General features: G+C 39.2%; 5 protein-coding genes and 1 pseudogene across 7 annotated transcripts; 2 read left to right on the top strand and 4 right to left on the bottom strand.

Moving 5' to 3' along the window:
* The first annotated feature begins 7652 nt into the window (after nt 1-7652).
* LOC127451475 (ectonucleotide pyrophosphatase/phosphodiesterase family member 7-like) lies at nt 7653-21547 on the top strand. Its single transcript, XM_051716207.1, has 6 exons — nt 7653-7899; nt 8081-8226; nt 8341-8973; nt 14994-15216; nt 15396-15525; nt 18912-21547. The coding sequence occupies exons 1-6, from the start codon at nt 7653-7655 to the stop codon at nt 18970-18972; spliced, it is 1440 nt and encodes a 479-aa protein (XP_051572167.1). The 3' UTR covers nt 18973-21547.
* On the bottom strand, nt 21238-37996 carry LOC127452020 (jupiter microtubule associated homolog 1-like). Of its 2 annotated transcripts, none has more exons than XM_051717147.1 (5): nt 37819-37996; nt 34214-34353; nt 30753-30865; nt 25033-25060; nt 21238-21694 (listed from the first exon to the last, which is right to left on the bottom strand). In XM_051717147.1, the coding sequence occupies exons 1-5, from the start codon at nt 37872-37874 to the stop codon at nt 21585-21587; spliced, it is 447 nt and encodes a 148-aa protein (XP_051573107.1). In that variant the 5' UTR covers nt 37875-37996; the 3' UTR covers nt 21238-21584. The 2 variants fall into 2 exon arrangements, with proteins under 2 accessions (XP_051573107.1, XP_051573108.1); XM_051717148.1 differs by lacking the exon at nt 37819-37996 and adding an exon at nt 37060-37179.
* A 1617-nt stretch (nt 37997-39613) lies between these two features.
* On the bottom strand, nt 39614-48656 carry LOC127452022 (small ubiquitin-related modifier 2). The gene is made up of 4 exons (XM_051717150.1): nt 48492-48656; nt 47530-47661; nt 42354-42425; nt 39614-40302 (listed from the first exon to the last, which is right to left on the bottom strand). The coding sequence occupies exons 1-4, from the start codon at nt 48510-48512 to the stop codon at nt 40240-40242; spliced, it is 288 nt and encodes a 95-aa protein (XP_051573110.1). The 5' UTR covers nt 48513-48656; the 3' UTR covers nt 39614-40239.
* A 1890-nt stretch (nt 48657-50546) lies between these two features.
* On the top strand, nt 50547-67733 carry LOC127451478 (nuclear pore complex protein Nup85-like). Its single transcript, XM_051716211.1, has 19 exons — nt 50547-50693; nt 51251-51344; nt 51465-51621; nt 51930-52000; nt 52085-52128; nt 55260-55329; nt 55504-55625; nt 55711-55845; nt 56842-56964; nt 57048-57179; nt 57268-57374; nt 57453-57536; nt 59097-59162; nt 59239-59390; nt 59467-59584; nt 59674-59774; nt 62111-62262; nt 63235-63324; nt 63441-67733. The coding sequence occupies exons 1-19, from the start codon at nt 50661-50663 to the stop codon at nt 63537-63539; spliced, it is 1950 nt and encodes a 649-aa protein (XP_051572171.1). The 5' UTR covers nt 50547-50660; the 3' UTR covers nt 63540-67733.
* LOC127451477 (ADP-ribosylation factor-binding protein GGA3-like) lies at nt 63787-82366 on the bottom strand. 2 transcript variants are annotated; one of them, XM_051716210.1, is made up of 18 exons: nt 82346-82366; nt 82113-82231; nt 81266-81350; nt 81087-81162; nt 80911-81009; nt 78903-79026; nt 78699-78802; nt 78042-78122; nt 77504-77641; nt 76938-77019; nt 76746-76856; nt 75467-75718; nt 73643-73716; nt 73348-73490; nt 72672-72946; nt 70757-70926; nt 70391-70501; nt 63787-70127 (listed from the first exon to the last, which is right to left on the bottom strand). In XM_051716210.1, the coding sequence occupies exons 2-18, from the start codon at nt 82159-82161 to the stop codon at nt 70017-70019; spliced, it is 2085 nt and encodes a 694-aa protein (XP_051572170.1). In that variant the 5' UTR covers nt 82162-82231; nt 82346-82366; the 3' UTR covers nt 63787-70016. The 2 variants fall into 2 exon arrangements, with proteins under 2 accessions (XP_051572170.1, XP_051572169.1); XM_051716209.1 differs by having other exon boundaries at nt 82113-82355.
* An 8238-nt stretch (nt 82367-90604) lies between these two features.
* LOC127451474 (sterile alpha motif domain-containing protein 9-like) lies at nt 90605-96450 on the bottom strand (annotated as a pseudogene).
* Nucleotides 96451-108085: the final 11635 nt, after the last annotated feature.

Here is a 108085-nt window from a genome sequence, read left to right as displayed (position 1 = left end):
AAATAAAACAGGCAAAAAACAGCATCTGTGCCAGTTAAGAGGTTCTAAATAAGCTATTTCAAAGTAGTAAATAAACATCAATGGCTGACATGAACAGTCGTTATCTTTATATTGCTCTTTTTTCTGCTCCTCTTCTTTGTGCCACTTCCTGCCTTGTGCACCTGATAATTTGGCTCTTCTTTCACTCATTTTGTCCACATATGATAAGGATCCGATTATAATATATTTGCATAGTGCTAGTGCTCAATATATGGGTAGAGAGGCGCACAGTCATCACGAGAGGGCGCACTTCCGAAAAATCATGCAGCGCCTCTCGGTCATTTTGCGCCCTAGGCAACCGCCTATGTCGCCTTTGCCACGGGCCGGCCCTGATTATCAAAGTACATCACATTCACTGACAAGCTGTTTTCCTCTCTAATCGGACTCTGTCCTTGATTGAACTTCAGAGGAAAAATCTAATCTCTGTGAAGATAAAGAGTTACATCAAACATTTTTACTAACAACACCCTGCTGAAAAACAGCTGAAACCAGCCATGTCTTAGCTGGTTTAAGATGGTCTTTAGCTGGTCTAAAACCCTCTAAAACCAGCAAGCCAGACCAGCTAAAACTAGCAAATCATCTTAGGCTGGTCTAAGATGTTTGAACATTTTTGTATCTGTTTGCTTGTAAATGAGTATATCGATGGTGTGTGTATATGGGACAAAAATGTTCCTCAGAAGTGAGCTAAATATGACAAAAACTCCCTTTTGGGGACTTCCTCAAAAGCTAAATTTATATTTAAACAGTGCTGGGTAATAACGCATTGCATGTAATCTGGATTACGTAATCAGATTTTAAAAATCAAGTACTTGTAATCAGATTACGGTTACTTTTTTATGGATTACATGATTACGTATTAATTTATTGATCCCTCTAATTCTTCATTCTAAATCAGCCTACAGGTTATACGTTCGGTATACATTCGGGGGGTGCTCACACAGACCTGATACTAGCCACCAGCTATGATTACACTGAAGATGGGGTGGTAATTCACACATAAATGCCATTATTAATGCATCAGTGCGGATGCTTAAAAAATTAGGAGAGTGCATTAAAGAGTTTTTCTTGTGACATTGATTCACAGATATAACTAGTCTGATCTGTTAACCCACATGGATGCTGTTTGTAATGCCAAAATCGCTGGAGTATGAACATTTTAAGTGCCTTTTTTATTTCACTCAGAAACAGACAAATTGTGAGTAAAACACACACACACACACACACACACAAATCTTTTGATCCATTAAGCAAGTTTTCTTTAATGCATTTAAGCAGCATTATGTCAAAATGGTACAAGCTTACACCCTCAAAAGCATGTGACATCAGAAGTAATCCAAAAGTAATATACCTTTAAATGTAATCCATGAGATTACATTTCTGACTACAGTTCAAGTCATGTAATTTGTCATTAGTACCATATTACAATTCAAATGTAATCTACACAGCACTGTTTTTAAAGTACATCATGTTTTTGATGGTTTTTTTAGGGATAGCATTACGGTTTGGGATAGGATTAGTGTGTACTCATCATCTCAACTGAAGTCTATGGCCCTCTCTGTGAAGTCTGTGAGCACTCTCTAATGCTCTGACTGTGAACTACACTAAATCATGTTTTAAAACACTTCCCAACTATCCAAGCAAATAAACATGGTCATTTAAACATATCAATGCTTCTATGGCTTATTTGGGAAGAAGAGACCCATTATTACCCTGTTTAACCCTAAAAGAGCCATATGTGTTACTATTGAGTATTATAGCCACTGATTATACAAATCCAGATTTTTAAGCATATTAAGCAGTTCAGAGTGTCGTGACATTCCTAATAAAAATGGGTATCATTTAATTGCTTTAAACAGACATTGCAATTCAGCTATTAGGGATAGGAATCGTAAATAATCGAAAGATTTAGTCCTTTCAACGATTCCAGTTCCTTAATGGTTAATATTTGGACATAAGGAATGCAATTCTTGATGCATTTACTGGCCTCAGCAGCCTGTTGCAAAATTAGGAGAACATTTCAGATTTCGACAGAGCAGATATAAAATATCTGAAATACGTTTAATACAGTTCTTGTGATAGGCATGTTTACACACTTTCTAAACTAAACAAATATGCATTTATTCTTTTATAAACTCCATTGATTATATAATGATCTTTGAGTACACCTTGTGATATGAGCAGCCTGTCCGGCCATTCATGTGGACGTCAATTTGACACGTGCCGCCTACCTAAACATCATTGCAGACCAGGTACACCCCTTCATGGCAATGGTATTCCCTGATGGCAGTGGCCTCTTTCAGCAGAATAATGCGCCCTGCCACACTGCACACATTGTTCGGGAATGGTTTGAGGAACATGATGAAGAGTACGAGGTGATGCCCTGGCCTCCAAATTCCCCAGATCTCAATCCGATTGAGCATCTGTGGGATGCGCTGGACCAACAAGTCTGATCCACGGCAGCTTCACCTCGCAGATTACAGGACTTGAAGGATCTGCTGCTAATGTCTTGGTGTCAGATACCACAGGACACCTTCAGGGGTCTTGTAGAGGTCAAGCCTCGGTGGGTCGGCACTGTTTTGGCGGAGTGGAAGACCAACAGCATATTAGGCAGGTGGTCATAATGTTTTGGCTCATCGGTGTACATGTTTTTGATTCAATAAAAAGAGTCAGCTCATAAGAGTAATTGGTTCGGGAGTCAGACTACACTGGTCACGATGTGTGATTCTCGCTACAGATTCAAAAGAACCAGCTTTTAAAAAAGAGTCTTTGTTTGGGAGTCGGACTACACTGGCCACGCTATATGTTTTGCAGTGAAGAATCGAATAAACCGGCTCATAAGAATCATTTGTTTGGGAGTTCGACTACACTGGTCGCACTGTATGTTTTGCCATGCAGAATCGAAAGAACCAGTTCATAAGAGTCATTTATTCGGGATTCGGACTGCACTGGTCACCTTTTATGTTTCATGCTGTAGATTCAAAAGAACCAGCTCAAAAGAGTCATTCGTTCAGCAGTCGGGCTACATTGGTCGTACTGTATAGTTTGCTGTGTAGTATTGAATAAACCAGTTCAAAGAACTTGAAAAGAGTCATTTGTTTTGGGAAACAAACTACATGGGTCGCACCATATGTTTTGTTGTGTGGAATCGGAAGAACTGGCTCAAAAGAGTCATTCTTACAGGAGTTGTTCTACACTGGTTACGATGTGTGTTTCACACTGTAGATTCAAAAGAATTGGCTCATAAGAGTCATTCGTTCTGGAGTTGGACTGCACTGGTCACACTGTGTGTTTAACGTTGAAGATGCAAAAGAATCAGCTCATAAGAGTCATTCGTTCTGGAGTTGGACTGCACTGGTCACACTGTGTGTTTAACGTTGAAGATGCAAAAGAATCAGCTCATAAGAGTCATTCGTTCTGGAGTTGGACTGCACTGGTCACACTGTGTGTTTAACGTTGAAGATGCAAAAGAATCAGCTCATAAGAGTCATTTGTTCTGGAGTTGGGCTACACTGGCCATGCTGTATGTTTTGAGGTGTAGAATCAAAAGATCCAGCTCAAAAGAGTCGTTCGTTTGGGAGTCATGCTACACTGGTCACGATGTGTGTTTCACACTGTAGATTCAAAAGAACCGGCACATAAGAGTCATTTGTTCAGGAGTCGGACTACACTGGTCACACTGTATGTTTTGAGGTGTAGAATTGAAAGAACCAGTTCATAAGAGTCATTCATTTGGGAGTCGGACTGCAGTGGTCACAATGTCCGTTTCACGCTGAAGATTTAAAAGAACCGGCTGAAAAGAGTCATTTGTTTAGGAATCAGACTACACTGGCCACGCTGTATGTTTTGTGTTGTGGAATCGAAAGAACCAGCTCAAAAGAGTCGTTTGTTTGGGAGTCATGCTACACTGGTCACGCTGTCCGTTTCACACTGTAGATTCAAAAGAACTGGCACATAAGAGTCATTCATTCAGGAGTCAGACTACACTGGCCACGCTGTATGTTTTGCGGTGAAGAATCGAATAAATCGGCTCATAAGAATCATTCAATAGGGAGTCGGACTATACTGGTCACACTGTGTGTTTCACGCTACAGATTCAAAAGAACCGGCTTAAAAGAGTCATTTGTTCGGGCATCGGACTGCACTACTCGTGCTGTGTTTTCATTCTGTAGACTGAGTATCAGGTCAGCGCTGCCGTTGAAATACACTGCAGGAAACATTGTCAGAGTACTTAAGTACGTCAGCAGAAATTGCACGTTCTAAAGTCATGAAAATCATATGGTTGCAGTATTTTTTTTATTTTATTTTTTTTATGAAACTTGTTCTGAACAAGAAACGATTCTCCGTTCCCAACCCTATATACACCGTGTTTCTGATGGTTAAAGGATTTACAGAGGCAATATTAGACTTTGTAGAGCCGAGGAGGGCGGGGCCGGGCTGGAATGACGCACGCCCGGTCTCCAATCAGCCTGATGGGGCGCGCGAGAGATAAATGCGGCCAGGGACGACAGTTAGAGAGAGAGAGAGAATTACAGGCAGCTGCCCTGTGTGTGGTTATGTTTGTGTGTTCTTGGTTAAGTTGTTCATTAAATTGTTATTTAAGTTGTCAAGCCGGTTCTCGCCTCCTCCTTTCCACTGAACCCCCTTACACTGGTGCCGAAACCCGGGAGGAGTGCCCTGCAGTCCCCTAGAAATGTAGAGGGGTCGAGAGAAGGCCGCCATCCGCGAGGGGAGGAGGGAAGTGACTCCCCGACCACCTGGAGCGGTAGGGCCGCTGCCAGGGGCAGAGGAGTGTCCCCACGGAATGCCGGGAACGCAGAGGGGCGTTCTGTCCACTAAGGGTTGGAGGTCTAACTCTGGTCCGCCCGGGGAGGAGCGGCTGCCGTCCGCCTGAGAGGGTGGAGGAGTGATCGAGGACCACGCGACGGCGCATCAGAGTACTGGTGAGTGAGTTTCTTTTTCTCTCTCTCCTCTCTCTCTCTCTCTCTGTCGCGCCGTGTTGGCCTTTCCCTCGCCTATTTTGTTGTTTTTTGTTGTTTTTCCCCTCCTGTCTCCTCCCAGGTCGAGGAAGGCGGGGATGACAGATGGGGCACGTGAGGGATAAATGCGGCCAGGGATGACAGTTAGAGAGAGAGAGAGAATTACAGGCAGCTGCCCTGTGTGTGGTTATATTTGTGTGTTCTTGGTTGTTCATTAAATTGTTATTTAAGTTGTCAAGCCAGTTCTCGCCTCCACATTTCCACTGAACCCCCTTACAGACTTTTTGTACATGAAGTCATTAGTAAGTTGTCATGGTGACAGGGTTAAGAGGAGAGTAGACCTGCCGTGAAGGGTCAAAGGCTGCTCACATCTTAAGTTTTGATATTTAAAAAGAAGGAATCCAGAGGATGCAGTGAGGAATCAGAATAAAGTAAATTAGAAAAGACAGAAGAATGTGATCAAGTTAACAAGCTCTTATCAATGATCAAATTAACAGATTTAAACATTTAAAACCACTCTGACATTACATGCTCTCATTTATGTGTTAAGACACACACACACTTTACTGTCAGACTGGTCATGACCTGTTGTTCATTAAAGAGTTTAATGAGTTTCCCCTTAGTAGACAAGAGCTGATGTATGTAATTCTGTATCTGCACAGAGATTAGATATGAACACCTGAACTTCTGTCAAGGACAAAGACAGACATCAAGGTCTCTCTGTGAATCTGATGTACTTTGATAAGTTTGATAAGAGTGTAAAGAGGTCATTAAAAGAAGACAATCAGCACAGAATTACAGTCAAACGTTCTTATCTCTCTGTCCTCTCTGATTAACTCTAATCAAGCACTAATAAATAAATAACAAATTATTCCACTACATGTTATCATACTTGCATTTTAAACAGTGGTGCTGGCTATCAAATCAAGTGGCATTCATTTCAAAGATAGTATAAGCACACTTACCTGCTGAAAAAAACAATTTAAACCAGCCTAAGGTGGTTCTTCAGGGGCGGAGATTCCAGGGGCGATGTGGGGGAGGTACCGTTCACAAGACTCTGCCGCACCGAGTCACGTGACACAACAGCACACCGTTGATTTCTGTGAAGTGCTTCTACAGGCACAGGGCCAACAAAAGTGCCTCTGGCAAGAAACTTCTAAGTTTGGGTGTAAAGAGTAGCATCTCTAGTTTTGTATGATATGCCGCTGTAAAAAAATTCATTAATTTTTCATGCATCAGCACACTGATAAACATGATGTCCACATTTTGATTTTGGGACATTATTCCCTTAACAGTAGTTGGAGTTGGACTGTACTGGTCATGCTGTCCATTTCACGCTGAAGATTCAAAAGAGCCGGCTCAAAAGAGTCAGATTTGTTCGGGAGTCGGACTACACTGGCCACGCTGTATGTTTTGCGGTGTAGAATTGAAAGAACCGGTTCATAAGTGTCATTCATTCGGGAGACGGACTACACTGGTCACACTGTGTGTTTCACGCTACAGATTCAAAAGAACCAGCTCAAAAGGGTCATTTGTTCAGGAGTCGGACTACACTGGCCACGCTGTATGTTTTGCGGTGTTGAATTGGAAGAACCGGTTCATAAGAGTCATTCATTCGGGAGACGGACTACACTGGTCACACTGTGTGTTTCATGCTACAGATTCAAAAGAACCAGCTCAAAAGGGTCATTTGTTCAGGAGTCGGACTACACTGGCCACGCTGTATGTTTTGCGGTGTTGAATTGGAAGAACCGGTTCATAAGAGTCATTCATTCGGGAGTCAGACTGCAATTGTCACAATGTCTATTTCACACTGAAGATTCAAAAGAACCGGCTCAAAAGAGTCATTTGTTCGGGAGTCGGACTATACTGGTCGCACTGTATGTTTTGCGGTGTAGAATTGAAAGAACCGGTTCATAAGAGACATTCATTTGGGAGACAGACTACACTGGTCACACTGTGTGTTTCATGTTACAGATTCAAAAGAACCAGCTCAAAAGAGTCTTTTGTTGGGGAGTCGGACTACATTGGCCACGCTGTATGTTTTGCGGTGTAGAATTGAAAGAACCAGTTCATAAGAGTCATTCATTCAGGAGTCGGACAGCAGTTGTCACAATGTCCATTTCAAAAGACCCGGCTCAAAAGAGTAATTTGTTTAGGAGTTGGACTACACTGGCCACATTGTATGTTTTGCGGTGTAGAATTGAAAGAACCAGCTCATAAGAGTCATTTGTTCAATAAACAAACCGACAGGTGTCAGTATAGTGTCCAAAACCACAAGTACTTCTGGGACCGGCAGGACAAGCAAGAGCCAGCACTGAGTAACGCCCTAGCAACCACCTAAAAAACACTAGCATCATGGCAGCAACTTTTGCACGTGCAAACACCTCTCACAAACACATTTTCTTTAGAATACAGTTGTCTTATACAAATGTAAATCATGTTTCAACACAAAACTGCTAACTGCCTATTCCTGGCATTATGAGCGGATAAGATAACCACATGAAACTTTGGCCTGTAGAGAATTGTGGGCATGGTGGGGGAGTTACAAATGCAAACACGTGTGAAGTGCTCGGAATATCAGCTGGGAATCTCAGCATTTTTCCTGGAATCTTGTGATCGGGCTGTGGCATGAGCATGACGTGGGTCGCAGCTCTCTGTCTGTGTTTGTGTTTGCGGTCCCTGGCGGGCCCCGTTCCAGCACACCGGGCGTCTGCTCGCAGTAAATTGTTGCTCGTCTCTTTCGACGGTTTCAGGTGGGACTACGACAGGGATGTGGACACGCCGCACCTGGATGCAATGGCGATAGACGGGGTCAAAGCCACATACGTGACCCCTGCGTTCATTACCATCACTAGCCCAACACACTTCACCATCCTGACAGGTAAAGATGCTCATTACTTTATTAAATCACACATCTATATCTAATCAGAAACTAATTGAATTGAGAGCTTATTAGGAAATTAGAAAACTGTATCGATATCCAGGCATAACAGACATGCTTATGTAATCTCCCAAATATACACACCTACACCATCTATGCACTTATTCTGTACCTTTTGCAGGTAAATACATTGAGAATCATGGAGTGATTCATAACATGTGGTTTAATACCAGCACGTGGGAGAAGAAGTCATACTACAAATCACAGTTTGTGAACGAATGGTGGGACAATGGCAGTTTGCCCATATGGGTCACGGCTCAGAGACAGGTACAACTTGAACAGCCGGATGCTCCATGAAGATATTTCTGCAGCAAAAACATTCTGGACGTCACATTAGATAAGAAAGTGTTTGCTAAATAATGTTTTGTTTTCCCAATAAAGGGTCTAAAGGCAGGTTCCCTCCATTTTCCTGGGACAGCGTCTACTTATCAGGGTGAAAGTGCCTCCGTAAGAGAGGTGGAGCCCGAAAACTACAATTACAGCAACGAGACCGCCTGGCGAGAGAACGTAGAAAAGGTGATGGAGTCCTGGTTCCGGGATCAGGATCTGGACTTTGTGTCTATGTACTTTGGTGAGCCTGACAGCACCGGACACAAGTACGGACCAGACTCACCTGAACGCAGGGAGATGGTCAAACAGGTGGACCGGACCATCGGCTACCTGCGCAGCATGGCCGAAAAAAACGGGCTGACCGACCGCCTAAACATCATCATCACCGCTGATCACGGCATGAGCACCGTTTATCGCAATGGACTGGTGAAAGAAATCATCCTCTCTAAGATTCCCGGCTTCTCGTTCAGCGATCTGGCCTTCCATATTGTGGACTTTGGACCGGCCGGATTGCTGCTTCCTAAAGAGGGGAAAATCGATAAAGTGTACAGCGCTCTGAAAGACGCTCACCCGCATCTGCACGTCTACAAGAAAGAGGAAATGCCCGCTCGCTTTCATTTCAGCCACAACGACCGCATATTACCCATCGTCCTGTGGGCCGATCCGGGATATGTCATCAATGGGGTGAGCATTTCAGTTTCTAGCATTTTTAGTTGACGTATGTGTAAAGATGGAATTATCCAGTAATTATACTTATACTCAATTATGATATTTGTGCAATACAGCACGAATTTTACCAACAAATTCTTTTTTGTTTTGTTTACCAAGCATCAAATGACCTTTTGCTTAGCTAAGCTCTGCCCCCCTTGGTTACTGTCGCTCGCTCAGACAAGCTTTACAGAATGCCCCATAAGAATACATTCGCAAACGACGCGATTTTCGAAGAAATGTGCTTGTAAAAGGGTAAACAATTAGTTGATATTGTACTTACATGGGATGGAATGAAGTGAGACATTGCAAACCATTTTTGTCAGTTGTTGAATTACACAGATACTGATTAAAAACTGAGGAGCCTGTGAATCAGAATTTCATTTTTAAGCATTTTTATTAAAGCTGATGTTCAAATATCCCAGGTTAATATGTGGATACAATTAGTTAGCCATTCGTAAGTTGATTTCCCTGAAAAGTGTTAACACTGCAGGTCTGTGGGACTTTCAACATTCCTCTGTTCATTTTGAGCGACCCGTCCTGCCTGACACAATAGCGTTGACTCAGTCAATGGCGTAAGTTTGGGGCAGGACTATTTGATATTTTGACCAATGGCAGATGAAGGGTGCATTCAGAAAGCTGTTTGAAAACAATGTTTATTTTTGCAATTCTGTTTGGTGGTGCTAGTGTTGCAGAAATTACACTTTAAAACATTTAAGGGTACTTATATGAAAATATGGAATTATCCAACAAATACTCACACTCACTGAGCACTTTATTATGAACACTATGGTCCAAATAAAGTGCCCGATGTAGTCTTCTGCTGTTGTAGCCCATCCGCCTCAAGGTTCGACGTGTTGTGCATTCTGAGATGCTATTCTGCTCACTACAATTGTACAGAGCGGTTATCTGAGTTACCGTAGACTTTCTGTCAGCTCGAACCAGTATGGCCATTCTCCATTGACCTCTCTCTTCAACAAGGCGTTTCCATTACAGAAGTTACAGAAATACTCAAACCCGCCCATCTGGCACCAACAATCATGCTACGGTCCAAATCACTCAGATCACATTTTTTCTCCATTCTGATGGTTGATGTGAACATTAATTGAAGCTCCTGACCCGTATCTGCATGATTTTATGCATTGCTCTGCTGCCACACGACTGGCTGATTAGATTATCGCATGAATAAGTAGGTATGCAGTGTTCCTAATAAAGTGCTCAGTTAGCATATATGAAATTGTGATATTTTTGTAATACAGCACAATATTCGCCAACAAAACCAACAAGTTTGCATTGTTTACGAAGCATCACATGACCTTTTGCAAAGCTAAGCTCCACCCCCTTTGGTTACTGTCACTCTCAGACAAGCTTTACAGAACGTCCCATGAGAATGAATTTAAGATTTACGCAAACAACGTGATTTTTAGAGAATTGTGCGCATAAAAAAACAAGAAATTTTACGTTTTTTTTTAAGCGGGCTGGAATTAAGAGTGACATTGCGAAGCATTTTGCCATTAAAAAAAAATAAATAAATAAAATAGTAAAATGATGCAGTGACGAGATTAAAAACTGCAGAGACCACGAATGAGAGCAAGAATGAAAAGAGTAAAACCTCATTTGGTAGCGATTAAAACTGAATTTCAGTGGTGTGTTTATTCTTCATTCTGATCTGTAACTGCAGTTCTGTTAGGGGTTAAATCGACCTGCTGCCGTCTGGAGGGAAAAATTCAGAGTTCATTATTGAGGACTTCATAATGTTTTCCTCTCAACATGCCGTGAGCTATATATAACTAGATTCAGGAAACAGAGCATGAAATGTGATCTGTGAAACGTAAACCGATTGATTCACATGAATGTAAGAATGCCGCTGGTATGGTGTCAGCTTTAGGTTAAGTCACAGAATCAAAGCGTGCCGTTCATAGATTATCTATGGTTTATGGACCGTTCGTTTACGCAGATCTCTCTGGCCAGGTCACATAAAAGCGGAGAGCTGTAAACATTGCATAACAGAAATAAACATACTGTCTATTTTAGGCTGCATTGCTCTCTATACAGGTGAATCTCACGGAAACTGTCAAGCACATGTGCAGGTCATATTTCAGCCCAAGATCAAATGAATGAAATAATATTTTGCCTTCAAGAAAATTAGGCCTTTTTTTATTCTCTTTTCAACCAACCAAACACACAATGAGCAGTTTCTGCATAAATGTTTTGCCCCTCTGATTTGTCTCAATTTTAATTGCTAGCAATCAATACTCTGTTCTCATGGCAACACGGAAGATCAGGTCACGCTAGCGGGTAGCCTTGAGCGCCTGTTGACCTCTGACCTGCAGATGTCAGAGGTCAATCATTCAAGTGCAGCAACTGAACATGGCAGCAACCGTAAATCAAACAAAGCTAGAGATTACGTTTTTTTTGGTTTGTTTGTTTGTTTTTTACATTCTAAACTTTTCATTAACCCAAACATGATCCTACAATCAAACAAAACTCCTCTCTTAGAGGTTTCACCAGCTGTGTCTACTGAATTTAAGCATATGAGGGTCCCATGGTTTAGGCTGCACCCCTTAAGCCACTTGTTGGCATGACAACCCCAGACCATAACATCAGTGAAAAAAATCCTGGAGTCTGTGGCGCCCCCTGCTGTTTAATGGATGTCACAGGCAGCCTCAATACTCAGAAGAACAGAGTATATTCAGTGCTAATCATTATTTCTCATTTCTGACTCATTATTTGATCCCACTGCCAAGACATTTTACACAAAATTAGATTAAAAAGGCTAAATAATCTTTTTATTTTCAAGATAACTGTATACCACTAGCTGAATTAAACATGCAACGTGACAAGGTCATGTGACAACAATGTTTTTGAGTTCAGTGATTTTGATTCTTCAAGTCAAAAATGTCATGTGGTGTAACTTTCCGGAGACAGTAAAACTGATACATTTAAATTGAAGATTAAGATGGAAAACTTTTCTGTCTTTGGTGTTATGTGCACTAACGAAAAATACAAAATAAGACCCGGAAAATGGATTGAGAATGTAAATGGGGTCAATTTTGATCTGATGTTAACTTTAAAAATCTCTGATTTGATTTCTACGTCGTAATATCTCACCCGTATAAACCAGGACTATAAAGTCACGTGTGTCAGTGTATTTAGCGTTGTGTTGTATTCAGCGTAAATCAGCGTATTTAAAAAATATAATCAGACAATGCGAGAAACCAGCGTTTACATGAGATTTGAAATCATCAGGTTATTCTCTGATTTTGACATCAAAATGTAAACAGTCATGCGCACATTGGATAAGCCGGTAAGAACGCAGGTAAAGTGTTTACATACAACGTGAAATCGGATTAATGGGCAAAAATCTACATAAGTCGATCGGTTTATGCTAAAACCATTTATGACCTTACTCTGATAAAGCAATGCCATTTAGGGTGTTTACATGACCACTAGGGCTGGGCGAGATGACAATATATATACGTATATATATATATCATAGCGACGATATAAAGTGCCAATCGATAGAGATTTTGCTATATCGTGCATGCATGTGCGTGCATGTGCATATCTTTCATCGGGCAGGGCTTCACGTGAGACTGAGAGAATTAAAGAGACATGGACGGGGTTTTTCCGACAATTTCTAGGAAATTCAATGGCATTCATCTTGCGTTCAGCGCTTCATAAGTGCTAAATATGCTTCTCGTCTGACACGCGCATCTGTGTTTCACTTCAGTGTCGAGCGCGCTGAGCGGGATCACTCGCGTTACTCAATCCAGCTTCTCTCGATAACGCGCCGCAGACCACAAAAATTACATGACGCATTTGAATTCTACTGAGAAGTTGTTTTCTTCTTTACCAATTGCTAATGAGTAAATCAAACATCTCAAACGGCTAGACAGCCCGACATTCTAACCACCAATGACGTGTCATGTGCAAAAATAAAGGATTTTTAAATTAAACATCATCATCTTTACTAAAAGTCTGTTAGAATGATGTTAGATATTAGGAAACAAACTGGCCATGTTTGCCTTCAGATACAGTGACAAGAAAAAGTATGTGAACCCTTTAGAATTACTTGCATTTACTGTATGTATACATTTGTCTTAAAATCTGGTTTGATCTTCATCTAAGTTACAATAATGAACAAACACAATCTGTTTTAACTAATAACACACACATTATTGTATTGTTCTTGTACATACTGAGTGCAATATTCAAACATTCACACTGTAGGCTGGGAAAAGTATGTGAACCCCTAGGCTAATGATATCAACAAAAGCTAATTAGAGTCAGGAGTTGGCAAACCTGGCATCTAATTAATGAAACGAGATTGGAGGTGTGGGTTAGAGATACTTTGACTTATAAAAAGCACTCAAACATTTTGAGTTTGCGATTCACAAGAAGCATCTGCTGATGTGGACCATGCCTCACAAAAAAGAGATCTCATAATTGTCAATCAATAGATCAATAATTGTTGCTTTGCATAAAGCTGGAGAGGGTTAAAAGTTATCTGGAAGAGCTTTGATATTCATCTGTCCACAGTTAGACAAATCTTCTATAAATGGAGATGATTTAGTACTATAGGTACTCTCACTAGAAGTGGCCGTCCAGCCAAGATGACTCAAAGGGAACACCGCAGAATGCTCAATGAGGTAAAAAATAACACTAGAGTGACAGATTAAGACTTGAAGGAAACACTGGAATTGGTTAACATCTCTATTCATGAGTCTACTATACAGAAAATATTAAACAGGTATGGTGTTCATGGCAGGACACCACGAAGGAAGCCGCTGCTTTCCAACATAAACATTGCTGCCCGTCTGAAGTTTGCCAAAGACCAACTTGACACTCTACAATGCTACTGGGAAAATGTTTTGTGGACTGATGAAACTAAGGTTCATTTGTTTGGGAAGAACACGCAGCACTATGTATGGCGTAAAAAGGGCACTGCATACCAACATGAAAACATCATCCCAACAGTGAAGTACGGTGGAGGGAGCATCATGATTTGGGGCTGCTTTGCTGCTTTGGGGGCTGAACCGCTTGCCATCATCAAGGGAAAAATGTATTCCTAAGTTTATCAAGATATCCTACAGGATAATGTCAGGGTCTCTGTGTGCCAGCTGAAGCTCAGAATAAGTTGGGTGATGTTGCAGGACATCTAAACATTGAAGTAAATCCACTAAATCCATCTTTTGGAGTGTCCCAGTCAGAGTCCAGACCTTAACCCAATAGAGATGCTGTGGAATGACCTCAAGAGAGCCGTTCACATCCTAAGAATATGGCTGAGCTGAAGCAGATCTGAAAGGAAGAATTGTCCAAATCCGCAGCTACCGGAAACGCTTGGTTGAGATTATTGCTACCAAAAGAGGATCGACTAGTTATTAAATCCAAGGGTTCACTTACTTTTTCCACAGTACTGTGAATGTTTAATGGGATGTGTTCAATAAAAACATGAAAGATTATAACTGTGTGTGTGTTGTTAGCTTAAGCACATTGTGTTTGTCTATACTTGTGACTTTGATGAAGATTAGATCACATTTTACGACCAATTAATGCAGAAAACCAGCTAATTCCAAAGGGTTCACATACTTTTTCTTGCCACTGTATTTATATATTCCCTATAGAGATAACTTAAATAATTGTGCCTATAAGTGTTTATTTTTATTGGATATTTTTTAACTTATGTATTCAATTCTTTGGTAAAATGCTTTAAGAAGATGATGAGTTTCTTGATTCAAGTTTACAACAATAATAATTAACCTTTTTTTTTTTTTTTACTTTCCATATCGTGATACATATCGTAATCGTGATATAAAAATTATTCATATCGTGATATACTGTAAGATTCTGGTCGTATCGCTTCCCCTAATGGCCACACACGTCAGCAATATCTGGAATATTTATGCTGGTATTTGTGTCTCTACAAATATCAGTTTCTTTATGTCTGCTGTTCTAACTCGGTTTACCTTCTTTATCTGGCTCTTGTCCTGCAGTATCTGCCGGTGCAGTTCCATAAAGGAGAACACGGCTTTGATAACGAGGCTCTAGACATGAAGCCGTTTTTCAGGGCGGTGGGACCAGACTTCCAGAATAATCTGGAGGTGGATCCGTTTGAGACAGTGAACATCTACCCACTGATGTGCCATCTGCTGGGAATCACACCTGAGCCCAATGACGGGCACTTGGATGTCACCAGACACATGCTGAGGGCAGAAGGTGAGACCACCTGAAGTTTTTGGAAACATTTTGGAGTACATTAGCATATAGAACTAAAAGTAACAAAACTCTGATTTTGATTTCATGAGGTCAATTGCTAATCAACTGAACCCGAATACTGTGTGTGTGTTTGTGTGTGTGTGTGTGTGTGTGTGTGTGTGTGTGTGTGTGTGTTTCAGATGAAGGCTCTGACAGAGATATTCTCACTAGTGTGTTTATTGGTCTGGGGGCTGCCGCTGGTTTTCTGGTCATTGTATTTGTTGTTTTATTAAGTCGTGGCATTTACAAGCGCAGGAAGAACAAAAACAGGTAAATCACTAACTCACATCATAAAGACACAGGACGTTTGGTTAGCTCACATTAAATCTTATGCTACAACATTTGTAGCTTAATGTTGATCAACACAGAAATTAATTTAAACCAGTCCCTCGTTTATTTAAAAAAAAAAAAAACTTAAAAAAATACATAAATAAATCGCGGATACAGAGAGACACTTACAACATTAAATATTTAAATCAGTGTTGGGTAAGTTACTCTAAAAAAGTAATTAATTACTAACTACTAATTACATCTACAGTCATTACTCTTTCTGAAAAGTAATTGCATTACTTATTACTAATTACTTTCTAAAACCCTTATCAACCTCGTCCAGATGAAAAATACAAGGATAGACATGAAACTGTTCCTTTAATTCTCTCAGATAAATCAAATAAATTATTCATGAACTGGCCAAAGAATTTAAGGGGGCGGCGTTCAATTAGGAAACATACATTTTAACATTAGACGTAAAATTTCGATTTTAAATTCACTATTGTTTTATATAGAATTGTTCTAGAGTCTATACAGTATCTAACGCAATTACATTAGAAGTAACTGTAATTAAATTACTGAAAAATTAAGAGTAATCCCTTACTTTACTTCTTTCAAAGAACTACAGTAATTAATTACTTAGTAATGCATTACACCCAACACTGATTCAAATACACACTGTTTCAAAAATATAGCCATAAGACGTAAACAGTATTCGTGTTTACATGATTTTAGAGTGATAAAATCACTTATATGGTTTACCAGTATTGCGTCGTCATGGCAATGAAGTTGTAAAATTGCATTTTAACTTTACAAAGGTAAGGTTAGTAAGCGATTTTATCACACTATAATATCACATATATATCACATATAATGTTTACGTCTTGTTATACTTTTGAAATAGTGAGTATTTTAACATTTATGCTTGTATTGGACCTGGAATATTCCTTTAAGGAAGATTGTAAGGGACTGACTGTCCTAAATTAATGATGAAATCTGATCTGTTTGGTCAATATTCTGAGTATCTACATTTATTGCGAGGGAATGCAAGCTTTTGCGAGGGAATGCAAAACTTATTGCGAGGAACGCAAAATTCATTGTGAGGGAACACAAAACTTATTGCGAGGGAATGCAAACTATTGCGAGGGAATGCAAAAAGTATTGAGAGGGAACGCAAAACTTATTGCGAGGGAATTCTAAATTTATTGCGAGGTCACTCAAAATTTATTGCGAGGGAACACAAAACTTATTGAGAGGGAACGCAAACTATTGTGAGGGAAAGCAAAACTTATTGCGAGGGAACGCAAACTATTGCGAGGGAATGCAAAAAGTATTGAGAGGGAACGCAAATCTTATTGCGATGGAATGCTAAATTTATTGCGAGGGAACGCAAAACGTATTGCGAGGGAACGCAAACTATTGCGAGGGAAAGCAAAACTTATTGCGAGGGAACGCAAACTATTGCGAGGGAATTTAAAACATATTGAGAGGGAACGCAAAACTTATTGCGAGGGAATTTAAAACATATTGAGAGGGAACGCAAAACTTATTGTGAGGGAACGCAAAACTTATTGTGAGGGAACGCAAACTTATTGTGAGGGAACGCAAAACTTATTGTGAGGGAACGCAAAACTTATTGTGAGGGAACGCAAAACTTATTGCGAGGGAAAGCAAAACTTATTGTGAGGGAACGCAAAACTTATTGCGAGGGAAAGCAAAACTTATTGCGAGGGAACGCAAAACTTATTGCGAGGGAACGCAAACTATTGCGAGGGAAAGCAAAACTTATTGCGAGGGAACGCAAACTATTGCGAGGGAATTTAAAACATATTGAGAGGGAACGCAAAACTTATTGTGAGGGAACGCAAAACTTATTGCGAGGGAAAGCAAAACTTATTGCGAGGGAACGCAAAACTTATTGCGAGGAACGCAAACTATTGCGAGGAAAGCAAAACTTATTGCGAGGGAACGCAAACTATTGCGAGGGAATTTAAAACATATTGAGAGGGAACGCAAAACTTATTGCGAGGGAATTTAAAACATATTGAGAGGGAACGCAAAACTTATTGTGAGGGAACGCAAAACTTATTGCGAGGGAAAGCAAAACTTATTGCGAGGGAACGCAAAACTTATTGCGAGGGAACGCAAACTATTGCGAGGGAAAGCAAAACTTATTGCGAGGGAACGCAAACTATTGCGAGGGAATTTAAAACATATTGAGAGGGAACGCAAAACTTATTGCGAGGGAATTTAAAACATATTGAGAGGGAACGCAAAACTTATTGTGAGGGAACGCAAAACTTATTGTGAGGGAACGCAGACTTATTGTGAGGGAATGCAAAACATATTGCGAGGGAACGCAAAACTTATTGCGAGGGAACGCAAAACATATTGAGAGGGAACGCAAAACTTATTGCGAGGGAACGCAAAACTTATTGTGAGGGAACGCAAAACATATTGAGAGGGAACGCAGACTTATTGTGAGGGAACGCAAAACTTATTGTGAGGGAATGCAAAACATATTGAGAGGGAACGCAAAACTTATTGCGAGGGAACGCAAAACTTATTGTGAGGGAATGCAAAACATATTGAGAGGGAACGCAAAACTTATTGCGAGGGAACGCAAAACTTATTGTGAGGGAACGCAAAACTTATTGCGAGGGAACGCAAACTTATTGTGAGGGAACGCAAAACTTATTGTGAGGGAACGCAAAACTTATTGCGAGGGAACGCAAACTATTGCGAGGGAACGCTAAATTTATTGTGAGGGAACGCAAAACATATTGAGAGGGAACACAAAACATATTGCGAGGGAACGCTAAATTTATTGTGAGGGAATGCAAATTACTGCAAGAGAATGCAAAACTTATTGCAAGGGAACGCAAAACTTATTGCGAGGGAACGCAAACTATTGCGAGGGAACGCAAAACATATTGAGAGGGAACACAAAACATATTGCGAGGGAACGCTAAATTTATTGTGAGGGAATGCAAATTACTGCAAGAGAATGCAAAACTTATTGCAAGGGAATGCAAACTATTGGGAGGGAACGCAAAACTTATTTGAGCAAAAAAAATCCCACCCTGTCCTCTCAGGGGCTCCATATAAACGAGGTATAAATCTTAAGATTGTTTTTACATTTTTTTATTATATCATGTTTAAAAAAAGAAGTTATGACAGAAGAATGAAACAACAGCCTTGCTATAGATGTTAAATTTACCAATATGATCATCACTACGCTGTCTTCATGCTTACAGACTAAACATGACCAACACTGAACTTCTGTCTTATGTGATTTTGAATTCATGTGTTTGGAATGTATCAATCTCTGAATAACCTGGATATGAATTGTTTCAATGACACAAAGTGTTCTGTTTATTTTACAGTTCTGCAGATGAGGGAAAAATGTATGAGAGTGAAACCGAAACAAAACAAACAACCTTTTAGACCCACAAGGATAAAGGAAAACACACACACACACACAAATGATCTGTCCAAACGCATGTGATTTTCTGCAGGATACAGAACAACTGTCGAGAAGAATGATGTTCACTGGTCAAAATTAATGATAATGTTTTGTAACTTCTAATATTCTAAAATGTTAAAATATATTTAAACTCATTATGTGTTTACAACTTCATCAAAATATCAAAACAGTCCAATATTTAAAAAGCCTCATGTTTTTCCCATACATTTTGTAATATTTTGTAGTTTTAAAAATATTCTGTTTAAATATTAAAAACCACTTTGTGTTACATTTGTTAATTTCATTAATTCAATTCTTTGTATGTAATAAAACATTTTATTTATTAATTTTCTTTTTCCACTTAATTATAATTCAATACGAAATACAACACTGATCTGATGTTTGCACGGTTGTTTTCCCTCCAAAGAAAATGATGTTACTTCCTGATATCCGGTTCTTGAATAAATGGTTCTTTTGAACCGGTTCTTGGTTCACTCAATCGGGCGTCCGGGTCTCGAATCAGTATGTCACTAAATTGAGAGAATCGGTTCTCAACATTTCACACACAGTTAAGTGCGAACTTAACGTTTCTTGGTTCAGTCTACTGTTGAATCGAGAACTATTGTTACGGAGTCATTGAATCAGTGTTCTGTGACTGAATCACTGAATCAGTGTTCTGTAAACGAATCATTGAATCAGTGTACTGTGACCGAATCATTGAATCAGTGTTCTGTAAAAGAATCATTGAATCAGTGTTCTGTGACCAAATCATTGAACCAGTGTTCTGTGACCGAATCATTGACTCAGTGTACTGTGACCGAATCATTGAATCAGTGTACTGTGACCGAATCATTGAATCAGTGTTCTGTGACTGAATCATTGAACCAGTGTTCTGTGACCGAATCATTGAACCAGTGTTCTGTGACCGAATCATTGAACCAGTGTTCTGTAAAAGAATCATTGAACCAGTGTTCTGTGACCGAATCATTGAACCAGTGTTCTGTGACCGAATCATTGAACCAGTGTTCTGTGACCGAATCATTGAATCAGTGTTCTGTAAAAGAATCATTGAATCAGTGTACTGTGACCGAATCATTGAATCAGTGTACTGTGACTGAATCACTGAATCAGTGTACTGTGACCGAATCACTGAATCAGTGTACTGTGACCGAATCATTGAATCAGTGTACTGTGACCGAATCAAAGAATCAGTGTACTGTGACCGAATCATTGAATCAGTGTACTGTGACCAAATCATTGAATCAGTGTTCTGTGACCGAATCATTGAATCAGTGTTCTGTGACCGTATCATTGAATCAGTGTTATATGACCAAATCTTTGAATCAGTGTTCTGTGACCGAATCATTGAATTAGTGTACTGCTGACCTGAAAATGCAAGCGGAGTCCAGTTTGCGAACTGGTCAAAGTGGTTCATTTCAAACAAGCGTTGGCAAAAGTAGACCCCTCTAATTCTAGGATTATATTATTTCCGGTTCTTTGCTTGATTAATGTCTATAAAATTTTCTCAGTGTCATTATTCAAGTGAAGCACAGAGACAGCGATATCAGCCACATGGTACCTGTTACTTTTCTCACCGCTGCTCAGGATGGACCAATCACAGACGTTCCTGATCACTGGACGAGGATATTAACAAATGTAATTAGGGAGCTTGCTGAGCCAGATTTCTAGATCTCAGATACCAATTGAAATTAAGAAATTTAATTTCTGGGAAGGCTAACTTTAGCTGTTTTCTAAATTAAATATTAGCATATTACTTACTGAATACTGTGCAGTATATAGTGTGTAATGCCTGCTATTGTTAATGCATTATGCAACGTTCATTTCAAGCAGTAGTATGCTAAACTGTTGTCACATCACCTCACTACATTGCACATTTAATTAAGCAAGCACAGTCCACACATACACAGCATTATATATATATATAATGGCTGGTCATGTGATCATAACACCGCAGCCCCCATGAGAGGACCCTTTCCATGTAGAATAAAACTGCTTTTATAAGGTTACTGATATGACTGGAGTCATCTTATGCGAGTGTTCATGTTTTTAGACATGCGTTTCAAAATTACAATTCATTTCTTTGAGTAAATGTTTTTTTTTTTTTTTTTTACTGAGTGTCCTTTTAAATTCACATATTTACCAAACACATTTAAAAAAAAAAAAAAAAAAAAAAAAAAATTTACATTCCAAGCAAATCACACTCAATTCAACCAAACACGGCAAAATTCATATCAATCTTTATTTGTACTTAGAAATTTTGCGCAACAAATCGTATTTTTGTTGTTGTCCTTTTTCCTTGTATGATGTTTATCAGGGCAGACTGACAGTCGATGTGAATCATGTCTTGAATCCTGCAGGAGCGGCTGAAACGGACCTCTTACATAAAGTGCTTCTGTCAACAAATGTTTTTTTTTTTGTTCTTTTTGCAATAGAAAAAATGAAACGACAGTGGAGGACAAAAATTTCCATTGCTCACAAGAATAGTGAAGGAAGAGGGAATACTTAAAAAAAAAAAAAAAAAAAAAAAAAAGAAAAGACAGATAGAGCAGAGAAAGTTCAATAAAAGGCCGTTTCAGCCCAGGATCAGACTGGATTTGCCACCGGGAGGGTTCCTCCGGCCAGAGGGGGCGCCAGTGGGCACCGAGGACTGTGCGGTGTCCTCTTTCTGCTCCGGGGCCTCATCTAAAGACACACAGAATAGCAACAGTTAGGAAAGCACGAGATGTCACGACACCTACATTTCAGTAGTTAACCCTAAAACAGGCAATGTGCACAAGATACACTATTTTGTTTCTTATAAGGGTATGAGAGTTTCTCACCCAATCTTCTCATCATGTAACACAGTTGGGTCTGTTTTGAGTATGTGGGTCACTTCATGACTTGGCTTAAATTTTCTGTGATCGTTAAATCTGACCTAAATCCAACAAGGCCGCCCATGGTGCAGGACATGCTGACTTTGTGATATGTAATTATATATTAATCTTACTTACTAGTGTAAACGTACCCTAAGACTTTGACTTTTTTGTACCTTAATAGGGCAACGTATCCTGGGAGAAACAACTCATAAAATCCAAAATATATCAAATATATGAAAAAGTCCAAATGATATAAAAAGTGACAATCATTTTCCACTCTTGCCTGTTTTAGGGTTAACGCCAATACCGGTGACATTTCATAATTCTCAAAACCAGTTTCAATGCCACTACGGCATTTGACAGCAATCGCTTATTCAAACAGCACAATCAGTACTGAGTCTCATATGGATTTAAATGTCTGTATGATTGCATTTTTATGGTGATGGCAGCACAGACATGCATCTAAAGATCCCATCGGTGTAACGTCTCAACGTTCAGCCTGACACGGAAGAAATAACATGTTTATTTCCTGCAGGAAGTGTTCGGTTTGGTCTGCTCATAGGTGCGGCTCACCTAACCCTAAGGTTTCAAAGCATGGTCTACGAATTGTCTTTATTTTAAAGTGTGCAAGCATTTGAACACAAACGCTTCTGGCTACACAAGCTAAATTTTGTACAGCATTGCGTAGGGCTGAGCGATAAAACGATCTCCGTGTTTAGTGGGGAAAAAAAATCCTCGATATCGATGATAAACTGAGTAATTTCCGATATTTAGCCTATGTTCTACAACTGGAGTGGTGGTGGTGTAGTGGGCTAAAGCACATAACTGGTCAGAAGTTTGCTGGTTCGATCTCCACAGCCACCACCATTGTGTCCTTGAGCAAGGCACTTAACTCCAGGTTGCTCCAGGGGGATTGTCCCCGTAATAAGTGCACTGTAAGTCGCTTTGGATAAAAGCGTCTGCCAAATACATAAATGTAACCTAGACGATCAGGTGCGTGTCGTTAAAAACACAAGCAGTTCGGCAAAGTTATACACACAACTAGCTAACTGAATCACAATCATGAAATCAGCCAGTTCGGAAGTATTTGCAGGCTAGTGGCTAGCTAGCCATCCGGGTAAAATGATAATGTTGCATACCGAACAATAAATCACTGACAATGCAATCAATATAGCGATCAACTGAACACAGCAGCAACTCCGACATCAACATCATAGCTGTTTATGTACTATTTATTTAAACATGTTTTCATGAACCACTAACTCTACTGGGCCAGTGTGAGCCAAGGCTATCAACTGGCCAACTGGGGCCAATAGCCTCAGACCTCGAGCCGTGAGACAAATCGATCTGCGTTCCCACCATCAGGCAAATAGCCCCGCAGCGTTGTCCTAAAACCCGCCTTTTACACGCTGCCCTGGTGCCAACGTCACACACCCTGCCCATTTCACAAGCAAGAGGGAAGCTCAAGCTGAGGTATCATGTTATCTAGAATTGGCCTTGTTTGGCCCAAGGGTAATCGGCGGGTCAAAGGCCATTGGCCCTGAGAAAGCCCTGAAGTGGCACGATGAAGCCCCGGAAGTGACTGTGGGAACGCAACTGGCCCTGGCACGTACTAGCACGCCCTCATTTGGCAAGACAGTGAAAACGTGGCTAATGAGTCTGCATCACCGAGTCTGTCATTTGCTTGGCGCCATCTCCTGGTGGTCATGTGTAACAGTCACCAACCACATGTCTCTCTGCCCAAATATGGATGATTTTTGCACCGATCTGAACCCAAGCCGATTTGTTTAGCAATCCATGACGCTACACAATTTCTGATGACGTCATCTGATCCAGGAAAGCTTACGTGTTTTCAGCCAGATTGCAAGATGCCATATGCGGTGTGCACATTGTGCTTCGTGTCAATTATCTAATGATCTTTGCATCCTATTACCCTGTGTGTGGACTCGTTTCAAAGATAATCACCTCTACTAAGTAATGTGGTATGTGATATTTTATGTTCCGTGAAGTTATAAGCGAAAACGCAGCTGTTTATATGTAACATGCATGTCAAAGACATATACTTAACTATTACTCGCTATATTTTTGTCTGCGAGTAAAACAAATAGACTGGTTGTATTCTACTCTTAAAGAGCTTTCCAACAACATATGACACATGGTTATTTGATAAGTTTGATGTTTTTACTGATTGCAATAATATGTACAGTGCAACATTTTTAATAAATGATCAAAACGGAACACTTCTGCAAATTTTAAAGCACTTGTTCAGTTTTGGTCATAATAGCTACTTTCATTGGAAAGTAGAGCTTCTAAACTTTCAAACGATACCTATTTTGTGTTGGTCAAGACTGTTGTTAATAATTTGACTTTTCTTTCCTCTCACAGGCCCATCCGAGCTTAAAGGGTTAAAGTGGTCGTATAAAATTTTTCCATCATACATTGCACCAAATATCAATCATAATTCAGTTTAGTTTGTGCCTTTAAAGGAGTAGTTCACCCAAAAATGAAAACTGACAGCTTTCATTTTTGGGTGAACTCCAATGCAAATGGCCTCTTTGCATGTGAAATGAGAAACATTGCTTTGCTGCACTAATTCGAGAGCAGCCTGTTTACTGGTAAAAGCCAAACCAACCAGACCTGGGACACTAGAAACTGATAATAATTTCACTCCTTAATCAACACCATCTAAAGGCAAAAGAACAAGAATAAACAAAACAGTGCTTTATTTGAACCCAGCTCAGGCAGTAACACATGACCAATGCACAACATGACGAAGGCAAATCAACATGTGACGCTGGATTCACCTCATTTATGACAAGGTGATAATTTGAGTCTAATGTAAAATCTGGTCCTGTAGCAAAACCAGTTGAGAAGCACTGATCTGAACTAAGAAATCAGTGTTATTCCAGCTGTCCTTAATGAGAAGTCCAGATGGATACAGTGGCCAGCAGATGTGGAATCATGGAATATATGTGTCTGTCTGTCCCTCTCGTTAAAAGGACACGAAGGGAAAATTCCAGAACTAATGCACAACTTCACCGACCATTTATTAGAGTTATGCATTACAGTTTACATGCATGAGATGAGGAAAATCCAAGCATTCAGAACTGGATTTTTGAGGAAGATAACGATAAAATACTATTTCAGAAGTAAAATGATGCTCACCATTGTTGTCTCGTTGTTCATGTTCGTCCTGCAAAACAAGAGCAGATTTAAGATCAGACGTCTTTATGAACAGAAACATTGACAGTATCTGTAGACCTTCTCTTAAAGCTCTTCAGTTCTGCGTTTAACTACATGGCAACATTCACAATGCATTTAACTTCTACACTGTAAAAAAGACTTCTTAATGAATTTATTGGTCTTTTATTGTTTTCCCAGTACAAATATCTAAAAAGCAACACTGCATAAGGTATTTGGACTTTCAGGTCATATATCTTAAAAATAAATGTATTTTTGCCACTTTAAGTGTCGTAAAAAATAAGCCAGTAAAATCTCAGAAATAAGCCTATAACCATGTAAATATGACAATTTTGCTTCAAATACTGTCAATTTATCTTGTTTTAAGGGTAAATATATTTTTACCAAAATACTTGTTAAAAAATGTGTATATTATCTGAATGTAATAATATTAAAGAAAAAAATACTACTTCATTTTTAATAATTAGTCTTTTTATTTTCCATTACAAATACCTAAAAATCCTTATTTAAGGGTAAACGAGTGGAAAAGTAAAAAATAAAAAAAAACTCCACAAATAAGCCTAAATATCTATGGTATGGCCATTTAAATATGACAATTTTACTTCAAGTAAATTAATAATATTGTCAATTGAGTTCAGATATTTATAATGGAAGACTAGCCAAAAAAAGAAGAAAAAAAAACAAACTTAATTTTTTTATTCTTTTTTTTTTTTTTTTTTTTTACAGTGTTTAATTTGACATTTCTAAATTAAATAATATTAAAAAGACTAACAATAATTTTAATAAATAATTAGTCTTATTTTCCAGAACAAATATTAAAAGAAATTCTTAAAAACACACTTAAAAAGCAACACTGCATAACATATTAATATCTTGGAAATAGGTGTAAATAAATTAAATAAGCCTAAATATCTATGGTATGACAACTTAAATATTACAATTTTGCGTCAAGTAAATATATCTTGTTTTAAGGGGTTTTAGATATATTTACTGGAAAACAGATAAACATACTTGTTAAAAAGTGTGATTTTATTTTATTTATTTGCTGTATAATGTGACATTTCTGAATTAAATTATAATGAAGGGAAATAACAATGACTTGATTTTATTCATCAGGAGTTTATTGGATCATGAAAAATGGGCAGTGATATTATTGTTAGATATTTTGCCCCTCCCACACAGCCTTCATTACATTAGCAGAAAAGTTGTTCCTGCATATTAAGCTGGGATAGAAAAAGCATTTTAACATCATAAATAAAATTGCGCAATTCCTCTTTATGCACTTAGAATAATATTTACAGAAGTCTTATCTTATACAGAAGATAAAAGCATAAGAACTTCCTCTGAAGGACAAATAAATGCCATCTGTGTATAGCGAGCTGTTTCGCTTTGACTGACCCAGAGAACAGCTGTGCGGTCCAGCTCTCTGTCTGTGCAGCTGTTAGTTTACCACACCCATCAGTGTTATTTTACACACAAATACAATAACAAAACCTCTGAGTTTACTGTACACGCACAGCTACATTGTGCTCTATTGCACAAAACTAAAAACATGCTCTTCACAAGTACATGAATGCAAACATTTATGGCTACGCAAGCTTAATTTTGCATGTTGTGTTCTGAAATGTGTCAAGAGCGCAATTCATAAACGCAACAAGCGGTGTTAATCTCATCAGCGAAATCACTAACGAAAATGTCTGTTAATAAAGGGTTTTTTTATTGTCAATAATAAAGACGACATTAAAAATAAGCACCATTATGATAATCAAAGATTTTAATTAAAACACACGGTCGAAGAAAATATTACAAAATACTGCTAGATATTAATGCACTAACGTTTTTTTTTATTCAATAAAATTGAGAAATTTATTATATGATATAATACACACACTATATATTATATATATATATATATATAAAAAAATTCTTTCTAGATTTTAATTAAAATCGTAGTGCATTGTTAAAGGTGCTGTAAGCGATTTAAGCCGAGAATTAAGCTGCCTTTTCACAGTCTCCGGCACTCGCATACGACATATTTCCCCCTCTAGTGGCAATCGTGATGAATTGTCATTTCGTTCGCTCGTATTTTATTAATTGGAGAAGCTACCAGAGGTTTACCTCAGAATGACATTACTGTGTTTTGAGCAGATGAATAAATGCAATAAAACTCAGGATTAATATTAATCCAGTATTTATTATAAATATTATTTATCATTATTACTGTTTTTATAGTTAATATTATAATAATTAACACCCTAATTCAGCAAATATGAGTTAGAAATTCATAGATATGATTTTAAATATGTAGGTTTTGCGTGTGAAGAAATAAATGACACATGTACACATTTAATCACATGTTTACTGCAATTCCAAAAGCTTTTTGTGATATTTGCAACGTAAACAATCATTTTGGACTTCTACATTATTAATTGTCCAAAATACAGAAGTAACAGGCATTTAGAAAAAAGCTTAGGACAAAATCTAATGATATTTCTCACTACACGTTGATAGTTTTGCATGAATGCATCACTTCCGGTCGCATACGTTCTAGTCGCACGAGTTGAAATAGTTTAACGCAGTCGAGGTCTAAATGGGATCTGAAAAGGTTGCATCCGGAGACAGTCGGAAACCTCACGCAGTCCCCGTGCGACTCTCCATTGGAAAGAATGACTTCCAGTATAGCGTCTGTAGCAGAAACTGTTGTCAAACACAACCGCCGCTAAATAGCGCCCTCAACTGACAACTGTTATGAGGGTCAATGACGTGACGGAAGTTTTTTTGTGTCCATATGGTTTAGTTAAATTTAAAAGGGTTAAAACTTGCAAATCAAATGTACAAATTACTTGCATACATTCTTTTATTGAGGACCTAGTCTTAAAGTACGTTTACACGACAACGATGTACTAAAAAACGGAAAAAAACGTTTTTGAAAAGATTCGCGTACAGACGACAACGTCGTCACATGGATCCGCGGAAATGACTAAAAGCGCTGTATTATGCATGCCAGGCCAGTAGTTGGTGATGTCACTTTGTAAAGAAACACTACGTGCCTGTGCACATAAGCATTCTTCCACAGAGCGGTGAATACAAACAATGAAGATTGTGAAAGCATCGAGCAATTTTGTCTGGACGGACGATGAGGTTGCTTTATTACTACAATTACTTTGCTGGAGAAGCGTCAATAAACTCAAAATCTTGAGTAGCACAAACACAGTCCTGTAGTCCGCCATTGTAGTTTTGAATGTCTCGCACGTTGTTTTGAAGTACTTGCGCGCATGTCTATAGACTAAACACGTAATACGCGTGCGCATTATGTCATCGTTTTCACAAATTCGCGTTATTGTACGTTTACATGGACACGATAGATAACGGCATCGTTTTCAAAAACTTCCACTTTGAAAAGTTTGTGTTTTCAGGCCCCAAAACGCCGTTGTCGTGTAAACGAACAGCCAAAACACATAAAAAGTTTAGTTTTTAGTTGAAAACGTTATTGCGTAAACGGCCCCTAAAAGTTCTGGTTTTAAACAATTTTGAGAGAATATTTGGGGGATGATGGCAAAAATGTCAATGTGGTGTAACCGTAAAAAGATTTTACCAAATAATTAAACTTGCTTAAAGTTGAAATTCTCAAAACACCCAATCAACTAGTTTGGCATAATCTTACATCAGAACTATTTAATAGTAAATAAAATAATGGAACACCATTGTTCTGAAAATTACAATTAATTTGGGGGATCCTGTCAGTCAAGTCAATTTCCTGAAGCGTCAAGTTGGTGTAACCACCAATCAAGGAGCCATTTTGTTATGTGCAAAAGAAGACCATGTGACAGGAAATGATATCACAGAGAAAGACCCCTGATGACCCTAACTGCTGCATAAAAAGATTAGTAACTCTTTAAAATATTAGAGATAATTTGATATGTTTATGGTATGGTCAGGTATGCTTGTCAAATGTCAAATGGTATGACCCCAGTAAAACAATGATCATTCATCATAATTGTAAAAATGTGTAGGCTATTTACTTTAAAAACTATGTTTGAAATATTCACACCAAGGCCATGTGCTTGTGTCCATGATTAGATTTTAAATTGAAATGTCAAATGGTGTGACCGGTCACACCATTTGACTCCTATTACAAGCCTGTCTGTTAGAGGCCAATTTTGATAAATATCAGTACTTTATGATGCTGATTAAAGTAAATATTACACAACATTTACATAAATATTACATTAAGTAAATACTACTTTGACACCTCCTGTTGAACCTGACCTCCTACACTATTATGAGTCTGATGTGCTGCACATTATCTCTGAGCCAGAACCTTTGAACTCACGTCGTTCAAAAGTAACAATGGAGGACTGGAAACATTTCAAAGCACACGCACGGCCCTAATCACACATGATTCTCCCACACACACGCACACTTTTTGAAATTATAATTCAGAGATAATCCTAATAAAATCTATTTTGATGAGTACAATTACATACACTCCAGGTGGATAAAATGTGTAATATTTCTCATTCTTTTGTGGTTACACCACTTGACATTTTCAGGCACATTCAGTGTTACCTTTTGTAAAAAAAAAATGGTCATTTCAAATGACATAAAACCAACACAAATACAAAATGTACATTTGAACAAACCTCATGCATGCTTTTAAAACAAGTTTTTAAAAGATTTTTGAATTGCTCATTTTGCCAACCCTTATTTGTCATTGACCCATGAACAACATGACATAAAAATGGCATTAAGCCTCAATAATTTGCTAAAACTACAATACTATGAGAACATGCAAAATGATTGACCGGCAGATAGAGTCACTGACCGCGGACACATTTTTGTTTGCTGTTTATAGAGTCTAGAGCGGTCACAGAGACCGGTGAGATCTCTCGCGACACTTATTTCAGTAATATCATTCTTGCATTTTTGCATACCTTTCCAGGGAAAAAAACAAAATGTATATCTTGCAGTATATGTTCATATGTTTTGAATATAATGTAGGTATAGTAATTACACATGCTATAGCCCTACAGTATATCTCCACAACATAAACGTAACATTTATGCAAATCAACAGGTTTACCTAAACCAAGTTATGAGGTAGCCAGAATTTATATCTTGCATTGTGAATACGCAGTTTCCTTAAAAACGCTACACAACGCAATATCCTATAAACTGTCTAATACACGGAAAAGTCTCTAAAGTATCTCAAATGTAGCTAATACTGCAGTTTATTCATGTTTAGGACAGTTTTCTCATGTTATGTTGAAAAATCTTTAATATGTTTGATGCACGATATTAAATGAAATGGTTACACCTTTAAAACGTTGGCATATTTGGTTAAAGTCTGGTCTGTTTTGCACATTGTCAACCAAAATGTTATTTTCATCAACAAAAAATTATATGCAGTGTTTCCACCCTTTTTGACCAAGGAATTTCATGGACTTTTCCAGTTAAGTATGGACAACGCAATGACCAAGTGGTATTTTTTATATATTGTGCCGGTTAATTATCCCAAGTTGTCTCCCGAGTACTTAAAGCAATACATCCCTTTCACATCCTTTCATGAGTGTACTTCAAGTTGCTTTTTGTCTCCAAAATTACTAATAATAAACTTAAAGCAATCAAATTTACTCCAAGTTGAGATATATTCAAAACAGGCTTGTGAACCTTATTGGAACTCACCACATTGTTGGCCAGTTGCTCACCGGGAGTGCCATCATCATAAAAGATGGCCGGCTGGCACCGCCTCAGAGGAGCCGACGGCTCTCCACACAGAACGCCAGAAGCTTCTCCACCTGCAATGACATCACAACACTCAGGTGAGAGAGAGATCAAGTTACAGGAGCCCACAGAGGACATCAAATAAATTCAAGAACATTATAACAACGCATGGCCTCTGTGGGCTTCCATATGTTTGGAAATTCTGCTAAACATCTACTTTAAGTTCCTTTGAAGAAGAATGTCAAACAACATGGAGACTATATATGTCATGGAGAACAGTTAAATGAATCACAAGAATAAACACACTGAACTTCCTATCGCCCATGTCACCCCAGTCCCCTCCTGTCGAGTCAAAGTTACAGACAACACACCCACGGTGGATTTTTCTCTTCATGATCATGGGTAGTGTAGTTCTTCAACAGGAATTGCTCTACTGAACAAGATTTAACGTGGACTGATGGCTTCATCAGAAGCATATATAGTTGAAGTCAGAATGGGTCATTGTCCATTTGGAAGACCCATTTGCGACCGACCTTTGACTTCTTGGCTGATGTCTTGAGATGTTGCTTCAATAAATCCACATAAATTTCTTTCCTCATGATGCCATCTATTTTGTGAAGTGCACCAGTCCCTCCTGCAGCAAAGCACCCCCACAACATGATATTACCACCCCCATGCTTCACAGTTGGGATGATGTTCTTCGGCTTGCCAGCCTCACCCTTTGTCCTCCAAACATAACGATGGTCATTATGGCCAAACAGTTCCATTTTTGTTTCATCAGACCAGAGGACATTTCTCCAAAAAGTAAGATCTTTGTCCCCATGTGCACTTGCAAACTGTAGTCTGGCTTTTTTATGGCAGTTTTGGAGCAGTGGCTTCTTCCTTGCTGAGCAGCCTTTCAGGTTATGTCGATATAAGACTCGTTTTACTGTGGATATAGATACTTGTCTACCTGTTTCCTCCAGCATCTTCAAAAGGTCTTTTGCTGTTGTTCTGGGATTGATTTGCACTTTTCGCACCAAACTACGTTCATCTCTAGGAGATAGAATGTGTCTCCTTCCTGAGTGGTATGATGGCTGTGTGGACCCATGGTGTTTATACTTGAGTACCATTGATTATACAGATGAACGTGGTACCTTCAGGTGTTTGGAAATTGCTCCCTAGGATGAATCAGACTTGTGGAGGTCCACAGCTTTTTTTCTGAGGTCTTGGCTGATTTCTATGATGTCAAGCAAAGAGGCACTGAGTTTGAAGGTAGGCCTTAAAATACATCCACAGGTACACCTCCAATTCAGTACACCTCCTATCAGAAGCTAATTGGCTAAAGGCTTGACATCATTTTCTGGAATTTTCCAAGCTGCTTAAAGGCACAGTTAACTTAGTGTATGTAAACTTCTGACCCACTGGAATTGTGATATAGTCAATTAAAAGTGAAACAATATGTCTGTAAACAATTGTTGGAAAAATTACTCGTGTCATGCACAAAGTAGGTTTCCTAAACGACTTGCCAAAACTATAGTTTGCTAATATGAAATCTGTGGAGTAGTTTTAATGACTTCAACCTAAGTGTATGTAAACTTCTGACTTTAACTGTATCGTCGATTAACAACCTCTGAGCTCATGGTAGGTCTGTCTATATATCTATATGCTATTGTTGAACTCAATTATGGGATTTTTACTTCCAGAACCCGACTGATGCTCTCTATTATTGTGGAATAATCAATTTCAGATCGACTCGGCCCCAAACGGAAAAAAATATAAAAGTGAACATTGATAGGTCATTTTTACATGATGTCAAGTGGGCGGTTCTTTGCCAGAATAAGCTGCTAAGTGGACCAGACTTTATTTTGATAGTCAAAAGACTGGCTATTTGCACAAACAAAAACACTTCATGCTAGCAGCAGGATTCAATAACACCAACATTGTTTTACCATTAAAATTACGTGCAATGTAAAAATGCTACTGTAAAAAAAAGCGTTAACTGGTTAACAGGTAGTTACCATAAAGTAAAAAATTATAATATATTTAACAAGACAATACATGTAATTCTATGGTAAAATATTGCATGCTAGCAGCAGGATTCAACACCCACACTGCATTTAATTTTGTCATTTTAATAGTAAAACAATGTAAAAATGCTACATTAAAAAAACGTTGATTTGTTAACAGGTAGTTACCATAAACTGTAAAAAAATTATAATATTTTTAACATGACAATAAATGTAATATTATGTTAAAATATTTACACAATTGTTTTTTTTAGATTTAAAAAAATATGATTTTGCCGTATAATTAACAGTACAAATGTAGGTCCTCTATAACAAGAGAATACATGTACAGTAACGTATCGTTAAAAAAAAACAATAATCAGGCGTTCCCACAAGTCCCTGTTTGACCCATCACGTTTCATTATATTTAATGGGAAGTTTCTTTTAATTTTTATTATTAAATATCCGTAATGTACATTGGGGAGTTCTTTGTTATATTTTATGTAGTTTAGTTAATGTTTATTGCATCTATTGTCTAGTGTCACATGTGTTACCCTAATGGTGTTTTGTGTCAGTTCGAGTAACACTGTGCATACTGTCTCTACATGAGTATTAATTATTACTCCTGGAAGGGTGACTCTTGATGAACTTTAAGTCATCATGTGGCATGTTGTTTGACATCCGAGTGATTATCTGTATATGAGCTTGTGCAGAGCTCATCGCATGACTACTGCAACCCAAACCAGCTGTATTCTGCACTCAAAACACTCAGTTATCTACGCTCTGCAATTACAGACAAACAGCATTGTTCTATTACAAGAGATTCTCTGTACTAACCCAACTCAGATGCTCGGTCCTACTACCTTCAAACTACCTTGCTGTCTATATAGTGAGTTACTTTCAAAGGCAGAAGGCAGAAAGAAGTTTGCCCAAAATAAGGCATCTTAGAAGGTATCGTAATGTTGCTGGCCTTCTGGAACAGCAGTCGTTTCAGAAATGCTGTCTAGGTAGGCAGCTCACTAGTGCTTTGCAACAGCGGACTGATCTTGGTGCATGCATGCACGACTGGTCTGGTTCTTCATTATGATGTCATATGGTGTCATGCTTTATTTCATGACTTTCACACCACAGAGGATGAGTCACTTCCTGAAACACTGGACAGTCAGAATATTGGTCCAGGAAATTACATTATGCAAATAATATGCTGACACACTTGAGTTGTGGTCATCTGTGAAAGCAGTGGGCTAACACTGGAAAAATTGGATACATTTTACTTGCTAAATTCACAGCATGCTACATCCACAACTTCTAAAGTCCAAGTTTTCTGAATGCATATATTACGTTTGCAAGAGGAAGACAGGGATTTAAGGTGAACTATCCCATTAATTCCAGGTACCTGACCAAAAACAGAACTGAAACCAGCTGTATGTGTACCTGGTGGGTTGTTCCTCCGGTGCGCGTGGGGGTCATCAGGTTCGGCAAAGATACTTGAGGCCATCTTGTTTTTGCGCACTGGTTTCTCCTCGTCTGTACCGAAGGAAATGTTAGAGGCTCCGCCAGGGGGACGTAACACCCTATGAGACATCCATCAACAGAATAGCACTCAGTATCACTGTCAACAATAAATCAAAAACATACACTTGAAGGCAGAGCACAACAGTGACTGCCCACTTTATCAGAAGCAAAACTTGCCTTTTAAAGTATACTCTTCTGACCATGAGCGAATATAAACACGTTCCACGCATGCACACAACAACTGTTTTGTGATAATCTTTTAGACGACGATGCACACAGACGAGGACTGTCCGTGTGTCAAAAAGATCTGGGCCGTGCGCGGAGCGATTAGCAAAAGTATACTTTGGCCTTTAGTACTACAGATTTGCGGGGGCCTGTGTAGCTCAGCAAGTAAAGATGCTGACTACCACCCCTAGAGTCGCGAGTTCGAATCCAGGGCGTGCTGAGTGACTCCAGCCAGGCTTCCTAAGTAACCAATTGGCCCGGTTGCTAGGGAGGGTACAGTCACGTTGGATTAACCTCCTCGTGGTTGCTATAATGTGGTTCTCGCTCTCGGTGGGTCATGTGGCGAGTTGTGCGTGGATGCCGCGGGAATAGCGTGAAGCCTCCACACGTGCTACGTCTACGCGGTATGCCACGCTCAACATGCCACGTGATAAGATGCGTGGGTTGACGGTCTCAGACGTGGAGGCAACTGAGATTCGCCCTCCACCACCCGGATTGAGGCAAGTCACTATGCCACCACAAGGACTTATAGCGCATTGGGAATTGGGTATTCCAAATTGGAGAGAAAAAATAATAATAAAAAAAAAAAAAAAAATACTGCAGATTTGTCCTTGCCAATATTGCCGATAATACCTGAAAAACATGAAACTAGTCTCACTACAATAAAAAAAAAATATTATTAATAATAATAATAATAATAATAATAATAATAATATTAATATTATAATAATAATAATAAAAATTGACTTAGTAGGTCCTTGTGGTGGCGTGGTTACTCACCTCAATCCGGGTGGCGGAGGACAAGTCTCAGTTGCCTCCGCTTCTGAAACCATCAATCCGTGCATCTTATCACGTGACTCATTGTGCATGACACCGCGGCATGTGGAGGCTCATGCTACTCGCCACAATCCACGCACAACTTACCACGCGCCCCATTGAGAGCGAGAACCACTAATCGCGACCACGAGGTGGTTACCCCATGTGACTCTACCCTCCCTAGCAACCGGGCCAATTTGGTTGCTTAGGAGACCTGGCTGGAGTCACTCAGCACGGCCTGGATTCAAACTCGCGACTCCAGGGGTTATAGTCAGCGTCAATACTCGATGAGCTACCCAGGCCCCCTAGTTGACATGGGTTTTAAAATATTTCATTTTTATCACCTCAAGACAACCTTGTTTGTCAATGACCCACTTTTTGCGCAAAAATAAAAATAAAAATAAAAAAAATTGCCACACAATTTATGTTTTTAAATTAGCTATAACAGCTGGAAATTTTACAACTAGTTATTACTGAACAACAACAAAAAAAAAAAATTTAATAAAATTAAATATAACATCTACCGTCACACCAGACACCAAGGGCGCTTTAAGGTACCTCTGGGTCCATGGGCTTGCTGAGGCCCCCTTCAAGTTGTTGAGCAGGGGTGGAACTGCCGTGCATTGAACAAGCACTACACGGACGCCTTTAACGGTTGCGCACTGTCACCATGTCAACAACCATGTCTCCCGCTGAAACGTTAACACGCTCCTCCCGCTGGGTCCCCATGGGAGTTGTAGGCCCCTGGGCTGCAGCCCCTATAAGCCTGTGCCTTAATACGCCCCTGCCAGACACACCTACAGCTGACTACAGTAGACCTCATCTGCTCTGACCAAGACCGGATTTCCGTTGTTAGCTGGTTTTCATTCAGCACATATGTGAATTCATTAAAGAAGACACAAGGGTGGGTAAGAGCTCCGGCATCTACAAAGCCCGCATTAAAAGCGGTGGGCCCGTGATTGATGTGGCTGAGGGAAGTCCAAACCGATGCTTTTGAAAAGCAATACGCTGCACTGAACTGAACGCCCCCCACGGGATGCGACCAGCTGACACCCGGCGGCAGCTGTCAGGGTCGAGCTCGGGCCCCATCCAAACGGGCCCCATCCAAACATGACTTTCCGCTCCTTTTGTGAATGAAATCGACGGTGCGGAGCACACATGAGATTATAAAACCAGTGCACGGTCAACCTGCTGTCTGGATAGACTGGTAAAACAGATAACACATAAACCAGACTAAACCTCGGGATCAAATCAGGGGATTTCATTAGAGAAGGCCATTCGCTCCAGACCCCACCCAAACATGATCCACAGCCCCACAGGAGACACATGGCATTAAAAACCCTTCATCCAAGACATCCAAGACCAAGATCAGTCCTCGAAAATACCCTTTTAATCAGACCGAGTGACCAATAAACAGCCCAGATTTGAATTTGACCTACATTTCATCCCCTCCGATTGTGGGAAACCCCAGACACATGCAATATAAAAGGGTAAATCTGAGAAATTACTTACATTTTAGCTCAATGTAATGCTTTAATTATTTAGATCTGCTAGAGTGACAACATGTTGCATCAATATGCATATCAGGAGATCTCATTTTAGGATTAACAATCAACACAGTACTATAATCCTGACTTAAATATAACAAGATTAAACACAATAAACCAATCCTTTTCTATTAAGCCACTAATACTTATAAACAAAAGCCAAGGACACATTTTTACCATTCAAATGACTTCATCTCCATGCATTCCTCCCCAAAAGTTGGAGATATCTTCAATAATGCATCACAAAATACGAGTTTGAATCACAAAGCTTTGTCCAGACATCCAAACTGTCAAATGCATTTGGTTGGTTGGAAAAAAATGCAATGCAACTGCTCCAAACCTTGAATCAGACACCTTTTAAGGACAATGGAGCATGTATTTTTTGGGCAGGAGCTTGTGGTTAGACACATGACTTCTATTAAACGGCAAAATCCAAAAGCAAGCATGCATTCATCAGATCATAAAAGAAGACAATGCATTAAATGCAAGCACAAACTTAACAGCAAATCTTTGTGAAAGGCCAGTTGGGATGGTACAGTAAATTCTTATATGCTTGGCACCATAAACATGAAAAAAAAAGCACCAGACATCTGCTCATATGCATGCCAAATCTGTATATAATGTGTCTGGACTGGATCTCAGACCAGAATAGGGGTGGATGGGTCTTCATACCTATGAGGAAGAGGATGGTGATGATGGTGGTGGACAGTCTGGATGAATTCACACTAAATCGTAACATTTTATCAATCCAAAGTCCATTAAATCCATATGTTGGGGCATGCATGCATCCTTTGGATCCATGCATTGGATGTAGAATCCACCAGGCCATCTTCTTCACTACTACCATCATCATCATCATCATCATCAACATCTCCTCCAGCTTGCTTTTCTTTTGTTCGCGTGATGAACCCGACAAACCCGGTTAAATTGCTTTACCTGGAGCTGTTTTTGGCACTGGGCTCCATGCCTTGGAAAGTGGTCGTCGTGGTCATGTTGGCGGGGGTGTTGTGCTCGCTAAAGCGCGTAATAAACCTTCAGCTGCGCTAAATTCGTGCAAATCCTTTATCCCGCATGGACTCCGCCCGGACCAGCTGAAACCCGAGCGCAGAGCCGCGGCCCTTTAGACAAGCCCGTGAAACCCCGCCCACTGGAGCGAGGCGCGACGTGATTGGACAGATGAGGGTGGTCCGTGGCGTTTGATTGGAGCATTGATTGTCAATCAGTCAATAGCCTTGATGGCCCTATTCTTGAGTGTTTTTGTGATATGGTTTACAACATAATCATCAGTGTTGGGTGTAATGCATTACTAATTAATTAATTACTGTAATTAAATTACTTTTTCTTTGAAAAAAGTAAAGTAAGGGATTACTCTTAAATTTTCAGTAATTTAATTACAGTAATGTAATTGTGTTAAATACTGTATAGACTATAGAAAAATTCTATTAAAATCGAAATTTATCGTTTAATGTTAAAATGTATGTTTTCTAATTTAACGCCGCCCCTTTAAATTCTTTGGCCAGTTCATGAATAATGTATTTGATTTATTTGAAAGAATTAAAGGAACAGTTTCAAGTCTAGCCTTTATTTATCATCTGGTCCAGGTTGATCAGGGAAGTAATTCATAATAAGTAATGCAATTACTTTTCAGACAGAGTAATTAGTACAGTAATCTAATTACACTGTAGATGTAATTAGTAGTTAGTACTTAATTACTTTTTTAGAGTAACTTACCCAAAACTGTCAAGTAAAATGCTTACTTTTGTGATTCAGAAATTAAAAGTGACTTTTATAGTTTCTAATCAAATGTACTTTTAACACCCATTCTTTTAAACCGGAGACATCATTTTGAAATGAGACATTTTAGTTTGAGAAATTTCGACAAAATTCGAATCCTATTTTATTACTATGCAAAACTGTTGCTAGAATTTAAATATAGATATTTTAAGCGTAATATTTTGGGATCAGTACATCTCAATCGACAGCATTTGTGGCATAATGTTGATTAAATAATTTTTATTAATTCTTCCTTAATATAAAAAAGCAAAAATCGAGGTTACAGTGCAGCACTTACAATGGAAGTCAATGGGGCCAATTGTTGCAGGGTTTTAAGGCGGGAATGTGAAGCTTATAATTGTATGAAAGCATTTACATAAAATTAAATAGTTTTATTTGAGCTGTAAAGTTGTTTAAGGGTTTACGTCATGGCAACAAAGTTTTATATATATATATATATACACTGTATATTACTATAAAGAGATAAGGCAAGCGCTTTTATCACGCTAAAATCATGTTTACACATATTGTTTACGTCTTGACGCTATACTTTTGAAACAGTATTTTAACATTTACAAATTAGCTCCATTGACTTCCATTGTAAGTGCCGCACTGTAACACAGAAAAAAAGGGACAAGTCAGATTTTATTTTTGTGGTTCTCAACATCATGCCAAAAATGCTGTCGATCGAGCTTAACTTGAATATTCTGTTAAATAAATATAATTTAATAACATTTTTACAATTGCAAGTGCATCATTTTGCATCGTCATTTTAGTTTCACAAATAAAACATTTAAATTTTTAATGAATTAAAATCAATTATAATTATATAAAACACCTATATGGCTATTATTAAGGTCATTATATTAATGTAATTGTTTCAATTATGTAAAGCAATTAAAATAGTATTTAACTGTGCAAGTCATTCAGTGCAATAGTCAAGAAGACACATTCACAGTTTGATAAAAAGAGAGTATTTTATTTTAACAAGAGATTAGACAGAGGCTCGACTTGTCTGAAACATGAATTCACTCGTACATATAGTCGAGATAATGCGTGTTTAAGACCAGTGTCACACTATACATGACCACGCCAATAAAAACAGAAAAGTTTTAAAACCAATTTGAATGGACAACAAAAAATCAATTTAAACTGCAGGTTTGTCTGCGTAATGAATATTTCTTGATACGCAGTTAAAGCCTCTGTGTGCCTATATTTGATACAGATGTTGGGTTCAGGTACAGAGAAATACTTCTAAACCCAAATGCATGGCTGATCACCTCTGGACTACGATTCTTAATAGAGAAATATGTATTTGTTGGTCTGTACACAGATGCCTAAATCCATGAGATCGATCACTACAGTTTAGTGATCACTTGTTCTAAGACTCGGGGCTTGACATGTCCGATTTTACTGCAATAAACAATCCCAAAGTAATTATAACTGTAGCGGGAATCCTTTATGTACAAAACAAACAGAAAGTGGTGAACTGAAACACTATACAACAGCAGTTACAGATAACCATGAGAGGAGGGGAGTGTGGGAAAACCAGGCAGAGTGAGGATGAGGTGGAAAGTGTCCGGATTAGTTGTGTCCTCCTGTCTGTTGCTGGAAAACATCAATTGTGTCTTCATCCTCCATTTCCAACTGCGGAATACAAACATGAGGGCATTTCTTTACTGTGATTCTTAAACACAAGTCATGTGAGGTCAACAGAACTCTCCTCCTGAGATTCACTTGCTCATATCCATGAACAGTTCATTCAGAATTCCCGAGACTTCCTAATAACAGCTCACTGCCGTTTCATGATGCATGTGGACAATAATAGCATCTTGTTTGTCCACACTGATCATGCAAGTGCAACATGACACAATTTCAGCCAATCATAAGATCTTTGATGTTTACATATCTGATGATATTTGATATACAGTTATGTGGAGCAGGATTTTGGGCTGGCCAGTGAAATGCTGCAAAAATAGAAACCAAGCAATGGACAAAATGTCTAGTCGCTTGTCACAGCTGGTCAGGACAAATATACAGTATATTTGTAATTACATATGTATATAATTGATTTATTTATATTAAAATGTATATATTTTTTGGTACTTGTCTTTATTTGCAACAAGTGAAAGAGCTTAATCTTTAAGGACAACATATTTGCAATGCATGTAACTTTTAAAACTCTTAAAAGCAGAATATTGGTAATTATTGCAAAATTAATCAGGATAGGTTTATTTCGCAATAATGACCGGCTAACTGTATATTACCCGACATATAATATTTGCTGTGATCTCCCATTCACCGCTGTCGAAGTTTACCCTGCAAATGTTTACTTCCACATTCCAAAAAGCCAATAATATTCATTAAAGGGATAGTTCACCCAAAAATGTAAATTCAGTCATTGTTTCCTCACCCCCGTGTTGTTATAACCCTATATGACTTACTTTCTTTTTCTGAACACAAAGGGAGAAATGTTGTGCTCAGTGATGTCATACAATGGCAGTTTATGGTGACCACCTCTTCAAGCTTCAAAAGAACACAAAAGTATAATTCAGAAGTCTAATAAATTATTCATGAGACTCATGATTGTTATGAAAGCATACGATAAGATTTGGTGAGAAACAAACTGAAATCTAATGTATTATTTAGTGAAAATGTTCACTGACCGTTGATCTCCTGTGTGCGTTCATGTGAGTGTACGAGAGCAACACTTCATGCAGCTCCCTCGCGACATTGGGGCGTTCAAGCGAAAACAGAGAACAGAACTTACTAAACATGTCTGAAAAGTTTGTAGTTGAAGAATTGATGCATTTCTATGCCCAGCCTTATTTTTTTTTAACGGAGTATTCGGAAATCAAACAGAAACATAGAGGAGGCTACAGGCAGACACAGTCACACCATGTCCTTACCTGACGGAAAACAACACATGATAAAAGGTATATTTTCTATGTTAATCAGAGTTTTTGTCCTAACTAGCAGTGACGAGCAACAGTAAATTCTATCGATCGCTTGTTTCCTATTTTCGGCATTGCACGGGTAACTCTGTCCACTGTGAACTGGCACCAGTCCAAAACGTAAAAAAAAAATAAGGCTGGGCATAGAAATGCATCACTTCTTCAACTATAAACTCTTCAGACATGTTTAGTTAGTTCTGTTCTCTGTTTTGTGTAGCTGTGTTGTGTTCTGTTGTCACTATCGCTGTGGAGGACCTGTTTTTAGATTAAAAAAACAAGTTTTCGCTTGAACGCCCCAATATCGTGAGGGAGCTGCATGAAGTGTTGCTCTCGTGCACTCTCATGAACGCGCACAGGAGATCAATGGTCAGTGAACATTTTCACTAAATAAACATTAGATTTCAGTTTGTTTCTCACCAAATCTTATCGTATGCTTTCATAACAATTCAGTCTCATGAATAATTTATTAGACTTCTGAATTATACTTTTGTGTTCTTTTGAAGCTTGAAGAGGTGGTCACCATAAACTGCCATTGTATGACATCACTGAGCACAACATTTCTCCCTTTGTGTTTAGAAAAAGAAAGAAAGTCATATAGTGTTATAACAACACGGGGGGTGAGTAAATAATGACTGAATTTTCATTTTTGGGTGAACTATTCCTTTAATATAATTTCCTCATTTACATCAGCAGAAAATAAGTCATTTCATTTCGATGACGGATTCTGAAGTCATGATGTCATACCTGTGCGGGCGTGTCTGTTTCGTTAATGGGCTGTCCGTCAAACCGGAATCGAATCTGCCTCATCGTCAATCCCTGGGGAAAAATATTATGCATCAGTCTGAATACCCAAAGCTACACTATTCCAAACACAGTGAGATGTTCCGTTCCCTAACAGGAAGAAACCAAATTGTTCAGTTTCTCGTCCCACTGATCAGCAACAAACTCTCACCTTGGTCTTTATTTTCTGAAGGGCAACGTTGTTGACAAGGTTTTCCTGTTGTTTGAATGAAACTCAACTGCAGGGCATGGATGTTTCCTTCCCCATGAATGTGTGCCAGTAAAACACTGCGTCTACAATGATATTATGAGCTGCCAGCAAAACATGTTCCTGACCAACAGATCACGCTGCTCCACGTGTAGCATCTTAACACTGTGTGTTTACAGCAGCTCGTGGCATGACTGCAGGACAGGACATGTTAATAAAGTGTGTGTACAGTGACTCCTTTGATATGAAGCAAAAGAGGCTTTCAGAAAAAGGGCTGCAACTAACGATTAATTTAACGATTATTCGAACGATTATTCGACTATTCGCCGATTATTGCAACGATTAATCATTCACTCTTAACCGATTATTCAGCTTGTACCCCGACTTAAAAGGTTGTATTAAACGTGCTTACGAACAATAGAGGACAAAATCATCTTTTAAAAATACCTCTAAATGACATTCACTGAATTAAAGGGGAAAAAATACTTTTTATTAAGTTTAATTCTGTAAAAAATTAACTGCAAATAATCCTATTATCATCAAGTGTTTTTGTCTTGTTATCTATTTAAAATTGTGTAAAAATACACTTACTTGAGAAGCAACATATAAGATATTTAGACTTGCTTTAAGAGAATGTATCTTAAATATACGTGTATTTTCTATATAAGTGTATTTTTTCACTTGGTTATACTTCTGCGAGTGCAGTAAAAACAAAATATACTTCTATTCAAGATCTATTCTCTAAAAGCAAGTCTAAATATCGTATCTGCTGCTTCTCAGGTCAATGCATCTTTTTTAAAGGATTTTTAGATATTTTAAAATATTTGTATTTTTAATATTATATTCAACATTCTCAGATAACAATTTTTTTCTTTGTTGTTAGCACATTGCTGTTTGGATGCTAGCATGTTTTGGGTGGTTACCAAGGTGTTGCTATGCGGTGTCTAGGGCATTTCGATACAGTTGCTAAGGTGTTCTGAGTGGTTGTTAGCATGTGGCTATTCAGTTGCCACATTGTTCTTAGTGGTAACCAAGGCGTCGCTATGCAGTTACTAAGGCTTTCTGGGTGGTTGCCAGGGCACTGCGATGCCATTGTTAAGATGTTCTAAGTGGTCGTTATGCTGCGTTCATGTCATGTCAGAATTACAGTAATTACAAGATGGCAACGCAGAGATTCTACTCAGAGCTGTTCACATTCTTGGACCTCGGTAGTTATTAATCGCCTCTGTTGTTGATAACAGCAAAATGTGTAACACTTCATTAATTCACCTCTATATGTTCTAGCAAAATGTTTAAGAATTAAGAAAGCGCTCTAGGTAACAATGAAATAATAAAATGGCATATCAAACAGAAAAGTGTTCACTATCTTTAACTGTTGAGGCCACCACCATATTGGTCCTTTTCACATGACGTCACGATTGTCATGTTGAAGCTTTCATAGAATTCAGAGTTTACAACTTGTAATTACGAGTTCTAGGTAGACATGAACGCTTTCTACAAGTCAGAATCTCTAAATAACGATAATTCTGATATGACGTAAACGCACTATTAGCATGTTGCTATTCGTTTGCCAGGATGTTTGCTTGAAGGCAAAAGCATCATAACTGACCTCGCCTTTCTCCGACCCTGTTTAAAGCTCCATCTGGAATATCCTACAGAAGATAAGGCTAATGCTCATGAAACAGAGCTTTGGCTGGACATACAGCAGCATTAACAGGACATGAGGGAGTGATAAAGGCAGCAGATGGCAAGACTGTTGAGGAAATACATGAAAACATGAGTGTTTATTGATCAAATTGAAGAGCTTTTGTGTGGAGGGCAGTAACAGCACTGCAGATTGAGCACTACTGCTACTTAGTAGTAACAGTAAGAAAACTCATTTAAAATCACATTCACACTGAAACTGCTGGCTTTGAGATTGACTTTCAGATCACAAACATTTGCATATGCCCCTGCAGACATCATGATGTCAGCAATATTTACAAACTTTTTCTGCATTCATGGTTTAGAGTTTTTGCAAAATCCCTAAACCATGAGCAAAATTATCAACTATAACGCCCCCTAGAGATTTCAAGCTACAACCACCTAATTTGGCACAGACCTTCAGACTGTTCTGAGTTTGTATGCTATGCGTTTTGTAACTGTTCGAACTTACGATTTTAGCACAGCCAACGATTAAGTATCTAAAAAAAGAATTCGCATAGACTTACATTGACGAATGTTTAAACGGGCCAACTGTCAAACTCCAACTGTCAAAAAATTCAAATGTAAACAAACCCACATAAGGCTCTTTATCTTCTTTAAATGCACGGTCACATTTACCATTGAACGGCGAAATTCTGCAGGCGAAATACAGTCATTTCAATGGGAAAACGCGCAATTGCAATGGACTTCCAGTGGCGAAGAATTTCCCCTCGTGGATTTCATGTGGAGTTCAGGTTTGGTGAACTTTGACAAGTAAATTAGCGAATTGACCAATAGGAAGTTGCTTGGTTTGGCAGTGACTTCTGTGTGGGTGGTGCTTTGTATACAGCAACACCGAATATTCACAATGCATGAGGATTTTAGTGGCAAGTTTCTTCTTAACTTCAATCTCCCAGAGAATGTTTATGTTTATTAATATTTAAACGGGCCAACTGTCAAACTCCAACTGTCAAAAATTCAAATGTAAACAAACCCACACATAGCCTTTTATCTGCTTTTAAAGGCACGGTCACATCTACCAACGCACTGAGAAATTCCGTGGGCAAAATTCAGTATGGGAATCCGTTCGCGAATTTGCCGCTTTGACCAATAGGAAGTTGCTTGTATACAGTTACACTGAATATTCCCAATGGACGAGGATATCATTTTAGCGGCGAGTTTTATTTTAACTTCACTCTCCCAGATTATGTTTATGAATATTTAAACGGGCCAACTGTCAAACTCCAACTGTCAAAAATTCAAATGTAAACAAACCCACACACTGCCTTTTATCTGCTTTTAAAGGAATTCTTGCTCCCAGTACAAAATGGTTTCAGCGGGCACCCCTCCAGTCCGTTGTCCAACGGGACAGTTATCCCATCAACGTGCGCTACCCGGACGGCTTTCGCGGTTGCGAGGGGAAAACTTTGTCAATAATTTGTCCGGTAAAATCCAGATTTTAACCCCTTTAATTTTTCTAATTTGCACTTGCCTTCATGAACATTTACCATTGCTCTTACATTTTTTTAACAGTGGCATTACTAAAAAATAAACTATAGGCTAATATTTGATATGAAAAAAAATGGCCTAAACACAACACATTTAGATACCTTTAACTACACAATTAATAATTTCATGGAGTACAAAAGGTGATATTGGGTAGATTAACCCTTGTGCGACCTTCGGGAAATTTTTGTCTTTTCCATTTTAGTTTTTCGATCATTTTGGCTGTGTTAATGCCAACGTCATAAATTTGGCCAAAGGTGTGTATTTTTGGGGAATTTTGATATTTCAACCTTAGTTCCTATAATACATCTATAATACACTGTGTACACAAAATAGTTACACTCAGGACCTTCAGGACAAAAATGTCCCCATTGAAACCCATTAAAACTGCAATATTTGATCCCAGTGCCATTAAAGCATAAAATCATGAATTCTATGATATTATGCTTTCATTCCGGAGCCCTGGCTTCAAAATTTACATTTTTAATATTTTCCACTAGATGGCGCCATTTTTCTAATGTTTAGCCTATGGAGCAAATACATGCTTTTCCCCTATTTTCTGTTTGCTGTATTATAGAGCACTGCAGGACAACTGAATAAATGATGCAGATAAAATTTTGTGGGTGTGTGTGTTGGTATGGATGTCAGAGTGTGTTTGTGTGTGTGTATTGAGAAACTTGTGTGTGCGTGCGTGTGTAAAAAACAACAGTGGTATTATGTAAACAAACTGGCATTTAAAGGGTTAAAATCCTGAAAATGAATGAATATTTGGTAGTTATGATCAGGACTGATGTTGGTTAAAAAATGAACTCACTGAAAGTGGAAAATAATATTAATATATAATATTATTATGGCAGTTTTTTGCAGTTTTCCACAAATGGAAAAATACATGAATCTTTTTTCATTCATGAAAGGAAGAAAGAAAGCCCAACAGGTTTGGATCAAAATCAAGGTAAGTGAATGACAGAATAATTATTAATAATAAAAATTAAGTCATATATACCCGCCCTAATCATTTTAATATGCATCTATACCAGATACCAGTTAGTGTTACCGCAGTTAAAATGTTTTAGTTTGGATGCTGATATTTATTTTAAAAACCTGGTAATGGATGTTGATGCATTTCACAGTTGTCTCTTTAGGGTTAGGGTGCTGTTAATGTCAGGGCTCTGTAGCAATTTGCGAAGTTCAAATTCATCCATATAGAGTTTAATACTAGAACTTTCTCTTTAGAATTCAAATGGGTCACATAAGCCACAATATCACGTAAAGCCCGACTGAATCACGCAAATTTCGGTCTGCGCTGTCCCAGAGCTCTGGCTGTATCTCTGGAGCATGCTTATGTACGCTGCGGCGGTTCGTGCGAAACCACGCTTCATTCGCCCTGCACAGATGCGTGTGTCAGGTGAGAAGCATATTTACTGATTATAAAGTGCTGAACACGAAATGAATACAATTACATTTGCGTAGGCTATGGCTGCCTACCAAAGTGGCTAGTAAGAGCCTACCCGCATTTAGCAGATGGGCGGGTGTTAATGTCAAGCCCTGCGTCTCCCGCTGAACGCGTATGGATGCGCTCTATAATATGGAAGTCTTTCTGTGGACCCCCCTCCAGTCCGGGCCCCCCTCAAGCCTGGGACGAAAGGTCCAGTTGTCCCCCCTGCCTGTGGCGCATGGGTGTACTATTATCAGAGATTCTGGACATTAACTCTGCTCATGGTTTCAGCGTGTATATAATCTCACCTGTCTCTCACAGTATGCCTTCATGAGTTTGCTGAGGGGTGTGTGCCTCTTGATTTTAAACTGGACCACTGAGCCATCCTGCCCCGCCACCTTTAGGTTGATGTGGTCATTGTTCTCTGTCTTTACCCCTTCCTGAGAAAACACACACACACACAAATATAACGTTTTAGAAATAATCATACCACGAAGTGATGAATTTGTTTTTTTAATTTAATGATATTAAAATAAAACATGTATGTCCATGTAACTTTATACCACTGAGAGTCATGACAATTCTGTCTTTATAGAATAATAATAATAAAAAAAAAAAAATTAAAAAAAAAAAAAATATATATATATATATATATATATATATAAACATGACCATGATAACCAATGATGCATGGCCTGAAAAGAATATAATATCATTGTAAACAGAGAGTAGCATCTTGTAAACTTAAAAAACTCCTTTAATAATAATAAGTGAAATGTACATATTTTTTCTGCCTTCTTTTCACCTTTAAACATTCAAGTTTTTTTTTTTTTTTTTTTTTTTTTTGCAGCGTTATGCAAAATGATAAATGTGCACGAGTTTGATGCTCACATTTAAATCCATCAATTCAAACCAACATAAAAACAAAGTTTTTTTTAGTTCTCAGTTAGCAAACAATGAGAGCATGCACAAAACGCCAAAACATTATAATTGCATGCCTGCATGTGATAATTTCTCCATCTTTTCTGCTTTATTTTTCATTTAAATGTGTCTGCATTTGTCGCGCGCGCGCGCGGTGTGAGCTTGCCGCGCGCGTTCACACGTCTTCTTCCGGTGTTTCTGAAGCGGCAATTACAGGATTTATCCAGTACGCGCGATATTTCGCACAAAGTACCACACCATCCGCGCCTTCCCAGTTTTTCACATTCCCTCACTCGATATAAACCTTAAAAAATAATAAATAATCACTTTATTTTTAAACGTCACTCACCTTGGGTTTCTCGTCGGCCATGGTTATTGTATTTGCGCTTCTCCACGCCGCCACACAAAGACTCCGCGGGGACGCGCACGTCCGCGCCCCCGATTAAAAACGACCGCGGCGTGCGCGGTCACGAGCGGCGCGCCCGTTCGTCGCGCTCGACCGCGGTTGGCCGGAGTGTGTCATGAGACCTTGTTAGAGGGGCGGCGGTGACGTCATGCGCGAGACCAGAAAGCCTGCATGACGTGCACGCGCATTGGTTCACATTGTCTTTTTCTTCACTAAACGTTTGGCGAAACGTGATCAGAAATATCACAAAACTACGATTGTTTCACAAGGAACATCATAAGTATGCTTGTCTATGACAGGAACATCCTTAAAAACGATTTATATGGAGTGTTTTCTTGATTCTGATGGACTTTTCCTCACAATGTGCTGTAGAAGGAAAGCCATCTTGTTTTTTATATATATATATATATATATATATATATACAGATCAAGATGAATTTACCTCGACTATCATTTATAAACACAACTATTTAAATACAAAAGTGTTTCAATTACAATTATGAAACTGAACATCACTATCACAATTGTGTAAAACAGTTTTTTTTAAATCACCTACTTATCAGCACTAAAGACCAAATGAAATTACCTCTAATATGACGATGGTTAGTTATTAACAGAATGATTTTGATATGATGAAAATATCCAGTCGATATCTAAACACAACTAAAGAGACACGATCTCAATCTGTATTTAAAACACACTCCAACAACCTTAAAAATATATATTATTTAAACATTGTGTTGAAAAATAGAATTGAAAACGGAAACCAAAAGATAAAACTACTTTGTTTACATTATTATTATTATTATTATTATTCTTATCAGTGTTGGGTAAGTTACTCTAAAAAAGTAATTAATTACTAACTACTAATTACATCTACAGTGTAATTAGATTACTGTACTTATTACACTTTCTGAAAAGTAATTGTATTACTTATTACTAATTACTTTCTAAAACCCTTATCAACCTCATCCAGATGAAAAATACAAGGATAGACATGAAACTGTTCTTTTAATTCTTTCAAATAAATCATATAAAATTAAATAAATTATTCCTGAACTGGCCAAAGAATTCAAGGGGGCAGCATTAAATTAGAAAACATACATTTTAACATTAGACGTTAGAGTCTATACAGTATTTAATGCAATTACATCAGAAGTAACTGTAATTAAATTACTGAAAATTTTTCAATGAATAAGTATTTAATTACAGTAATTAAATACTTAGTAATGCATTACGCCCAACACTGATTATTATTATAGGAAAACACATAAGAATAACTGGGCGATGTATTTTTTATAATTTTTTTTACACTAATTAAAGGAATATTTCGGGTTCAATACAAGTTAAGCTCAATCGACAGCATTGTTAGCATAATGATGATTACTATAAAAAGTAATTTTGACTCATCCCAACTTTTCTTGGGGAAAAAGGAACAAAAATATCGCAGTTGCAGTGAGACACTTACAATGGAAGTCAATGGGGCCAGTCCATAAATGTTAAAACACTCACTGTTTCAAAAGTATAGCCACAAGACATAAACAATATGCGTGTTTACATGATTTTAGGGTGATAAAATCACTTACTAACCGCATCTGTGTAAAGTTATAGCCAGTTTTACAACTTCGTTGCCATAACGTAACAACGTAAACCTTAAAATTACCATAAAAATTCAGATTTTTACAACTTTAAAGCTAAAATAATACACAAGTTTTAACAGAAGAATTAATGTCAATGCTTTTATATAATTATAAGCTTCACATTTCTGCCTTTAAACCCTCCAAAAATAGGCCCCATTGACTTCCATTGTAAGTGCCTCACTGTAACATCGATTTTTGCCTCTTCACAGGAGGGACGAGTCGAAATACATTTTTGTGGTAATCAACATTATGCCACAAATGCTGTCGATTGATCTTAACTTGTATTGAACCCGGAATATTCCTTTAAATGCGAATCCGTGTTTTGCACAGGCGTTCAGTGAGTCGTACTAAGCGCGTAAACCATCAGGGGTCCTTCAGTGTCACGGGCGCTTGCTTGAATAACCAAGTTTAAAATATACACGTGTGTTTACAATTATATTTTCCGTTAATCAGGAGGATTTAATAATCGGTGATGGAGGAGGTAGATGTGGAGCCCAGTACCACGGTAATAAGTGCTGGTTTATCCAGATCCATGTTCTTCATTTGCCTGTAAATTACATTATAAGTACATATATGTGAAGTAGATTCATGTTGTTCGTTCACTTACATAAAAGTTCAGTGGTGATACCATGCTGGTGTATCTTTACAATATTTATATACCATGGTATTTACATGGTACTTCAGAAAATACCATTGCATATGTCCAGAAATTATAATATTATAGAACATGTTTAAAATACTATGGCTATTTAATACTATTTGAGCTTTGTGTTTATATATATACTATTATTATAAGATCAAAATAATTTTTAACAGTTTCTTATGGAAATGTATATTAATTGTGTCATGTTAGATGCAGACAGGGGCGTAGATTCAATACTAAGATGTTATAAGATACCATAATACTAAATAATTACCATATTTTGGTCATGTATTTGTTAGTTTATTGTCTGCTTGTGCAAACACACATATTCATTTGTTCATACACACAGATACAAAATGATGGGAGAAAATTTAGAGCAGCATTAACCGTCTTCTTTTTGATTTTCTTATTTCCGGCAGCTCATTCCTGGCGCTGGGTTTCATCAGAAGCACTTGGGGTTTGAGTGGGGGCCTGGAGATCTGTTAGTCTACGAGACAAACTACAAACTTAAAGGTATTATTCTCACCGGAGAAACGGCTTGTTTGCGTGTATGTGTGAAATGTAGATTTAAATAAATCGACACGCCTTGTCTGATCTGTGTGCGTTCACACACATGCATGTTTTCCTGTTCAGGTCCAAAATCTGCGGGCTCTCCGTTCGTCCACATCGTGAGGAAAGATGAAGATATCTGCTCTCCGATTCTGCGAAAGCTCTTCAATGAGTCTCATCACATTTTCGTAGGGCTGCAGAAAATCAAACAGGATGTGCCGAGCAAAAACAAGAAGACACAGTGAGTGTTTGTGTTCAGATTTTAAAAATGTGTTTTCAAGACTGACAAAAGTTCCATTACAATTTCTATAGTTCTTCTAGCCATGCTCTGCTCGAAAATGTAGAGTAAAACTTGCAAGCCAAAGTGATATCTGATTTGTCAATGAATCATTCTTTTGAGTCACCTCTAACAAATCTGAATGATTCATTAGTGAATCATTCTAAACTTGAATGCCTCATCCAGCTGTCACAAATAAGTGCGGAACCTGTAAAACCACATTTGATCTGCTTTCAAAGTGTGAGTGATCGATCTGTTGTTGTTACCTGCAGGTTTGTGAGTATCAGTAAGAACTACAGGTCTGTGATCAGAGCCTGTATGGAGGAACTGCAGCAGAATGCAGGTAAACACTCGTATCACACATGATGCTGATTCATTTTAACAGCTGAAGTGATTTAGATTCTCTCATCCATCCCTCTGTTTCCAGTTGCAACTCAAGATGGTTCTTTAGCCTCACAGTATGGAGATCAGGTACTGCCAAATCATGTAAAACACACTTCAAAGTCAACATGAAATCAAAATGGACCCTATTTATTAGAGAGACACCAATAAAAACAATTTGCATTATTGATATTTTAAAAATAATAATAATAATAAATTTGGCTGCAAGCAGCACTTATGGGGCCAAGAACACCAATGGCAATCATTTTAATTTAATTTAGAATTCCGGTGATGATTTTAGCAGAGTGGTAAAAAAATACATTAGTTTAATGGGTTCTGCTGTAATACAAGTGCTTATAACTTTTGACCAATAGGTGGTGCTGTCACCAAATATATATGGTATCGTCAGGGCTTGGTCATAATGCCACGTACAGTTGTGCTCAAAAGTTTGCATACCCTGGCAGAAATTGTGAAATTTTGGCATTGATTTTGAAAATATGACTGATCATGCAAAAAAAAAGTCTTTTATTTAAGGATAGTGATCATATGAAGCCATTTATTATCACATAGTTGTTTGGCTCCTTTTTAAATCATAATGATAACAGAAATCACCCAAATGGCCCTGATCAAAAGTTTACACACCCTTGAATGTTTGGCCTTGTTACGGACACACAAGGTGACACACACAGGTTTAAATGGCAATTAAAGGTTAATTTCCCACACCTGTGGCTTTTTAAATTGCAATTAGTGTCTGTGTATAAATAGTCAATGAGTTTGTTAGTTCTCACGTGGATGCACTGAGCAGGTTAGATACTGAGCCATGGGGAGCAGAAAAGAACTGTCGAAAGACCTGTGTAACAAGGTAATGGAACTTTATAAAGATGAAAAAGGATATAAAAAGATATCCAAAGCCTTGAAAATGCCAGTCAGTACTGTTCAATCACTTATTAAGAAGTGGAAAATTCGGGGATCTCTTGTTACCAAGTCAAGGTCAGGTAGACCAAGAAAGATTTCAGCCACAACTGCCAGAAGAATTGTTCGGGATACAAAGAAAAACCCACAGGTAACCTCAGGAGAAATACAGGCTGCTCTGGAAAAAGACAGTGTGGTTGTTTCAAGGAGCACAATACGATGATACTTGAACAAAAATGAGCTGCATGGTCGAGTTTCCAGAAAGAAGCCTTTACTGCGCCAGTGCCACAAAAAAGCCCGGTTACAATATGCCCGACAACACCTTGACACGCCTCACAGCTTCTGGCACACTCATTTGGAGTGACGAGATCAAAATAGAGCTTTATGGTCACAATCATAAGCATATGTTTGGAGAGGGGTCAACAAGGCCTCTAGTGAAAAGAATACCATACCCACTGTGAAGCATGGTGGAGGCTCACTGATGTTTTGGGGGTGTGTGAGCTCTATAGGCACAGGGAATCTTGTGAAAATTGATGGCAAGATGAATGCAGCATGTTATCAGAAAATACTGGCAGACAATTTGCATTCTTCTGCACGAAAGCTGCGCATGGGACGCTCTTGGACTTTCCAGCATGACAATGACCCTAAGCACAAGGCCAAGTTGACCCTCCAGTGGTTACAAAAGAAAAAGGTGAAGGTTCTGGAGTGGCCATCACAGTCTCCTGACCTTAATATCATCGAGCCACTCTGGGGAGATCTCAAACGTGCGGTTCATGCAAGATGACCAAAGATTTGCATGACCTGGAGGCATTTTGCCAAGACGAATGGGCAGCTATACCACCTGCAAGAATTTGGGGCCTCATAGACAACTATTACAAAAGACTGCACGCTGTCATTGATGCTAAAGGGGGCAATACACAGTATTAAGAACTAAGGGTATGCAGACTTTTGAACAGGGGTCATTTCATTTTTTTCTTTGTTGCCGTGTTTTGTTTTATGATTGTGCCATTCTGTTATAACCTACAGTTGAATATGAATCCCATAAGAAATAAAAGAAATGTGTTTTGCCTGCTCACTCATGTTTTCTTTAAAAATGATACATATATTACCAATTCTCCAAGGGTATGCAAACTTTTGAGCACAACCGTATGTAGGTTCACGTCAGTATGCCAAAGCGTTCGTGAGATACAGCCTCGGATCTAGGGATGAGTTTCCCTAGATGATATACAGCAAATTTCATGCAAATCGGATGTGAGGCCTAGGAGGAGTACGTTTTCAAATGAATTAAAAATGGCGTACAGGAAGTATGTCCGACAATGGCAAATTAGGTATCATTCGACTCTGTATGCCCCAAGGAATCTAAAGTGTCCAGTCTCATGATTTTTGGCCAAACTATTCAGAATAAATAAGCAAAAATATAAATGTTTCATATTTCTTGACCACTAGGTGGCACTGTGCCGAAACTGTACAGGTCATGCTCGTGATGACATGTACCAAGCTTTCTGTCAATACGCTAAAGCGTTGGGCAGATACAGCCGCAGAACTCGTAGTCAAATTCATTGATGCTGTAGACGGGAACGGTTTGGTCAATCATCATGAATCTTAAGTTTTGTCATGAGTGTCTTTAGATGATTCATGCAAAAATGTAAGCAAATTGGACATATGGTATAGGAGTTGGAAAAAGTAGGTTTACAGAAAATTCTAAGTGGCAGAAAATCTAGTGGGCGGAGCATAAAAATGATGCAACTAGGGGGACTCGGCATGACCCAAGGAATCACAGGAAAAAATAATTTTGTTTCTAGGACTTAAGGTTCAAAAGTTTTAAACCGAAAATTAAGTACAATTTTGAACTCATGGTGGCGCTAGAGGGTTTCAATTAGAAACCCCAAATTTTGTATGGGAGGTACTCATAACCCCCCCTACCACTGTACCAAATTTCACCATTTTCCTACATACGGTTCTATGGGCTGCCATAGACCTCTAGAACGAAAGCAGACTTATTAAAAAAACTTACAGAAACAATAGTTATAAAAATATTATTGATGACAATGTCTATTATAATAAAGTGGAACTTAACCAATAATATCAAACCTAACATAAGCAATACAGTCGAATCCTGATGGATAAAATATCAAATCTTGCCCTATGTAATTTTCTGATGAATACTCAATTTTACTTGAAAAATATAAAATAGTATAATATAATTAGCATATCAGAAGTAACTGCACAGCTAACACATACATAAAGGAAAGGAAATGCATAGCAATTGTTGTTTAATGTTGTCTTTAACTATCTCTCTCCTTCTCCAGGTGTCTATTCTTTTGGCTATTGAGCTTATCTGGAACTTGTGTGAGGTGCTCTTCATTGACGCAGCTCCAGGTAAAGACTTGCAAAAATATTGAGAGGCCTGATTCCTGTGAAACCATTTCTGTTAAAGTGCTATAAGCCACTTCCACTAAACGTAGCCAGTGAATTAATGATAATCTATACAGTACTTACTTGGCGAACAGGCTTCTTTTATTTTACCAAACAAATCTATTTACCAAATAATAGCCGGCTCACTGCTGCTCCACCTGCTGGACTGGGTGCGTCTACACAAGTCTGATGTGGATGCCAGAGCGAGAGAGGTGCTGCAGAGCGACAGCCCCACCCGACATCAGTCCTACTGGGACGTGGTACGAGCACATGACCTCCTGAGAATCCATACATCAGCCCTTATCTGTGTCATTACATTCACTGCCTTTCTCTCTCTCACTCTAGGTGATCAGTTTGGTTCTGCAGGGTCGTATGGATGAAGCTCGGCAGGTGTTGTCCAGACAGGCGTCTCTGCGGTCAGACAGCAGCTCTGTGTTCAAGCGTATGGACACCCTGTTACACACCATGCCTATATTTAATGTACGTATTTCATGACACGACATGCAACACATCTCAGTGAATGGAGTGCATTAAAGCTTTGCAGGTGAATCTCATGAAACCGGTTAAGAACATGTCCAGGTCATATTTCACCCCATAATCAAAAGTAACAAATGAGATTTTGCATAAAGAAAATGAAGCCTATTTTTAGGATTTTTGAATTGTGACATTATTTTGATTATTTAAAGGAATGTCTCGGGTTCAATACAAGTTTACCTCAGTTGACAGCATTTGTGGCATAATGTTGATTAATGCACAAAAACTCATCCCTTGTTTATAAAAATAAATAAATAAATAAAAATTAAAATCTGGGTATAACAGGTAAAGGTGGGCAAGTAGGAGGCGGGAACCGGCTGAACAGTAATGTGGCTGCATGCGTCTCTCTCTCTCGAACTGGTGCCTCTGGCTCCCCTTTATCTCGCTCTCCCGCTGATCAGCCGATTCGCGCCGGCCGTGTATCATCACGGCCTGGCCACGCCCTCCTCCTCGTCACACTCCTCCCCTGCCTGATTCAGGCCGGGGCGCCACCGGTCTGACTAATCTCCCCCCCCACCCAATCTCTGGAGGGTAGACGCTGCCCTTCCGGCCGTTCTGTCAGCCGGTGGTTCACCCCGCCTCCTGTGAACCTGGGGTAGAGACGAGGGGAGGTGTGGGGAGAGGGAAAGGGTGAGCAGAGACACGGAGAGAGAGGAGAGAGATAGAAGAACTTGCTCGCTGGCTCCCGGACGCGCTGTCACCCAGTCCTCAACCGCTCATCCACCATCTGGCAGATGCCAGCTCGCTCCTCCCCCGGCGGATGGCAGCGAGTCCTCCAGCCCCGGGTGGATGGAACCGCTCCTCCCTTTAATTTTGTGGGTAATGTGACCTGGACAAGATCCCTTAAGTTGTGCCTAACAACACCCGTTAACCATGGTCAAATCAATGTTATAACATCAACATCGAATGGTACAAGTCACAAATATTCAATTTTGTGTGTAGCCCACTGGCAGTCAGACGCTGACAGAGTTTGACGTTAAATGGAGACACTGGCATAAAGAGTGTGACCGCTGTCTCCAGGACAACACATTTGCTAGTAACCGTCACTTGGAGACCATCTGCAAGGTGAAGAGTCCTGACATTTACTGACCTCTACTGATGACCTTTACAAACCTACAGACACTATCATCTGACTCTTTCTCTGTCAGATTCTGGTTGGTGATGAGGATGCGCTGCTGGAACAGAAAGAGTTGTTGAGCACCTGGTATCACTTCCTGGTGACCCGATTGCTGTACTCTCACCCGATAATCAAACCACCCGATCTGCACTACTATGCACAAGTACACACAAACACGCTGCACTAGTAACACTGTTTTGTGTGGTTAGACTGAATATCTGTAATACTGACCTTGCGTCTGTGCATTTCAGTCAAGTATGAACATGTTTCTGGGTCCGCGGGCGTCACCGGAGCCTCTGGACATCATCCTGCTCTCTGCGTTCGAGTTTGACCTCCATCAGGTCATCAAAGACTGCAGGTATATTCACACGAGTTTAATCTGAACACAAGAGTCAGCACACACTCCGTACTAACACACTTGTTGATGTGTCTACAGCATCGCACTCAATAACTGGTGGTTTGTGGCTCATTTGACCGACCTGTTGGATCACTGCAAACTCCTGCAGTCACACAACTTACAGTATGTATCTCGCATCATACATGCATTGAAATCTATAGTAATGTTTCAAAGGAGTCTCTTTGTAGTTCACTTCTATTGTTACACAAGGCTTTTTTCAACCAAAAGCACTGTAGACTACAGGTCGACCGATAGTGGATTTTGCCTATACGATAATAAAGCTGGTGGAAAAGGCAGATAACTGATCAATTGGCTGATAGTTTTGAAAAATCAATGTACTAAATGTTAAAAAAAAAATCAACGTTTTTCCTTACTGTGACAGGCACAGACATAAATGCAACAAGAGTCCCAAAATAATAAACTCACAAATTTAGTTTATTGTGCAATCAAAATCCCAATAATAACCAGAAAGAAATTGGTTATTTGGTGACATGCACTTACAATCTTACAATCATCTGCAGTGTATTACAATATAAATACTATAAAGTAAACTCTAAGGCTTATAAATACTGTATGAGCAGTAATTTATCAACAGTAGATCATAGTAATAGTCACCTTGGACAAAAAACTAGACATTGAGCCAGTGATTGTTTTTCTTTTACCTCTAGAGGTCGCTGTTATACTGTAGAACCCTCCAGCGGCAGAAACAAAGGAATAATAATTTAAAAAATGTTAATGCAGAGAATGATAGTTCCAAAAAGAAACTATCTGCGCAGATATATCGGTAAATCCCAATATTAACCAAAAAAATAATAATTATAATTTTGGATGAAATGCACTCTTACGATCATCTATAATGTATTACAATATAAACAGTATAAAGTAAACATCGCCATAGGCTAATAAATACTGTATGAGCAGAAATTCATCAATAGTAGATCATAATTCATTAATAGTATTAGTCACGTTGTACATTAAACTCCAAATGAAGTTAGTAATTGTTTTTGTTTCACCTCTAGAGGTCGCTGTTATACTGTAGAACCCTCCAGCACCAGAAATGGAGGAATAATAAAAAATAAAAAAACGTTGGTATTGATTTTTGCAGATAACCGATAGTTCCAAAAAGCAACTATCGGTGCCAATATATCGGTAAAACCAAAATCCCAATAATAACCAGAAAAAAATAAGATTTGATGACATACATTTTAGATGATTGTAAGAGTGTATTACAATATAAACAGTATAAAGTAAACATTGCCATAGGCTAATAAGTATTTTGAGCAGACATTCATCAATAGTAGTAGTCACGTTGCACATTAAACTCCAAATGAAGTCAGTAATTGTTTTTGTTTCACCTCTAGAGGTCGCTGTTATACTGTAGAACCCTCCAGCGCCAGAAATGGAGGAATAATAAAAAACCGATAGTTGCTTTTTGGAACTATCGGTGCCGATATATCGGTAAAACTAAAATCCTAATAATAACCAGAAAAAAATAAGATTTGATGACATACACTCTTACAATCATCTAAAATGTATTACAATATCGGTAAAACCGATATATATCGGTAAAACCGGTACGGTCGACCTCTACTGTAGACCAAAGATCCAGATACTTCTGGGTCTCTAGAAAGGTTTTGGTCAATATAACACCCATAACTTTGTTCTGTTTTTATGTGTTTCTAGTTTTGGGTCTAATCTGCGTGAGTTTCTAGTTTTGGAGTACGCATCTGGCCTCTTCACACATCACAGGTGATTTAAAGGTTCGGTTTTCATCTTAAGAGCGAAAGATCTCGTTCGATAAAGGTCTTTAATAGTTGTATGTTAGTCTGTGGCAGCTGGCGGTGGATTATTTTGATCACTGTCCTGAGTTTGGTCGTGTGTATCTGGAGCTTCAGATCGAGAGAGTTCCAATGGACACAGAACGCAAAGCCATTAAAGTCCTGCGCATCTGTAAAGACCGACAGATGAATGAACAGGGTGAGCGAGTTTGGTGTAACTAGACAGAATGCCATACACTGCCCATCCTCACCATGTGTGTATGTGTGTGTTTCAGTGCGCAGTATCTGTAAGATCATGGCTAAAAAAGCTCTGAGGAACAACAGACTGGGATCTGCTCTCTCCTGGAGCATCAGAGCCAAAGATGCTGCATTTGCTACACTCATATCTGAGAGGTTACATTGGCTATCTGTCGTTCATTTTCACATTAAATTGAATACATTATTATATTGCTTTTTTCCTAACCCGTGTGTGTGTTGTGCAGATTTCTTCAGGATTACAGTAATAAAGGCTCTTTCACAGATCTGGATTTGTTGGATAATCTGGGTCCTGCCATGCTGCTCAGTGACAGACTCACATTTTTAGGTACGTCATGAGAGACACTGAAGCTGTGATTGACATCAACAGAATAGCTGCTGTAATTCAATGTGTCCAATATTTATTGGCCATCAAAATAAAGATAATTTAGTTTTATAGTATGATGCTTTGTGGCCTTTTACTTCGGCAACTTCTTTCACTACACCATTTACAAATGTACAGGTGCGGTGGTGCTGAAAGTCCTTAGATGGAGATGGTTTGGGTGTGTTATGCAAATTACTAACTTTGTGCACCCGATTCATTAAAGGGATAGTTCACCCAAAAATGAAAATTTAGTCATTGTTTATTCACCCCTATGTTGTTATATCCGTATATGACTTTCTTTCTTTTTCTTAACACAAAGGGAGAAATGTTGTGCTCATTGATGTCATACAATGTCAGTTTATGGTGACCACCTCTTCAAGCTTCAAAAGAACACAAAAGTATAATTCAGAAGTCTAATAAATTATTCATGAGACTCAAGATTGTTATGAAAGCATACGATAAGGTTTGCTGAGAAACAAACTGAAATCTAATGTATTTAGTGAAAATGTTCACTGACCATTGATCTCCTGTGCGCGTTCATGATAGGGCACGAGAGCAACACTTCATGCAGCCCCCTCACAACATTGGGGCGTTCAAGCGAAAACGGAGAACAGAACTTACTAAACATGTCTGAAGAGTTTGTAGTTGAAGAATTGATGCATTTCTATGCCCAGCCTTAATTTTTTATTTTTTTTAGGTTTTGGACTGGTGCCAGATCACAGTGGACAGTTACCCGCGCGATGCCAAAAATAGAAAACAAGCGATCAATAGAATGTCCCGTCACTCGTCACTGCTAGTTAGGACAAAAACTCTGATTAACATAGAAAATAAACCATTTATCATGTGTCATTTGCCATCAGGTTAGGACACGGTGTGACTGTGTCTGCCTGTAGCCTCCTCTATGTTTCTGTTTGATTTCCGAATACTCCGTTCAAAAAAATAAGGCTGGGCATAGAAATGCATCAATTCTTCAACTACAAACTCTTCAGACATGTTTAGTTAGTTCTGTTCTCTGTTTTGTGTAGCTGTGTTGTGTTCTGTTGTCACTATCGCTGTGGAGGACCTGTTTTTAGATAAATAAAAATTCGTGAACTTTTCCTGTGCATATAAGTACAAAATATACACGCAATTATTAGTGAATGAGGCCCATTGTCTCTTAATACCTTTTCTGTTCTTTACAATCAGTTAGTTGTTGATTTAAAAACAACAAAAAAAAGAAACATTTAATTGTAGTTTCACATAGCACAGATGCGCTAAAAAAAACTGTGCAACTCACGTTAAAATGTGCTCACTGGCTGATGCAGGTTGTCTTAAAGAGACAGTACTGATATAGCACGATTTGAACATATCAATGTATATGCATGTAAACAATACACATGTGACAAAATATATATGCAAAATAATATTTGCAATTTCAGGACATTTTTTGATGGAATACACTGAATTCGTACATTTTTCAAAAGATAAAATGTAACGAATTTGATGAACAACTAGTGCTAAAATATCATTTGTAAAATTATTTTTGAATTGCACCTAGAAGGGTAATCTAGGAGGTTAAAAGGCCCTTTTATAATTAACAGCATTAGTTGAGAGAGAATTTCTTTCATATCTAAGCAAAATGGACATTATAACCAAAATATACCCAAATGAATTGATATCGAATCGACAGCTTGTAAATTGGAATTTAATCTGTAAATCTCTATCGATATGCAGCCTAAACCTTATTATTGGCCTATTTAAGTCTGCAACTATTGTTAATTGTTGGTCAGTGTACTCCTGCTTCAGCTGGATGCTTTGAGCATCTCACTTTGGTTGCGTTGCATCTTAATAGTTTTCAGCTTCTCTAGATATAAGTGCTGTTTTTAGGACACTGTGTCAAGTTAAATGTAGTTACAAACTTTAAAAAACACTCCTCATTGCTTGGATTTGGTTGTGCTTGAGCGTGCAATCTGTGGAAAGCTGTGCTGCCTGCTCATTGGTTTGACAAGGCGTGTTGCCTCTACAGCTGGAGTTGCGCTGACTGCCCCCTATTGCAAAAATGTGGTACATCAAACTTGAATTGCACTGATTGTAGGAACATTCCTTATTACGAAATGTTGTACGGTTTGGGGGCATGATTAAATGCATTAATGTTTTTAATGAGTTGTTTTCCATATAATTAATTGCACTGAATTAACGTGTTAAATGAACAGGCTTAAAAAAAATTAAGCATTACCATTGGGTCATTAGTGAGGTTCAAAATTATGTTTTAACCATAAATGTCACTAATAGTGCGATTTATTTTGTGTGTGTGTTTGTAGGAAAGTACCGTGAGTTCCACAGGCTCTATGGTGAAAAGCGATTCTCAGATGCAGCAAAACTCCTGCTGTCGCTCATGACAGCAAAGATCGCCCCCCGCAGTCTGTGGATGACACTGCTGACCGACGCACTGCCGCTACTGGAGCAGAAAGAGGTGCGAAAGACACGAGCCTTACAAAATAACACAAGGAAAAGGCTGATCAATCTAAACTCTTAACAGTTTCCACTAGGGATGCACCGATGTATATGTATCGGCCAGTTATTTACCCAATTAAAATCATCAGCAAATCGCATATAAGCATTAAAACACCGATATGATGGTTTGTTATTAATTAGTAACATGCTTTGTAAAACTCTGTGAATGCACAATCCAGAAATAATAATAGCCACAATACAAAGAAGAGTCGACACTCCTAAGAACATGTAATATTTAATTTTTATTCTTTCTCGTTCTCATGTAAATGCGGGAAAAACTGCCATAAATGGACGTGACAGTTGTGAAAACGGCACTTACCTACAGGCTACATGATGAGGGAAACCATCCAAAACACTTTGAAACCAGCAGACTCTTAATTGAATTAAGAGTGAAATCACAATATGGCCTTGCGTAATTACTAAACCTTAAAAAGCTGCGATTCTGCATTCAGCACTGCGTGAGCAAGCGGCGCCCTCTAGCGGTCTGGATGGCATAATGCATTGTTCATTACACCACTATAATACAGAATTTTAAAGGGTTTTTTTTTTTCCTTTGGCTAAAATGTTTTATTTGTCCATGATGTGGTTGCCATTTACGTGGAATTGCCCAACATATACATGGTTTGAATATGTAATGTTCTATTATATACAGTACATACATGTAAAATGTGAGTTCTGTTGTTTTGAACTGCAAAAATGTTTTAAACGTACAAAATATAATGTTTCATTTTTCAAACAATCTTTCATATCGGTGCATCCCGGTGCACCAATGTAAACTCATAAAATGACAATTCTGTCATAATTGTACTCACCCTCATGTTATTCCAAATGTTATTCCAAGGCCTGTTCACTCCTCAGTGTAGAGCGAAATCAGGACTGTTGTTAAGAGTTAGTTTTCTTTGTTGAATCGCTGTGTGTTTGCCTTTTGAAGGTGATCTTTTCTGTGGATCAGACGTACGAGCTCATGTCGTGTCTAGAGGAACTGACATCAGGAACCAACGAGCCAAAGCAGGCGGCACAGGTACCTCGAATATTCATACATATTCATACACACTAACACAGAAACACCACTGTTTCCAGATGCTTTAGATGATAATGTTTAGTTGTAAATTAGTTGTTTGGTCATATGTATTTCAGGAGGATGACATAGAGTCCACAAAGATGGAGCTGTTACGACTTGCTCTGGCCAGAAATCTCGCCATGGCCATCGTGAAAGAAGGAACGATAGAAACATGAATTCATGCCATCATGAATTTGATACCAGAAACTCTGTGTACTGTACATAATTCCATTTTTTTTATATATATATATAAATGTTTTCCAATATTTGCAAAATACAATCGTCGTTCTAATTCATTTGTTGTCATTTTAACAGGTCATATCGTGAATAATCTCATTTGTTTTGCTCTTTTGAATCAAGCAACCTTGACTGACATTATAGGTGGACTTCAGGGATTCAAATAACACACAGACTTCACATTAATCCGTTTAAATATTTTATTCTGCATGCATCGGAACAACCGGTTGATTTCAAGTAGGTGTAGCTGCAAGCCAGAGACCTCCAAATGGGGCGGAATCTCAAAGAGGGCGGGGTTACTCCAAAAAGGGGTTGTGCCAACTCCAAAAGGGGGTGTCACTTCCATATCGTCAATGGCGATTTGGAGCTCACGCCCCTTTTTGGAGCACTGCCTGCAGCTATACCCTACTCATTGATTTGGACTGTTTACTGTACAGACATGACTGACATTACATGTATAAATCCAGCTCACACACAGATTTCACCATTCAAAGCACTCCAGCGATGAGTAGAACATGTCAAGAGTTTAGAAGCAGCATTCACGCATTCTCACGTCAAAAGGAGATTTTGAGATTCTTAAAATGAATGTGTTGAACGGTAACAGACGTGTATGCGGAAATAGGTTTTTGCTGGCATATTTAGCTCAATATAACAGCTCACGACAGCATCACATCTCTGTCCTTTCTCCATCATCTCTTGTTCATTTCTGTATTCATTTAATTCAACATATCTCAAACCAGCTGCAGTTCTGGCACTGATTGGATGTAGTCTTTAATGCATTTCTACATTATGATGCATCATGATTAGGTTTGGATTGTGGAACAGTGGAATGTGTTCAGATACCCATGGTCAATCTAACAGACAGAAAACAGTGCCCTTTTATCCATGAATCTCTGAATGATCAATGAACAAATAAAGTGCAGTTTTGCTGTGTGTGCTAATAAGGCTAAAATATGAAGCCACGGATTTCCTACAGTATCTAAGATCACATCAGGCCTTTGTTTGATGAAATAAAACTCTGTCCATCTCTCTTATCAATTTTAAAACTATGCTCAGAGGGCTTAACATTACTATCTCAACATAACGGTCAACAGTTGATAAATTTGTGTAGTTAATAATCACAAACTGTACTCGGTAAACTAATGCCGTTATGGCCAATATCCTTCATCTCAAGAGCTGCATTCTGAATATCTCTACATGTATTTGGGCGAATCTCACAAACACATGTCAGAAACATATTTAACCCCAAAATAAAATAATATGTAACTTTATTTAGCATTAAGTAAATGAAGCCTATTTTTAGAACATTATTTTAATGACAATTAGGCAATTACATTTTCCACCCAAATGCTACTGTAATGCAAAAAATAAACTAATATTATAAATTAAATGTAATAAAATTATTTGTTGTAATTAGGTTTGTAATTCTCATTAGATTATCATGACTGTTATACAGACTGCCTGGACAATTCATATTTATTTTTTATTTAATTAAAATTAAATTTAAATTAGTGCACATACTATCATGGTATATACTTTACAATTTAAATTTTATATATATATATATATATATATATATATATATATATATATATATATATATATAAAAAATGTTTTTTTTTTTTGCATTACAGTACTGAAAATGTAGGTGAAAATGTGAATTTGGGTTATGAAAATAATGTCACAATGACAAAGTTCTTAATAAAATATAGTACAATAATTAGGGCTGTCGATTTAATGCATTAATTCAGTGTGATTAATTATATAAAAATAACGCGTTAAAAAAATCATCACATTTAATCATGCACCTGTACCTGCGCAATTCAAGCTTGAAGTACCATGTGTTTTCTCCAGGGGGCAGTAAGCAACACTCCAGCTGTACAGGCAATGTGCAGCTTATACAGAGAACAAACCAACCCTTCAGCACAACACGAGGACACGTTCTTGCCTACAAACACCGCTTGATGGAGCGCAAATCCAAACTATATAATATTAAACTACGTTTAACTTGACACAGTGAACTAAAAACAGTATGTTTATGACGCGACACAACCAAAGTGAGACGCTCCAAAAGCATCCGCCTGACGCAGGTGTACACTGACACGTCCTTAGACAAACCCTCATAATAAATCTCGGACTGATTGATGAATTCAATTACAAAATGGTTTGCTGTGAACTGTAGGCCAATGATTGACTTATGTTCAATAATATGCAAATAAACAATATATTGGATTCTAAAGAAACTTTTTGTATTGTCTTATCAACGCTTAACATGTCTGCCACAATAATGTCATTAGTTTTAATTATTGGAATATTATTTTTTTTAATAATATATATATTTGTAATTATTTCAATATAACTATTTATAATCATTTCATCATTATATATTGAATTATTGTTATTTGAGGGGCTTTCTTTTCATTTTTTCCCCCTTTTTCTCCCAATTTGGAATGCCCAATTCCCAATACGCTCTAAGTCCTTCGTGGTCGCATAGTGATTCGCCTCAGTCCGGGTGGCGGAGGAGGAATCCCAGTTGCCTCCGTGTCTGAGACAGTCAACCCGCACATCTTATCACGTGGCTTGTTGAGCGTGTTGCCACGGAGACATAGTGCGTGTGGAGGCTTCACGCCATCCACCGCGGCAACCACGCTCAATTCACCATGCGCCCCACCGTGAACAAACCACATTATAGCGACCATGAGGAGGTTACCCCATGTGACTCTACCCTCCCTAGCAACCGGGCCAATTTGGTTGCTTAGGAGACGGAGTGGAGTCACTCAGCACGCCCTGGGATTCGAACTAGCGAACTCCAGGGGTGGTAGCCAGCGTATTTTACCACTGAGCTACCCAGGCCCCTTTTGAGGGGCTTTCTTAACAAATATTTATATATGCGATTAATTGTGATTAATCGGCAATCGATTGACAGCCCTAATAATAATAATAATAATATAATAAAAAATTAGGCTTCATTTTCTTTATGCAAAATATAATTTCTAATTTCTTTCATTTGAATTTATGGTGAAATATGACCTGGACCGGTTTCGTGAGATACACCCAATTCTGCTAAACTTTAGGAAGCGACGCAACGTAAATATGTGATATAATTAAATAAACTAAGCTAATATTGTCAATAAAGGCCGTTCAATATCAGAGATCTTAAAACTCAAAAATCTCTGCTGAGTAAACTCCAAACGCTCATCTAGCAGTCATAAATAAAAGCAGACACAGAACTGAACTTTAAAACATAAGATAAAAAACATAAAAATTAAGAAAACTAATTACACTGAATCATTGTTCTACTCGGACTGTATGTGTGTGTAAACTCGTTTTACTGCAGGTACATTCTCACACTTTAAAAGCTGTCGATCAGCTATAGTTCTAGAAACAGCAAACTTCAAATGCATGTTTAAGAGTATTTTAACAGCTGTAATTGTCAGAATAGAGTGAAATAATGGTAAAAATATACTCCACAGACAGCAGCAAGGTCATGTGACACCATCAGTATCATCTCAGCTTCTGAATTTACCACAGTAATTGTACTTCCTTCCAAAATACCATAGTTACTATAGTTGTTACTTTCAACAAATGGGTACAAAAAATGGGTTAGTCTCTTTCTTTTCTTTCAACAAAGTAGTAGGTGCTTAACCTCAAGAAAATGTACACTTTATATAATATACTTTAATAAACAACCCTGTTACCACAATTTGGGACAGTTCTGAAAACAGTGGCTGAGTTGTGTGGTTACTTTAGTTTTTTTATCTGGCAATAAACATTCTATCTATCTGTCAAGATATACTGTATATATACACCGATGAGCCAAAACATTATGACCACCTGCCTAATATGGTGTTGATCCTCCGCGTGCTGCCAAAACAGCACCGACCCGCCGATGCATGGACTCTACAAGACCCCTGAAGGTGTCCTGTGGTATCTGGCACCAAGACATTAGCAGCAGATCCTTCAAGTCATGTAAGTTGCGAGGTGGAGCCGCCGTGGATCGGACTTGTTTGTCCAGCACATCCCATAGATGGTCAATCGGATTGAGATCTGGGGAATTTGGAGGCCAGGGCAACACCTCGAACCCTTCATCATGTTCCTCAAACCATTCCCGAACAATGCGTGCAGTGTGGCAGGGCGCATTATCCTGCTGAAAGTGGCCACTGCCATCAGGGAATACCATTGCCATGAAGGGGTGTACCTGGTCTGCTACTATGTTTAGGTAGGTGGCACGTGTCAAATTGACATCCACATGAATGGCCAGACCTAGGGATTCCCAGCAGAACATTGAAGCTCCTGACCCGTATATGCATGATTTTATACACTGCAGCCACATGATTGGCTGGTTAGATAATCGCATGGATAAAGAATAACATTCTGAGATGTGGGTTGGCGCTGTTTTGGCGGCACGAGGGGGACCTACACAATATTAGGCAGGTGGTTTTAATGTTGTGGCTGATCGGGGTATGTGTGTGTGTGTGTGTGTGTGTGTGTGTGTGTGTGTGTGTATGTATATATATATCACTTAGTAAATGCTAGCTAGTTTGTACCGGTAGTTGGTTTGTAGTTATCCATTATATTTCCCATAAATTATAGAATATATGTGTAAAACCCTGCCTTTATAGCTTTAAAAATGTATTTTGATTCTTCCTTGCGGCAGGGCTCCAGACTGCGTCTAAATGGTCGCATTTTGCAGCCGTTTTTCCCGCCGGTGCATCTAAGTTTCGTTACAGGTCGCACTGTTGCGACTACAATGTTGGCCAACTCTCCCTCTTTCTCTCCATTTATGCGATGCGATTATAGTTTAAAACCACATTAAACAGCCCGACATCCTGAACAGCACTGACAAGATGAACATGAGCACAGATATAAACATGACTTTTCACACATCAGCGCATTTAAACAATTACCAGGTATTTAGTAAAGTAACACTAACTGTATTAACTATAGTATTTTAGGCAGAAATACATTCATAATAAATATCATACTACTGCTATCACATTTATAATAGGCTACATTAGGGGAGTGAGGGAATATCATATGTTTCTTACAACTGTGGCCGTTCCTAAATGTTTATGTATTTATAGTTTTAAATTTGTATTAGAAATCATTTGACTAATCATGGTAGTGACAATCCATGCTTGGTTTTACCTGTGGTTATCATGGTCTGGTTAACCACAGTTAAAATTATACACTACTATATGGTACATTTTCATAAGGGCAAATGCTAAATAAAATAGATGACATTCCTGTTGTTAATACCAGTAAATTTACATACTGTATGTATACCAACTCCAAATCAACACCTTACTGTCGAATGAGCATTTCAGTGGGGCAAACTATTCAATATGACTGGTAATTGGACTTATTTTTGTCATATAATAATAATAAAAATAATAGCACTTTTATTAGTAGTTTCTGTCTTAAAATTGTTCATTTTATAGGCCCCAGAATTCAACCCCCCACGGCGCCACCGGTGCTACCAAATAAGGTGCTGGTGCCACCAGCTGTAGAACTTGGTGGCACCGGTGCCACTGCTCTCAAATGTTAGTCTGGAGCCCTGTTGCGGTAAATCACAATTATTGTTACAGAGTCTTTCAGACAATCTTAGAATACATTTTCCTGGGGGCCTGGGTAGCTCAGCGAGTAAAAACACCGATTAGCACCCCTGAAGTCGCGAGTTCGAATCCAGGGTGTGCTGAGTGACTAGCCAGGTCTCCTAAGCAACCAAATTGACCCGGTTGCTAGGGAGGGTAGAGCAACCAGGCCAATTTGGTTGTCACCTGGGGTAACCTCCTCGTGGTCGCTATAATGTGGGTCTCGCTCTCGGTGGGGCGCATGGTGAGTTGTGCGCGGAGAATAGCGTGAAGCCTCCACACGCGCTACGTCTCCGCGGTAACGCGCTCAACAAGCCACGTGATAAGATGCGCGGATTGACTGTCTCAGACGTGGAGGCAACTGAGATTCGTCCACCACCACCCGGATTGAGATGAGTCACTACGCCACCACGAGGACTTAGAGCGCATTGGGAATTGGGCATTCCAAATACATTTTCCTGTCATTTTAATCATTTTTTGATGACAGTGTTGGTGAATATCAAGTTACCACAGATTAACTGTAGTAAATATGGTATTTTTGCAGAAATGGTGTATTATTGTAATGACAGCTCGCAAAAGATCTCCAAAGCATCTCCAGTTCAGATGTGTGTTTTCTGAAGACTTTGCGTAACTGTATTAGTCTCTAGTTTAAGTTTTTGCACAAATTTCAGGCATCAAATGCTGTTTGACGATGCTACAAAACAATTCTGATTGAAAAATAAATATCAACTGGACAAATTAATGAAAATACTTGGGAGTGAATGGTTTAGAGTTCAAGCAGGTAAACAGCGCTGCAGTTATGTAGATCTGCGGTGGAAGATTCTAGAGGGAACCCCATCTGTCCGCTGGAGGAAACTGATCGAGCTCTCTGACCTCAGAGTACTGCCGATCTCCCAACAGATACGTCAACTTAAACCGCAAACGCACCTGCTCCTGAAACACAAACACATACAATAATGGAGTGGATTTGCTCCAGGACTAACAGTAAGAGCACATGAAACATCTCTTAAAATAACAAATCCACCATTGTCAATCATTTGTGTTAGAAATTATTAGCGTTCAATGGGAACTTAATAGGGAATATGAGCACTGAGGAAATGTGGGGGGGGGATTATTCCTGACGTACATAATGAGCAAAGGTATGGTTAGGATGTAAAAATGTCACTAGCTCAGTGTGCATATATGTGTTTTCTTACCTTCAGAGGGTTTGCCAGCAGCATGACCTGAGTGATGGAGGCGGGGGGCAGGATGGGGTTAAAGGGAGCGATCTCTGTACCTGAAGGAGGTTGAAGCTTCACCTGCATAGACTGACACAAACACACAGGTCAGAGGTCAAAGGGCAGGTTAAAGCAGAGGTCAATGGAAATGTTGAAAGGTCAATCAGTGCATTGTTGCATATTAAAACATTACAGTAATAGTGTGTTGAGGGAGATTTGTTTAACGGAATCTTCAAGTCAGATTAATTCTGTTAAATAAGAGGGTTATTATGTCACTACCAAAGTGACTTGAATATATCACATGAAAAGGTAAAGCTGCGTTCACAGCTGAAGATGAGATGATACCTTGGGCACGGCTGACTGTAGCAGTATATTCCTCACAGGTAACGGAGCCGTGTTGATCAGAGACACCACGATAACCAGGACATCTGGTCTACCCGGCGGGCAGTCCATCGCAAAGTGCATCAGAACACGAACTCCGTCTTTATCGTAAACCGTCACAGGCAACACTTTACCTGAGGAGGTCAACAGCACGTTACATTACAAATGACAAGGGTCTTATGGGTAGGGTCTGGGTCTGATGGGGTCTGGTCTTGGTCTTAGTCTGGTCTTATGGGGTCTAGTATTGGTCTAGGACAGTGATTCCAACCCTGTTCCTGGAGCCCCCCCTAACACTACACATTTTGGATATCTCCCTAATCAAACACACCTGATTCAACTCATCATCTCGTTAGTAGAGACTCCACAACCTGAATTGGGTGTGTCAGATAAGTGAGATGCACAAAATGTGCACTATGGGGGCCTCCAGGAACAGGGTTGGGAACCACTGGGACATCCAAGGTCTGGTATTGATCTAGATCTGGTCATATGGGGTCTATTCTTGGTCTGTGTCTTAAAGGGGGTCTAGTCTTAGTGGGTCTTAAGGGAAGCTGATTTTGGTTTGGGTCTTAGAGTGGTCTAGTCTTGGTCTGGGTTTTATGGGGTCTGTTATTGGATTTAGTCTGGTCTTATGGGGTCTTGTATTGGTTTAAGTCTGGTTGAATGGGGTTTATTCTTGGTCTGGGTCTTAAGGGGGTTCAGGTCTTTTTTTTAATCTGGGGGAGTCTAGTCTTGGTGGGTTTTATGGGGTCTGATATTGGTGTAGGTCTGATTTAATGGGGTCTAGTCTTGGTCTGTGTCTTAAAGTGGGTCCAGTCTTGGTGAGTCTTAAGGGGTCTTGTCTTGGTCTTACAGGGTCTAGTATTGGTCTAGGACATCCAAGGTCTAGTATTGGTCTAGGTCTGGTCTAATGGGGTCTATTCTTGGTCTGGGTTTTTAAGGGGTGTCTAGTGTTGGTGGGTTATGTGGGGCAGGGGGTCTGGTATTGGTCTGGCTCTTGTTGGGTTTTACGGGGTATGGTCTAGGTCTGGTCTAATGGGGTCCAGTCTTCATCCATGACTTAGGGGGGTCTAGACTTGGTCTGGGACAGCCAAGTTCTGTTTTTTGTCTAGGTCTAAAAGTATGTGGTCTATTCTTGGTCTGGGTCTTAAAGTTGGTCTAAGGTTGGTGGGTCTAGGGTGAGTCTAGTCTTGGTGGGTTATATGGGGTCTGGTATTGGTCTAGGTCTGCTCTAATGTGGTCCAGTTTTGGTCTGGGTCTTATGGGGGTCTAGTCTTGGTCTGGGTCTTATGAGGTTTGGTATTGGTCCAGGACATTCAAGGTCTGGTTCTGGTCTAAGTCTGATTGTATGTGGTCTATTTTTGGTCTGGGTCTTAAGGGTGGTCTAGTCTTGGTGGGTCTGGGGTCTAGTCTTGATGGGTCATATGGGGTATGATATTGGTCTGGGTCTTAGAGGGTCTAGTCCTGGTCTGCATCTTTTGTTGTCTTGTATTGAAGGGGTCTAGTCACGGTGGGTCTTATGGGGTCTGGTACTGGTCTGGGTCTAGTCCTGGTCTGCATCTTTTGTTGTTTTGTACTGAAGGGGTCTAGTCATGGTGGGTCATATAGGGTCTGGTATTGGGCTGCATCTCAGGATGGGGGCGTCTTTGGGGATCTGGTCTTGTTTCTGGGTCTTAGGGGGTCTGCTATCAGTTTGTTTTTAGGCCTGAGGGGGTCTGTTATGGTGAGGAAGTCTTGTCACATACTGTTGGTGTAATCGATTCATTGTTTCAAACTGAATTATTTCAGCTCATCGACTTAATTAGAACTGAGTTCAACCCAGATAAACACTTGTCCATACACTTTACTGAAAGTCATTCATATCCGCATTGTGTTCACTTACTTGGTCTGATGGATTCGAGGGGGATGTGGAGGTTAGACAGGCTGGGCTCAGAGCTCTGCGCTGAGCTGCTCTGATGACAGTGAGACAGGGAAGAAAAGGGCTGAAAGAACGGGCTGCCCGGTGCAGAACCGCCCGTCACCGCATAAGCCCGGGCAACAGCGGGCGAGCCAGGCAACGCAGCGCTCACAAATGGGTTAATGGGCTGAAGAGGGGCTGCCATGGAGCTCATTACACCTCCAGAAAGACCAAAACTACCACCAGCGATTCCGCTCAGACTAGAGACAATAGAGAGACGGACAGACAGTGTCGAACTGAAATCTCACTTTATCAGACTAAAGATTTACTTCAGCTGTAGTGTTATCAGATAACACTCTCATTCGATACATACTCCTAGTCTTGCTTTTTACTGTCTATTTAGGCACCAAAATTAGGTCTCCTCTTATAAGTCACCATTTAGCTGTCAAATGGAATATTTGTGGAACACTTAAAGCTGTGCAGGTAGGCAGCTTACTAGGGTTTGGAACCATGGAGAAACTGATTACACCAGTCAGGTTCCCTGTTTCTCAACCCAGCTTGACATCTACAGTCCATCCATTCAAATTTCTAGTTTCCATTCATTCATTCAAAGATCTAGATGCTAAACATTACACACATCCCTCATGAGAAGAGCATTTACCCCTTTCCAGCTCCAAACTCAAGCATGGAGAGATCCTGCAACCCCTGACTGAAAGCCGGTGTGTGTGAGGTTGTGTGTGTTGTTGGAAAGATGGTGCTTGGTGCTGAGATGTTCCCAAACAGGTCCAGGCCTGGATCAGGAGCCTGAGAGGAAGATTTTATGTGAGAGAAAAACAGGGTGTGAATTACAGGTGTTTGGGGTGTCTGACATCAAAATTCCTGACCCCCCAAAAAAAAAGAAATTGCATGAAAGAAAGTTGCTACATTTTGGTTGCACAAGACCAGCTATCTCTTACCTGTAAGGAGGTCCATTGACCAGATAATTCATCCAACTTTGGTCTGTTTGGCACGGAGGGTGGATCATTTAGTCCTAAAAATGATGTATGAGAGGTCATAGCTCAGACAGCAAGTGCAACCTCTTATAATCATGCAGAATATCTACAGTTGAAGTCAGAAGTTTACATACACTTAGGCTGAAGTCATTAAAACTAATTTTTTAACCACTCCACAGATTTCGTATTAGCAAACTATAGTTTTGGCAAGTCATTTAGGACATCTACTTTGTGCATGTCATGAGTAATTTTTCCAACAATTGTTTACAGACAGATTGTTTCACTTTTAATTGACTATATCACAATTCCAGTGGGTCAGAAGTTTACATACACTAAGTTAACTGTGCTTTTAAGCAGCTTGGAAAATTCCAGAAAATGATGTCAAGCCTTTAGACAATTAGCCAATTAGCTTCTGATAGGAGGTGTGGATGTATTTTAAGGCCTAACTTCAAACTCAGTGACTCTCTGCTTGACATCATAGAAATCAGCCAAGACCTCAGAAAAACAATTGTGGACCTCCACAAGTCTGGTTCATCCTTGGGAGCAATTTCCAAACGCCTGATTGTACCACGTTCATCTGTACAAACAATAATACTCAAGTATAAACACCATGGGACCACACAGCCATCATACCGCTCAGGAAGGATATGCATTCTGTCTCCTAGAGATGAACATAGTCTGGTGCGAAAAGTGCAAATCAATCCCAGAACAACAGCAAAGGACCTTGTGAAGATGCTGGAGGAATCAGGTAGACAAGTATCTATATCCACAGTAAAACGAGTCCTATATCGACATAACCTGAAAGGCTGCTCAGCAAGGAAGAAGCCACTGCTCCAAAAACGGCATTAAAAAGCCAGACTACAGTTTGCAAGTGCACATGGAGACAAAGATCTTACTTTTTGGAGAAATGTCCTCTGGTCTGATGAAACAAAATGGAACTTTTTGGTCATAATGACCATCGTTATGTTTGGAGGAAAACGGGTGAGGCTGGCAAAGAACACCATCCCAACCGTGAAGCATGGGGGTGGCAGCATCATGTTGTGGGGGTGCTTTGCTGCAGGAGGGACTGGTGCACTTCACAAAATAGATGGCATCATGAGGAAGAAAACTGATGTGGATATATTGAAGCGACATCTCAAGACATCAGCCAGGAAGTTAAAGCTCGGTCACAAATGGGTCTTCCAAATGGACAATGACCCCAAGCATACCTCCAAAGTTGTGGCAAACTGGCTCAAGGACAACAAAGTCAAGGTATTGGAGTGGCCATCACAAAGCCCTGACCTCAATCCGATAGAAAATTTGTGGGCAGAACTGAAAAAGCGTGTGCGAGCAAGGAGGCCTACAAACCTGACTCCGTTACACCAGTTCTGTCTGGAGGAATGGGCCAAAATTCCAGCAACTTATTGTGAGAAGCTTGTGGAAGGATACCCAAAACATTTGACCCAAATTAAATAATTTAAAGGCAATGCTACCAAATACTAACATAGTGTATGTAAACTTCTGACCCACTGGGAATGTGATGAAAGAAATAAAAGCTGAAATAAATAATTCTCTCTACTATTATTCTGACATTTCACATTCTTAAAATAAAGTAGTGATCCCAACTGACCTAAAACAGGGAATGTTTTCTACGATTAAATGTCAGGAATTGTGAAAAACTGAGTTTAAATGTATTTGGCTAAGGTGTATGTCAACTTCTGACTTCAACTGTACTCATACAAACATAAATACATTAGTATCTACTCATATATGTGTCAAAATGCTTCATCAAAGGCAATCAAACAATACCGAGAGACAAGAGTTCATCATCCAGAAGCGAGAGGGACGTTTGCTGCTCTGGGGGTTTGTGATTGGGGCTGCTCGTTTGACTGCTGTGACCGCCACCCAATCGACAAGGAGGCGGCGGCAGCACGGGGAAGGAAGAGGCCATGGGATTGGTCAAGGGGACCTGAGGAGAAGGAGCAGGAAGAGGGACTGTTGGGGGAGAGGAAGGTTCATCCAGACCAGTCAGATCAATCAATGTGCCTGTGGTCTCACATCCTGAGGAAGTAAGGAAGAACAAAGGAAAGGAGCAAACAAGGTAGGAAAGAAAGAAAGAAAAAAATGATGGAAGGAGGGAAGGAAGAGAGAATGAAGGACAGAAGAAATGAAGAAGGGGAAGGAAGGAAGGGAAAACAGGAAAAAAGCAAACAAAGTAGAAAAAAGGAAGGAAAGACAGATAAACAAAGGAAAGGAGCAAAAAAGGTAGGGAAAAAAAAGGAATTATGGGAGGGAAGGAAGGAAAGAAGGAATAATGACAGACAGAAGAAAGAAGGGAAGAATGAAAAAGGAAGAAATGGAAAACAAAGGGAAGGAGCAAACAAGGTAGAAAGGAAAGAAAGAAAGGAAGTAAGGAGGAATGAAGGAAAGAGGGAAAGAGCAAGGGAGGAAGAAAGGAAGGAAAGGAAGTAAGGAGGAATGAAGGAAAGGGAAAGAGCAAGGGAGGAATGAAGGAAAGGAGGAAGGAAGGAAGGGAAAACAAAGGAAATGAGCAAACAAGGTAGGAAAGAAGAAAGGAAGTAAAGAGGAATGAAGGAAAGAGGGAACGAGGAAGGAAGGGAAAACAAAGGAAGGAGCAAACAGGAAGGAAGGAGGAAAGGAAGGAAAGAAAGAAAAATTAAGGAAGGCATGAAGTAAAGAGGAATGAAGCAAAGAGGGAAAGAGCAAGGGATGAAGCAAGGAAAGGAGGAAGGAAGGAAGGAAGGAAGAACAAATGAAAGAGCAAACAGGAAGGAAGGCATGAAGTAAGGAGGAATGAAGGAAGGAGGAATGAAGCAAGGAAGGAAGAGTGATGGACAGAAAAAATGAAAGAAGAAGGGAAGGAAGGAAAGAAAAAAGAATGCAGGAAGTAAGGAGGAATGAAGGAAAGAGGGAAGGAGGAAGGAGGGAGAAAAAGGAAGGTAGAGAGAAAGAAAGAAAGAAAATAAAGTCAATTGGTATCATACTATTCATCATACTAATCATACTATTTATTCTCCAGTCATTCAAACAGTAACACAACAGTGAGATATCACTGAACGGTCGTTACCGGTTGCTGGTCTGGGATCTTCAACCTCGCTCTCGTCCACCTGCCCTTCCACGATTTGTTTATAAGAGCTGATTACTCTTGACAAATCATCATTTGCCTTGAGAATATCACCTAAAAGAAAACAGGGAGCAGACATTTCATGCATTTCATTCTCAAAGAATTTCATCTTACTTCATCACATGGCACTTTTACCTAAACTGGAGTCATTATCCTCGGCTTCAGTGGCCAGTTTGAAAGCGGTGCGTCTGAGTTTGTCACAGCGGTCATACAGCTCCTGTGCACAGACATCAGGTCACATGTGAGAGCTGCTAGTGTCATGGGTACATCAGCTCATAATAGTCCATTTATTATGGATGTTCTCATAGTAACCACTTGAACGTAGCTTTACACTGTGTTAAGTTGCTAAGGAGGTTTTCCATGGGTTCAAGATAGTTGAAGACTGTCCGAGCTGGTTTTGGTGGATGATCATCTGGAATGTCAGCCGGTGGGGCTTAGATTGACCTAGCAGACTGTCATGGTCAATCTGGTTTGAACTACTGAACTACCTTGGCTTAGCTGATGGAGACTCATGAGCTAACCAAGTAACCAGCTGCCATGTTCCACCTAATCTTAGCCTGACCTAGTATTTAAAGTCCCCATAATTACCTCAGGGTCTCTCTAAATATTAACTTTCCTATTCGCAGAATTTATAGTCTCTATAAGATCACTGTACATTAGGCTCTTTATTCATATAAAATATTTGCAGAATCAAGACTCACCTTGATGAGCTCGTGGTCGGCGTCCGATGATCTGTCCCTGTCGTAATGACTCAACATCTCTCCCAGGAGCTTCACGTTGTTGTCGACCTCCTCCAGTGTGTGGATGCGTTTGGTCATCTTCTGCACCCGAGCTTCATCCTGCATATACGACACAGCTTTAATCTCTTATATCTGTGAGATAGCTTCACATCTCTAAGGATGCTAGACTGGAATTCTCACGTTTATTCCTCTTCCCTGCAGAAAACTCCAGCTAAAATGGGATGCCATCTGTTTTTAAATGGTTTCTAGCTGATCCAAGCTGGTTGAGATGTTCGATCAGTTGGACTATTAAATTGTGGGGCCAAGATCGACCAAGTAGACCATCTTGGTCAACATTTTTCGAGTCAGTACACCACCTTGGCTAAGTTGGGGACATGGTTGAACCGTGCTGAACCCTAACGTACCCTAACCTTAAGCTGGTTCAACCTGGTTCGTCCAGTAGAGATGTGGAAGATACAAACCTACGGCTCTTCTTTAGATCCATTTAATATTCCCTCACCTCTTTCACCATGTTTTTAATGAGTCTGTTTGCCTCCTGAAGGTCTTCTGGGTTTTTGCTCCTCAGAAGTTCGGCCAACAGCTGCACATACATCACAGAACATCACAAAGTTATAAACTATAAACAGTTTCTGTGCTTTCAAAAGGGATAGAAGGTCTAGTTAAATGTAATTTCATACTGAACATGCAGTATTTATTTTTTTTTTCACCCAATTTGGAATGCCCAATTCCCAATGTGCTTTTTAAGTCCTTGTGGTCGCGTAGTGATTCGCCTCAGTCCGGGTGGCGGAGGACGAATCCCAGTTGCCTCCACATCTGAGACCATCAACCCGCGCATCTTATCATGTGGCTTGTTGAGTGCATTGCCATGGAGACATAGCATGTGTGGAGGCTTCACGCCATCCATCGCGGCAACCACGCTCAACTCACCACGCGCCCCACCGAGAACGAACCACATTATAGCGATCACGAGGAGGTTACCCCATGTGACTCTACCCTCCCTAGCAACCGGGCCAGTTTGGTTGCTTAGGAGACCTGGCTGGAGTCACTCAGCTGAACGTGCAGTATTTAATGCAGTTGGCCAAAGCTGTAATCAATCACGCAATTTGCCGCGATTCAATTCAAATAAAATCTCTGATGATGCCATCAGGTGTCTCACCTTCCCCATGTCCTCGTTGTCAAACACAGGGTTTTTGGGGCGCGTGGGAGGCGACGGAACGAGTGTTTTATCTGCAGTCAGTTCTGGATCTGACATTATGAGACCTGAGAGATAAAGAGAAGACTCAGTATGAAACAGAACAAATGACATTAAGTTTATGTATCTCTGCTTTGAGACAGCAGGAGCTGATGAGTAAATTCTAACCTTGTCTCTTGAGTGTCTGGTAAGCCTCTGATATTTTGGCCTCATTAGGAAACGCTACCGTCCAACTGTACAACATCTCAATGATCTTACTCTTCACCTTCTCAGAGACACTGTCTCCCATGTACTGAAACACACACACAGTTTTGTTTCAGAGCAACAAGACACATGAGTTTAACACATAAATGCATGGGGGTTTTGCCAAACATTGTTACATACTCAGGTCTTAAAGGAATATTTTGTGTTCAATACAAGTTAGGCTCAATTGACAGCACTTGTGGCATAATGCTGATTACCACAAAATTGTATTTTGACTTGCACCTCCTTTTCTTTAAAAAAAGCAAACGTCAGTGGGCCTGGGTAGCTTAGTGAGTACTGACGCTGACTACCACACCTGGAGTTGTGAGTTTGAATCCAGGGCATGCTGAGTGACTCCAGCCAGGTCTCCTAAGCAACCAATTGGCCCGGTTGCTAGGGAGGGTAGAGTCACATGGGGTAACCTCCTCGTGGTCACTATAATGTGGTTCTCGCTCTCGGTGGGGCATGTGGTGAGTTGTGTGTGGATGCCGCGGAGAATAGCGTGAAGCTTCCACACGCGCAACTTCTCCGCAGTAACGCGCTCAACAAGCCACATGATAAGATGCGCGGATTGACGGTCTCAGACGCGGAGGCAACTGAGATTCATCCTCCACCACCCGGATTGAGATGAGTCACTATGCCACTACGAGGACTTGGAGCGCACTGGGAATTGGGCATTCCAAATTGAAAAAAAAAAAAAAAAGCAAAAATCTGGATTACAGTTAAGCGCTTACAATGGAAGTTAATGGGGCCAATTTTCTTTTTTAATGTTAAAATACTCACTTTTTCAAAAGTATAGCCACAAGACGTAAACAATATGTGTGTTAACATGATTTTAGTGTGATAAAATCACTTACTAACCGCATCTATGTAAAGTTATATCCACTTTTACAACTTAGTTGCCATGACAATGTAGTCAGCAAATTCTAAAACCCTAAAATGACTGTAAAAATGATTATTTAAACAACTTTACAGCTCAAATAATACACCAGTTTTACAGAATAATGTAAGTTATTTTATAAAATTATAAGCTTCACATTTTTGCCTTTAAACCCTCCAAAAATTGGCCCCCTTGACTTCCATTGTAAGTGCCTCACTGTAACCTCCATTTTTGCTTTTTTAAAGAAAAGGAGGGACGAGTTGAAATAATTTTTGTGGTAATCCGCATTATGCCACAAATGCTGTCGATTGAGCTTAACTTGTGTTGAACCCGAAATATTCCTTTAAGCGACCCGGCACGACACACAACTTGCATAATTTCAGTAGTACACCCAAACGACAATAGCCAAATCATACTGTTTATGTGTTAACCTTGCTATAGTTTACTTCCATGTTTCTTCTTCGTCAAATAGCAATGTCAAATGTAAATCAAGTCAATCATTGAAACATCCGTGCCACCTTAAGTAAGAAAAAGCATGTATAATATGTATGTGTACACGCATATATATATATATATATATATATATAAAACACTGATAATTCGCCATTGTTGCACAGAAAATCAACATGTAGTAGTCATTTGTACTTATTTGTCATCTTATAAACAAATAAATATATATCCTGTGATAGTAAACTAATATAGATATGAAATAATCATGAAAATATGATTTATGGAAGTGTGAAAAAAAAAAAAAAACAGAGACACTATTACATATCACGGGTCTTTAATGACCCTATACACTTTTGGTAATTAAGCAGTTATATATATTTAAAAAAAAAAAATTGTTGTTGCAATTTTGCCATTTTCTTTATTATTACACTATTCAGAAGAGAAAGGTTGAGGAATACTAAAGAGGTGTGGGCATAATTCCAAAAATGGATGGTTGAGGTCCCGGGTCACTAAAGACCCAAGGTATGCATTAAAGGGTTAATGTATGTTTAATATTAGACATTTATTTCTAATTATGTCGTGTGTGTTACAAGATGCACTAACCTTGGGTGAAACCACTTTGATCAACTCATTTAAAAACCTATATTTGGCTATTTCATTGTGAAATCTTCGGCCACAGTTCTTCATACAAGCCTCTAGTACCTGTGGAAGCAGATAAACATACAATTATCTGTAAATGAAACTCAATCATTGGGAAATAGCATTAAAACAACAGTTACCGTCAGAGCCTGAAGGGCTTCCCATTCTTGTGGTGAATGTATTTTGTGAGCGAGCAGTCTCACAGCTATCTGAGGACTATAAACACACACACACACACACACACAGAAACAGATAGAATGAGAAAAGAATCCATATGAAACAACTTAGTTTCCTGTTGTGTTGGATTACAGATGCGTACCCTTCCAACTCCTTATTGACCTGGTCACAAAACCCGATTATATATTCCCAGTCTTCCTGGCGGTTTGTCGGGTGTGTGGCTTTATCTGTGGAGGACACGAACAATCGGGCCTGTTGTATTCTGTTTTTGTGATACACTGGCACAACAATCAGCGACACACTGTTAATCTCAGGGGCCACAAGAAGGAAGCGGCCCCAACTTTTGGAAAATATAAATTCTTCCATATTACAATCGATAATGTAAAGAAAGTGTATTTTTTGTACCCTTTTAAAAAGTACTGTGGTGGCCAGAAAAAACAAACAAACAAACAAAAAACACTGTATTACCATGGTATCTTTTGGTTATATGTCATACTGAATCTGTACTAAGTGTACTGTTAAACACTTCGGATAAAACACCAGCTACAGTAGATGACTAATAAGTAATTAATTAGTAATATCTTCTGTAAGACGCTAAACAACATCTATGCACTTTGTGTTCAACACTCATCATACACACTGAATTTATCAATCGTACCATAGTGAAGGTTTGGCTAATGAATATTAATTATTACACATGACGTTCGCGTAGTGGGCCTAATTAATTGGCTGAATGGCTGACGTTGGTAGGCGGGCGCTGGCGAATTAACGAATCCCACTATGAGGAAGGATTGCGTTATGAATATTAATTAGAACACGTGCCCAAGCAACGTCAGTCAGATCTGATTAATATTCATAAGCGAAGCCTTCGTCATAGTAGGACTCGTAATTTTGCGGAACAGGGCCGTTATTACTATTTACAATGGACACATTTAACAGCAAGAATATTTAAATCTGTTATTAAATGTAAATTATATTAAGGCACGTACTGAGCCAGGATTCGAGCGATTCTCCTTCCTGAAACGCCATGATCCTCATTTAAAGCTCTGGCTCCGTAAATCCGCGCATTTCTCCAAGATAAAACGCCGACAGTCATCAAATGACACTGCTTATAATAAAAACAAACATCCTGTGTTTACTCCGTGTCCTGATATGGCGATAAAACACTGTCTTGTTTATTTATTAAATAAATATAGTATCAGCCGGCAGTATCATCAGCTACCTGAATGGAGGTCCTTGAAAGAAACGCCTGTGGATACAAAATAAAAGCCCTCTACCGCATGACCTGTATAATTACAACATAAAAGTCCCCTAATTGCATATAACTTACTTGGAGTGCTAAAACGGCATGTTTTCCCGTATAATGAAGGTGAATCGTGATTGATGCAGACATTCTGTCAAATACAGTTTTAATACAACGTTAGGGTGAGAAAATTATGATTTTGGGTGAGCTATTCCTTTAAAGTGCTGATGCAACATTATGCTAAAGACCACGTGACAACTTTTTATAGCTTTAGAAATGTTATGAAAGAGACTCCTCTTTAATAATAATTAAAAAATAAATAATAAATAAAAAATGCTATTTGAATTTCAGAAAAACAGTATGGTCAACTGTAGATATATGTAACATAAAATAGATCTGTATTTTATAATCAGAGGTTGGGCTGCAATTCAAATCATGAGCCATTAATTGTGATGATTATGAGTCTATTACATTTTTACCCAGATAGCACATGAACATCTCTGGAAAGCATCGCAATCTAATTAACATCTGCTAAACATCTTAAAAGGATCAGATTTACAAACTAAAATCAAGAGTTCATGGCAAATTCGCCACTGATCATTTTCACATGCAAATGACCTTTTGCGGCAAATTGCCAAAGGTTTGCCGGAGGTTCACCAATACCGGCAAAGAGCTGCAAACTTCTGGCAAACATTTGCGGCGGATCAAAAGCTAATTTTTCATGTGAAAATAACAAGCAGCAAATTTGCGGCAAGTTTGCAGCTAGTTTAGATTTTTTGTAAGGGATACTAAATCATAAATGTCTCAAAGACATCTGCTGAATGTTTATTGACATCCGAGACATAACTATTGACATACGTCTTATAGATGTAGATGAGCCTTATTCAGATTAGCGCCATTTTTACTTTTTGTGAATAAAAACAAGGCTGTGAAGAATAGATTTACAGGCAGAGTTTGGAATGGCATACTATCCCTGATAGCACACTTACACTTACTTAGTTGTGAAATTCTGTTGTGATTTAGGATACAGTGCATGCATTGTACAGACTTAAAATCTATTCCCTCACAGCTCACACCCTCGTTTTCATCCATGTAAAATTCATTAAAACATCCACCCTCAAGTGTAACTGTGCCACGACGGGGCAGCAGAGATGCAGCAAATTATAGCTGTGGAATAAAAACCGTGAGACTTTACAAATTGTGAGTAATACTGATTGATGTGTCAGTGAAACATCAGGCCTTCCTCTAGTAAATAGGAGTGTTATAACTGCCACTTAACAACTCTTAATGTGAACTGCCAAGAGCATTTAAAGTGAACAGCAGTGAACAAACTTTAGAATTTGAATTTGAAGATAAATATGAGGATTTATGCTCAATTCTGTAACGCATCTCTGATGACGGCTCACACACCGCAGGGTTGGGCTGTATCTTCAATACATAGACATATCTATATGTAAGTGTTTCATATGTATACTGATGAGCCAAAACATTATGACCACCTGCCTTATATGCTGTTGGTCCTCCACATGCTGCCAAAACAGAGATGACCTGCCGATGCATGGACTCTACAAGACCCCTGAAAGTGTCCTGTAGGATCTGGCACCAAGACATTAGCAGCAGATCCTTCAAGTCCTGTAAGTTGCGAGGTGGAGCCGCCATGGATCAGACTTGTTGGTCCAGCACATCCCACAGATGCTCAATCGGATTAAGATCTGGAGAATTTGGAGGTCAGGGCAACACCTTGAACTCTTCATCATGTTCCTGAAACCATTCCCGAACAATGTGTGCAGTGTGGCAGGGCGCATTATCCTGCTGAAAGAGGCCACTGCCATCAGGGAATTCCATTGCCATGAAGGGGTGTACCTGGTCTGCAACGATGTTTAGGTAGGTGGCACGTGTCAAACTGATGTCCACATAAATGGCCCAGAGCATCACTCTCCGTCCACCGGCTTGTCGTCTTCCCACAGTGCATCCTGGTGCCATCACTTCCCCAGGTAAACGGCACACACGTACCCAGCCGTCCACGTGATGTAAAAGAAAATCGGACTCATCGGAGCAGGCGTCCTTCTTCCACTGCTCCAAGGTCCAGTTCTGACACTCGTGTGCCCAAAGTAGGCACTTTCGACAGTGAACAGGAGTCATCATTGGCACCCTGACTGGTCACAGCCCCATACGCAGCAGGGTGCGATGCAAAAATGGCCAAGAATCAATATGGCCGACATAGGAACATTAGGTATCATTTGAATTTGTATGCCTCAAGGGTTCTAAAGAGACCATTTTCATTATTTTAGGCATAGGCGTCATTTACGGGTGGGACTAGTGTTGTCAAAAGTACCGGTACTTTGGTACCAAGTTGACATATGAATAAAAAAGATGTAACGATACCAGTGTTTCTGTAGTACCGAGCACCGACTCCAGCGGTACCAGCGCGCAATATGACTGACATACGACAGCTTTAAAATGCTCGCAGGCTTATTTTGAATGCGTGCTCTGTTACTCCTTGTACACTGAAATGGACAGTTAATCCAAGTGACATGTCCGAATGTGATTTACTAAACCGCTGAAGGCTGCAATCTTAGTGTGGATGAGCTGTGTACTTTAAATGTATAAATACGACTGCTCATACATATTGAAAATCATTCACGTTGTATGAGATGACAGAGCAGAGCACTAATCCACCGTGAACCATGCAGCACATGTAAACTATATATTTATATAAGTAAATCACAATATTTGCACTTTAATCTCAGCTTTATTTATATCGCATATAAAACAACAGAGTTGACCAAAGTGCTTCACAGTAATACATTTTAAAACATAACCTTTCAAAATGACCACATACACAAACACTAGTAATCTAAAATACAAACACTCCAAAACTGTGTCCTACATTTCATTTGTCAGACTCAAAGGCCAGTGTAAAGAGATGAGATTTCAGACGTGACTTAAAAGTGTCGCGAACTGTTTATCCGGAAAAGTGAAGCTTCTGGCGAAAAACACATGTCATAATAAAAGCATGATTCAAAATAAAATCTAGATGCCTGAAATTGAAGAAATTGTGACAGAAATATATTACAACTGTATATTAAAAAGTAATATTTACTGTAAGAATAATAATTAAGCAATATATTACAAGCCAGACTGCTGCTGAATAAAAGTTTTACAAAAAAAAAAATGCAATGGCATGTTGAAAAGTTATATTTTCACTTGTTAAAATTGGAAGAATGAATTGATTAGACACCATTTTGATGATGAAATTAAATGAAACTTTAAAACATGGAGTTCTGGAAAATAATAATTATTCTTAAACTATAATTATTAAAAAAAAATTAATAGTAATTTAAAATAACTAAACTGGGCCTCGTTTCCCAAAAGCATCGTTAAGCCTAAGTAGATCGTAGAATCCATCTTACGATTCATCTTAGTTTTGCGGCTGTTTCCCAAAAGCATCGTAACTTAAGTAGTACTTGAAAATGCTCGTAGATTTACGAGTGCTCTGGAGTAATCGTACAGCGCTAAGAGCATCGTAAGGATACAGACTTATGCAGACACCTGCAGGACAATCGCGAAATTACACCTGATACAATTTAATGTTTGTAGAATCGCTTGTAAAAAAATGCTCATAACCACTAAGATTAATCGTTATAGGGAAACTAGGCCCTGGTGTGTTCAATAACACATTATTATATTAGCATATTTTTGTCCCTACCACTTTTTGAAATAGCATTCAGGTCAGGTAGGTGTCTAATGCAGAAGAAACATCTCCAGTTTTTGAACAGGAGTTTCCATTTCATTCATGTGTGTTATAATAAGTGGGGATCCAGAGCTGGAACGTGTTATCTTGTATGTTATGATGAGTGCTCGTTGCGGCTTTCGTGCATCCTGATGCTCGCTGTATTCTCTGCTGTTACGGAGCTTGTGATCCTTTTCAGTTAAATCATGAAGCAAAATGCAAACAGATGTGTCCCCGCTCATGATGAACACCCACTAACCAACAGATTCATTGTTTGTTAACATAAAATGTTATAATGGGGAGAATTAGAACCCAGAACTTTACCATGAGACCAAGCAGTCATTTTGGATAAGATTTTGCTGATTCATGTATTTATTCACTGACTAACAAAATCCCTGTACTGACAGTGTTAGATGTACGGATCAAGTTAACACATATTAATTATGTGAAGTAGTGGTCGACAGATATGGGTTTTTTAATGGCCGATGCCGATATCCAGAGAGCAGGGTGGCCGATAGGCTGATACAATGCTTATATATCACACAATTTAATATAGTAAATAACATAAACTTAAAATTATAAACTCTTATTTAGCACTATATTTACTCAATTTCGCACTAAATTTTAACTTTGTAAAAAATAATATTGTATTTTAAATAGTAGATAGCAGTTTCTTCTGATTTCTGTTTAGTCATAACATTTTAGTAATTTATTTGCACATGAAGAAATTGTTAATATATTAGAAGGAAATACCAGTACACACAGTAGTCCAGCAACCATAGATGGCATGTCTACGTTAGCAGTCACATTTTCTCAAAAATTACGAATCAAATCAATTGTACATACAGTGCACAGTGAATAAGACATTTACTTATAGCACACGTGAAGCACTTTTACTTTCAAGTTGCACTCGCGCTCGTGCAGATCCAGTGCAAGCAGCAATCTCCTGACAGTTTAAACGGCCTGGATCGCCTGCTTGGATTGTTACGGACTGACCGTCATGACTTGTGAATCATAGGAACTTTTGATCCTGATCCTGAAGTTTTGATTCTGAGGAAGATATTAGATGAGCGCTCGACGGGAAGAAAATGCTGGATTTTCTTGAGGTTCGTGAATTACATCTTTTTAAATGAGATATGGGCATATTAGCAGACTGTATATAATAGAAGTTTTGTTGATATTTGCCTTTTATCATTAGAAACATTACAGGGAACTGTTGAGAAGAGACTGATAGAATACGTGCTTCAGAGGAAGATTTATGAGCGCTCCACAGGATGCTGGCTCTGTTGAAGTTGTGTGAGGTTGGTTTATTACATCTGTTTAAACGAGATATGGGCATATTAGCAGACAGTATATTATATTAGTTTTATTGATATTTGCCTTTTATCATTAGAAAAGTTACAGGGAACTGCTGAGGAAAGGCTGTTAGAATATGTGCTTCAGAGGAAGATTTATGAGTGCTCCACAGGATGCTGGCTCTGTTGAAGTTGTGTGAGGTTTGTTTATTACATCTGTTGTGTATTTGCAGACGGTATATGATATTAGTTTTATTGATATTTGCCTTTTTATTATTAGACAAGACAGTTAAAAGTTACAGGGAACTGTTGAGGAGAGGGGAATAAAACAGGCAAGCACTTTAATATTATGAGCTCAAACGCATCTGTCGTGGCTCTGATATGCGGACCGTTTAAATGACAATGTGTTGCACACGCTCTATTATTGTAGTAACACGATGACACGTAACAACAAAATGAACCATAACTGGTCATTTACATTTACAGTCACCTCACATGCAAGCAGGCGATTCTCAGCGCCCTCAAGAAACAAATCGGCCAAAGGGGAAAATGTAACTATGATGCCGATTATTAAAAAATTCTGAATATCGGCCGATTTGTCGCCTCAGCGATACATCGGTCGACCACTAATGTGAAGTATTTACCCTGATAGCACATGTACATCACCCAGACGTCTATTTGATGTGTGTTTACATCTGGAAGACGTATTTTTTACAATGTTTGCTCGTCTGCAATACGTCTATAAGATGTATGTCAATAATTATGTCTCGGATGTCAATAAGACATTCAGCAAATGTCTTTTAGACATTTAAGATTTAGAATGTTTGAAAATTCTAAAAAAAGAATGATCTTTTTAAGATGTTTAACAGATGTTAATTAGATTGTGTTGATTTTCAGATGAAAATATATAAAACAGACATTTCTGAGATGTATGTGTGCTGTCTGGGTATTGGAGCACTTGAATTGGTCATCAAGAATGACTATTTATCAAAAAAGTAAAAAATAATTTGAAAATATCTGCACATATGCTAATTAATATTCATGAGTTTCACCTCTTTGTGATGTCAACCCCCTAACCCCCCTTGAATGTCCCCACCACTTTTGAAAACAAAGTGACACCCATGATTTTAGGCCAAACTAATGAGAAATTATAAGCAAAAATACAAGTTTTTTATATTTCTCGACAAGTAGGTTTAGGTACCCTCAGGGCATGATGGCTATGACATATACCAAGTTTCATTTTAATACACCAAAACTACTTCAAGATATAGCTTCACATTCTCTTTGACATGCTCACTGTCAAATTCACTGAAGCATTAAATGAGAACAGTTTGGTCTTTAAAAAGCTTTTGATAACTTTTTTGTTGTGTCTTCCTGTTTATCATGGTGTCAGTTTGAGCCAAGAATAATTTTGTTTCTAGACCTTACAGTTCAAAAGTTAGAGTGAACATAAGTGCAACTTTGAACTGTTGGTGACACTAGAAGGTTTGAGATAGAGACTCAAAATTTGCTATGGTATATGTCCAAACTGTCCTCTATCAGTATGCCAAATTTCATAACTTTCCTCCAAATGGTTCTACGGGCTACCATAGACTTCAATGGTGGAAGATAAACAGAAGAATACTAACCGATACAGTTGGTGCTTATGCATCTTCGGTACTTGGCCCCTAACAAGGAATTATGTGTATACTGCTTAGTTCTTAAGTCCTAAAGCTTTAATAAGCTTTAATATTTTAATCTATTGGCAATCCTAATTTAAATAGCCTTTGTGACTTACCAGCAATAGGATGGGCTCTCCCAGCTGAGTCTGGTTCCTCCCATGATTTTTATCTCTCCACTAACTAAATATCTTTTGGATTCTTTTCCTCCTTGCCACAGTTGCCTTTGGCTTGCTTGGGGGGCATTAAGGCTTTATTTTCTGTAAAGCTGCTTTGAAACAGTGTGTATGGTGAAAAGTGCTATAAAAATAAAACTGAGTTGACTAGATATAAGGAGAAGAGCAGAAGCCATGAAGCAAAGTCATGATAAGAAATTTGCAAAGTTTATTGAATAATCTTAGATTCTTCTTTGTCAAAGCTATTTTTGACTTTGTTCGATTTGAATCAAAATAGATGCACAGGTAGCTGTAATAACCTGCCGGGCATTATTGCCTGCCGCACCTCCACCAGTGTCTTCAGCCCAGCTGCGGGGTCATCAGCCAGGAGCCACCTATCTTCAATGTTTCGCCCCATTAATCCCGGAACATCTCCTGGTGGTGGGGCAGCAGTCAGGGATGTCTCTCTGCCACCCCCCACAGCTGGACACCAGATCCCCTCCAACACCTCTCATCCTTGTCTTCCCATCCAGACAACATTTGTTCACAAATTACTTGCAACCAGGTTTCTATATGTCATAATACCTCAACACGACCATACGCACCAGCCCGTTGGCCAACTGGCACCGAGATGTGTACTCAGTGCCCTACTCGCACTGGCACTGTATCTTTTTATTGTATGCAGTCTTCTTATTTTGTGTATACTGTATATTATATATTATTTTTTATTGTATACAGTCTTCTTATTTTGTGTATACTGTATGTTGTATATTATTAGGTGTATATTGTATGTTGTGTTGTGTAACAGATGTGTAAACTGTGTTATGTGTAAATCAGATGGTTATTGTTGCTTGGAACTGCACCCAAGACTTTCACCCACTGTTGCACTTGTGTATATGGTTGTGTGACAATAAAGGGATTTGATTGGTGTGGAACTGATCCATAGGCATTTGCCAAGTCCAGGACTACGTGTATGTCTTATCTCTCTTGGCAGACTGGATCTGCTACCATATTACTGACACATGTTCTACACACCCAGGAAAACCTGGTACGCCTGCCTTCTGGCAGCTTGTGTCTATGTATCCGTTCTTCAGGAGGTAGTCAGACATCCTCCTTGCTACCACCGAAAAGAAAAGCTTTCCCTCCACGTTCAATAGAACAGTGCTCCTAAACTGCCTAATGCTGTGGATCCCTGCTCTATGGGTATTAAGATGGCCACTTCTCTTTCGGGTATGCACTGCTTCTTCCAGGCAACCCTCAACAGTCTCCACAACATTTTAAGAACCATGGGTCACTTCTTTTACAGCTTGTATGGTATCCCATTCGGGCCTGGGGCTGAAGTTGCCCTGGCTTTTTCTACCACCTGCCTCACCTCACTCAGCTTAGGCGGATCTACATCAAATTCCACTACTGGCTGGGACATATCCAGGGGAGCCAAGCAGTTTGTCTTTGTAGGGGTCACCAAGTTGCTGTTCCATGTGGTCTTCTAGTTCCTCTTTTGCCATCACCAGCTTCTCACTCCTCTTTTCATCCCACAATACCTTAAAGCCCTCCTTCTCCTGCTCCTCAGGAGAATCAAATCAAAAGTCATCATGTGTTAATATAACAAGCAAAGGCAATGGAAATTTCATAAAACTGTCTAATGACCTTGAAGACCTTGAAGGAGACACACTCTAATCTCTAACTTGTGACGGCGATATGGTTATTGTCTCAAGCAAAGAGTTACAAAGCTCTGCCTTGCACAAGTCAATGATTAACTATTTAAACAGTTTTCCTTACACAATATAAGGTTATGCAATACCAAAACATAGCAAAGCAATATAAATGACAAAGTAATGTATAAGAAATAAATAATATAAAGAGTATGTGATAAAAAATTGTTTTGGGATATATGAGTATATGAGTGAAATGTAAAAAACAATGTAAAAGAAATGAAGAAACAATATTAAGGTAGTACAACACGTGTCTCTCTGGAAAATGAGCTAAACGAGTTAACAATGTTACTGTACTCCTGAAAAGGGCCGCACCCTTCGTTACAACTTCCAATACCACACATGCAAAGTTGCTATTATTATGAACTACTTCAATAAGTGAAGTGAAATGAACCCTTCTGGGGAGGGTGTAAATCAATTTTTTTCTTAACCATTATCAGCTTTGATGTGTGTAAGACATGATAATGAGGCACACCAAAATAATCCTTTATAAAAATGAAAAGCAACTACAAATCTTTGGTGCATTGACTTCAGTGTCATTATATGTTTAGAATTAGAGAATAGAGTTGAAAAGAGTTTTCTCATTCAATTTTGTTAGGTCTGTCAGTCGGCTCTATTAGATTAAGTACCTTATGACTACTTATGACATAGACCTTAAGTCCATGTCAAGTGCAACTGGTCCATTCATTGAGAATCCAATAAAAATGGTCACTCTAGTGCCACATTCATCACGGAACTGGCTTTTGAACTAATTGGCTATTGGATTAACCTTCAACCTTCACATCTGCAACAGATGTGTCTGCCAAGATAACTTTGTGGCGTATTTCACCATAACCTCTGTAAAGTATATCTTGGCCTTTCACTTGCTCCCACATTTTTTCATCATTCAATTGAGTTGAGATGTTTTGCTCTGGATTCAAACAGCTGTTGGTACCCCTCTGTGAATTCAAGCCATGGTAACCAGTTCCATTTCCCAGGTTAAAACAAGTTTCAGCTCATTTGAGTATGACGTCCTCATTTGTGACACAAAACTTGGTAATTCAGGGTCAGCCTCTTGCCATAACAATAAAACGGTGATGTAGTGCAATAGCAAGATCTCACTGAAAAATGTAGGATGTTTGATTATATCAAACATTTCAGAAAGTTCTCGGTAAGGGCATTGATGTACTGAGATTCTGGGTTAATGTTGGTGAGAATTACATTGGCATAGATAAAGCTAACAGTGTCTGCAATGCACTTCTCCTCCATTGGAATGTGAATGGATAAAATCATACTGCTGGATGATCTCTTCAAGAGGTGATTTAAAGTCCTCCTTATACAACTATTCTAAAATCCCAGTATAGGAATCACCCTTGTTCCTCCCCAGACATTGCCGTGTCTTCTCAAATTTAAGTACAGTATTCAAGTGCTGATTTCTAACTAATTCGCTCCAATTCATTTTGCAAAAGAGCTCAGTATATTGTACTAAAAGGCACTTTTGAACCTTAGGCTGTGTTGATTCTTTAGGTTTGTCTTTCTCTGCTAAAAGTGATCCTAAATTGGCACAACAATTTTCCAGAAATTGATCCAGAAAATGCTGCTTCATGGTCTCTTTTAGTTCAAGAAGAAATCTCATATGGCCCTGCAATACATCGTAATATGGCTTGTGTACAGGGTCCTCTTGTGTCAAATCTTTTATGTCAGTTTTGCCCAAGAGGACTTGACCAAGGGGATTGTTCTCATCGGAGTTAAACAGTGATGTCTTTTGCAGTATTTATATGACTTTAACTGCAACTTGAAGTTCACCAAGACAACCAGCAGTGTTGTAGGCATTAAAAATGCCTTGAGATGGAGCCATAGCCTCTTTGTCTGCAGTTTGCTGTGTTTCCTTGCAAGCTTTAGTTGCAGACTCAGCTAATTTAAGATACATCCTGAGATGATCTGGCTTTATCATCTTTGTCTCTGTGAAAGCCATACTTGAGCTCAATCATAAGTACTTGTGCTAATGTGTCACTAACATATGAGTTGTCCTTTGAAAGATCTTTTGCCTTCTTTGCCCAATACTTGGCCATGGTAAACTCCTGTTTTTTGATGTAATGGTACCTAGCAAGGAGCTGGAATATTATTGCATCCTTTTTGTAGCTCTTTGCTGCATTATTTAAATCAGTCTCCTCCAACCCTGGGGTCTCCTTCATTATATTTGGATAAGAGGTGAAAAAAGGGATTCCTCAAACTCGGCTGAATGATGCCTCTTCACCGTCATGCTGTGAACATCTTGCATTAATTTTTGTTTCCCCAGAGTGTAATCATAAATAAGGTCTGTTGTGAGCAGGAGGTTAATGATTTTTGCCTTTGTCACTTCACAAGCAGCAGAAAGTTCTTCCAAACTGTGTTGAGCTATACTTTCACACCCTCAAATTCAACATTAGAAAGGGCTGGGCATTGTGTCAATAGAGTGGAAAACTTCTCAAATCCATCTTCAATCTTGCAGAATTCAAAATTTGCAGAGTATGTTATTGTTTGCAGACCAAGAAACTCCTCACATGTAGTGACTGACAGCAATGCACTCTTGCAGTAGACATGCAAAAGGGCAAGAATAGGTTTGTGTTGAAAGTTGAAGCCCTTTAGGGTATTTTTTACAACATCCTGAATATATTTCAATGAAAAGTTTGTCTTCAGAATCATGAACCCATAAAATGTTGTTGTGTTGTGTTGGTTATCTCAAACTCCTTCAGCTTCTTTTCAAACAGTTCCTGTTCCCGTTCAGATCAATTGTTTCCACTGAAAACTTAATCGTCATTTCCTTCCATCTGTTCACGTGTTTCGGCTCTCATGCAGTTGATAAGAATGACTTGTGGAGACTTTGAAAACATGTTTTGTTTCTGACATTCCTCCTCAATTTGCAGTTGGAGTTTTTTACATCACAAATGTCTTCAAAATCATCGATTATCAGCAAAACAGTAAGTCAGGCTGGTTGCTCATTTGTCTCATATGTAAGTAGCTGCATGACCTGTTGGGCTACATCGGTGAAGTCGTCAGATTTATCCCTCAGCACTGCACAACTAAATGTATCCTTGAGCTTCCAGAGAACATGCATGGCTAAGGTAGTGCTGCCACATCCTGGAAGATGGAAGATGTTGACGTATGCACAAGCTCTCTTCAGATTGCGTGTGTCTGGAATAATGGTATCAACAATGTAGTAAAACATTTCTCGTTTGATGAATGCATTGACCCTGGCTGTTCTGAGAAGTAGAAGTTCCACCAAGACACCTTCCCTCCCCTGTAAAATCCCTCCTCATGTTGTTGTTTGTCCTCATTACCCCCCCTCACATTGGTTTACACAGAGAACATTCAGCTTATCTACAGAGTCCTCTGTCTTCATTGACACCACTGCAAGGCAGAATGCACAGAGATACCACTGATCTCTGCAAAACGTAGCTCAAAAATTCATATTTTAGAGATGTCAACTCCATAACGACCCTTAATGAGATCCTTCCAGAATTTGTATGATATTTCATTGTCATAGATGCTTAAGATTTGGTTTGTGCACTTTAGCTCCTATTAAAACATACTGAAGGTTTCAAGCAAAGGGTCTTTTCCATCAATCACATGATTTAACAGCAAGAATATGATGAGGAAGTTCTTGTGGGGCAGTCATCTTTTCTGCACAGGAAAGGAACAACATCATGCACACAAGATCCTTTTTCAGTCAACCAGTTATTAATATCAGTGGGGACTCTGTTACAGAAGACCAAAGTATGACCTGTCCAAAGACTGAGACCCTCCTGTTATCGTCTCACATAGTTTAGCACCTTGCACACTGTTTTTGACATCAGAGAGGCACTTTTCTTCAGTGTCTTTCCTCAACAGTGACAACTGTGGCATGTCTGCAACATATTTTTTTATATTTTTCACACTCCTTTGTAGAATCAGGCGGAAGATTCGGGCTGCTTCCGCCGTCATTGTAGTCTCTTATGAAAAAAGACTTGCCATCCTTCCTCTTCCTCTCTTGCTTTTTTCTACTTTTTTTTTTTTTTTTTGCATTCAGGGAAAGGGGTAGTGTTGTGAGTTCAGGCTTCTCCAAAAGGAGAAGGCTATCACCACAAATTTTCTCCTTATACAAAATCTCTTTGTTTACGTTTATCATGAGAAGCCATTTTTTTTACATGGTCTTTATTCAAGTTACTGACCTCCTCTGGAAGTTCAGTTATGTCATCTTCATTATTCTAAAAATTTTGCAACTGTTGGATAAGTAGTAAAAGTAGAAAATATGTAGATATTTTTTGTTTTGTAGTGATTTGTTTATATTTCTTGAGTCGTTGCAGACAGATAATGAAGAGGTCAGTGCAGAGAAATCATTTTATTTAATACAGATGATCAATTATACACTTTCTAGTCAAGTAAAACATGGAGGCAATTGATGAAAAGCATTCAAGGTAATGCGGCATCTATCTTACTGCAACACAGATATAGCATCTCATGTTAAAATGTTGGCCTTTCCTGTTCTACTTACCTCCAAACTTCCTGAGGTTGCTATAGTGGAATCAGAAGCCTTCCTGGTGCTTAGGGTAAGAAACAATTAAACATTGTGAGAAAGAATTTGATATAGGCCTGTGTATATATATATATATATATATATATATATACATGAAACAGAGACCCTCCCCTCCAAATCCGGACACAAATGCGTCATGAAACAGAGACCCTCCCCTCCAAATCCCAACACAAGCGCGTCATGAAACAGAAACCCTCCCCTTCAAATGCCAACACAAACGCGTCATGAAACAGAGACCCTCCCCTCCAAATCCGAACACAAGCGTGTCATGAAGCAAAGACCCTCCCCTCCAAATTCGAACACAAGCGCATCATGAAACAGAGACCCTCCCCTCCAAATCCGAACACAAGCGCGTCTGAATTGTTTCATTTTCTGTGTCATGACTCACGAGCCTCATCACAAGCATTTTTAATTAACCCGGCTAGGGTTTGGAAATGACCGATTAAACTTAACCATGTTTTCGAATGACTCAAAATTCGGTTCGTTTGGATGATGTGAAAGTTGTTTTCCGAACTCTGGTACGGTCCCAGGAACCGCACCTGAGTCCGCTTTAAAAGGTGGTCTGGAGTACGGTTCATGTGATATCTGGTACGGTTCGCTGCTGATATGAACTAAATCCTCCTAAATTGTGGAAGTGAACCGCTTGTGAGTTTTTCAGGCTCCCGATCGCAATTATAAAGGTATAATGCATTTCTCAAACCTATACTTGTGTCCAAATAAATCCCCTTCAGAGAGAGAAGCTCACATTCTTCACATCTCTTGCAACGCATCCGTGGGCTCGCAGCAGACAAACGCTAACATTCATCACACCATTGCACATTCAGTGCATCCGTGGCAGACAAACACAAGTGTCGTTCTGTGCATGACAAGTTTAGGTGGTAAATCCAAATAGTTGAGCTGTTTCCTAGTTATAGTGGTAAACAAACTGCTTCCACCATAGATATACATACGTAGATGCCTCATTAAGCTGGTTTGGATAAGCCAGCCGTGGTGCCATCTTGGAATGGTCAACAAGGAGAGCTATTTGAATGTAAATGGATGGAGAAGAAGCCTCAGACCACTGCATAAACAGTGATATCATCATGATGGCGCCGCGGATGGCTGCCTCGGTGTGGAGCTCCTCAGTTCTTTTGTTGTTTTTGTTTGTTTGTCCTGTGATTAGTAGTCTTTTTCCAGTCAGTTATAACAGAGACGAACTGCTGAACATTTGACAGCATATACCAGACAATCTTTTCCTGGTTTTCGAATATTCAGACGTTTTGCTAGACATTTTAGTTGGAGGCGCAGCTCTGCTGTTCAAGAGACTCAGGCGAGGGAGACGAGCCGGTGCGCAGGTCAAACTCCGTCGGCACGGATTTTAAACAGCGCTGCCGTGTATTCACTTAGCGAATCTCCGCTCTCTTCCTAACAAAACGGACGAACTACATCTCCTCACCTGCACAAACAAGGACTTTTCAACCTCTGCTGCCTTGTGCTTCACAGAAACCTGGCTGAGTGAAGCCATTCCGGACAGCGCGTTAAATCTGCCGGGCTTCCAGCTGTTCAGAGCGGATCACATCGTGGAGTTAATGGGGAAAATGAGAGGCGGTGGAACATGCTTTTACATCAATGAAAGTTGGTGTACAGATGTAGCAACATTAAAGAGGATGTGCTGTCCTAATTTGGAAGCACTCTTTATTAACTGTAAGCCTTTCTACTCGCCGCGGGAGTTTTCCTCGTTTATTCTGGTGAGTGTGTATATCGCACCAAACACGTGTTTGAACACAGCACTGCAACAGCTGGCTGATCAAATCACAGACATGGAACAACAATACCCGGACTCAGTTATTATTATTATTGGGGATTTTAACAAAGAAACTCTCACACATGAACTGTCCAAATACAAACAGCACATCACATGCCCCACCAGAGACAGAAACATACTGGATCATTGATGCACAACAATAAAGGATGCATTTGGGAGCTTTGGGACTCTCTGATCACTGTCTGGTTCATCTTCTTTCAACCTACAGGCAGAAATTAAAATCAACCAAGCCAGTAGTAAGGACTGTAAAGAGATGGACCAATGAAGCAGAGCGGGAACTACAAGCCTGCTTTGACTACACTGATTGAAGTGTTTTTGAGGCTGCAGCCACAGACCTGGACAAGCTCACAGATACTATTACATCATATATCAGTTTCTATGAGGATATGTGCATACGTTATAGGACTTATTTAAAGTTCAACAATGACAAACCGTGGTTTACAGCAGAGCTCAAGCAGCTTCGTCAGGCCAAAGAGGATGCTTACAGGGGTGGGGATAAAGTCTTGTACAATCAGGCCAGGAACACACTGAACAGGGAAATCAGAGTGGCTAAAAGAAGATACTCTGAGAAGCTGAAAAACAAGTTTTCAGCTAACGACCCTGCATCAGTGTGGAGTGGCATGAAACAACTCACAAATTACAGGACTCCTACCCCAACCCTGTAGGGAACCAACAACTGGCTGACGACCTAAATGTGTTCTACTGTAGATTTGAAAGGCCCAATCTCACACCCCACACCCACTCTGACCTTCACTGCACACAAACACCAACACCTCCTGCAACCCCCCTCCTCCCCCTCCTGCTACTCAACCTGCACTTAAGATCTGTGAAGAGGATGTGAGCTGTGTCTTTCGGAAACAAAAGACGAGGAAGGCTTCAGGCCCAGATGGCGTCTCACCAGCGTGTCTTCGTTCCTGTGCTAACCAGCTGTCCCCATCTTCACACAGATCTTCAATAGATCACTGGAGCAGTGTGAAGTCCCATGCTGCTTCAAACGCTCAATCATTTTTCCTTTCCCAAAGAAACCAAAAATCACAGGACTTAATGACTACAGACCTGTCGCCCTGACGTCTGTGGTCATGAAATAATTTGAGAGACTGGTGTTGGCCCACCTGAAGAACATCACTGGACCCTTTCTAGTTCCCCTTCAATTTGCTTATATAGGATTGCATCATATTCTGCAGCATCTCGACAGACCAGGGACATATGCAAGGATTCTTTTTGTGGACTTCAGTTCGGCTTTCAACACCATCATTCCAGCTATACTCCAGAATAAATTACACCAACTCTCTGTTCCCATGTCTATCTGTCAGTGGATTACCAGCTTTCTGATGGACAGGCAGCAGCTTGTGAGACAGGGGAAATTGACTTCTAGCACCTGTACAATCAGCACTGGTGCCCCCCAGGGATGTGTGCTCTCCCCACTACTCTTCTCCCTCTACACCAATGATTGCATCGCCAAGGACCCCTCTGTCAAGCTCCTGAAGTTCGCAGACGACACCACTGTCATCGGCTTCATCCGAGATGACGATGAGTCTGCATACAGAAGGGAGGTTGAACAGCTGGCTGTCTGGTGCAGCCAAAACAACCTTGAGCTGAACACGATCAAAACGGTGGAGATGATTGTGGACTTTAGGAGAAACACACCAACACTGACCCCTTCACCATTCTAAACAGCACTGTGGCAGCAGTGGAGTCATTCAGGTTCCTGGGCACTACAATCTCAAAGGACCTGAAGTGGGAGACATACATTGACTCCATTGTGAAAAAGGCCCAGCAGAGGTTGTACTTCCTTCACCAGCTGAGGAAGTTCAACATGCAACAGGCACTGCTGATACAGCAGTCATTGAGTCTGTCCTCTGCACTTCAATAACTGTCTGGTTTGGTTCAGCTATGAAATCAGACATCAGAAGACTACAAAGGACAGTTCGGACTGCTGAGAGGATTATTGGTTGCCCTCTGCCTCCACCCCCTTCAAGAACTGTATACTTCCAGAGTGAGGAAAAAGGCTGGAAAAATCACTCTGGACCCCACTCACCCTGTCCATTACCTTTTTGAACTGTTGCCTTCTGGACGACACTTCAGAGCTCTGAGCACCAGAACCATCAGGCACAGGAACAGTTTTTTCCCTCAGGCTATCCATCTCATGAACAGTTAAATTGCCCCATTGAGCAATAACTATGTACAATACACAGTTTAGTCTTTCTTATATTTATCCAACACATCCAACCTCTTCTGCCATTTCATTCCTCTGCAAAAAAACAAAACAAAAAAAAAAAACATTTGCACTGTACATAACAGATTTGTGTTTGCACTGTACATAACAGATTGTATTAGATTTGCACTACCCATGTGTATGTGTGCATGTATGTATGTGTGTGTCTGTACATATGTGTATAATTATTTTTTATTTTTTATTATTATCTATGTCTTGCTGCTGTTTTTGTATTGTTTTTGTATTGTTGTACACTGGAAGCTCCTGTCACCAAGGCAAATTCCTTGTATATGTAAGCATACTTGGCAATAAAGCTGATTCTGATTCTGATTTTGTTTAGAAACAGTTCATCATGTAATGAAATGACTGACTGTATGCTAATTTTCAGTGTGTTTGCCATGATATATTCTGATATATTTATGATATATAAAAAACTGTTTTAGAAGTGAAGTCAGGGTATGTTTATAGAAAATCAGATAATCTGAAAGTTGGCTGGAAAAGACAATAGGCTTTTGCAGACCGTATCTGTCAATTTACATTCAAGTGTTGACGGACGGCTCTTGACCTATCCAATATGGCGGATGTGCCGACGTATCGTGGGCCATAGAAACACCTGCTAATAAGGTATCTTTGTATAGATATCTATGGCTGCCGCAATTGTGTCTACCCTCATACGTAAATCTCTCGAGACTCATACACTGCATTAATTTGGACTCGCACAGCAACAAGGAGCACTTGTAAAAGATGCTTTTAAATAGTCTGTTTTGATAAATAGTCATGCTCGATGACCAATCCAAGCGCTCAAATAAATATTTCACAAAATTAATTGAATAATTTCAGCACTACATCTGTTATTGTCTGTCATGGGTTATAGTTAGTCAATGGATAAATACATCAATCAGTTAATCTATTAAGAGCCTGACTGGTTGGTCTAGTAGTAGTAATATTTTCACCCCAATCTGACATATTCATGTTCTGACAAAACACATTTTCCATCATTATCAATTTTTAATTTTAGTAGCACCTGGCTTACAGGATAAATAAGATGAATTATTTTAAAAGGAAACTTCTCATACTTTATTGGTAATACAATATTTTCGGGTGACATTTAAATCGATATGGTCATATCTAGACTTCCAAAACATTTTAGCAGCAGGGGTTTACATTTCTGTGCACATACTATACGTTGCATCTGCAGATGGTCGGAACTCCACGCAGCCCCCGTGGGACTCTCTATTGGAAATGAATGACTTCCGGTCTATCGTCTGTCATTTGTTAGATGCAGTGAAAAGGTGGCCCACTGTTATGATTGGCTAACATCGTGCAGCCCCTTACAGCCATATATAAACTCATTCAGAAGAGAATGAACAAGCTCCACAACATTATAAAATGTCTCCAGTTACACATGTAACCTCGTTTCCCTGAGATGGAAGACATTGCTGTAAGCACCTTGGGGAGTCCTTCTTAGACGACCTTGTTAAAACCCTTATTCAATCACGCCAATCCTCTGATTGGCAATGGTGTCTGAGCCCCGCCCCTTCAGGCGCACAGTTGGCCTATATAAGCAGGCGCTCAGTGACCTCAGTCCTCAGTCAGGAAGTAGCAGAAGTAGAAAACGAGGCATTTTGCAGCTTAGTTTCAATAAATGCTAGGGATGCCTCGATCGATCGGCCACCGATCAGTATCGGACGATATTCACGTCCTATGATTTGATTGGTGATCTGTAATTTGGCCGATCGCATAAACCTCTTGCTCATGTCACAAAAGACGCGGAGAAGGGAAGGAATTTATAAATATAATAATTTTTAATACAATATTAAGATAGCATAATATAATGTATTAAATATAATGCACAAAATAATAAAATAGAAATGAAATAAGGAATAATAATAACACTATATAAACCATTTTTTTTTATTTTTTTATTTTATTCCTGGGTAGTAAGTGTTATTTCCTAATTGCTTATGCCTCAAAAGTATAGAAAATGGCTATTAATCCCCACAAACTTTGCTTTTGTGACCAGGACAGTGATATTTTGAAATTTACCTATTTCCATTGAGAAAACGGGTGAATTTGTGTCTTTTCGTTCACATAAAGTAATATTCAAAGCCGTGCTGGTCCATAATGGTAACAAGTACCCGTCTCTTCCCCTGGCTCACTCGGTGCACCTCAAAGAGGATTACAACAGCATCAAGACCTTGCTGGACGCCTTGAAGTATGATGAGTATGGCTGGGAGGTCATAGGAGACTTCAAAATGGTGGCATTCCTGATGGGTCTCCATGGTGGTTTTACCAAGTTTCCCTGCTATCTTTGCCTTTGGGACAGCAGGGACACCAAGGCGCACTACCACAGGCGGGACTGGCCACAGCGGACCAAGTTCTCTGTGGGGAGGAACATCGTCAAGTGGGAGCCAGGTTGGACCTCCGGAAGGTGCCGATGCCACCACTGCACATCAAATTGGGCTTATGAAATAATTTGTCAGAGCTCTAGATAAGGAGTCGGCAGCCTTCAAGTACCTTCAAGACGTCTTCCCTAAGCTGTCTGAGGCAGAGGTCAAAGCCGGTGTCTTCGTCGGACCACAGATAAAGAAGGATTTTTGATTCATATGTTGTTTGTTTCTGACTTTATGTGAACGAAAAGACACAAATTCGCCCGTTTTCTCATTGGAAATAGGTACATTTCAAAATATCACTGTCCTGGTCACAAAAGCAAAGTTTGTGGGGAATAATAGCCATTTTCTATACTTCTGAGGCATAAGCAATTAGGAAATAACACACTACCCAGGAACCAAGAATTGTGTTACATAATGTAATCATATGAAACAATGACAATGAATCAATAACCAAAAATGTCACATTAAGTTTAATTGCACCTATGGGTTATCAGTTTGTCTTCAGTCTGACAATAAGTTTAATAAGTTTCATTTTTTAAAGGGCTGTCTATTTTAATAAAGAGAATAATTTGTTAGCCTATACTTGTTTTAAAGTCTTATTAAAAAAAGCTTTTTTAAAACTAGGCAAAGTGATATTACTGGGAAGAGAAAAATTCAATTAATAGTGACAAGTGTGCAGAAAGCTTACATATATAGCCAATTATGACAGAGATCCTGATAAAAGGTGAAATTATCCATATCGAGGTGACAAGAAGATCGGTGATCGGTATCGGCTGTAAAAATCCTGATAGGAGTATCCCTAATAAATGCTTTTGTTGCATTGGGGATTAAGTTTTGAGATCTGAAATTTACAGTATGTTTTTATAGTAGAAAGACCTCTTCTATGTCAAAATATCATCATCATTTATCATCCAGAAAAAGGTATTTGAAACAGGTAACAAAGACCAGAACAGCAACTAAAGCCATCTTTACACAGCAAATGTGGCATAGAAGCTGTATCTGAAGTGGCATTAAGTTGTATTTACACCAACTGTTTAAAGGGATAGTTCACACAAAAATGAAAATTCTCTCATCATATATTCACCCTCATGATATCCCAGATGTGTATGAATTACTTTCTTCAGCAGAACACATTTGAAGAAAAACAGAAAAATATCTCCGCTCAGTAGGTCAATGCAAGTGGATGGTGATCAGACTTTTGAAGCTACAAAAAGAACCGACAGTCAGCATAAATGTTATCCATACGACTCCACTGGTTAAATTAATGTCTTCTAAAGCGAAACGATTGCTTTTGCTGCGAAAAAGATCAATATTCAAGTACTTTTTAACTATAAATCATCACTTCTGCTCAGCAGCAGTATACGCATTCACGAGAGGGCGGAGTTCACATGGTCTCTCGTGTGACGTATTCGTGTTGGCATGTTATGGACGTAATCTCAAGTATTTCTCTCGGTTGAGACATCCAGGATGAGCACACAAACGCACCATTGTGAGTAAACAAACAGATACAAATACAGATCTAAACTAAAACCAACTAAAGCTAAGATATTTTACTATAAATGTATTCTGCTGAAGAAAGTCATACACATCTGGGATGGCACGAGGGTGAGTAGATGATGAGAGAATTTTCATTTTTTGGTGAACTATCCCTTTAATGTGACCTCTGTGCCTCTCTGGAGTGTAACTGCACCTTGCTCTCACTAGAGAGCAGCAGAAATGCAGTAAATTATAGACACGGATCAAATATAGTTGTAGTAAATTGCATTGATTGTTTGTGTTGTGAATCCACACAAACATGGCAATAATAACTAAATAACTTTCAGCTTGTTCTGCCAAGAACACTTAAACTCAACAGCAGTGAACAAACTGTCATTCATGCGTGTGAAAATGACTGACTGTAATTGCTCTTCAGAAGTTGAGGATGAAAAGAAGGATTAAGATAAAAACTGTAACGAATCTCTGATGATGGATCACATGCTTCAGGGCTGGGATGTGTCTTCAACGGCCAGACATCTGCCTTTAATTTACACTCATGACCTTATATATTCACACACACACACACACTTCTCCTCACATTCCTGAAGAGAAATAAAACAGACACAATAGTTGACCTACTGTAAGAGTATAAATTTAATGTGGATAGCATATCTTAGTTCATTTGCTCTTGGAAGAATTTGATGAGAAATCCACAGCAACGACCACATAAGAGATATTCACCCAGATCACAGCTCATTAACACAGACGTGTGAGTCAAAGACTGACCGTTCACCTGACACAATAAGACTAAAACCTTCATTGATGTTTCCCTGCACACAGAAACACCTGTTTCTTTCTTTATGTTAGTGTGTGGGGGGATTATTTGGCTATAATTACAGGGTTTGGACACAAATCTCATAAGTTTCCAGCTAAATATGACTACACCTCCATGATTTAGAAATAAAAGACATGGGTGTTTCTTCAACTTCAGGAATTTTAAACACTGTGGACTATTTTGTACGTTTCTGAAATGAAATGACCGACTAAGGCTAATGTCATAGCTAACATTTTTGCATCCTAAATACACACAATTAAATCATATTTACACGCGTTCTGTATAATTTGACAAATTAACAGCTTGATTGGAAATTATGGGCAATAAAAATATTCTGCTCACAAGTGGAATTTACCTTGATTTTTCTTTTTCTTCAAATATCACTCGTCTCATATTTCGTCTCAAGCGCTCACACTTTTGTCCACTTGGTAAACAAGTATACTAACTTTTGAAAAACTTTATGAGGGGTGAAATTATTTGGTGTGGTGGAAATGACACCACAACTTTTTGATTGGCAAATTGATTGAAAACATTTTCACACATTAAATATTGAAATGCTTCGTGTTTATTTCACACTTTGTTTAGATGATCGTAGTTTTAAACATGTAATAATTAGTATTTTTATAATGGATTTTCATAGTTTAATATTGAAAGTCTGGGCTAAAATATTACAATCTGCACATAAAAGGCATCAGAAATGTACCAAAAAATAAATGATCAAGGCCTGGTTAAAAATGTCCAAGTCAGTTTCAATGAGACCTTCATATAACAAAAAAAATATTTTAGTTTTAATTAAAATCAACCACTGGGATATGAAAGTGCCTGAAGTTGAATACACACACACACACACACACACACACACACACACTCACTGCGTGCACACACACACACACACACACACACACACTCATGTTGGTGCAGCTATCATTATGAGGACTCTCCATAGACATAATGATTTTTATACTGTACAAACTATAGATTCTATCCCCTAAACCTAACCCTACCCCTAAACCTAACCCTCACAAAAAACTTTCTGCATTTTTACATTTTCAATAAAACATCGTTTAGTATGTTTATTAAGTGATTTGAATTATGGGGACACTAGAAATGTCCTCATAAACCTCATTTATAGCATAATACCCATGTAATTACCAGTTTATAACCTAAAAAAGGCCTTGTAAACCATTTAAACCTGCCCACACACACACTCACACACACACACTGCACACACACACACTGAGCACACACATATATTATTCTAAAAATACAAACACTAACAGTAAAAGAAGTCTATGATATATCCTGATTTTACAGATATTTTTTAGATATTGAGAACCTCCTCACTCTTTATGATTATGTATACTGAACAAAAATATAAACGCAACATGCTACAATTTCAAAGATTTTACTGAGTTACAGTTCATTTAAGGAAATCAGTCAATTGAAATAAATTCATTAGGCCCTAATCTAATCTAATCAATGCGTACGGAAAATTTCTGGGATCTTTTATTTCAGCTCATGAAACATGGGACCAACACTTTACATGTTGTGTTTATATTTTTGTTCATTGTAAATAAAAGAGTGTAAAGTCAAGAGTCTTTATGGTCCCGTCATGACACACACACACACACATGTAAACATTTTGTACATTTCACTCACTGACAACTAACCGTCAAGTCAAAGTGTTTTCTGATTAGTCACAAACATGAAAACGCTACCTCATGCTAACTCTTGATTCTGCTCATCGGTTTGATTATTGTCTTCAGAAAACAGACTTAATGGTGGAATGGAGAGAATTTTAGCATCGTGTTACTGTTTGTTTTAATCTTGTCCCAGGGCGATTGAGCAACCAATTTCAGTTTACTCTTTGAGTTTAAAGGGGTCACATCAAACCGCATTCCGATTTACAAGATTAAAACACTTCAATACATTATAAACCTATTATCTACCTGCAGGAATTATTTCATGAGATGTCATGAATGTCTGAAGTCTCCTGCTGAGTTTCAGAAGAGATCTCAACAACATCTGAAACTGTGCTCAGAAGTCTGCAATCAAAAGCCAGAGGTCTCAATGTGGACTCAAACATTTCTCATGAAAGAGACAAAACTATCAGAGCTACGATACCAACATTAAAGGAATGTTCCAGGTTTAATACAAGTTAAGCTCAAACAACAGCATTTGTGGCAATAGGTTGATTACCACAAAAATAATTTAACCCTTGTTTATATCAAAAAAGCAAAAATTGCAATTATATTTAGGCACTTAGAATGGAAGTGAATGGGGCCAGTCCATAAACATTAAAATACTCACTGTTTCAATAGTATAGACACAAGACGTAAACATTATATGTGTAAACATGCTTACAGGGTTTACCACGTTGTCGCCATGGCAACAAAGTTATAAAATTGCTTATTATAACTTTGAAGCTGTAATCGCGATTGGATATAACTTTACACAGATAATGTTAGTAAGCGATTTTATCACACTAAAGTCATGTTTACATGTATAATGTTTACGTCTTACATTGACATTTATTCATTTGGCAGATGCTTTTATCCAAAGCGACTTACAAAAGAGGAATAATACATCATAAGCGATAAATCTTAAGGAGACAGTAGTACAAAAAGTGCTGCATTACAAAGTTTCAGTTGGATCAGAAAAATACTATCCAAGACAGATTAGAGTGCAACAAAAATAATATATATAATTTTTATGAGTGTATGGTCAAGTGCACATGGAAAATATTTGTCTTTAGATGTTTTCTGAAGACAGAGAGGGAGTCTGCTTCATGGATGGATTTGGGAAGGTCGTTCCACCAACGAGGTACAGTGAAGCTGAATGGCTGGGAAAGTGATTTGGTGCATCTTTGCCGACCGCAGGCTTCTGGTGGGAACGTAGCTCTGCAGAAATGATTTTAGGTATGCTGGACCAGACCCAGTGACTGTTCTGTATGCCAGCATCAGAGCCTTGAACTTGATACATGCAGCAACCGGCAGCCAGTGAAAAGAGACAATGTGGTCCAAATGTGGTCCGTGATATTGAGTTGGTTGTCGATGGTTACCCCTAGATGTCTGCAAAACAGATTGAAATTCAGGCTGTCACCATGGGGTCACTGGGCTGGAAAGACAAGTAGAGCTCTGTGTCATCGCCATAGCAGTGGTAAGAGAACCCATGTGCTTGAATGATGGGTTCAAGTGATGTTGTGTATATAGAGAAGTGGCCCAAGCACTGAGCCCTGAGGTACCGCAGTAATTAGCTGATGTGACTTGGACACCTCACCTCTCCAGGCTACATAGAAAGACCTTCCTGAGAGATAGCACTTGAACCAGTCAAGCACAGCTCCTGTGATGCCCAAAGTAGAGAGGGTGGACAGGAGGATCTGATGGTTGACTGTGTCAAAGACTGCAGATAGGTCCAGTAGAATAAGGATGGATGATCTGGATCCAGCTTTCACCTGACTCAGCAACTCAGTGACAGCAGGGCAGTCTCGGTGGAGTGTCCACTTTTGAAGCCTGACTGACTGTCATGTAGCAGTTGTTCTGTAAGTGATAGGCACAGATCTAATTGAAAACAACCCTTTAGAGTGTTTTTGCCATGAATGGGAGGAGAGAGACTGGTCTGTAATTTTCTACTTGTATGGAGTTAAGCGCAGGTTTTTTAAGCAGTGGAGTGACTACAGCCTGCTTAAATGTGGTGGGAAAAGTGCCTGTAAGTAAAGATGCATTAATTATGTCTGTGAGTGCAGGTATGATGGACGGAGAGATGCCTTGGAAGGTGGGAAGGGATAGGGTCAAGGGGGCAGGTGATCGGGTGGTTGGAGAGGAGTTTAGAGACCTCAGTGTCAATCAGAAGAGAGAACATAGAGACAGAAGAGCTGCATACAGTAGATGGGTGTTTGAGAGGGTGTGG

The sequence above is a fragment of the Myxocyprinus asiaticus genome, chromosome 14 (assembly GCF_019703515.2).
Source record: "Myxocyprinus asiaticus isolate MX2 ecotype Aquarium Trade chromosome 14, UBuf_Myxa_2, whole genome shotgun sequence".
Taxonomy (NCBI): domain Eukaryota; kingdom Metazoa; phylum Chordata; class Actinopteri; order Cypriniformes; family Catostomidae; genus Myxocyprinus; species Myxocyprinus asiaticus.
This window is presented reverse-complemented; position numbering and strand designations above follow the sequence as displayed.

Coding starts and splice junctions, on each gene's coding strand:
- LOC127451477 (XM_051716210.1), bottom strand. CDS start 82,161: ATGAGGATCATGGCGTTTCAGGAAGGAGAATCGCTCGAATCCTGGCTC. Junction 76,857..76,937: donor GGATAATGACTCCAGTTTAG/GTAAAAGTGCCA, acceptor GTTTTCTTTTAG/GTGATATTCTCAAGGCAAAT. Junction 75,719..76,745: donor AGATCCCAGACCAGCAACCG/GTAACGACCGTT, acceptor TTACTTCCTCAG/GATGTGAGACCACAGGCACA.
- LOC127452022 (XM_051717150.1), bottom strand. CDS start 48,512: ATGGCCGACGAGAAACCCAAG. Junction 47,662..48,491: donor TGGCCGACGAGAAACCCAAG/GTGAGTGACGTT, acceptor GTGTTTTCTCAG/GAAGGGGTAAAGACAGAGAA. Junction 40,303..42,353: donor AAACAGACACGCCCGCACAG/GTATGACATCAT, acceptor TGTATTCCGCAG/TTGGAAATGGAGGATGAAGA.
- LOC127451475 (XM_051716207.1), top strand. CDS start 7,653: ATGACGTGGGTCGCAGCTCTCTGTCTGTGTTTGTGTTTGCGGTCCCTG. Junction 8,227..8,340: donor GGGTCACGGCTCAGAGACAG/GTACAACTTGAA, acceptor TTCCCAATAAAG/GGTCTAAAGGCAGGTTCCCT. Junction 15,526..18,911: donor CGCAGGAAGAACAAAAACAG/GTAAATCACTAA, acceptor TTTATTTTACAG/TTCTGCAGATGAGGGAAAAA.
- LOC127452020 (XM_051717147.1), bottom strand. CDS start 37,874: ATGACCACGACGACCACTTTCCAAGGCATGGAGCCCAGTGCCAAAAAC. Junction 34,354..37,818: donor AGTGCCAAAAACAGCTCCAG/GTAAAGCAATTT, acceptor GATGTCTCATAG/GGTGTTACGTCCCCCTGGCG. Junction 30,866..34,213: donor CCGGAGGAACAACCCACCAG/GTACACATACAG, acceptor ATGTCATTGCAG/GTGGAGAAGCTTCTGGCGTT.
- LOC127451478 (XM_051716211.1), top strand. CDS start 50,661: ATGGAGGAGGTAGATGTGGAGCCCAGTACCACG. Junction 50,694..51,250: donor ATGTGGAGCCCAGTACCACG/GTAATAAGTGCT, acceptor TATTTCCGGCAG/CTCATTCCTGGCGCTGGGTT. Junction 55,330..55,503: donor CTTCATTGACGCAGCTCCAG/GTAAAGACTTGC, acceptor ACCAAATAATAG/CCGGCTCACTGCTGCTCCAC.